The sequence below is a fragment of the Chenopodium quinoa genome, unplaced genomic scaffold (assembly GCF_001683475.1).
Source record: "Chenopodium quinoa cultivar QQ74 unplaced genomic scaffold, ASM168347v1, whole genome shotgun sequence".
Classification (NCBI taxonomy): Eukaryota; Viridiplantae; Streptophyta; class Magnoliopsida; order Caryophyllales; family Amaranthaceae; genus Chenopodium; species Chenopodium quinoa.
The window spans coordinates 455,658-570,510 of record NW_018742810.1 but is presented as its reverse complement, the minus strand read 5'-3'; the positions used below and the strand labels follow the sequence as shown (position 1 = coordinate 570,510).

The window sequence follows — 114,853 nt, the reverse complement described above, 5'->3', positions numbered from 1 at the left end:
AGGTCAGATCGGGTCTTATCGAATCAATTTTTAAAGTTGAGTCATACTAAATTTTTAAAGTTGGATCGTATCGGATCAGTTTCGAATCGGGTTAGGTCGGGTATGATTTTGACACCACTAATTACGACTACAATTGTTAATTTTATTATTGATTACTCCATCTACGGAGCATCTCATGGTACCTTCGTTTTCCTAAATTTATATTGTTTTTATCCATTTTCTAAACTCTACTGACTTCTAATTTATTCCGTTTAGGACAACATTTTATTTTAGGAAAAATTCACAATATTAATCCAAACTATAAACACTCTTCCCATATTAATCCCAACTATATATTATTATAGTATAATCTAAACTATAGGGGACATCTTTCCAAATTAATCCTGATGACCAGTTACCTATTAAACCGGTTAATTTATGATTTTTTTTTTCTTGTTATTTCTTCGTATCCTTCCTTTTTCTCAAGCCTAAGCTCCTCCCATGCCACCACCCTAACCACCACTGCCATCAAAAGCATCAAACTATCAAAGCAATACCTTTGGCCATTAACCACTGCCAACATTAGCCACCATAATTTAACCCCCACTACTAGCCACCAAAATCAACATCTTACGCGTTACGCCCCTCCTCATTACCATCACGCATTTCTCCACTAAAATCAACAATAACATCATAATTGTATCACAACAGTTAGAGAAATAAAGAGAGGAGGAGAGATAGATTGAGATGGTCAAATTCTAGATCCTTTGGTAGCTTGGTGTCCATTCTCATACCCACAAGAAGAAGCACCACCATAGACAACCACTAAACCACCACTACCACTATCCATTCTACAAAATGTGGTGGCTGTAGTTGAGGAAGATGACAATTTTGGTGGTCATTTATGTGGCAGAGGGAGAAATGAGTTGGTGTTCCGGGCGGTGGTGGAAAAGTTGCGGTGGTTGGAGTAGGCCGTTGAGTATGAAAGGAGAGAGAGAGGGAGTATTCTGATTTTAATAATTACAAGACACATGGCCCAAATGACTTAGTTAACCGGTTTAATCAGGTTGCGGATCAATACGAGAAGATGCCATGTATAGTTTAGATTATAATGAGATAACCCTTAGTTGGGATTAATATGGGAAGAAATAATTAGGGGTGAGCATGGGACGGGTATCCGTATCATTAACACTATCGGTTCGGGTACCCAATAACCAATAACACTAAAAATGATATTCATTACCCGAACCAATAAGTTCGGGTACCCGGATTTTTGGTTCGATTATCGGGTACCCAATATAATATCCATAATAAAAATTTAGACTTTATAATATAGTTATTATGATGTCATTCAACACTAATCAACAATAATACCACGTGATCATGACCAAATTACTAATAATTACTAATCATTTAAATTATGAAGTGATTACGAAGTAAAGTAAGAGTTTAGGTTTTGGATAAATAGATTTAAATAGGAAAAAAAAAATTGCTTATTGGAATGGATCAGGTAACCGTTAATTGTAAAATGATACCCAATAACCGTACCCGATAACAAATTATCGGATAGGGTACCCGAACCGTTATGGTTATCGAAACGGGTACCCTAATTTTCGGTTCGGTTACAGTTCGGATTTTCGAGTTTTCGGATTTTCGGATAATTTTGCTCAGCCCTAGGAAGAATGACCATAATTTGGATTATTCATATGAATTTTTCCTTTTTTTTATTTAATTATCTATTACCTCACTTGTGGACTCAATTGTACTTATTAAATATCTTTTATTACCTCTCCTTTTTAAAATGAAATTTTTAACGTAGGTGGTCTTCATTTTATTTGTTTTCTTTTTAGTTTTTGCTGCTAAAATAACTTAATGTAACTAAGAGAACGACGAGAGTAAAATATATCGTTTTATTTTGACACATAATAAGAAATAGTCTTAAGAAGTGATTCTTTTAAATTGTAGATAATGTTCCGATACCAAATAAGTGATTCTCCTACTTTAAAAAGGAATTTAGTAAATTTTAACCACAGGTTATCCAACAATAATCACCGAAGCTAGTTATTAAAAAACCAACATGAAAACACCGTGGCGTAATTGCTGCTGCCATCGAATTTCTAATGATTGTCTTAGCTATAAAATAATTAATTATGATTGCATCATCATCATTAAATCATACAATATCTAATTACGCATAAATTATGAGTATAAAACAATTTTAAAATCTCTCTCATTATGAGCCAAAGAGCAAGAGACAAGACAATTATTCGTTTGAAGAAACAACTAAATAAATCAATCACAAACACTGCCAAAAAGCTTACTTGTCTGTAATTGATAAACAAATTTGTATTTTTTGTTTGACAGCATATGAAAACCAAGTACTAACACAACATTAATATAAAATATTATTATTAACAATTAAGACTTAAGAGGTATTTAACCTTATAATATGTCAAATACTCAAATAGTTTGTTAATTAATTTATTAAAACACAAGATTAGTGTAGCAAATTAATAATATTGCATAATAAGAAAGTCAAAAGGAGCCAAGGAGGTAATTGTTGCTGGTATAATGGTGGGGTATGTAACACCCAATCATACCCTACTTACTGTAAGGCTCTTTTTTGACAGAAAACTACTTAAAGACTAGGAAGACTATATACCATAATCTATGTATTTGCTGACCAAAAAGGATATTTGTGTGAAAAAGAGAAGATTAACCTAAATGATAAGCTTTTTCTATTTTGGTTTGGTGAGGGGGATGGACAAACACTTAAATGCCATTTTACATTTTACATAGGTGTATCCAATAGGGTCATGTACTAATAACATTAAATGAGTTTTGTGCTTGTATGGATTTGGAATTTATTCATTTTTCATATATAATGACAAATATTAAGGTTTGAAAAGCATAAAAAAAAATATTAAATTTTACGTGAGCATATATTACTTGATGGGAGGCAATGGAAAGAAATGATAATGGTTGATGACTATATGAGATAAAATATTGGTTCATATATGTAACTGATTTCAATATTCGGGTTAAAATTTTGGTATTATTATAAACTATTTTCAATTATTTTTATATATATTGTTATGTTTAAACATGTTATTTTATTGTTTTTTAAGTAACATGATGAGATTTTTCATGAAAGTCTTACGTTCTAATTGATATTTGATAAGAAATTATCGTATTCTACCTGGAAAGGACTTAATTGATTAAAATTAAATTTTACATACACAAATTTTATTTTATTTTAAGAAAAAAATTGTCATGAAGGGTAACAAATTTTCGTTAATTTCTTGACTATTAGGTCAATGAAAAATGGGAAAACTGTTCACTAATTTCAAATAACATAGGAAATTTTCTATATCTCCATTCAAAAATCAAAATTAAAGTCATAAACTATACACAAAACTTGTAGTTTACTCACCTAGACAATAAACTCTTCAAACATTCTCATTTATCTCATTTTTACAACGGCCAAAACCCCTCTTTAACTTTCTCTCAATAGTCGCCATTAAGCATTATACCCAAGAAACACAAGGAATAAACAAAGCAACTTTCTTTTCTTATTTTTTTTTGAATTTCTATTTCTTTTTTTGACTGGAAAATAAAAAAGCAAGTTAAAGCTGGATAAAAAGGAAACTCTCGCATCAATATTTTTACCTTTAAACATCTTACAACGATGTCGTTCTATCACTTTTTTTCCATTTGTATTACTTTTAGCCTCAAAAAAACAAAAAAAAAATGAATAAATAAATTAAAATTAAAATTTAAACAAAACCTCTGTAAAAACTTTATTTCTTGATGTGAAAGACCGCGAGAATGGCAAAATGTTATCCCAACTCACAACTTTCCTCAATTGCTAAACCCAGAAAAAGCAAAAGGGTCCCTTTTTATTTCCTTAATTTTTTAAAAAAAAATTTATAATTTTTGCTTATTAATTTGGAATATTAATTTAATTTTGACACCCTCAAAAATTGACAGTACTACTACAAAACAGAGCATATTTTCTTGTAACTTTCACTTCTGGGTTTCTGTAATTTTCTCCCCTTTAATTTGGAGCCTTTTTATTGTTTGTTGGGTCAATTCTTCTTACCAAATTTTCCAATATTTTCCAGAAAAAAAACCCCACAAAAAATTTCTATATAATCTAGAATTTGTACTTTTTTTCTTGGCTTAAATGAGCTATCTTAAGTTTTGATTTTGATTTAGATCAGTGATGTTACTTGTGTTTTTGTAATTTTTCTGGGGTTTTATTGAAAGATCCCAAAAAAATTAAAAAAAATGGCAGTGGAACCATCTAAGTTAAGGTTGGTTCGTTGCCCCAAATGTGAAAATCTACTCCCTGAACTTCCTGATTATTCTGTCTATCAGTGTGGTGGCTGTGGTGCTGTTCTTCGAGGTATTTTTAATTTTCTCCTTTATTTTCTTTAATTTTTGCTAAATTTGCTTATTTTCTCATCTGGGTTTGTTTGGAATTCTATATTTTTGCATGATTTGGGTATTGGGTATTTGAGTGTTATATTTATGTATGTTGGTTGTAAATTTGCAGCAAAAAAGAGTAATCTAGAAGCTGGTAATGGGTCACAGAGGTCCATTGAGGAGAGGGTTGGGGTAATTTCTGAGAAATCTGAGAGTAATTCAGGGAAAACTGAGAAATTTTTGGGGAAAGGAGCTGTTTCTGGGGTTGAGAATGATGAGGTTAGGGTGAGTAATAATGGTGAAGGGAGTAATGAAGTTGTTGAAAATTTTGGGAGTGATTCTAAGAGAGAAGTTGTTGCTTGGGAAGTTGAAAATGGGGATTCTAGTAAAAATGAAATGGGTAATGGCAATTTGGAATCTAGAGTAGACAAGTTGGAGACCCTAAATGAGAATGTAAATGGGGTGAGGAGATCTAATCGGGTTATTGAGCGAAAATCGAGTGATATAGGGGCAGCGGAGCGATTTGGTAGGGCTAGACGAGATTATTTCGAAGGGAAGAGGTCTTCTAGTTCGAATCATTTGGGTGACTCGTCCAAGTATCAGTTGGATTCTAGTTATCGAAATGAGGCAAGTCGAGCTACTAGAACGACTGAGCTTATTGAACATGATCGAGAGGAGCTCTTGAGGAAGTTGGATGAATTGAAGGATCAACTCAGTAGGGTTAACAATGCCAATGAAAAGTTTCATGAAAAACCTCCTTTGGCTCCTTTGGAGCCGAGGATGACCCATGTAGAACCTTATGCTGAACCTGTGGATTGTTTTCGTGATCATCCATCTAACTTCCACCGGACTTCAAGGCAATTTTCTTCTCCTAATAAACCTGCTGCCGGACTGCCTTACTTTGAGCATTATCAAGAGCAATTTCCGGTTACTCATAATTACAACTCAATGCACAACTCAAATCATGTTCCTAGGTATGAGGATTCATATGAACCTCAAATGTTCCGGAGACCTCCTCCACAACGGATCCCAAGTCACCATCAATATATGGGTCCTGAGCTAGACCCTTTTGAGCCACACCCGTATGGTATGGCTGTCAATCACCATTCTTGCTCTTGCTATAGATGTTATGACCGACAACTGCAGGCTTCTTTGCAAGTCCCACCATCAGCATTTGCCAATAGAAGGTTTCCTCATGTTGCTAACAAGTCCATGTCATGCCAGCGTGAAGCTCAAGGGGCTTTTGGCTTACATGGGTATAATTCTAGGATTGTTGATCCACAACCTCACCCAAGGTGGCCAGGTGACGTTAATGTTGAAATGGGGAGTTTTTCTCGTGGTCGTCCTCATAGGATGGTTCTAGCTAGTAGTCATCGTTGCCGCCCTGTAGTAGGTGGTGCTCCGTTTGTAACATGTCACAATTGCTTTGAAGTATTAAAGTTGCCGAAAAAGGTGTTTTCCAAGAAGGATGACTGGCAAATGTCTTGTGGAGCATGCTCTACTGTGATCTCTTTCACCGTTACGGATGAAAAACTAGTGCCAGTTGACACAGCAGTGAAGCAAACAACTACTGATGCTTTTGACAAATCTGATGGGTTTGGTCTTGGGCCTCATGGCCATAAAGTAAGCTTTTGTTCTGAGGATTATGCTAACTCAGTGTATGATTTTCAAGCAATGGATAGGGAACCTATTTCTTCATCAACTTGCCAGGGTGTAAGCTCCAGCAAGTCTGAAGAAATGCACAACCTTCACTCGGTTTCTGCTACAACTTCTGAGGATGAACATTTTTCAGATGAATTGGTTGCTAAAAAAGGAGTGACCTCTGCAACTATTCATCCTGAAAAAGCTGCATCTTCTCCTTCTCCTCCGGGTTCACCTCTTCAAGACCCTTTTGATTATACATCTAAATTCCGTGCCATAAACCGTTATGGAAAGGGAAATTTGAGTAGTCGATCAGATCAAGAGAGGGTTATTACTAACAAGAATACTGTTCGGCAAAACTCCTTGAAGGAGTCACTGGCAACGGAGATGGAGATGTCACATAATGAATACCTAAATAATGAGGTAACACAAGAGTCAACAGATAAATGCAGAGAAGAGGATCACCCAAAAATGAAGAAAGGAGTAGATTCATTTTTGGCAGGAATTATAAAGAAGAGCTTCTCTAAATCCAACCAAACCTTGGAAAGTGGTAAAAGAAATGTTATGGTTAATGGGAATCTGATACCAGATAAATTGGTTAAGAAAGCAGAAAAGATGGCAGGTCCAATATACCCTGGACAATACTGGTATGCTCTTCAACTGCATTTAGTATTTGCTTATACTAATTTAGTAATTTGTTTCAAATGGCTTTGCATTGTGTTGTATTGGAAAGTATGAAGTATTAGATTTTATAGTGCTGATTCTGTTAAGACTAGAGGCATATGGATAATTCTTTTGTTTCCCCTAAAGCTAGAGACTTTGTTTCTTAAAATCTAGGATAAGGCATGGTAAGTATAATATCAAGCCTCTGCTGAGTTTGGGACTTTCATATGTCAGAGTTCATAATTTCAGGCCTCATGTTTTTCTCCTTTATACCTGATAATCATCTTTGTTTCGGTTTATGCTGCTGATTGCTGTCAGAAATTACATGTCCTTGCATCAAATTAATTACAAGTTTACAACTGATGATTTTTGGAAACCATATAAGAGATGTGTTCTTATCCAAACAAGGCGTTCGGTTCAGATTTTTGTGCTGATATTAGATTACAATAATTAGATACTTGAGTTATTTATAAAAATTAAAAATAAAAGTTGGGACTGTACTCTTTTTTTTTTTTTTTTTTTGGCTTGGACAGCATATCTAGGTGGCTCACTGCTTTTCTCAAAAAAAAAAAAAAAAAGGTGGCTCACTGCTTTGTTATTATTGTTTCTTGTTTTCCATTTTATCAGGTATGACTACAGGGCTGGGTTCTGGGGTGTGATGGGTGGGCCTTGTCTTGGCATCATACCTGTAAGCTCTCTAAATGATAGTGCGTATTCTCTGTTCATCTCCTGAATATATGTTTTTTAGTAATATAAACACTTCAACTGTTTTGTTGCAGCCATTTATTGAGGAGTTCAATTATCAGATGCCAGAAAATTGTGCTGCTGGGAACACTGGTGTGTTTGTAAATGGTAGAGAACTTCATCAAAAAGATATGGAATTGCTTACAATCAGAGGACTTCCAGCTCTTAGGGACAAATCTTACATTATTGAGATCTCTGGACGAGTTGTGGATGAAGACTCTGGTCAAGAACTTGACAGCCTTGGCAAACTTGCCCCAACGTAAGTTCGATTTCTTACTGTTCCCCCACCCCTCCATCTCCCCAAAAAGGAGAAAAAGAAAGTTCTGTTACATTATTCTATGAAGGAATACGCTGTGCTTATGTTTCCAAACATACTTTCATTTATTTGCTAATATGGAGGGATGATGGAAGGAATTAATTCCTCCGTTCTACTATGCTTCTCTGAATAGTGTTTGGCGCTATTATTAAGGGTAGAATATAGGTAGGTATAGTATGGAGAGAGAAACAGGGTTGATGTGATATATATAGAGAGAAAATCATTATCCAAATAGATGGTGAAAAAGAAATTGGGACTTTCATTGAAGGAAAGTGTGAAGTACATTGTGGGAAAGAATGATTTAGTAAGTCAAGATAGGTCCTTAATTTTATTATATTGGGACAAGGTGACTTATTTCTAGATATAGGAGTACATAACATTAAGGCAGCGCATTTTGAATAGGATTTTAAGCAATTTTTGAGATAAATGCCTGGGGTGCATTACTTAGAGTGCTCCCCTGTTCGGACAACATAGAGCCTAATGTATGTGTTTTGATTGGTAAAAATTTCATGCTTATTCAATTAATCACAAAACATCATTTAAGTAAAACTTAATTGATAGTTAGAATCGTAATTTGAAGTGCTAGATAAGATTCATACCATGCAGGTCATAGAAAAATAATGGAGTCTTCTTGTCCTTACAGAGAGCTCGCTAAGCTTGATAAAATGTATGAGCTTTTGTTGCCATATACATTATTAGGTTGTTGGGAAGCAATTCAAACTACTTTCTAAGATGTTATTTCTGCATTACAATTAAAAAAGATCTCATTCTGGTATTGTGAGGACATTTGCACTTGCATGAGCATCATATTGAGTCCTGGACACTTGGAAGAATACTTTTAAAGTGAATATGTGGTCTTCGAAAATTTAGGACCTGGATTTTGACTCTTTAGCTATATTATGAATTCTTAATGTATTACTCTGTATCTTCGATCTTTTACGATCTTTCTGTAATGAATATATACGTATATAGCTTCTTATAATCTGACAATTTATTCCCATTTTTGGTCAGGATTGAAAAGGTCAAACATGGGTTTGGCATGAGAGTTCCAAAAACCGTGTCTTAAAGTAAACTGGCATGCATGAAAACAAGTTCACTAAATGCTCCTACAATTAGGAAGAGTCTGGTTGCCTGAACTCGCCCTTATGAACTCCGTACTTGCTTTCAATCTGTTGTGCTGTCGAAGGAGGTTTCCAAGCTACCCTAGTACCTGTCTGGATTACAGAATGGCGATATCTGTTTGTCCATCATATTCAAAGATTTTTCCTTGGCGGCTTTGGTTTGTTCGGAGAGGTGTAGTGTCTCGAAAGGGAGGTGTAGATCGACCTGTCTTTCTCTATTATTTATGTAATATCAATTAGCTGATCTAATTTGTAATGTTGTATATTGTTAGATGCATTGTTAGTCAATCGGCACCAATCAAGTGAATATTATAAAATGACATTGATCCAGTGTTGGATAAAGTGTGATTATCTCTAGGAACATTTTCCCCGTCAATTTATGCTTGCGATTTTGTAATGTATCAAAGAAATGGTAACGAGTTAAAGTCCATGAGCAAATGATTGATTGCAAATTCATTTGTTTCTGATGAATGTGAAAGTACAGATTGACCTCTTGATGGACTTCTCGTATCTTGTCTCACAGTTTCATTTTTGTCAATGGTAGTTTATTTTCGTTCTCTATACGTATACTGTTCTAGTTTTATCGGATGTCTTTAAAGTTAGTTTCTTCCTTCTTGTTTGATGTCCTAGAAGACATTCAAAGCTCATGGATACTGCTGACTGAATTCTCTAAAGTTAGTTTCTCCCTTTTTGTTCGATGTTCTAGAAGACATTCAAAGCTCATGGTTACTGCTGACTGAATTCTAAAAGGACTTTGATTATAATCGGCATAATTTTCACTGTTCCTCTCGCAATTTGACATAAAGGACTGGCTATAAATTATGCAAATAACCAGATTTGAATATACCATTAGAGAGTACTCGTTATTTTGAATTTATTATTATGAGAAGGAGAGTATTCGTAATAATAAATTTTGGGTACACCTAATGTGGATCTTAAACACGATTAATCAAGGTGCTATCTGCTCAACTTAAAGTAACTCTCTTTATTCTTTACTAAAGCGATTTCATAATGATATTGGGGTTACAAGGACAAAGAACAAACTATGCACTGATCTATGCTTTGCTTGGTTACTTTTTACTGTTTTCGTGACCCTCCTTTATTTTTTTTATTTTTTTATTTTTTTATTTTTTTTGAATAGTCGTGACCCTCCTTTATTAATCTTTAATTACTTTTAAATTCATGATTAATACGAGTATCAAGGATCAACTTCTTTGATTTGTCTAGTTGCAATTCAGCTTTATTGCTTTTGTGTTTTTGGGGGATACGCAATCAATTTTATCTCTTTATAGCGGCAACAAAGTTGGCTGAATGGAAGAATTTTTTTCTTCGTTTCTTTTTAGTGACCAAAGAAAGAAAAAATATGGAAATATAAGGGAAGACATTGAGTGATTTCGACACCTTAAAAGACCCCAGATGCCAAGTTGGTGATTGAAAATTTTGAAATCTATCTAAGATCTCTTGACAATTAATGCAATATTGCAACAGAATACCGAAATACGTATATTGAACCAAACTCATACTCAAGAGTAATCTGTTCACGGATCGGATATTCGATCCGAAATGTGATTTCGGACGGATATCTGAATACTCGAATATCAGAAATTGATATCTAAATCCGATTTGAAAATTTCGGATATCCGATATTCGGATATTCAAAATTTTCGGATCGGATGTTTCGGATATCCAATATCCAATATTAAGTAAAATTGATTATGATTACTTTCTAAATTTCACTAATTTTACCGCTTTTTAATCGTTGAGTTGTACAACATATTTTAACAAGATAGTAGTCTTTTTGCAATAAAAATTATCATCAAATATATGAATAATATTATTATAAGTTAATAATAAGTTTTATATGAACAATGTAAAAATTATATATATATTTCACTATTTTAGCCTTTATATTTCGGATATCGGATATCCGAAATTTTGAAAATCAATATCCAAATCCGCATCCGATATCCGCTTTTTCGGATCGGATATCCGATCTGAAATGAAAACTCGGATCGGATATCCAAAAATTCCAATCGGTTGCGGATTGGATAATCGGATTTTTGAAATCTCGGATAGTTTTGTACAAGCCTAATCAAGAGTTCAGAACTTTATAAAACCAATGGATAAGCTTATTATTGTTCCAGTTTTCTAAACCAACTTTTATGATCGTGACTCCTAAGGTCACTCTATACATCCAGTTCAACTTTAAAAGGAAAAAAAAAATCAAAATTGGTCCAAAAGTGTAGATTATAACCTTTAGTTTTGGACAAATTTCGACTTTTTCGAGCTTGAAAAAGAATAAAGTCGAGATGCTTTTCATGGATCACATGAGAACCCGGAAGGCCATATGGGTGGTTGGAACCATCTACTTTGTCTTTAAATTGTCAATTTAATAAGTTACGTACACGTCTCCTTTTATCAATTCAAGGCTACCACAAGCTCTTCTGTTGCCGACAAGTAGTCATATATGGTTCCAAAACAATACTACATGACCCGGGGATGCCTCCTCTAACACCACTTGAGTTATCCACATAAAGTCCCTAAACTTCCAAAAGCAGTCCAATTTTAAGAAGTGCATCAAATTTGGCCTTTTGCAAAACAATTTGGACTTGATAAGGTTATGCATCAAGATGATTCTTAAGACTCTCAAATAATTCCAAAAAAAACTACACGTTGCCAAATTCTCCTATCCATGATTAACCCACTCCTCGTTATCGTGTCATAAGATATCATGCTTTTCCTTGACCTTGTTGTTTTATGCTGCCTTGCCTTTGACCATGTTTTATACTCTCTAGTTTATATGTAATGAAATAGATACTCATGTGGGATATGTAAGAAAAAGCTCGATTAACAATTTCAAAATATCAACTTTTTTGTGTTTTTAAAAGGAATTTTATTTTTTACCGTGTATGAGTAAACCCATTTAACCTCGAAAGAGAATTGACTTTTCTTCATACACTCCCTTTCAAACTAATTACCTTTCAAACAAGAATTTTATTTAGAGATAGATAAAATATAATTCAATTGATGGAAATCCCTTAGTTATTTTATTTTCCGACAAAACAAACTAACAAACAAAAATTGAGCATCACAATTACATTTCACAGTACGTCTTACTGCTTCTAGTGTGATGTTCTACAAATCACAATCAATAATTCATTCATAAATCATAACCAATATAAGTGCACCATCTACCCATGAGGAGCTATAAAGTCATAATGTGGTGGTCCATCAGCAAATATGGACACCAGCTATTCTGAATTCTTCCTTGTTAAAGTTTAATGTTGTAGGTTACCTGTTTGTTTCATTCATCATATCCACAAACACAAATGTTTCTCGATGATTTCAAAAACTTGATTTCAAGAAAGAGGTAACATTTCTCTATCAAAAATTTGATTGTCATGTTAATAATGTAATATGTGTATATCGGTAATTTAAAACCTTCTCATTGGTTTTATAATGCACCTACTTATATAGTATATGAAAAGTGCTACGAGGTTATGAGTATTCACAAAATCTCATGTGCACCTGATACACACTATTTGTTGTGCAACAAATTCATTTTTATATATTCTATACTTTATACTTCATATAAGTTATCCGTTAAACTTAAGATGTTTATGTTTTAATTATTTTCTATATCATTTTTCTAAAAAAAAAATGTAAAACAACTTATTCATTGACATGTCCATATCTACATTGAAAAAATCATTATTATGGCCATTTTAGGTGCCACCTCGCCGACATATGTACATAAAGACTATACACAATTACACTTCCAAACCAAACTACAAACATCTCTTCATTCTTCACTTCAATGTCATTGATCATTAAAATACTCCATACTAGTAAGATCCTAAGATACTGAGATATACCACATCCACAATCTCCTTTTTCCTCAATAAAAAAATCCACCACTTTATTTAATTATATAATTAATTCATTTATGAATAATGATGTTTAGATCCCACCATGCATGGTTTGTTTGGAGGTTGTAGTAGTAAATACTCCACTGAAATATACCCATCAAATTGATCAAAATCAGAAAAATTAAAACCCCAAAAATTAAAATCAAAATCAAAAATAAAAAAACCAAAACCCCAATTCTTGAGAATTCCATTCCCTAGGAAAAACAAGACAACAGAGGAATAAACAGAAAGAAAAGGAGATGAATTGGGATTCAAACCCATTGAAACCCATTTCATTTTACAAACAAAATTCATTTGTTATTAAACTTTTGATTCTGTTTCTCTTGTTTGGTTTGACAATTCGCTTATTTTCTTCTTATTCGGTTGATTTTTCATCTCCAGTTTTTGAAATCCAGCCTTCTTCCCCTGAAACTGATCTTCTTACTTTTGATAAAGGTACCATTTTTTTTTTCTCTTTTTAATTTCTTCTGCATTTTTTATTTTTTGATAACAATTTTCTTCTGTAGTTTATTTACTGGTTATATATACATTTTTGTGATTTTTCTGTGCAATTTTTATTTCATAATTTTATACAAGTATATTTTTTTCCTTTTTTTTTTTGGAAGTTTGGGAAATTTAATTTTAGCTTGAAAAAAGCTTTGTTCAATTAAATTTTGAATACTTAATTCAGTTCTATGAGTATTTACTTATTTATTTTGATATTTGAGTAGTTTTGTTAACCCTAAATTGTGGAAATCAATTTCCAGGTGTATGCTATTCTTTGCTTCTATAAATTTTCTGATTTTTTGTTTTTTAGAATTTAAATTATGGGTTTGGCAAAGATCACACAAAAAGCTAGAGTTTTCGATTAAAGATATTTTTTTTTAGTTACTAGTATGACTAAGTACTAATAAACAATTTTAAGATGATTGAAGCAAATTTCTAGTAGATCAAGTGAATTTACTATGATCTTTAGCTTCTAATCAGTTTTTATGAACATATATTGTTAATAAATGAGTTGATGGTATGTGCAGTACTTGTAAGCTTATATTGTGGTTTGCTTAACCATTGTAGGCTCTCTCACATCCAATTCAACCAATTTAATTCGAGATGAAGCGAAACCGAAATGTGATTTGTTTAAAGGTGAATGGATTCCAAATCCATCTGGTCCTGTATACAATAATAATAGCTGCCCTTTCATTGAGCTCCCTCAGAATTGTATGACTAATGGCCGTCCCGACTCGGACTACCTCTATTGGAGGTGGAGTCCCTTGGATTGCAAGTTGCCTAAGTTCAACCCTGAGAAGTTTCTTGATTTGATGAGAAACAAGTATTGGGCTTTCATCGGTGATTCCATTTCTCGCAATCATGCGCAATCCTTTCTTTGTACCCTGTCTCAGGTATATGATCTTGCCTTATGTGGATGTATCATGTGTAATATGTCCCCTCTAATCGTAAATTGATCTTTGATAGAATTTTATTTACATGTTGTAACAATCGAAGGATTAGTTGTTAGTAAGATGAGTCTTTTTTTATGCAGAAGTTCAAACTGTAGGAATGAGGAAACTGTGGAGTTATAAATGCTTAGATCAATATGATATGTTGGGTAGTGAAGCTAGTTGTCATTCTTCTTTTCCTCAATCTTGAAAACAAGAATGAAATAATTACCCTCACGACCTCACTATGACATAATTACCCTCACGACCTTACTCTATTGTGCTTAAGGCGTTACACTTTCCTTTAAGGCATTCCTTAAACAATGACCATCACAAAGGGCCTCTCTTTTGAGTTGTGCATGATATAGAAATGATTTCGGAGTGAGGGTAAATTCTTTGTGCTGATCGTAGTTGGCAATTCTAAATAATGGTTTAAAGTAGTCAAGTGTAAAACACCTCATATTTAATGTTTTAGGTAGGTTTTTTTTTCAAGTTAAATTATAAAAACGAGTGACAATCATTGTAGACACAAAAATGGGTTAGAATATTTAGATGTTTTGGTGTGTAGGAGTACTTTTAATCTTGCACACGCTTTTTCTTTACGTGAAATATTCATTCTCTTTGGTCCTCTGCTCTTGCTCTTCATCGAAATCCCTGGTTGGCTGATGAGCTAACTTGTGATGACCATAGAGTACTTTGAGCTTGGGCACTGGCCATTGGGGTCATTGTAGAGGTGGGGCAATTATAAAAAGGAATGATGGCTAGTTTAGTGGTTATAATCGCGAGATCTGTTGTGTGTTATTATTAGCATCTCTCTGCTGCCATTGGATCATTGAAATCTCTAGTGCTATTATTACTACCTTTCTCTTGTCTTAATATGCAAGATAGGATCCTACTTAATTATCCTTGAACATTCATGATGATCTTTGTGGGTCTTGTGAAAAGAATTTGTAGGTTTATTTGTCGGCGCCAGTTGTTGTGTTTGTTGCAAAGTCATGTTTGAGGTTAATCTGTCCTTTCGAAAACTAGCATTCTTACACAATTACCTCAAATTCTTATCTTACAAAGCAGATGATGAAAGTTTCTTCTGCTGGTTAGAGAATGACCTCCCAGATGAAATGCATGTATTCCAGAAAATTATGGTTTCTTCAAACTATGATGTGGTGAACTGAAATATAGCCTTGTTCTGCAGGTGGATCAAGCGAAGGAGATATATCACGATGAGGAATATAAATCAAAGACATGGGTTTTTCCCTTGTACAATTTCACAGTTGCGGTTATTTGGTCCCCATACCTTGTCAAAGCAGAGATTTTTGAAGACGACGATGGAGTTTCAACATCCGAAACTATACTTCATCTTGACAAGTTAGATGAGAAATGGACAAGCCGATACAATAACTTTGATTATGCGATAATTGCTGGTGGAAAATGGTTTTTGAAAACTGCAATCTATTTTGAAAATAACACAATTCAAGGATGCCATTACTGCCATGGGAGAAACTTGACAGAACTCGGGTTTGATCATGCTTATCGCAAGGCACTCGAGCTAGTCCTAAACTTTGTGATGAATTCAAGTCATAAAGCACAAGTTTTCTTGAGAACTATCACCCCAGATCACTTTGAGAATGGAGAATGGCATAATGGTGGGACTTGTAATCGAAGAGTGCCATTCAAAGAGGGTGAGGTGAACATAACTGATATAGATAGGATACTTTATGAGGTGGAGTTGCAGGAATTTGATAAGGCCGTTGGAGTTGCATTGGTGAAAGGTGTCTCCTTAAAGCTTTTTGACACAACCCGACTCTCTCTATTGAGGCCTGATGGGCATCCTGGCCCGTACAGGCAGTCGCATCCTTTTGCAAAGGATAAAAATGCCAAGGTTCAGTTTGATTGCTTGCATTGGTGTTTGCCAGGGCCAATTGACTCCTGGAATGATTTGGTCATGGATATTTTGATGAACGACTAGACGAAAGAAATGCAAGAGCCATTGACACTTTGAAAGGTATGTTGTTGGCCTTGACTAGTGTCTAGGTAAATCCATATACACAAAGTTATCCATGCAAAGTTCGATTTTGGATCACTGATGTAAATTTTTTGTTATGCAAAATTCTTTTCTTGTAAAATTTTTGTTATACAAAATTCTTTGAATGAAAATGCTCGAAAGTGATCCGGAACCTGGATAATAATTACTTAGGAAAAGCTATGGGAATGCATCGGCTGTGTTATTTAATCTTTGGTTTTCTATTTTTTTATTTTATTTTTTACTCTATTGTAGCAAATTAGCAATTGTACACAGTTTTCACATGTATACCCGTTTTTTTATGCTCAAACACATCCAGATATTTGGGTGAGAGTTTGAGGACACATTCATGCGATTCAATTGCTTATAATTCAGCCTTCATTAGCTATCATCCATCGTTAATCGATACTCCTAGTTGTCGGTTATTCTCCCAATACTTGAGTTTCCCTAATTGTTTCACATACATTTCGATATAGAAGGCCCGTTTGTAGGACAAACATTATCAACATCATTCTCAACATCGACGACAAACAAGACAGAAATAAGTGGTACATATAACTAATATCAGTACAAATCAGCTAGAGCAGCGGATGATGTAGCTAGACTGATTGCAAAAGAAGGGAAATCGTCTAGTAACACTGCTAACATAGACACACATAACATACGTGTTTGACAAATGACAATGATACAACACTCAATAATAAGAAAGAAAAATAAGACATCGATACTACACCTTCATCCATCCATCCATCCAATCGATAGATTAAATCCTTAGAAACACTCATCACTTATCGCAGTTCCAGACCAGCCACCACCAAGGACCAGATCACAACAAGTACCAACAATTGCTGCATTACATTGTAGTCCGTCGCAACATGGATCTAAACCCTCACCGCAAGGATAACCTCTCAAGGTGCACCACTGCCCTGATGCAAAATCTGCAAAATTGAAATTTACAACATTATATTTACTTGATTAATATCAGTACAATTATCATTAGAAATAACAATAAAATCAATGAAGGGATAAAGTGTTATTACTAGATGCCATGATAACAAGCAGTAACACAAATATTAGTGGGTTCAGACTTTTTGGGCACGCCATTTTGATAACCAACCACTTACTAGTTACTTAGGCCTTGTTTAGTTCACCTTATTTTTACTTATTTCAGAAAAAATAAGTTCAGATCAGATCAGAAAAAATAAGTTCAGATCATATCAGATCAGAAAAAATAAGTTCAAATCAGATCAGAAAAGTTCAGATCAAATACAAATTATTATTATTATTATTATTATTATTATTATTATTATTATTATTAAATAGCACAAACGATAAACGATAATAATTAAAATTTCATTATAAGCTCCAAATCATAATCGTTTACAAATATAATTTTCACGGGAAGTAATAAGCAAAAATAAGTAGTAAAGTACGTTGGATATGAAAAAAAGTAGACGGAGGGAAATAACAAATGAGATGAACATTTTGGGACTAAAATTTTCCAAAAAGGACTATCAATAAGGGACGGAGGGAAAACATAATACTTTGCTTTTTCCTAGAAACACCCTCTTCAGATCAAAACAATAATACTTGATCAAGTGGTTTTAACAAAAATATTTGAATATCTTCTTACAAAATATTAAATTTTTTCCTGCAAAAAAAAAAAAAAGCAATAATAAACGAGCCTAACGTTTCCTATACAAAAAAATGAATATCTTCATACAACATATTATGTATATTTTCATTTTTTTTTTAATTTCATATTTTTGATAACAAGCCTAACGTTTTCCATAAATAAAATTTTTTAAATTTCATATTTTCTTTCCTTCTATTCTGTCAAATACTTTTGCTTTATACAATTTTTTATTCTTCCACTTACCCCATCCATATATTATTACGTTTACCAATTTCTCCTAAAACTCCCCACATGTAAAAATGAAGAAGGTATTTAAAATCGAAGGGAGTATATGTACAAGATTTTCAATAATAATAGCTACGCATTACTACATTTAAAATTAGTACAAAGTAACATAGAAAATGTTGCTAGTTCAAACAAACGATAAAATCAAATCCAATACATCATAAATCCATATTATTATTTAAGAATTAAGGTATTTAAAAACAAGTCAAATCTCCTTTTTTCTATGTAGAAAAAAGCTATGATAAATTTAATCTGTAATTTAGTTTTTTTAGGATCCCCATTTTAATACTTTCGTATAAAAAAAATTCATTTATGAAGTGGGATACTATAAATAATAAAATTATCAAATATTCCAATTCTATACTTATATTATCTAGTAATTTTAATACTTATAGGTTTCTTTAAAATATTTGTAATAAATAATAATAATAATAATAATAATAATAATAATAATAATAGTAATAATAGTAATAATAATCATAACAATAATAATTAAACATTAATATTGATTAACATTAAAAGTAGAATATTGAAATAATTAAAATAAGTTCAATTCAAAAAAATAAGTTCAGATTAGATCAGATCAGAAAAAATAAGTTCAGATCAGATCAAATCAGAAAATATAAGTTCAGATCAGATCAGATCAGAAAAAATAAGTTTAGAACAGATCAGATCAGAAAATATTAGTTCAGATCAGAAAATATCAGTTTAGATCAGATCAGATCAGCTTAAACCAGGTAAACTAAACAAGGCCTTAGGCCTTGTTTGGTTCACCTTATTTGTACTGATCTGGTCTGGTCTGATCTGATCTGATTGTCTGATTTGACCAAACTTTGACCTTAAGTGTACGATAATGTATAAGAAAAAAAAAATATCAAGTGGGATCTTGTTAGATTCGTAATAATGTGTAGTTTATTAATATGTAATTTTCACAATTTTTTTCATTACGAAATTAAGAATATTTAGCGATAAAAAACCACACATAAAACGATGTTCTGATCTGAACTTATTTTTTCTGAAATAAGTAAAAATAAGTTGAACTAAACAAGGCCTTACACTGTAATTAGCTTAGTTTTGCTTGGAATGAAGACTTAAGCAATTTGTATGATTGGTTTTTCATTTACTTCTCTATTTATAATGTCTATGCAATGTTTATATTAATTTAAAAATGCATGCCAAAATTACGCTTCGATCGGTGTAATTAATATTTATTTTAATTCAATATTTCTACTTTTAGTTATCTTATCCAATGTCCTTGGGGCGTTCATTAGCTTTTGCCATGTTATATATGTGTGTTATTACCATATTTTAAGGTTAACTCCAATTATTCCTAATATTTAATGAAGCTTGGATTAAGGAGTATAATAAATAATCCACGTTATTCAATAATTTTTAAGGAAACTAGGAGGAAACTCTACTATATTTATGCTTTAAGAAGAATAAAAAAGTACAAGTAAAATTAAAACCCTGCATTATTTTCTCAGGTTTCTTAGATCAATAAAATTTTCACCCCATGATGCATGCATGGTTGCCAATTCATCATTTGTGTATCAAAAACTTTAGCCTTTTGTCAATTAGTTAAAATTCATAAATCAAATCATTGTATCCATTTATTTGCTTCATGAGCAACTGACAAAATAATACGAAGTACTTTTTTTGTTTTTTTTTTTTTTTCTTTTTTTTTTGAGAAAGACGAAATAATTAAAAAGGTAACAGAGTAGAGAGAAGAGGTAAACGACTAAACGAGTTATTTTTCAACTTAAAAAAATATCCAATGTTATTTTTCAACCACTTTTAGCAAATTCTTAAATCCTCAAATACCCTGGTATACTTTACATAGATTTGGCATAACGCATGCGTAGTACTTCGTAATGCATTGTTGAATGATATTTTTCAGCAACTTTCAACTCTTTATTAATAACCGTTACGCTATTTTATCAAATAGCAACTTTTGTAAGATTTATCGTTCTAAGTATCATTACTATTGATATGATAAATGACTTAATGAGTAAACAACAAACAAAGATACATACTAAAAAAAGTTTTGAAGAAATTGCAACCTAAAAAAAAGGTATTAAAGAAAGGCCCATTTATTAGTACTCATGTCTCAACATTCATGACTAATAAGACAGAAATAAAACATACAATTTGAAGCACGAGATACACGCATATTATATGATACATCTCCCATTCACCCACTTGTTTCATTGGCTATTTTGAGCAGTCATCTGGAAACAACCACACCGGTGAACAACAACGACCGTTAGCTCTGCCGCTACAATACAATCCGTTGCAACATGGACTTATATTACTACCACATCGATAACCTTTCATGGTGCAGCCCTGCCCTATTGCCAAATCTGCAAAATTACCATTTACGACACATTAACTACGAGTAATTAACACTAGTACTAAGTTTAGTTAACATTCAATAACAAGTAACTAATTAAGAAAAAGATTAAGTATCATTACTAGATGCCATGATTATAAGTAGTAACCCAAATATTAATAGCTTCATATATTTGGGAGACGCCATTCTAATAATGGGTCTATCTGTTTTGGATTTGAGAAATTTGTTTTGAGTTATTAGCTTATCATATACTTCTACTCTATTTATAATACTCTTTCTAATGAAAGGTCAACTTACGTTTATACCAATTGTAAAATAAACAATTAAAGAAAGCTGCTAATAAATTTTGTTCGTTTTATTAAATTGTGAGTATCCTATATACACGCAAGATGAAGATAGGTTGACGTGTTAATCCTCATCTTATTAGCGCCTATTTTTTTATTTAAATGTCTTTTCTCACAGAAAATGAATTTTCTGCTGTCATTTCTTTATCAAATCTCAACATTACCTCAAGTTAAAAACTTAAACGCAGTAGACATAATAAGTTCATATATATCTTTTTTTTTTTTTTTTTGAAACACTTTGTACAATATAAGACGAATAGAATAAAGCTGAATTAAGGAACCCATATTTTCCACCTTTATTTCCTTCTCATTTTCTCTCATCCATCTTCCATTTTACTTTCCTCTGTATCCTTTGATAAAAATTCTACATTGGTCATCCTTAAAATGACCACTACTATTCTAAAATATGATTAAATTAAAAAGATTAAAATGAAATTATTGTTCTTCAACCCCTTTAAGGTTTTTCATCCATGTATGAAATTAACTACCAATTTCTGATCTTTGTTCCGTAAATACATCCACGCATCAATAGAAATTAAATATATGCCCCGATCTACACAGCATATGCAAAATTTTAAGTTTTCCGAATGGGGGGTTCGCGTAAAGCTGGGTTGGAACCCAGAAAAACCCAGAATTCGTAACAGTCGAAAATGAAGAAAAATGTGAAGAATTTAACCTTGATAGGCAAATTTAACAAGGGTTTAATGTTTCCCTCTTGACGAAAAACAAAGGGAGGAGGAGAGAGAGTTGATGAAATGTCAGAAGAGAAAGAAGAATAATCGATTGAAAAACCGGCGGAATCATATTCTCAATACTCCAAACGCCGTATAATCCACTGAACAGAACTTTAACAATGTAACACCTTTCTGCTTTCTCTGTTAACAGTGAAGTTCAAGTATGCAAAGATTCCACACATTTTCCGTGATGAATTATATTGTGCAAATAATTTTATTAATCAATTATCAGGTTTCAAGTATGCAATTATCATATTTTAATTATTTTTGTTGTACAATCGTGAAGAATGATCAGATTTTAATACTTTTATTGTATAAATTCCCTGTTTTCACATCCGTTGATTGATATTGTACCATCAAAGTCTATTTTTCAAGGATTAAAAACCTACCCAGATGCGTTAGAACACCGTTGATGCGCGAGTGAATTTAAGGGACATAGATCATATATTGGTGGTTAATTTCATTAATGGAGGAACAAACTTGAAGAGCATTGAAGAACGATGAAGAACATTGATGAACTATGAAGACCAATTCTTTTATTTTGATTTTTTGTATTCAATCTTATTTTTGGATTTATTAGAAATAGATTTTTATAAAATAATTTCGAAAAAAAAAAAACATTTTTGGAAAAAGAAAATGAATTAAAAAATAGGTTTGACCAAGATTTAAAAATAAAGCAAAACTCAGCCAATCATAATTAAGTATAGTCATGGTCACAATAAACATTACCATAGTAAAAACATCCATTGTTTTAAGGAATGAAAATTTTGTCAACAACTACCATTTACATAACCACTTTTAAGAACAACTACCTATTAATTTTTTTTTAAAACAAAACTACGACAAAAACACAAAAACTTTAAGTGGTTTTACGTCAAGAATCTTCGGTTTGATACAAAAAGTTTAAATAGCACTACCACTTGTGGTTTAACACAAAAACATACCTCATGTGTTTTCCTTGTGATTCTTTCAATATGAAAGAAACCATTCTAATGTGCTACATTGTTCAAATCATCTCGATAAATAATTTTTAAATTTATTATAAATAATTTTTAATACGAAGTAGTAAATAAAAATGGATATATTAAAAACATTGGGGTGTAAAGATACTTCTTTCGTCTTAATTACTTCACAGAAAAGGCATACAAAAATACAAAATATAGAGGCCATTAACTAAGAGAGAGATTTTATATAATAAATATATAAAATTATAAAAAGTATAGTGCGATAGAAAAACCACATAATAATAAGAGAAAATAAATATACTAATGCAGCCGTTAATAAAAATCAGATGAAGTGAAAACGAGAATAATGTATGTAGCTAGGATATCACTTTAAAACTAATCATGGTAGGGAAAAAAAGTCAAATTATAGCATAATCCTTTTTTTTTCAACAAAGTATTTTACTGCGTATTTTTTTTCAAACAGACAATTGTACTCCGTATTATTATTATTGTAATTATTAATATAAACTCTTAGATAGACTTGGTTCACATTAATTTATTGTTCAGAAGGTCTGTGATAATCAAATCGGAGAGCCAATTGGGACCCTTGTCAATTGTCATGCCAAACCTCATCACAAAAGATATTCCTATCCTTGATAAAATCATACCTATAAAAATCCCCTTCCACAAACTCACTCAACTGTCTTATACGAATACACAACACATACACATCATAGTATCATACACAATCCAAACCTACTCACAAGAACCAAAAAATGCAAGAAACAAACCGAAAACCCCACGTAGTAATAATCCCAAGTCCAGGGATGGGCCATCTTATCCCCGTGGTCGAATTCGCTAAGCTCCTCCACCACCACCACCACTTCTCAATCTCTCTTTTACTCCCTTCCTCGTCCCCACCCACCACCGCGCAAACCACCTTCCTCTCTAGTTTACCTCCCGCCATCTCCCCTACGTTCCTCCCATGCGTCGACTCCTCTCTACTACCTTCCAATGTAGCCCATGAAGTTACCATTCATCTGACTCATTTCCATTCTCTTTCCCACGTTCGTTCTGTCCTCTCTTCGCTCTCCAATGTTGTTGCTCTCGTTACTGATCTTTTTGGTACCGACTACTTTGATGTTGCACGAGAGTTTAACATCCCACCTTACATTTACTTCACTTCTAATGCCTTCTGCTTACTGTCCTTCTTCTACTTCCCTAAGTTGCATGAAACGGTGTCGTGTGAGTATAGGGATATGGCGGAACCCTTGGTTATGCCCGGCTGTGTGCCTCTCTATGGTAAGGACTTTGTTGATCCTGCTCAGGACCGTCAAGATGAGGCATATCGAGTGTTTTTTTATCAGATCAAGAGGTATGTTTTAGCTGAGGGAATTTTTGTCAACTCGTTCTTAGAGCTTGAACCGGGTGCTATTGATGCCTTGAAAACCGAGGATCCAAACAGACCAGAAATTTACCCGATCGGGCCAATCATTAAGTCCGGTTTGGGTGGGGAAGCCGACGAGTGTTTGAGTTGGTTGGACCAGCAACCACCGGGTTCGGTTTTGTTTGTTTGTTTTGGGAGTGGAGGGACTTTATCTAATGAGCAGATTAACGAGTTAGCTATTGGGTTAGAAAATAGTGGGCAAAGGTTTTTGTGGGTGATTAGGGCTCCTAGTAACTCTAGTGTGGAGTCATTTTTTACCCAAGGTAGTAACGAAGATAATTCATTTGGTTTCCTCCCGGAGGGATACTTAGATAGGATCAAGAATCGTGGGTTTTTGGTCCCATCTTGGGCCCCGCAACTAAAGGTTTTGAGCCACAAGTCTACGGGTGGGTTTCTGAGTCATTGTGGGTGGAACTCGACTTTGGAGAGTATCGTCTATGGGGTGCCTATGATTGCTTGGCCACTCTATGCAGAGCAAAGGATGAACGCCGTGTTGCTTAATGAAGGGATCAAGGTGGCATTACGCCCTAAGGTAACAGAAAGTGGAGTTGTCGACGCAGACGAGATAGCTAGAGTTGTCAAGGAGTTGTTGGAAGGTGGAGCAGGGAAGAAAGCAAGAGAACGGATCAAGGAATTGAGTGAATTAGCAAGAAAGACAACAAGTGAAGATGGGGACTCAACAAAGATTCTTAGCCAAGTAGCTCAGAAATGGAGTCAACACTCAAAAGTAATTAATTAAGAGTCTAAAAATGATTGGAGAACATTTACATATGCAACTTTTGTTAGTTGTTTGCCAACGAGGGCAAACGAGTGCCTTTGTACTGTATTTGATAATGAATAGTATTTGTAACCTCTAATAATTTACATTTACCAGGTTGTTGTGGACAATGAATATGATCAAAGTTTCTTTTTCCTATTTTTTATTTTTGTTGTTACCTCTTAAAAGGAGAGAAAATTTAAAATTAGTAATTCATATTAATCTCTAAGATTAACATCTCAATTTATCTCTTCAAACTTCGAACCGTTTAATACATTTAATTTTATACCATTTTATCAAAAAGCTTATGTTACTTGAAAAGGAAATGAATTGTGAAATAGAAATATTTGCAGGTCAGATACAATTTTTTATTTTCTCAAGAAAAATCTCCAGAATTAGTTTTGAGATTTTACTGTGTGGATGAAACTGAAAAAAGCATTAAAAATATTGCTGAGTTGTTCTACAATCATCCTATTAATATTTGACATGTGATATGGAGAGATACAATTGGAAAAATGAAAATTGATCACATTTTACCAACCACCCAGACCCCCACATGGAAAGACTCTGACAGAGCATCAGAAAATGCAGACTCCGCACCATGCACTTCCCACTTTTTTAGCCAAATTCATCAACTGTTCTACATTGTACTGGTGGTAAGTTGTAACAAATTTTTAAAATTGATGGTTTTTTATAATATTTTTTTTAAAATGTGATTATATGTAAAAAAACAAGATTTAAAAGGTGAATTTATGCAAAATTTTATAATAAAATTGATTCATATAATTGATATTAAAAAAAAATACTTTAAAACGTCACTTAAATTTTTTCCAAATACCTCTAATATATTGATTCTTAGACTAATGGAGTATTAGATATGACTATAAAATAAATGTTGTGTTCAACAACTATATCATAGGTCTATATCTAGTAAAATGTGAAGTATCAATCAATTTTTTTGTTACATTAATATCTTAGTAAATACAAAATATTATTATCGTTTGCTGAATTATAGACACATTCTTTTTTTTTCGAGAAATAGTTATTATTTACAAATAAAATTTTAAGCTAATAAACAAATAATTATCAAACTACAATTATTGGATACCAAACACATTATTATATAATAACAAAGAGCGATGATATCATGTAGAGCATCAATTCATAAAATGAAAATGTACTATTAATAATATAGGTTAGTGATGCCTGATTGTGGATTATAATTGCCTTTAATGATCCGAGTAGTATTTATTTCCATTGAAATTATTTTATTGGATATAAAGGTGATATATTATTTGTAATTTATATACTTACTGTAGATTTTAGGTTAATTTCACTTTTGCTACCACCAAAACACATGCATCTCACTTTTGCTACCCCTCCAATTTTATTTTATTTTTAATTTTGCCACCACACAAAAACACATTGTTAAAATTTGCTACCACTTAACGGAATGGGCTAGGATTCTGTTAAGTTTATTAAAAAAAAAAAAAAAAAAACTCTAACCCAAATTCCGACAACCCCTACCACCGGCCCCCTACCCCATTCCAGCCACGATCTACCTCCCTGATTCTGGCCACCAACTCCCTTCCCTTCCCGATTCCGGCCACCCCCCACCCCGTTTCCGGCCACCCCATCCCTTTTCCTTCCCAATTTCGTCCACCAACTCCCTTCCCTTCCTGATTCCGGCCATCCCCTCCCTTCCCCACCTCGTTTTCGGCCACCCCATCCCTTTTCCTCCCCGATTTCGTCCACCAACTCCCTTCCTTTCCTGATTCCGGCCATCCCCTCCCTTCCCCACCCCGTTTTCGCCCACCCCATCCCTTTTCCTCCCCGATTTCGTCCACCCTCCCTCCCCTAGCCCACCACCAAAACCACCTCCCTACCTAGCCATCGCCAAAAGCCCACCTACTCCCCTTCCTCAGTCCCAAAATCCCACCACCTCCCCTTCTCTAGCCTGAAACCTCACCCAAAAACCAGCACCTCTAACCTTAAACCACCAGCCTGAAACCACCCTAAACGGGTTTTAGGGTTTTGCTTATGGTGGTTTAAGGGTGGTGTTTATGGGTTAAGGGTGACTATTTTGGGTGGGGAAGGGGAGAGGGGGTCGATTCAGGGTGGGGGAATGGGAGGGGGGCCGATTCCGGTGGGGGGTGGGGGTGGGGAGGGAGGGTTGTTTTCCGGTTTCGGGGTGGGAGTTGGGGCAGCGAGAAAGGGATAAGGGAGGGGGGATGGGTTGCGTTGGTGGGGGATAGGGATTGGGGTGGGGTCGCCGGCGTTGGCCCAAGCTTTGGGCGCTGGCCGCCGGCAGAGAGGAGGGGGGAAATTGAGGGTGGCTGGTTTTTTTTTTTTTTTAATAAACTTAACGGAATCCGTCGTAGCAAATTTTAACAATGTGTTTTTGTGTGATAGCAAAATAAAAAAAATAATAAAATAAAAAAAATTAAAAAATTGGAGGGGTAGCAAAAGTGATGGTCAAATACCCTCTTTCGATCTCAATTCTCCACCACCCAGCGCCATGATGCTCGTCTGACTGCTGGTTCGGCATCAATTTATGCAATTTTTGAAATACGTGGACGGTCGGCTCAAATCCGTAGGACAGACACATCCAAAGGAATGTCATTACTCTTCGGATGCTAGCTGGAGTTAATTGGCACAACGAGATGTTGTACCCATTCAGCACCTCCACAACGAATGTGTGCAATGGAAACCGAAGCCCAAATTGCAGCTGCCTGGTGTACACACCGATGTAGCCAGGTGGGGGCCTGTGAATCCTATCCTCGGCTGTGGGAATTTGGCACCAGTACCCATCTTCCTCCATAATGTCGTAAAATACTTCAAGTTGCTCGGTAAAACTATGGAGGGCACTTCCGTTGACCCACCAGTCATACGGAGCAGCATTCATCAACCTAGCATTCTCGAGTGGGTTATACCACTCAATGGCCCCATATGGTAGCTGCCGAGGCCCATGCGCTGAACCTCTGTTAGAAGTGCTTGCCTCTTCTCAACCTCCGCAAGGCATTGAGGCCAGAGGTATCGCAGCAATGGGAGGCTCTCTCGAAGAGGCTCTGGTTTCCCTCCTAGGAGAGAGGTTTGGCTGCTTAAAGGCGGCATCGGCCCAAGTGGCCGATTACGCCGAGCACCCAATTGAGGAATTTCCTCCTCTTCTTCAGCAACTATGGGTCTTTTTCCTCGTTCTTGAGCCATTTTTATGCGAATAATTGAGAAATCGGGAAAAAGGGGAAAGCTTTGAAAAACAATGAAATATGAACAATTTTCGGAGAAAATTACCTTTATCAAACGCAGAATTTGCCGATCTATTTGTCCGGAGCAACGAATTTCAGTCTAAGGTTCGGAATCGCAGAGAATAAGGGAAAGAAAGAAATCGGTTTGCAAGGGAGTTGGCGAAGTCTGGGAAGAGTATTTGCGAGAAATGATCAAAGAGATTGGAGAGGGTGTTTCAATAGGCTTTCCGGAATTTGAAATTCCTGGAGTCAGAACCGCCAAAACCCCCACTAATTCCACTTAAACTCAACCGTTAAACACTTCCCCAAGTTAACCACCCACTAAAACCTTCCATTTTCCCTAATTAGTCTCCTTAAAAGACAGTTAAAACATCAATAACTGTCCAAATTCCAAATTCAAATTACAATCATTTGTTTCCCTCCATTTTGCAAGTCAAAACCTGACCCGTCATCCTTCCGAATCGGGTCTGGGTGGCAAGTTGTTTGGGTCCAATTTAGTCATCCTAATTTGGCTAGCCCAAATGATTTAATTACAAAAGTCCAAAGCAAGGTTCAACTCTTAAAAAGCATGCTAAGTCAGCCAAGCCCAATCAACATAGCAAGCCCATCTGACTTCAGGGCCCAGTTCACCTATTTTGAGCAAAGGTATAAAAGCCTTCAATTGTCTCCTTTTACATTCATGCACAATAAGTCTCAAGCAATTAATCCTCTTGCATAGCTTATTCTCTCAATACATTGAACTGACTTTAGCATCGGAGGGGCCTTCCTTGGCAACCACCCCCGAGGCTAGTTTACGTGTGTTTGCTGTGCAGGAAATCCTCGGCCCAGTCATCACTTGGACCGAGATTAGTCTTCTCCTCCAAAAAGGGCCTGCCAAAGGTCCTATTGTTTTCATACCGAAACACTTCTTGTCAAAAAAAAAAAAGGTTCCCATATCTCAAATTACTTGTCTTATTTCTTGTTTTTAGATGTCTCAAATTACTTGCTTTAATCACTTATTCGCAAGTTTTTGTATCTCACTATATTTTTCTATATATAAAAAAAAATTCTATAAAAAAAAAATATATATAGAATTGGGAGAATAAATAATTGACTTGGTAAGGACTAAGGAGTAATTTAATCTAATGGTAAAAAGGGAAGTTAGCAGGAGGAAAGGAGGTTGATACGAGAAAAACGGTTAACTATTGATACATCGCTGCTATTTACATGGCAAGTAAATAGTAGTTATAAAACAAAAGAGTGATGAATTTTTTTTTTTTTCCTTCTAGCGGTACAAATATTGTACCACTGTTACCTATAATGGCAATAAATAATATTACTAAAATAATTTATACTCTACTTGTATAAAATACATGTATAATTGTACATTAAAAATACCATTATAAGTATGATAGTACATTAAAAATACAAATGTAGCAATAAAAAAAAATCACAAAAATTAAATAAATTTACCAATTGCCCCTTTAATATGCATCCCAAACAAATACTCCTAGTTGCACTTGAAAAAAACAACACATGGAATATATGCAGGTAGTATGGATCATCATACACACACGGTCAAGTACACAAAAGCCTCCCCCATTCCTTCTAGAATCCCGCACATCAATGTTTGTATTGCGTCATTCATGTATCATCATCACGTCACCTCACTTTTGTCTATTGTTGTCAACATGCCAAGAAAAAAACCAAAACTTCATATCAAATTATTGTTCGCTTAATATTTTATCTATTTTTATACGATTCATATGCAACACTTAGCAGATTAAAATATGCTTAGATAAATAAAAATTTGAATACTAAATGATAAATATTTCGTATGAGAGTATAATAGGAACAATGTCCAATTTCACAATCATAATTAATTTCTATATTTAAAATATTTGCTTTCATTTGTGTTAGTTTTGCTAAAACATGGTCAATAAATGAAAAGGTAAAATAATAGATTTGCGACATAAAAAAACATTTTAACAATGAGCACTAGTAAATTGAATTAAATTAAGTGTCCCTTTTCTAACTAAATTATATATGAATTGAATTGGTAGTCATTTTTTTCGGTTGTTTTATCTCTCAATTACATTCTAGTACTATTTTTAATTGTTAATCACATTACATATCAACCATACCTCAACCAAGATAGATTGGTCAAGCGTAAAATAATCCTTATCGGCATTACGATGAGAGTTTACAAGTTTGAATTAATCCTATTGTTAAGGTATTTTGGAGGTTAAAATTCCTCTTTTTTCACCTTTATCATCTACAAAGTTAATCGACTTGATTTTCATGAGGTTCCGATCTAATAAGTCATTGTCCCATCCACACTAAAGACTACTAGTAAAGGCTTACCAGGCACATTGATATCGGTCTGGCAATTTAGGTGAAGGTTTTCATCTCATAATAATTGGATGTATTAATGTATACAAACTCAAATTGGGTTTGACATATGATAATTACAACAAAAGGCTTAGCTTACGTTATAATGACGTCACCCCCACGCATAAATTCGCTTTCTATGAACTTGTTCAAAGAGAGTTCCTTTCATAGTCTCCCTCATTTGCCTCTTCAACGACGTCACACAACAATCCAATAAGCTAGTACACCATTTTTGGACAGCAGCCGAATCAATTTTCTAGAGTATATAAGGAGGTTGAAAGAATTAAATAAAGTTATTTAAATTAATTATTGACTAATTATTAAAATTATATGATTATAATAAGATATCATCCAACGACATAAAATTATATTCCATATTATATTGGAAAAAGGATAATCAATCTCCGAAAACAATCTTAGCACATAAGCACATCATTATTGAAAATTACATACATTGATGTAAAGTTTTTTTGCTATGTTGTATACTTTGCACTTTATACTTTTCTTTATATATATATATATATATATATATATATATATATATATATATATATATATATATATAAAATAAAAAAAATAAAAAATAAATAAATAAAAACAGAAAAACATCTTTTAGATTCTTTCAGAAATCCGAAAATATAGGTGAGTACGGAGCAAAAGACAAACAATCTTGATCATGATCATGCTTTTTTCAAAAAGTCAATTTAATACAAGTATATTCCTGTTTTAAAAAAGTCTTACCTAGATGTTTATACCCATTTATTAATAAATATTCCTACTATGTTTATTAAGATGAACAACAAACCTGTCTTTCTAAGTATTACTCTGTATATTTTAACCAGATGTAATATTAAGACATGACTTTGATCAATAATACTCGCATAATATTTGTCTTTCAGTAAAAATTACTCAAATAAAAATTTAATCATAAAATTGTAGCTTGTGAGTAGTCAACAACTTGACTTTTTTTCCTCATAAATAACTTATACAAGATATATATAGGAAGAATAAAAATGAACGGATGGAATACATCTTTTTAATAAAAGTGCATATTTTTGAATATAACTATATAAGAGATACAATGCACCCGTGCTCAGGTATCTAAATAATACTTTGTAATATAATAGAGATGTTTTAATTGGTTGATTTTTCATTTTTCATTGATTGTGAATGATATATACAAGTAGTCAAGTACTAAGGATAATTATGGGCAATATAAATTGCTTTTTTGGGTGGATTTAGTTAGAAGTTTTTTTTAGTAATTTACATGATTGTGGTGAAATGTAATATAGGTTGAGGAATGAGGTGTACTTGAAGATCTTTAGTTAATCCTGCATTTATGTAATGATAATATAGTTTTTATACCTGATTTGTTTCCATTATTTATTGATTGTAAATGATATCGGCTGGATTACCTTCAAAGTTTTTTTGGATATATTAAAATACTGTATTTAATGTAGGCTGAGGAATGAGGTGCTGAAAACCTCTCATTAATCTTGTTCAAAAAAAAAAAAAAAAAAAAACCCTCTCATTAATCCTACATTTCCTTAATAGTAACAGACAGAGTATACAATAATTCAGCCTAATTAAATTCTCCTTCTCTTTTTGGGTAAAAATCTTATATCCATCTCAATAATTCATAATATCTCATCTTCTATTTTAAAAACTCTTATTCAATCACGTTTATATAAATTAATTCCAACAACTACACACTTATTTCTCTTTGAATCAACAATAATGTCCAAATATATGCAAAATAAAACCCCACCGAAATCCTCCATAAATAAATATGGTATATAAGCAACAAATCACCAATATAGTGAACATGATATGTTTCTTTTATGTCACAATTTTGATTATTATATTTTGACAAGTCCCCATTAACTTATACCAGCATATATGACTTGTACAATTTATTCCTATACTATTTTTCACTACTACTCTTATAGTCTTACATCCCCACACGCACACCATTAGTCTCGTACCACTATTACTATTTTATTTTTACAACAAAAAATTTATTCTATTTATAAATTATAATACTGGTATTTTTTTAATAATTAAAAACAAAAGCTTTGTTTTCTATAAATAGCACCCTCATAATCTTTTTCTTTCTCAACCACTAAAATTTGCAAAACTTCCCAACAAATTATAACCTAAGCTTTCGAAAATTCATTCTCCTCTTTATTAATTTGTTTCATTCTTTAGTGAGTCAATTCAACAAATCAAATAAAAATGGAATCCCATCAAAATTCACCCCCTCACATAGTGATCATCCCAACACCTGGGATGGGACACCTAATTCCCTTAGTTGAATTTGCAAAGAGAATTCTCCATATTACTCCTACGTTACAATTGTCTTTCATAATCCCAACTGAAGGCCCGCCAACACGGGCACAAAAGACTGTGTTGGCGGGCCTTCCAGAGGACCGCGCCTCCTCCACCTTCCTCCCACCCGTCAATTTTGACGACTTACCTTCCGATACAAAGATTGAGACTAAGATTAGTCTCACTTTCGTCCGATCCCTTCCCGCCATTCGGTCTCACCTTAAGGAGTTACACGATTCGAACATCAACCTCGTGGCACTCGTTGGCGACCTCTTCGGGACGGACGCCTTCGAGGTTGCACGTGAGTTTGGGATGAAGCCGTATATATTTTTCCCTTCTACGGCTATGTGTTTGTCTTTGTTCTTACATCTTCCGGAATTTGATGCTCAAGTTTCATGTGAGTTTAAGGACATGCAAGAACCGGTTTTATTGCCCGGTTGTACTCCGATTCATGGAAAATATCTTTTGGACCCGGTCCAGGATAAAAAAAACGATGCTTATAAATGGACACTTCATCATGCTAAGAGGTATAAATTGGCCGAGGGTATTTTTGTAAATTCATTTGAAGAGTTGGAAGAGGGGGCTTTGAAATATTTGAAAAATAATGAACCGGGAAAGCCCTCGGTTTACCCTGTTGGACCGTTGGTTCAGACCGGGTCGACTAATGATGACAAGTGTGAATCTTTGAATTGGTTGGATGAGAAACCACGAGGCTCGGTTTTATTCGTTTCGTTCGGGAGTGGTGGGACCCTTTCGCATAATCAAATAATTGAGTTGGCTAATGGTTTGGAGATGAGTGAACAAAGATTTTTGTGGGTTCTAAGGAGTCCTAATGATAAGACTCTTAATGCTACGTATTTTAGCGTCGAGGGTGATCGAAATAACCCTCTAGACTTTTTGCCTAAAGGGTTCTTGGAAAGGACTAAGGAGCGGGGCCTAGTTATCCCTACGTGGGCACCACAAGTTCAAATACTTAGCCACATGGCAACTGGCGGGTTCTTAACTCATTGTGGTTGGAACTCGATTTTGGAGAGCGTGGTGCATGGTGTGCCTTTGATAGCATGGCCACTCTACGCCGAGCAGGAGATGAACGCGGTGATGCTGAACGAGGGTATAAAGATCGCGCTAAAGCCAAAAGCCAACGAGAATGGACTAATTGGGCGAGGGGAGATAGCGATGGTCGTTAAAGGTCTAATGGAAGGTGAAGAAGGGAAGAAAATCCGAAATCGGATGAACGAGCTGAAGGAAGCAGCCAATAGAGTGGTTGGAGAAAATGGTTCATCCACAAAGGCACTTTGTGAAGTGGTTCAAAAGTGGATGTCTCACTAAAGTAAAGTCACAATAATTTGCATGAAGAAAACAAGTAAAAAAAAAAAAAAGTCCATCCAATACTTTAGTAGTGCGTGCGAATGTACAAACTTTTCTCATCCTTTCTCTGTTAAATTAGGCCCCTTTAATTTGTTGTTTATTATTGTTAATATTATCCTTTTAATTGCCATTAATAATAAATTATGCCAATAGTAGTTCTTCAGTCATAGTCCTAGTGTGTAACAGGACATGATTGTACAGAGTATTAAATTTGATCAATTATTTTGTTATAAATAAACTTTATTATGGAATAATTTACTCCTATTTTAAAATTTGATTCTACCTAAATGGTAGGGTAGTTGTTGAGAATTGGATGCATATATGCTACAGATTGGCAAGTGATAAGGCTTGGGCCAAAAATGCAAAAATAATTGAGGTAAATGGACCCCATAATTAACAGGTAAAATTGCATTGGTAACTGTAGTAATTAAAGTCATTATGCAATAATAATGCAAATATTATACAATGGTTTTGGCGTCTGCTATTCTTTTGGCCTATTTCATGGGGAAATTGCTTGGTAGTTAGAGGCCAAATCTTCATGGCATATATGCATCAATAGTATACTCCTATGTTACATGTCGATAATTATGGTGTTCGCTTGAGAAAGGTTTGGCAACTTCCAACCATCCAACCTTAATTGAATAAAGAAAAAAAGGTGTAAGGAGTTTAGGAAACAGATAATGGTTGTGATGGATTGATCGTAATTATCATCCTGTCATGTGATGGTTCATCGAGTAATAGCAATAACTATAGTATTGAAAATTTATAAAATCTTGTGTTTTCTGAAGGAATAACGTATCACTTTGTATTACGGAATGCTTTGTTACTTAAGATCGTCTTGCATGGCTTTAATGATCTTAATTTTTATAGTTGTCAACTATTCCTTCTAAGTAATCAAGTGTTTAATGGTATTAATTTTTCCTGAAACTTAGCTTAGATTAACCTTAATTAACTCTGTGGAAGTGCTCTATTGAAGTGGAGTATGTTTGAAAAGAAGTGGAGTATGTGAACATGGAATATTTTATTAGAAGTTTATCCTTCAGGAATCAGGACTCAAGAGTTCATGTGAAAATGCAGAAAACATAAAAAGAGTAGACTTTGAACACCAACAAAATTTGAACATAAAAAGTATTACACTATTACTCATTTTTATTTGCCATGTGTTTCACAACATTAACTATGTGTTGGGTCAGTACATTATGGGCTATGAGTAATTGAGCATGGCCATGTACCTGAGTGCCTAGTGTATACCAACTTACCAATTAACTACTCCCTTCGTCCCACTTTATAGTTTCTGTTTATGTTATCACAGTATTTAAGAAATAGAAGGAGAAAATGGATGAGTGAAAAGTTACAGAGAGAAAGTGGAAAAAAACAAGGCAAGTGGAAATATCAAGGGTAATTTAGGAAGTTCAATAAATAAAGTTTAAAAATAATGAGGATACAATGGTCTTTACATACTATTCAAAAATAGAAACAAGAATAACATTTTAAGTCTCCAAAATAAAAAAATAGGAATTATGATATGAGACGAAGAGAGTATATTGATACTAATATATCGTGCTTACTACTTAGGGATGAGGGTGTAAGTTCGAAATAACTGAATAAGTTAAGATAAGTGGAAGAAAGAGAATACACGGTAACTTCTAGTGGCTTGGAAGATATATTATACGTCTTTCCTCTTTTCTCTTAGAAGTTAATGAACAAAGTAAGGACAAAAGTAAGCTTTGAAAATTCATATTAGGTAGACAATTTGAGTATTATTGAACATAGAAGATGTATGATCGTGATAACTCTGATAAGTTACTTCAAACAAGATAAGTATAAGCCATACATCATCAAACATGCATAACCTTTTTCTCTCACTTATCTTAACTTATCATATGGATCCATTTTACATCTGTTAGTTCCTTAAAATTATTGTCCAATGAACGTCACATTACATCTGTTTTCCTTACAAAATTATAGTTAATAACTTAATATAATGAAAATAAAATAATTCAGTCATACTAATTTAATTATGTGTAAGAATGTAATGACTAATTGTTAGTTCCTCCATTTCTTTTTAATTGCATCCTAAAACAAAAGTTTCAAATGAGTTACATCTATTTCTTTTTTAGTTAATAAACTCTTATTATCTTTCTCCTATTATATGGATCCATTTTTTTTTTATTCTCTCTATTTCTATCATCTCTAAAAATTATCTAGGAGTCCGCAAATTACAAAATGATGCAACCATAAAATACATAATGTAGGAAGTATCTAAGTTAACATGGGCATCACTCGGACTTTGAAAATTAAAATTGCACGACAATACAAAGGACTTGCTGAGGCAAGCGTAACATGACCCCAACTTTGATGACATATAGGCATATATAGAGGTTGTCAATTCCAACTATCGGACTGGGTTAGATGAGATCGGATCGGCTGTGGTTTTGACACCTCTAGACAAATACTAACTTCGTTAAATATTAGTTATAACTTTGGGGTATTATTTACGAGATATAAAATATTTTAAAATTGCAACTAATATTTAAAGAAGGTATTAACATAGTCCGTAGACCACAGTGGATGATGGGGACTGGGAGGCCAATATACTTGAGTACGCGACGCAACCATCGTGTTAGATGGGCCTTTCTCGCAGTACCTCTAGGCTCTAACACCACACCTTTTGGAGTACTTAGTTTAAATGTACAGGTTCTGAGCATGTGCAGGGTGGTCGACCGCACAGGGCCCCAAAGTGAAATTATTATAAAAGGGCCTCGGTTTTTTTAATTTAGTAACATACTTTTCTTAAAAAATTGATTTTAGGTCCCAATTTAACAAGATTACATCGGGCTACTTTCAGTATTAGCATTTATAGCCTCGCCTTTGTGTACAATAGTACCCTTTTCTAAACTCTTTAAATTTTTGCATTGATAATTGTGTAATTATTGGTAAGACATTTCTAGGCTTTCTAGTCCTTGTATTTGTCATCTACGAAGTAATCATAATTCAACTACACTATCATTAGCAATGGACATTTACCTACCATCTAGTATTTCATAATAAGCCAATTAATGTTTCTTAGAATATTACCATCCCTTCTTGGACAAAAGGCCTGTAGAAATCTCAACCAAGTACTATAGTAATTTTGGAGAAAAAGTCTTATATTGCTCACCATGAACTATAGAGACAGCAAAATCTATATACTTCTTCCGTTTTTTTAATATCGCATCACTTATATTTTAGGGAAGTTTCACAAATATTACGTCACTTTCATTTTAGGACAAAAATTATCTATGTTCACACTGTAAATACCCAACATACCCTTACTATTTCACACTTACTTTTTATTTTATCTTTATATTACATGGACAATTTTGTATTTTTACGTTTCTCTCTCTTACTTTTTCCCACTACCAAATTTTGCCTCAAAAACCCTTATGATGCAATAAAAAAAAACGGAGAAATAAATCTATATATGTACTGTATTTTAGTATCTCGCACAGTCATACTTACGCAACTGGCCCACATGATATCATATACCGTTATATATGTGTTTGATATCATGTAAATGTTCATCTATTTCAAATTGCATATATTATTAAAAAAAATTGGTATTATTAATCTCAATTTTGGGCCACTTACTTTAATTAAGCCTAATTATTGATTATTCTTGAATAATCCCAATTTTGGGGGCGTTTTCTTTTATCAGGTCAGATGACGGAACTACTTAACGTCAGGTTAACGACAAGGGCATGTTGTGTTAAAAAATTGTAACTGACGAATACCATGTGTAATATGGAAAATCAATGGGCACAACTTGAAAAAGTTAGTTATACAAGGGCACTATGTAGAAAAAAACCTTTTTTTATTTTATTTTTCTGTTTTATCTTTTATAATTAAGAGAGGAAATGATGTACTTTATAAACGGGATTCAACCTTGGATACCACTAAAGAGTACTCCATATATCAAAATAATAAAACATTAACCAAATAAGCTAAAGCTCCAATCAACATACATCCACATACAAATATACAATGAGCACAAAAATTATAGCTAGCTCCAAGTGTCCAGCTAAGCTAATTAGTCATTTTGAATATTAATTGTGGATTCATAGTCGAATATTAGCTTTAATTCATTAATAACTTTAATAACACATGTTGATACTAAATTGTGTATCATCCTAAAACCAACAAAGATGTTTATTTATATATATATATATATAAACTTAAAGTCTAATTTCTATGTTGATACTAATGAAGAATTATTAAGAGGGTACCAATTATGTTCACCAAGCGTTTAGATTCATTGATGAGTTAATGAGGATTGTATATATCAACCTTAAAGTTGGAGTTAGAGGGTGGTGATTCCTTAGCTTCCCCAATAATCTATCTAGTCTGTTGACTCGAGCCAAGTGAACAGGACAACTTGGAGGAAAAAAAATATACGTCACCTTAGTTTGAGGATATAGTCGAACGTCCACAAAATATTTCATTCGGTTCATATATAATTAACTAATAATAGGTTGCCACAAAAATAGGAAGGAAAAAAAAAAAAGCTTTGGTAGAGCTTTAACTATAAAAGCTTTGGGCAGTTTGTACTAGAATTAACAGAATAATTAGGATTGTAAATGGAGGAAAACAATAGATATTGCAAAGTTTGTGTTACTGGAGGTTCTGGATTTATTGGTTCATGTCTCATAAAAATGCTCTTTAATAAAGGCAATTACTATGTTCATGCCACTCTCAGAAACTTGGGTTAGTTCTACTCTTATCTCTTTAATAATTTCACTTTTTTTAGTAACATATATATAGTTGATTTACGTATTTGTAATGTCATTTCAATAATTCCCTTTACCCTCGAACTGACAAGCGATATCACCAAAGTGAACCGTTTAAAGGGGTTGGAAGGAGCGGAAACACGACTGAAATTGTTTGAAGCAGACATATATAATCCTCAACAATTTGATGGGGCCATAAAAGATTGCAAATTTGTGTTCCATGTTGCAACACCTTTACTGCACACTCAACAATCCCAAGTTTGTCTTCCTCTCATTTAATTTCTCAATTATTCCAAGTAATCTTTCAATTTTCGGTTGTCAAAAAAAAAAAATTCTTTTACTTTTCTACCTTTTTGGGCTCATGATTGATGAAATGACCCCTAAAAATAATAGTCAAATATGATTGATTTGAAGGATTCAAATAGCTAGATTAATTGTGTATGCTAATCGAGCGAGTCGATCACGACCGGGGGTTACTCGACTCGTACTAGTTAAATTTTGAGTCGAGCCGAGTCGACCATGAACTATTCATTTTAGCTCTCTTGAATTTCAAACTTTGGTTTATTATATTTTTCTATTCTCTTTATACAAATTTTTCCTATTAAAGTGTATTAATTTACATTTATGAAGTGTTAAGGTAATTTTTTGTTTTATTGAATTCCTTGTACACTTATCGAGTTTCGAGCTAATTCGAGCGAGCCGAGTTGAGTTCGAATTGCTCGTGTGTTGCTCAACTCGATTAGCACACCTAAACATATAGGGTCATTATGGGCATTGGTATTAATTACTGCATTATTGATTTATTGGTACTTGCTGAGACAGGAAAATAAATGTAATTTACTTTGATATCAATAAAACTTAAACTTAGCATTCGTAATTAGCTCCAATAAATTAGTGTACAAGTACTTAGCACACCTAAAAGTGCCGAAAGAGGACCAAAAAGGGGTCGTGCTTGTTCAAATTGGATGCAAGTTATTATTGACTAAGGTCATGTTTTTTTAATCTTACTTTAACTTTTCGAAGAAAAAAAATTAGATTAGTTCAAATAAGGGTTATTAAAAGTCTATACAAGTTTAATCAAAATCACAAAGGCGTACCATATACTCGTCTATAATACCAATTAATACACATGATTATTATTGTACACCTAGTGCACGCTACACTAGATTTTTCTCCCTTAAAAACAGAGTTCAAGAGCTGAACAATTAATGTAGCATACCTCTTAACCTTTAATTTGTGCATGCTGAATACTAAGTAGATGATTACTCTTGTACTTTGAGGCTGACATTTTGATGCAAAATGAACCTGATTACATGGTAAAGTACAAGGGATTAACCGAGGCATCATTAGCTGGAGTAAAGAGCATTATCAAGTCATGCATAAGATCAGGCACCGTCAGGCGGCTTATCTATACCGCCAGTGTGATGGCTGCATCACCTCTCAAGGACGACGAAGGTGGTTTAAAGGATTTTATGGATGAAAATTGTTGGACCTCGGTTTTATAGATAGTATCATTGATGCGTGGATCTAAACCGTGTCTTCCCAAATCTGACCTCGGTTTTATGAAGATCACAGAAGTTATTAAGGTGTGGATTAAAGCATGAATTAATTTATAGATGTACTTCTGGTAGAACATCATTATTGTATAAAATTTGGAATCTGGTTGTTATGTGATTTGTACAATTTGGAGTACTTCGTATAACTTAGAATTCTATAATAATCTTCGCAGTTTGAAATTTTATAGCTTAAACAAATTGAAGTCATATTACTTGTGCAAATTCTGGCAAATTTTGGATCCACCTTATATATGTCTTAAAATATGTAAATATTGGATCATAATGCATGTTCCAAATATTGTGATCGACTTTTATATTTTTGATCCGTTATTTCAGTAGGGTGTGTGTAGTTTTTGGACCGACTTGTAAGGAGTGTCTCAAAATATGTTTTCAAGTTAAATAAAATTTGTAATTTATAAGAATACACTTCAAAATACGTAGAGTGATCTTATTCATTTAATCATCTCTAGATTTTGATACAAACTTGTTAACCTAAATAATTCCCTATTTAATTTTACAATATAAAATTTCTAGTGCTACGCTACAACACCTCAAAAAATCTTCATAATGCAATATGAAAAACACGTAGGGTATTGAGGCGCGAAAATAGTAACAGCAAGCGATATAAACTATGTATTTATAAAAACACTAAGCAAACTTCCTATTATTTTGGTAGTGGTGAGTAGGATTGAAAGGACAAATGATAGTTTATTTAAAGCTCAAAAGGAAAGTCGCAATTAAAATCTAGCAAGTCATCAATAGGGAACTCAAAGTCACCTACTGGTGAATTTGTGACCGAGTTTGGGCCTGAAACCCCTTCATTGTTGTCGGTTTCCGATGTTTGCACGGTAAGCCCAATGTGGGCATCGGTAGGCCGGTACGGTGACACCGGAATATAGTTCGACTCCGAGGTTGTTGGTGATCCAAAAGCAGGGCAGAAGCTCAACATGTCGTTCTCATTAGGATCATCAGTTTGTAGGTGAGTTGAGGTGAATGAGAAGGAACGAAATATTTGGGCATAGTTAACGGGCTCCTGTTCTGGTTCTACTTTGAGGTCACCTTCTGGGCCTAGGCCCACGTAAATTTCATTTTGATTTGGGCTTGGAATCTGTTGTGGTTCTGATTTCAATTGGGCTGGAACTATGGGTTGAAATTGGGCCTTCGATTGGGCCTGCACTAGATGGGCCCCTTTGGCACAAGTGTGTTCGCCTCTGTACATGATTTGATAAATGGACGGGTCTTCATCGGAACGTTGGACTTGCTTCTTGGCAGCACAACCTTTGGTGCGGCGATGAGTGCATCTATAATACCCCCTACAAAATTTAATATATTTGCAATTTAGTCGCAAGAATAAATTTATTTTGGCCGAACTTAATAAACTTAGCACAACTCTCTCGCCCTTACAAAGGTTGTTTTATTTTGACATGAACTATTAACCTTAATCTAGAACAAAGTAAGTTTAAGAAATTCTAGTATGAAAACGTTGAAATGGCGAAAGTGGTAGAAACTATTCCTAAAAGGCAAAAACATGGAAAGAAAAAAAAAAGATCAAATTTGGACAACATAAACATAATAAATGGATGATGATCAAATGCTAACAAAAGTGCTAAAAAGCAAAGTCATGCAAGCAAATGTTAATTGTCATTAGTCCCACAATTAACCACTATCTAAGAAGCATAAAACTCCTTATTAAATGAAATGAAATACAGCCGTCCAAAATATAATGTCACCCAAAATATGACAAGTAAGATTGTTGAAATTGAAGTTCACCAAACCTAATCTCAACAAGATACATAAGTAGTAAATAAAGTTAAAGTAAGAATTCCAGCTTATAAAATTTTATTTTTTATTTGCGTTATCTTACTCAATTCTGCATATTTTTCTCTGCCATTTTTATTTTTGTCTGTTTAAATGATTGGAATAAAATATAACCTCCCTTTTTTTTTTCTCTATTTATTTTTTGGGTAGTTTCCTGGAAAATATTAATGCATTTGTGAACATTGTGGCCCCCTTCCAAGAGTGACATCTTTAGTTACTTTAATGATTTAAAGGTGATTTTGGGTGCTTTCTAAAACTCAAATCCAAGAACACTCAGACAAACAAAAAGATAGTACTACGAGATTATCAACAACTTGCAGATTGACAAATAAGCATCAACTAGTCCTAAACTATAGGGCCTTTTTACAACACACTAGACATGATTTTATTTTTCTTTTTGTTTAGCATACAAAACGATTTTTGGTGATTAATTGATGTCTGTGGATTTAAGACTATCTTTATCTTGCATATTCTGGCTCCCATTTATTAATGGCTGACTTTTACATTATTTACATATTTTTATTTGATTATGTGTAACTATATAAAATAAATCTGATCATATAAGATCTTGAAAGGCAAAATGCCAACTTTTTTTTTTACAAAGAACACAAAATTTGCTAACTATGTGATTTTTATGATCAAAACTATTATTTACCGAAATTGAGCGTAATATCTTATACTTGTATGTACCTAGTCCACATGTAATAGATATTTCATTTTCATTGTACGTAGAAATAGTATATTATCAATTATCAAGTGGGTAATACATGCAATAATTGTTTTACCCAAAGTGGGCCACACAACTTTAACAAAGTCCCCTCAAAATTCATGAAAAAGGCTTTTTTTTTTTTTTTTTTTTTTTAAAAAATCTTGTTGTTTGTTTCATAACTACTTTATGGAATATAATTTGGATATTGAATTCATACAAAAAACCCCACGTGACATATTTCCCATTCAATATCTTTATCAAGCAAAGTTGCAAAAACAAACAAACAACAACACAACATGACAGCAATAATAATAGTACGATAGATATTCATTTTTACTAAGGCCATAATTAATTCTTCATGACTTTAATTTTAAATGTATTATCTTTAATTTCTCACCTTGGAAATCTAGCTCCAAGAATTTCTTTTTGCCCATATTTTCTCCAACTATATTCATCTTCAAGAGCTCCCTCTAAGCCTTTCACTCCTTCATTGCCAATTTGCACAATCTTTGTCCACTTTGGCATCATTGATTTCCTACAACAAAAACATTAATTACCTTAGTACGGTCTACAGAATAAATAAAACTATTTACGAAATAACAAATTACATAAAATTCAAATAAAACCCATGCCAGATTGTTTAGAGAACAATTACCTCTTTTTAGAAGGAGAAAAATTGCTGCGAGAAGTTTCACTGTTCGGGCTACTAATGGTCAAAGAATGAGGAGATTCCGAAAAATGGGCGTAGCTATGATTATGATTATGATTATTAGTAGAGGGGTCTTGTGGGATTTGAATATTGAGCTTTTTGGCAATCGTGATGGTTTTATCAAATGATGACAACATTTTTTCAAGTAACAAATTATTAAGGGCTACTTGATCATTATTATAATCATCATTTGAAGATGGAGATGAACATGAATTATTTGTTGGGTTCAAAATTTGGTTTCGCAATTGTTTTGCGAATTCCATTCCTTGAAGTAACTCATTGATCAAATGAACTCTTCTATCAAAACCCTTCACTTCTTCCATCTCAAATCAATACCCTTAGCTTTCGAAAACTCAAAATGGAAACTTTTTTTTTTTTTTTTAATATAACAAAAGGAGAATTTTTTGATGAATTAAGAAGAGTTTATAATGAATGTATTTTGCTAGAATAAGTTTGTAAGAAAAGGAATGAGCATCTTTCACAAACATATATGTAAAAATAAATAACAATTGAATAAGTTACAAGGGAAAGACAAAATTTAAAGTATAGAAAAATATATAAAAGTGTTATAACTTGGATTTGATGATGTGTTGTTCAAGGAAATGCAAAAGAAATTTCAAAGAAAAACTTAAGATATGAGGGGGAAATTGTAAAACAAAATAAACAGTAAAAAAATGAGCACAAAAAAGAAGAAAAAGAGTGGGAGAGGTGGAGAGAGAAATTGGTGTGAGTTTAAGCGAAAGTGGGAGGGGTTGAAAGGAGAGAAGAGTAGAGAAGATATAGAGGGGAGGAGAGAGAAAGAAGAGAAGGAGAAAGGTGGTTTTTTTACTAACAAAACGAGTGGTTTCGTCACTTGTCAATAATTTAAGTTTGAATTGTATGTATACTTTTCATTCAATCACAATCGTTAGAGAATTGGTAAATACGTACGGACGACTAGTATACCACTTCTAAGGTTCTATTCATAAACATGTATAGCTAAACCTATCAAATATGAATTTTGGAGTATGATTTAGCTAAGAGCATTTTCAAATGTATACGTATGTAAAAAAGATCAACTTTTGAATACTTTTCATATTATATCACAAAAGATTCATTATAAACTGTCAATATCAACAATTGAAGGTGTAACACCACTAAATAGCGAATATATAGACAATGATCAGTGTGATAATCTAATGAATGATCCCTAACATGTTAATGAGACCTTATGATGTTGAGTTAGTAATTTGAACATGTTTTGTAATTTTTCATTTTTTACTAATGCTACAGAAATTTTCAAAATAGTCGTATAATGGAACCAAACTCATCATAGAGCCTTTATAAACTTGGCCTATTGGTAGCATGTTATCGTTCTAAACCAATTTTTCTGACCTTGTGAGATACTCCCACATGCACTTTGATTTTGGAAGAAATACTAAAATTGATTTGATGAAATAGTGCAATGAATTATATAAACTTTTTCGGACAAGAAAATATGTAATATATAGAGTTCGATGTCCTGCCCAAAGATCCCATGAAAGTCAAGAAACCAATTGGATGGTTAGAATCATTTATTTTGCCTCTTAATTATAGATTTTGCCTATTACAAACACTCCTCGACCCCGGTCATTGACTCATGGCCACCACTACACGGACCTTTATGTGATTAACTAGTAAGAGTCTATGGTTCCAAATAATCTTTTATGACCTTATGATTCACCCCTTATCATTACTTGAGTTTTCAACAATGGGTCTCAAAATCTTCGAAAATGCTCCAATTTTGTGTATTATAGCCTTTAGTTTAGTATCCGGAGAACCTTTTTAGACTCATCAAGGTTATTAGGCATCAAGGTTTTCTCATGCCTCCCAATTCAATAGACCTCAGAAAGCCTATATATGTGGTGCCTCAATTTATCTAATTCATGCATTGACTTCGTAATCATGGAATCATATCTTGAGTTGCTTACCTTGGTCATATTTTGCCTTGGTTCATTCTTATATTACACGTCTTGTCTTCCCAAAAATTGTTACTAAGACAAGCTAATATGCTACCCTCTACTGCCCTCTAAACGATACAATTTTTATAACTTGTATGTCCGTGGCTCATGCCTTGCCCTAAGCCTAACTTCAAATGCAAAATTCCCTATCAACCTAAGCTAAAACTAACCACTTATCTTGCTCAAATCTTATCGGTAAAAGAAATGTAAAATAGAGTCATCAATTTAGAGTGAACTATGGAATTTTTTAATTGGGATCGAGGGAATGTATCATGCAATGTTTTTATGGTAAGCCCAAATCAACATTGGGAATGTTGATTTTTCCTATTTAACCTTTTTGAAGATATGATATAAGTAAAATAAAGAAAGATGAAAAGGATGTTTTACTAAAAAATATTATAGTTAACCTGTTAAGAGTAGAGGATTTGTATAGATATCGAGTCAGTGTAATCTAGAAGCCAATCAACCTCGAAAAAGACCTAATAATTGTAAAACGTTTTTATATAAATACTTGTTTTTTTTAAAAAAAAATGCAACAATTTAACTTTTACACTATTCGCATACTCCACTTTAATTTGACCGATTATATTGATTTACAATTAAGGAAAAACATAATCATGTGAGATTTTGTTAAATTTATATAGTTTTGCTTTCATAATATACAATTTTATAAATTTATACTTATTCGTAACTAAAAATATTTGCAATTGAAATATTGCATGCATTGACAACATAAAATGAAAAGTATTGCAAATAAAAGAAATTTAAGGAAGTAAAGATTTTGAAATATTTTACAGTAGCATACTTCATATATTTTTATAAGCTAAGAAAAATCATCACAATTGCAATGTTACAATATTGAATTAAATTGATTGATCTCAATTACTCTGTCCTTTTTTAGCTCAAATGACCACTTACGTAGGCAAATTCATACGAAGTATCTCAGTTAGATTATTTTTCCTTTTAATTTTGTTATCCTCAAGTGTTTGTCAAAATAAAAAAAATAAAAAAAAAAACATTAATAATTGAAACACTGTACAAATTATATGTGTTAGTAAAAAAAATGGATAGAAAACAACTCCATTTGATTATTGTTTGTACAATGGACTTATAGAGTAATATACACGTATAATGAAATGTATTAATAATCTAATAGTATCAAGAGAGACAAAATCAACACGGTTTGGCTTTTTTTTTTTTTTTTTTTTTATAAATTAAATAAAAAAAAAATTATTTGTAAACTATAGTTAGTTAGTTACTAGACAAGTATAGTGGATCGGATTACTATTTAGTTAATTCCATCTGACATTCGTATATAACAACTCAAAAATCTCAACCTTTGAAAAACAAAAGACAAAACAAGATATGTATGACTCATTCACTCTTTTCTTGGTAAGCATTGGCTTGGTAGTTTGATTTTTGTCAATTCAAACTTTCAAAGATTCATCACTTATAAAACAACAAATTAGAGCAAGAGAACAAAACTTCACTTAAATTTGTTGTCCAAGGGTATTAATAATATAAGTATTAATCTATTTTGTAACTAAAATAATATACTCCTAGTTTCCTTTTGAGTTATAGCAATAAGATTCTTTTTAAAACCAAATTGATGATATAATAATAATCAAAATTATAATTTTTTGATGTGTATTTATATAAACTGTTATCTTAGTTTTATTGAACATTATATAATTCATTTTCATGCATGAGAAAAGTTCATCATCAACGAAAAATATAATTATTAAATCTGTAAAAGCATGCAAATGGAGTTTAAATAACTCCTACATATGGTCTTGAACTCATGACTAAGCAATAAGTATATACAACCAAATTATTGAAAATTCAACAATAACTATATAGAGGATACATGACCAAATTAAAGTTACTTACTACCTCCATTTCTATTTAGGTGCACTATTTTCTTCCGACACTGTAATTTAAAAGAAGAAGTAGGGGTATACATGAAGGGTTATAAGCAATTCAAAAAAGATTACATGAATCAAGGCAAATGAGAATTGGTCATCCTCATTTGATAGGAAATTAAAATTAAAAGATCAAACTACATACTCTTTTTTTTTTTTTTTTTATTGAGGGAAAGCGAGCAAAGAGGCAGGCCTTCATTAATTAAGGGACAAATTGTCCATGAATATACGGAGCTACATCATGAAAACAATGATTAATCCAAACTTCTTCAAGACCAAAAGACACTAAATGGGCTAAATGATGAGTTACGGATCAAACTCCATACTTAATAAGCAATTCCGATCCATTTTAAAGAAATGGTACAACTTTAAAAAAAGACAGCGGCCTAAATTATTCCTTAGGGATATCAAATGGTTCATAATACTATTGTACCTTTAGTCATTTATTCATGACCATAAGTACTAAAGATAGAAAAAACAATTGAAAAGTGAGATCGTACTCCAAATAATAATTAACAATAAATAGTCCAAATGAAGAATGAAGAATTGGCGTGGAAAGTCAAAAAATGAAGATGAGAAGGAAGAAAGAACCTTCAAAGTTCAAACCCCATTTCTGCGTTTCTTCATTTCGTCCAAAAAGTTGCTATTATAGTTAAAAGTGATGGACATTTATAGAGACTTCAATAATTTAATGAACTAATTGAAAAAAATAGCAAAATGAGAGTGACGTAGAAGAATCGTCAGACAATTACCCTCCGCTTACGTTTGGGTCCATTATTCCAGCATTAACCTATTATTCATCACCATTCATAGCTTATACGTACACGGTACACTCATACTACGAAGATTGGTGCCTGTAATTCTTTATGTTCTTCGGATATAAATTACTCCTTTTTTTTTAATGTAGTTTATATAAATAACAATGTTAATGAAATGGAGTACTATTTTAATATTTTAATGATAAATATATGATACCTCCGTTTCATATTATTTACAACAATTAGACTTTTTTTACTCACACTTTATGTCAAATTGTTGCAAATAATTTAAAACAAAGGTAGTAAGAAAAATCATTCTTCGTATATGAAGTATATTTGTAACTCCATTTGATTCATCTTGATTTGTAATTTTAAAAGTTTTTTTTTTTTTTTTAAAGAATGTAATTTTAAAAGTTAATTTAAAGAAAATGTAGTAAAAATTATGCAGACTAAAAAAAATTATAAATTGCTTATTGGCTTTGTTTATTTTAACGAAATGCTTTTTCAAGCATGCCGAATTTTCAGTTTTTTTATTGTTTGATTTGTAAAGGGTAAATTTTTCTTCTAAAATTGAAAAAATAGATGTCTTAAGAGTTGAAATTTATCCCTTTTTTTTAATTTTTTTTTTTTTACCTTAGCTTCTAACAATAATTCTTTGTGTGGTCGTGTGGAACGATTATTGGTAAAAGTGTAGAACGATAAGGAACATACAAATACACAAAGCGTAAAGTACAAAGGTAGTACATACAATAACGTAGTACTTTAAAATCATCTTCAACGAGTTGAAATACACTTGAAAATAATTTTCTGTTTTTAGAATAACATTTCCAACAATACGCACCACTAGGCCACTATGTTCTTATTAATTATTTTTTTTTATTTTTAAGCTTAATCCATTGAAATATATTTATACTAACAATTATTGTCACTATATAATATAAAAAAATCCACTTTGTTAGTTTTATACACAATCTATCAATTAAGAAATTACAACTTACAAGTATCATGTTACAAGCTAAGCCTACAAATATTAATAATCTAATATGCGAGTATTTAATTTAATAACGGCGTTACATCTCAAAAACTAATGCTAGATTCTTAACCGATAAACTCCTGACGTATTATTATAATTTCTTCAAATATATTAATAAGAGAGATTAAGTGGGCGTACCGTATTTAACTATGCACGTATCAAACGACAAATATTGAGATTCAAAGTCAATTGTCCCTTCAAAGTCAAATGTCCCTTCAAGATTAAGCGGGCGTACCGTATTTACAAATGTTGATAATTTTGTTTAAGCTTATTAGTACATTCATATTAACTAACATGTACACTGTACGTCTGTAGATGATAGTATCTTTGATCTTAGAGATACGGGATTTTAACTCCTTTTAACTTGTATTTGCTTGATAGAGTTGGTTGGAGATTTGTTTTGTAAATTTAGGGGTCACAAAGCCGAATTTTTTCAACTGCTGGTACCTAGGGTAAGAATCCCTTATCTTTTGTGAGCATTGATGTGTGATTAATTAGGTATGAAATGTTGATCGAATATTTATGTTGTAAACATGTGAGGTGTCTTATGAACAAAAAATAAAAACAGGAACTATTCCCTTCAAATCTTCAATAAGTTGTTACTTGTTAGTTTGTTTTGGGATGCACCACCCTTAAATCTTGTAAGTGTCCGAAAGTGATATATATTCAATAATTTTGTTCCCTTGTCAAAACATACAAATATCATCTAGAAGGTTTCATATTTTAATCCATATCATATTATTAAATCATATTAATTGATCTAGTAGAAGTATAAAATTCATTAAAGGATGCGACAGGTGTATAATCTAAACAAAGCACATGAGGGTTCGTATTTTGGATCAATCATGTGTTTATTTTAGAGGTGTAATTCCTTTGCTTAATTAATAAGGGGGGGCGGGGCTTAATACACTGAATAGTGCCCTAAATTGAGTTTTATTTACGGTATCTCCCCATGGCCTTTCGCCTCTGAAAGCGTCCTTCCTTCTCAATGCCCGGGCATCCCATATTATATGATTGATTAAGTTATTATATGTCATAATAATAACATAACAATTGCCACTATCTTAATTTAGTAATGAGTATTAGTAACTCAATGAGCTTTTGCATGTATCCTTGTGCTTAGGACGGATCAACAATCCAATTACCCAAATCGAGTTGATTAATAATAATCAATAATCAGTTTGTCACATACTCGTAGCTAATTATATGATTTAAACCACAATTAAATTAATGAGTTCCTAACTTTCATATCCTTGTGTTTTGAATAAAAAATTTGTAGTGCCTAGATTACTCTTTCAGTTTAAGATTATATTCCTTTTGCAATAATTTAGATCAAATCGTTCTAGAACATATGCAATTAATATCTATTGTAAATTTGCAATGTTCATAGTAGTATACATACTAATGTACTTGTAGCAATGTACATCGTAGTGTATCCTCTAATTAATTTAATGTTTGTCATTAATTAGAAATTTGCATTGTTAATTATTAAATGCTCCGTATTGTATTGATCATTACCATATATCATCCATTCTTTTTCAATCTTCAACTAATCCGTATAAAAAAAATAAAAAAATAAAAATCAAGAAAAAAAAAGTGAAGAATGTATATATGTAATTTATTCGAATAAAAAAAATGAAGAAAAGAGGGAAATTATTAATAAAAAAAAACGAATAATCTCCTGAAAATTCAGTGTCGTCTTCATAAAATTGACAAAACCATCATCAAATGTATAGTTGTAATACATATATTAATTCAATTATCACTTTCAATCCAATGTAACTAATTATAAAGGGGATGATATAAATGGTATTCCATATTTAATTAATGGGTAATGATATATATATATAAGCATTAAATAAACTTCCTAAAATGGAATGAAGTTGAGAATTCATGACAAAATCACGTGTATATCGGTGTACGTAATTAATGTTACTTTATTTCAATATTTCCTCTTTTAGCTTCTTATGTATAGCCCTAAGGGCTATGTTTATCATTTTCCTTAATTAATTTTGTCCATTTTGTTTCTTAAAAGATACACATTATTGAAGATATAGGCTAAATAAACGGCAATATGTAGCAAGGACTACAGTCAACTACGGAGGAAAATTGGCAAGTGAGTTAGCAATTAAGTGGCTTGTTGCCTTCAATTTAAGTTAATAACTAACATGCAAATATGGCGTCGTTGGTCCGTCAAAAAAGGGTTATATGGCGTCCCATTATACACCTACTTAATGCTACAAATAGCAACTAGTCTATCCTATAATCTATAGTGATGTTCCATACACACTCTCATTAATTATATACAAGTATATAGGAGTAGTTATTATACATCTACTTAATTATTAATTACAGTATTTATTTCTCATAATAATAATAATAAATGAATGATACTCACGTAATATGCTAAGTTATTCGTTGACATTTGACAAGCACCACAAAGTTTAGTAAATTTTACTAATAATCATAATAAATAAATGAAATTATTACACTTGATTGGACCTAATCAACCTTGGTTATATCTTCTAATTATATTTAACTAGACGTGATCCACCTTAATTAATCAATCCTAAAACTCCCAAACAGTTACAATAATGAAAGAAAAGAGGAAAACAAATAATGAAATAATAAATACTACAATCAATAAAGTAATACACTTATGGACCTAATTACTTTGGAGAGCTTGAAATGTTGAATGATTACGTTGTAGTTTGTTGATGGATAAATTTGCATTGTATAATGATGGTTGGCAATTGGCTTGTATATATATATATATATATATATATATATATATATATATATATATATATATATATATATATATATATATATATATATATATATATATATATATATTGTACTCGTATGCAACTCCATGGTCAACTTATAGCTGATAATTCCTTTGCTGGCTGGCTGGCTGCTAGAGTAAATATTCAACTAACATGTATGTCTAGGTAAATTCCTAAGACATGTACGAGTACTTCCTTAATTACTCTGTAGTCCGTACATCAAAGGCAGATGATGAATAAGCAAGGTCTTCTAAGCATGTGATGTGTTTAACAAGACGATATTTGGCCTACTTTGGTAAAAAGCTTCTTGGAAACCTTTTAGCTTATTGAGCACTATTAGAGAGGTTTGACCATAATAAAAAGCTAATTTGAATGTTGCATTGGTAAATAGCTTATTAAGGCACAAAAAACTCTTTTAAAAAAAGCTCATTATAAAATCTTTTTTAAATTAGCTTATTGAACAATTAGGTTTTTGGGTATTAAATACACCACTGAAACAGCTAAAGATAAACAATTATTTACCAAACATTTTATAAAATAAGCTATTTACAACCAACTAGTCAAATCAACTAGTATAACCCGTTAGTCAAACTAGTTAATACGATCAATTATATCAATTGGCTAACCGCCAATTTCCAAACATGGCCGAATATACTCCACTGGATATAAGTTCCGTTATCGTCTTATACCAAGTACAATATCCTGATTTGGATGGTCTATCGTGAACAAAGTACAAGACGTCGTACATGCCAAATCAGTGAATTAAATTACAATGATAATTACTACGGAGTAGTTTTGTTACTAATCCAATCCACTTGCTTAATTTAATTAATCACATTATATAACAATGAGTACAATACATATAATATAAACTCAAAGTACTTTTTATAGAAAGAACTCAATTTACCTCAGACTTGCCTACTTGCTTTGAAAAAAGTTATAATAGTACGAGTAGTAGTTAGTTTAATCCACGTTCTCAATTTTCTATTATTCATTATAGTACCAGGCCAGTTTATTACTCTGTTGGGTATAACTTTTGTGGCCCAAATCTTTGAAAGGCCCAACTAGTTAACTCTCAAGATCTAGAAAAATCTACTAAATCAAGAAATGGATGGAGAATTATGGAAGGCTCTAGAAATATTAAATGACCATGAAAAATCTAGACTTCCACCAAAAATATCTACCTATGTGGAAGGTTCCACACAAATCTTCCACCTCCATATTCCATCTATAAATATAAGTGTTGTCATCCACTAGAAGCATGCAATCAAGAAAAAATCCACACATACAAAAAGTCCCTAATCCTCCAACACACTAAAATTATTTCATCTCATAAGTTTACTTAAAACTTCCTCCTTGTACTTTTATCCACTATTCTTTTAATACTCTTTTGTGAGTACTTATTATTGTGAGAGTTATTTTGTATTCTTACACCCTAACTTTTAGGGTCTTTTCTCTTTTGTACTCTCATATATTTTAATATAGTGGAATTATTTTAAAGTGCTCGTTGGGTGTTATTTTCTTGTCGTTTATACTTTATCAATTTCTCGATCAATCACGCTTTCGCAAGCGTCCTTAACCTTACATACTCGTATTAATTCATTACGCAAATTATCTAGTTTAATTTAGTCATGTGGATATACATTAGTCCCTCTCTTATTTTTTTTAAATGCATTACTTTTTAAAAATTAAGAATATCGTTTTTTGGAAGTGCATCACATCATAGCCATTATGATTTACTCCAAACTAATATAATGATTAATGAGTACTTGCCTGCCTAATTGTAGCTAGGCTTACAACTAATTAGCTTTCTATGACCAATGCAAGCACTTTGGGTTTTCCGCAGTTTGAGGTTTGGTTTATGGAGTCGATTTTGGATTTTAGAAGGTCTAAGGATTGGAAAGGTTTAACTTCTTTGGTTTGCATTCTTTGGGCTATTTGGTTGGCTCGAAATCAAATCATTTTCACTCAAGCTCTTCATTCTCCGGCTTCGATTTTCCACATTTCGGAGGATTGGGTGATGCGTTTCGAGAAAGCTGGGGTATTTGTTGACCGACATTTTGTTTCGCGTCAACCTCGCTTTTCTTCCTTGGTTCCTATCTCTGGGTGCTTGTGTGGTTCCACTACTGATTCTCTGGATTTCTGCTTAATTTCGACGATGCTTGGGGTTTTCAAGATAACGCTGCAAGGACAGGCAGGATTTTCCGGGGTATTCAGTCCTCAGAGGTTTTCGGGGGTGGTTCAAGAGCTTGTCGGTCTTTGTCTGCTCTTCAAGCAGAACTTCAGGCGTGTTTATGGGCTCTTCAGGTTGCAGGTCGTCTGGGTTACCTCCTTCTTCTTATTTACACAAACAGCACTACTCTTGTTTCCCTTCTTTGCCACACTTGCTCGGATGATATCTCGTGCGCTTGGTTTTTGCGGGATATTCGTACTGCTCTTTTACCTTTTTCAGCTTGTCATATTAGGAAGGTTCCTCGGAACTGGGTATCTCCTGCTCATTAGTTGGTTGCGGAAGCTCGTCGTCGTAAATTTCTGTTTTGGTCTTTCTAGTTTTCCTTTTATTGTTTCTTTTGTTTTTGTAGTTCCTCTTGTAAAAAAAAAAATTAAATTAAAAAAGACGTATGAAACCGACAAATGACCATCATGTAGAAGGTATTGGGTGCGGCAAGCCGTACTAAACAATTCATGCGTCAAGTATATATGATATGCAGTATTTGATATATATACGATATGTACACTACAAGAAAACAGCTTGATTCCAACGGATTGTTTCCGATGGACACGTATTTCCGTCGGAATAAAAATCCGTCGGAATATGGTGTTTCCGACGAAATAGTTAATTTTCCGATGGAATTAAAATCCGTCGGAAATATTCTGTCGGAAACACCATATATTCAATTCTGTCGGAATTCCGACGGATTTTAATTCCATCGGAAACACCATATATTCAATTCTGTCGGAATCTAATTTTTTTTTTTTAAAAAAAAAAGGAAACCCTAACTTCAAAAACGAAATGCGCCTCTTTCTTTCCCATTTCTCCTTCTCTTTCTCTCTCCTCTCCTTCCTCTTCGTCCTCTCTTCTCTTTCCTCTGTCCTCCTCTCTTCTCTTTCCTCTTCTCCCTCCTCGTCTCTTCTCTATCCTTCTCCCTCCTCGTCCTCTCTTTCTCACCCAAAACCACCATAATCGACACCAACAACAACAACTCCTTCTCCCTCCTCGTCCTCTCGTTCTCCTTCTTACCCAAAACCACCACCAACAACTCCTTCTCCCCTCCTCATCCTCTTTCTCACCCAAAACCACTAATACCAACACTAACATCAACAAATTTGCCAATAACAAAGGTTTTCAAGTCAAATTCGACCATGAAAACTCTAGATCTAGAGTTTTCATGGACGAATTTGACCTCGTAAACCCAATTTTGCGGTTTTGTGTGGTCGAATTAAGGTATGTTTTTTTTTTTTTTTTTTTTTGTAATTTAATCAGTTTTTTTTAATATATACGGTTGTGTGGGTGGTGTGGCTCCTAGATCGGTGTTGGTGGTTCGTTTGCTCCAATTTGTATAGAATACGATTTTTTGGTTCCGATTTGTATTCTAATCTGTATTTTGTTTCAATTTGTATAGAATATAGATTTTTTTTTTTCAATATTTTTCGCTTTTTTTTTTTTGTTCCGAATTGTATTCGGAAAAATAGATTGGTGGAATGGTGGTGGTGGGTTAGGAGGTGGCGGTGGGGTGGGTTGGGGTGGTGAGCAGGGGTGTGGGCAGTCATGGATATGGGTGGGGTAAGGGTTAGGGGTAAAGCTGTTTTTTTTTTTTTTTTTTTTTTTGTTTTTTTTTCCGAAGGGAATTCCGTCGGAATATACTTCTTCCGACGGAAAATGCCGTCGGAAACCTCTCCAACTCCGACGGAAAATTCCGTCGGAAAATTGCGACGGAATTTCAATTAAAGTCAAAAAAGCACCGACAGAAATATATCCATCGGAAAATAGCCTTCCGACGGAAATTCCGTCGGAAAAGGTCGAATTTCCTACAAAGGGTGTTGCGACAGACACATTCCGACGGAAGGCCATTTTCCGACGGAATTTTCGATGTTTCCGACGGATTTTTTCCATCGGAATCAAGCTGTTTTCTTGCAGTGATATTATTTGATAGAGGATATGTACAACTTGTTGGAGGATATGTGTTATTTGATAGGGGATACGTACAGTTTGTTGTAGGATATATATTGTTTGTTATAAGATATGTAGTATTTGATAGAAGATATGTACAATTTATCATTGATAGAGGATACGTACAGTTTGTTAGAGGATATAATGTAGTATTTGGTGGAGGATATGTGTTAGTTGATAGAGGATACGTACAGTTTATTAAAGGATATGTAGTATTTGATGGAGGATATGGGTTACTTAATAGAGGATACGTAAAGTTTGTTGGAGGATATATATTATTTGATAGAGGATATGTACATTATGTTGGCTTACCTGTTGCTTTTATTTGCCGATTTCATCTTTTAGTTGGCATATATGATCAATATATATGTTAGCTGATATCTATCTTTTGTTGGCTGATATGTTCATTTTGTTGGCTGATATGCTTCATTTGTTAGCTGATATGTTCCTTTTGTTGGCTGATATACATAATATCACATCCTGTTATAGAGGATATCATCATCCAACTTATTGAAGATATCATCCAACTTATTATAGATGATATAACCTAGATAATAGAATTTATTTTATAAAAATAATTAAAAGGTCAACAATAACATAACCACCATTGAAGGTCTCATATTAAGCTCATGGGTATAACATAATATGCTCATTTCTCAACCAAAATACATGCATTTGTTATCAAAACACTCACAATTCAACATACAATCACATAGGACAATCAATTTCAACTATTATACATCACATAAAAAAGCATCAAATCGATGTTTTTTGGGCATTTTTCGAAATATCCGAGAATTTCAAGAAATTATCAAGCCAATTCAAACATAAATCATGGACAAATATAATCAATAATCAACGAGTTTATTGCCGTCGACAATACCACTGCCAATAACAACGCCGCCGATGGGAACGATCATTGGTATAAAGGCAAAACCCGCTGGATTGACGAAACATTTGGTCAAGCTGGACTGACACAATAGTTTATGTTTTATTAATTGCATTTTTGGAATAAGTAAAATTAAACAATCTTCACAGCACAAAGTTATTGATGATTTCCTTCTTCTTCAAAAAAAAAAAAAGTTATTGATAATTTTAATTGGCAGAGTAATTCCGAATATTATTATTGTAAATCTTATATATCTTCCTCGAAGCTTACGAACCATATCAATTTTTTAAAAAATAAAAGAAAATTCCCATAAATACAGTTTATCAAAATAGCCAAGAAATATCGTCGTAAAGGTGAAATAATTTGTTCTTGAGGTGGGACTGGGAAGTGACCAAGAAATCACCAAAGACAATGTCTTTCAAGAAAGCTACATACTTTTCAGTCTTCAAGGTAGTTGCATGCTCTCTTCAGATTTATCATGGACATATAGCCGGAAATTTTTGAGGTCTTAACACGTAGTACTCGTATCACGGCCTGTTTAGTGTTTGGTACGAACATGTTGATAGTGATGATAATGAATTTATACACTCAAACCACTTCAATGTCTATAATAATGTTTGTACGTGATTGCATATTCAATTCATATTCGTATTATATTATACATCCATGCAACCTTTAGGTTACATCATATCCAAATATTGTGTTATACACGTAAATTCATACGAAGTATAATACTTGTATATCTACGTAGTAAGTGCATAATATGATGTTGATAACACATGAACTAGTGAAATGCATGATTTTTCCAATAAACTTCTAGTCTTCTAGATGTAGGGTATTATAAAAAAAAACATGATAAATATACAGTATTTTTGTGCCGCAACATTGAAAACCGTACTAGCTTCTAAATTTGATTTTCTTATAAAAGTCATTCATATGCAACAAATTAAAATAATGTCTTACCTCTCTAATTTTTGTCTAGTACCCTAACAAAATAAAATTAAGTGGCTCATAAAATCTCACTACTCTATCCTACATTCTCCTACGTAGTGGAAAATATATAGCCTCAAAATTAAAAATTAAATAAAATAAAAATAATCTAGAAAAAACGTTGAATTGGTCAAGATAGAAGCTTCTTATGAAGCCAACTCACATTGAATATGATAGTTCTTAGAAAGCCACCAAACTTTACAACTTCAATAAATAATGTTGGTCTAGAATTTGAGGGACAAAGTATTTAGCATTATGATATTAACCTAAACATCTCCTATTTAAATACAGTATACTTATTGGGTGCTAATTTAGGTAGTCTTAATCTCGATCAAAATCTATTTATTTCGTATTGGAATTCCTGTTCTTACACAGTTACTAATTTAGTGCATGATATAAGCCTGGGAGATAGTTTAACCACTTATTAAACCTAGTTGACTTCAATAATTTCAATTTGGTTATTAATTAGTTGTTAACATCATTATGGGAGTGTGTGACTCGAACTATTGATTAGGCCGTGCAGGTATATGTCCGTTTCTGTCACATTAAAATTCGTACTCAAATGTGTCTTTTGTCCACCGCCATATAAATAAGTCCTATAAAGAGGATAGGTTGGTTCGTTTTAAGAGAATCTATTCTATAATAGCGTTGAACAACATATGATTTTGTTAAGGAACATAATATAACAACGGCTAGCTTTAAAGACCAAACTTCATCAAAAGAGACTATATATATGATGTAGCTAGCCCAGCTACAATAATGTGAAACTAATACAACAGAGTGTACGTACATTTCATTTACAAAATTTTAAAAAACATTATTGTTACGATAAATATCGAAACATATTGATAAGAAATTATTTGTCCTATCGATCAATGTATGCCTAACAACTATGATTTAAACTTTTTATAGTAATAAATATCTCGACATAGATAATATATATACAGATAAGTGACACTCAATGTCAAGATATATACTAAATGTAAAGGAGACAAACATATATTCTAACTTTGTCGCCACTTAGCTTGATAAAATCATCTTCAATGTAACAAGAAGTTTAGCACGGCTAGTAACCTTTGAAAATTATGCACATAATAATTAATATGATAAGAATCTAACTAGAAAAGTAAAAGACATGAATAAGTGTACCAAGGTTATATTTGCAGAGGTTGTCTGAATCAATAACTGCTCATGTTCTTAATGACAATAACTAGGTTCCGTTAGTATTTTTAGATTTCATATTAATAAGATTACTTTTATAATATGAGGCCTAAATATAACAACAATATTATCGGTATTTTTTAATTTTATATTGATACAATTACTATACTAACATGAGATATAAATGTAATAACAAATACCTATTATTGTCATTCATAACAATAGTAATTATGGGCATGACAAACCCGTAGAAGAAGTTATATAATCATTATTATCATCCTCTATGCATGTTATAAACAGAGAAACTTTTTCAATGCACACTTTTTTCAAAGACTTTTATTTCGGCATTTTTAGATTAGCTTGTTATTTTCAAGTATTTGGACGCTTCTCTTTGTCCTTTTGCGATGGTTTTAGATGATGTCTTTCTTTTCTCAATATTAAGATTGTTATCTTTTGATCTTCTAAATTATATGGTTCTCAGCTACTCTCATTAATTCTGTCATCTTAAACAGTATTGAACTATTGGTTTTAAGTACGTATTTCTTCAACATTTCTTTGTCTTTGACAAAATGCGAGGAGAAAAGATGGAAATATATGCACCGTTTTATGGGGAAAAAACTCAATGTTTTGGAACCAATATTGCATCCAAATAAATAAAATTAATGTTACATCAACGGGTTTTAGTAATTTAATATTATGTTCAAGCTAATTTTTTTCATATTAAGATCATGTGTTAATTTAGCGTAATTCCGTTCATCTATATCAATTGGTAATGTATGTGTTTTCCTACATTGTCTAATGTATTAATGTAAGTGTACATACATTATTGAACACATTTAAACTTGTAAATTAAATCAAAAGTTCATTACTAACAATATAAAGTATATTTGATCACATGTAAATCAAGACTTCCTGACTAGCTAATATATAATTCGTATAATGTTATGTGCATGTAACCTTAATTACCTTTTCGTGGACCTAAACTACTATTTTTGGTATGCACACTAATTCACAAAAAAAATCTGGTGTGTCAAGATTTTTTTAATTTATATTGTGTAAATAAAGTACAAAAATACGAGCAAATAAATAAGCTTGATTGTATCATACTCAAGGTACAACAAATTGCACATAACAATTGCCCTACCCTCTCCAAGTAGAAAAGATTAAACTTGCAATAAGTTTAGAGAGCCCAAACCAAAAAGTACATAGACTATAATGCTGTTGATAGATTCAAAGGGCCCAAAAGAAATGTCAAAGGATAAAATTGGCAGGAAGCTTTCTCTATTTAATATCAGAGCCAGGTTTCGATCCTGGGACCTGTGGGTTATGGGCCCACCACGCTTCCGCTGCGCCACTCTGATTTGTTGTTATAAATTGCGCCAAATAAATATAAATATTAATTTTGTCTGCTCAGAAGACACAAAACAAAACTCTTACCACGTATCTGGTGAATTTCTTCTTCTACTGTAATCTTTTTATAGGAAATCTGCTAAAGTTGTTCAACAAGCATCTCAATGAAAAATTGTTGAGATATCGAAAATCCTAAAGTAGAAATGGGAGGCGATAAAAAGGGGCGAACAAATGCCAGGAAGACGCATAAGTGACATACTCGTAACATGACAGAAAGTTGCTTCCCTTAGAAGACAGCTTTGGGGATCAAACCTTGTTCAAGATTTTTCACATAACCTTCCATATTTTGTTGCAACATAAAACTAGGAGTCAAGAATCTTTCCGGTGAGGGTAATTCATAACGATATTTCTATTACTAATACTGCTTGTTGCCACACTTCTACTGGTAGAGGGTAACTCGTAACGATATTGCTACTGCTAATGCTGCTTGTTGCCACACTTCTACTGGTACAGTAGAGGGTAACTCATAACGATATTGCTACTGCTAATGCTGCTTGTTTCAACAATACACACATCACTATTCAGTCCAGCATGCTATAATTGATGATTTATCGAAACTAATTGCATTATTTACACCACAGTCCACAAGGGTAGTAATTTAATTGGACAAACAAATAATTATATCATACGATCAAGAGTACATTCTGCTGGTTCATTATCATTTACTGAGTGATCATCTTCTGATGCTATTCATTTCTGGTACACAAAAGCAAAGACTACTATACAATGAATACACACAATCATTATCTCAATTCACAACCACGAGTATATTGAGCAAAGCATCACTCGTCAACACCCATGACAATATCAACATTGAGAAAGTAGTTTGAGGTTTTCCTAAAGTCACCTAGATAACACAACAAGATTAAACAAAGAAATTGAACTAAAATTTTACTTCGATTTGAAAGTTTTGATTCGTTAACAAGTAGATGTTTAGAAGGCAGGACAGTCATTGTAGTATAAATAAAAGTTTTAAGTGTTATAAGTGAATTAACAATCTTGAAATGTATGTCAAAAAGAAAAAAAAGAAAAAAAAATCCAATCTTGAAATGAATTGAACTACCAAAATTCAACCATTCAAAAGAGGAAGAACACAGTAAGTTAACTTATCAGATACTCATAATAAGCTTAAAAAAGGGGGGTCATAGAGACAATTAAAGAGCATTCTGTTATTTTATTTTATTTTATTTTTTTTTTTTTTAAAAAAAAAGTGTTTATTTGATATTTTCAACAAGATAGAAGGAATTCATAGCCCTGCATTCGGAGACCTCTTTATAACAAAAGATTCACAAAACCAAAGGATTGTGCATGCAGTAAAACAAAGCAATATACAGACATAACCATAAAATGAATTGCAAGCAAACATCAATATAGTCCAGAGACGCCAGGTTCATTTTATTTATTTATAGCAGGTTAGCAACCCACATTACTAACCATAATAGCATCATCACCGATTCACCGCCTTAACACAATAACACCAATAGTCCACAATATCATACCATTGTACTAACATAGACATATCTAGACCATATTAATAAGTTCCGATAAAAAGGAAATATCACACGTAACACCTAGAGAAACCCTGCTGCAGTGAACGGCATAATAGCTTCAGAACTTCAAGCATCACCCCCACGAAGACGGAGAACAAGATGGAGGGTAGACTCCTTCTGAATGTTGTAATCAGCCAAGGTTCGACCATCCTCCAATTGCTTCCCTGCAAAGATGAGCCTCTGCTGGTCTGGGGGGATACCCTCCTTGTCCTGAATCTTGGTCTTCACATTCTCAATTGTATCAGAAGTCTCAACCTCGAGGGTGATAGTCTTCCCAGTGAGGGTCTTCACGAAGATCTGCATACCACCTCTGAGGCGGAGGACCAAGTGCAGGGTTGATTCCTTTTGGATGTTGTAATCAGCCAAAGTCCTGCCATCCTCCAGCTGCTTCCCAGCAAAGATAATCCTCTGCTGGTCAGGTGGAATGCCCTCCTTATCTTGAATCTTCGTCTTCACATTGTCAATTGTATCTGAGCTTTCAACTTCTAGGGTGATGGTTTTCCCAGTAAGCGTCTTAACAAAGATTTGCATGCCTCCTCTCAACCGGAGCACTAGGTGCAAAGTAGATTCCTTCTGGATATTGTAATCAGCCAATGTCCGGCCATCATCCAACTGCTTCCCGGCAAAGATCAGCCTCTGCTGGTCTGGTGGGATTCCCTCTTTGTCCTGAATCTTTGTCTTAACGTTATCGATAGTGTCAGAGCTTTCAACTTCCAGGGTGATGGTTTTTCCAGTGAGAGTCTTCACGAAAATCTGCATACCTCCTCTCAAACGGAGAACCAAATGCAGAGTAGACTCCTTCTGAATGTTATAGTCTGCAAGAGTCCGACCATCCTCAAGCTGCTTCCCTGCGAAAATAAGCCTCTGCTGGTCTGGTGGGATCCCTTCTTTATCCTGTATCTTTGTCTTCACATTCTCAATGGTGTCGGAAGTTTCAACTTCCAAGGTAATCGTCTTGCCTGTAAGAGTCTTGACAAAGATCTGCATACCACCCCTCAGACGGAGGACTAAGTGGAGGGTGGACTCCTTTTGGATGTTGTAGTCAGCTAGAGTTCTGCCATCATCCAACTGCTTACCAGCGAAGATGAGCCTCTGCTGGTCCGGTGGGATACCCTCCTTATCTTGAATTTTGGTCTTGACATTCTCAATAGTGTCAGAAGTCTCGACCTCGAGGGTTATGGTCTTCCCAGTCAGGGTTTTCACAAAGATTTGCATCTGCAACACACAAGGTCATAAAAACAAACAAGTTAGATAACAGAGAGATCCACATGAAACCAACAACAAACCACAAATCAGTCTGCACTTGCACCAAAATCATTGAATAAAAAGGATAAATACAATTATACTGAACACAAAAGCAGGAGTGCCACATAAATTCAAAATACAAGGACACAAGACTAAAGATTGTTAAGGTGTTATGGCCAAAAAGGTTTTATAACGATCATTTCAACACATAATTTGAAGAACGCAAGATTAAAATATTTGCAGATAATTTGAAATCGCTTTATTTATTAAATTTTTGGATGGTATAGCATGATTGACAAAAACAAAAGATAACTTGTGAAAACTCAAAGAAATCACCATACAATAGTCATAAGCATGTCCTATCTATCCTATGATTTTTTGAAATCTAAACAACGACGATGAAAATTCATATTGAAATAAATCGAACGTCAATCAAGTAATTGATCACTAAAAAGAGTCGCAGAAACATAGAAATCAAACAAGAAAAGTAAAAAAGAAAATCGAAACCCTAAGATAAACTGATATCAAACGAACGAACTCATAAACACAGTTTGATAGAACATACAATATGGAATCATAAACAAATTTACGCCAAGATCATGAACAAATCAAACATCAGCATCATAAAAAACAAATTCAACTAATTCAGTCACATAAAATCAAGAATCAGAACAAATTAACGCTAAGATCATAAACATCAACAGCAGAAAGAACAACTTCAACGTATTCAACATTATAAAATCAGAAATCACAACAAAATAAACCTAAACACACACACACAAGCACACAGCAGAAAAATCAAACGCTTAATCAAGTAATCATTAATCAACGACTATACAGAATCGCAGAAACATAAAAATAATTCAAGAAACGTAATAAGGAAATCAGAACCCTAAGATGAACTGAAATCAAAAGAAAAAAAAACTCGAAAAAACAGCATGATGGAGCAAAAATCATAATTATACAACACAATGTTAAACAAATTTACGCCAAGATCATGATCAAATAAAAAAAATCAGCATCATCAACTACAAGTTCAACTAATTCAGTACTAAAAAAACAATCATCAAAGCAAATCAACGCTAAGATTATAAACAAAATCAACATCAACATCATCAACAACAACATCATCAACAACAACATCAACAGATTCAACATTATAAAATCAAAAATCACAACAAAAAAAACACCTAAAACAGAGACACACAAACACACAGCAGAAAAATCAAACAAAAAACGAGAAAAGATTAAGTAGAAACTCACATTGAATTAGGAGCGAAAAAAGTCGGAGATTAGCGAAGAGAACCTAACCCAAAATTGAGAGAGAGAAAGAGAAAATTAAAGGTGAATTGTGTTAGGGTTTGATTATGAGAGAAAATAGCAGGTTGTGAAGGTGAAAGGGATTAAGGAGGAGGGTTTAAATAGGAAAAAGAGGAAGTTGAGATAATTAAGCTAGGTAACACACGAGTTACGCGTGTCAAAAGTGACAACGTTTGATCTAATCAAATAAATAATATTGCCGGATATTCTGGAATTTATTGGTATATAGTTTTCAATTTTAAGATATCTTTGTTACTTTTATTTGGACTATACTATAGATAAGATAAGGTTTTCAATTTTTTTCTTTTTGACTATACATTTGAGGTTAGTGATGATGTCAGTGGTTGTTATTTTAGTATTATTTATTTATTTATGGACAAGTTGTTAGAATAAACTATTTAACGAGTTCTTTCAAAAAAAAAAAAACTATTTAACGAGTAGTTGTTTTGTTGGTTGACTAATTAAAATGACACATTAGGACATTTAAATGAAAAGGCATAACTATATTGATATGAAGAGTAAATATGAACAACTTTAAGGTAAAATAGCCATTTTATTACTTATGTTTTTACAATTTCATTTCTTTAAAAAACCTCCCAAATCTAGTTTTTTTTTACAAATTAGCTTATTGAACATAATCTATTATTTTTATTAGATTATTTACTTCATATAGAAATCCGATACATAGTACGAAGAAAATTTTACGGAATACAAGAAAAGAAGATCAGGCCAAAGATCAATTTATATTCAAAACATGGACCTTTAGCTATTAACTATTAAGATGAAATATCGTAAGTACATCTTTGTCCAATTGTCCCTTCCTTCCCTCCAGTAGTTGCTTTAAGATTTAGAAGCCTTTGCTAACTATAAGAGGCATGATGCATCAAACAGGACTTATAGACTTCTAGTATGCAGTTATGCACTAAACTCATGTCAAAATAATTGGTAACAATCAAATGGCTACATTGTTTTTTCTTTTAATAATGAATCAAAATTGTCAATTTTACGCATAACTCATACTTCCTTCATTCTAGTAATATTACAACAACTGAAATTTTACATTATTCATCACACTTGTTTGACAACATATTTATATGTTAAGTAAAATAGTTATGCGGGGTCTTGTTAGATTCATCTCGTAAAATACTTTCACAATATAAACTTTTTATATTTTTTTTACACTTATATAATTATAGATATTTAGCATATAAAATGTGTTTTGAGATGCGTAATTTCGTCCTTGTTGCAATATTTGTGGAATAGGAAGTATATACTTTGTACATGTTTCTTATTTTTTTTATAGATTAATTCAAAAGAAAACCCAATAGGCGATGAGGAAATTATGCATAAATTGGGCAGTTTGCCAGTTTGCATTATAAATTCAAGCATATAAATATGCAATACACCAAAGACTTACTCGTAACTTAGACTACTGGGCAAGCATCGATCAGTTTACAGACAGCAACGACTTGATAGATTGATACTCATAAGGTGTATGATAGAGAACAGGAACACCACTTCGTACAAGGTAAAAGGTTGCAGTATAAAGTGAATAAACATCTCCTATAATTGTATATTTAAAACCTGGAGATAAGAGGTGCACATAATAGCAACTTCACCTCATTAAGTTGAAAGTTTTACTGAACATATTTTTAAATCAACAAACATGTCTAATATATAATTTATTGGATTGCATGAGACCAAAAAAATAACTTTCCCTAACAATTTTGATTGACTCATGGAAAACCAAATTACTGTACAACAACACCTACTCTTCGCATTATCATTCAGGGTTTGATACATATAACACCTCGAAAGGTGAAGCTCACAAGGACACAAGATTATGATCAAGCCAAGTATCTGAACAGCTGAGGGTTCTCCTTGTCTCTTTCAATATAATCTCTGGTGATCAGATCCTCAATCCTTTTCTTAATTGCCTTGAAATCGGGCTGGAAAGATTTAAAAAATTAGTTAGGTAAGTGGTAAAAACTTCGCATACTATTCTTAATGTTACGGAAATTAGGAAACCAGTGGAGCATATTGCCTAGAATATACCTTATACTAATCCAATTATTTTGCCCAATAAACAAATACAAGTAATACATATTTTGTACTGTAAGACTTAACGGAACAAATTCAATCATACAGAAGAATAAGATGTATCCAACAAAAGCAATGCAAGCACCACTGCACTAGATATAATTGGATATCATTACCATTCCCTGCCCATAAATTACAGCTTAGGATCCTTCTTATAACTACGTTCTAGGAAGGATGGCATGGTGAGAAAAACATTGTACGCATAAGATTGAGACAGGAAATAGCCAAATGGGAAACACTAATGATACGACTGAAAGGTTACACAGTGCATTCTCATTCTAAATCTACAAGCTGCAGCAAAGACTGTCTTACAAGGACTTCTAGACTTTTCGTTGTATCAGGGGATAGAACAAACCTTCCATTTCTCACCAAACTATCTCAGCCAGCAAAATCCTATACATTTTTATATCCTAGTTTAAGCAAGTTTCACTTATGCTTGCTATAGTAAAGCAGTTGAATAAAACTTGCATCATTAAAGGAAAATCATTGCTTTTGATTCGATGTGTTTCTTTCTCTACACACTTCACATGGAAGAACTGACTCACTCTTACCAGTCGTATGAGCATACAATCCACAAAAACAGAAATTTACATCACTTTCTACTTGCGGTAACATTTTCTAGTGTTAGTGGTAATTTAGCCCGTAACAAGTTCTGCTGCTTTCAATTAGCTGAATTTTTTCATAATTCAAATATTGATACATAATACATTGTTCCCCTTCTACTCACTCATCAAAACCATAACAAAAACCACAACCAAAAGTCATTCTAATTGGCTTCCACTCAACAATTATTACCCAAGAAATGTGGTCCCTAAAAATAACTGTTCCATGCATCTATTATGCATCAGTTTTTCCACTTTACTTCTCATTTAGAGCAGTTGACACCAAGAATGATCAAATCATAAAAGTATATCCTACATCCATGTACTTCATAATTTATTTTAATAATTCACTGCCAAGCAATTAAGAAATACACTACTACCAGTCTACCACCTCCTAGAAAAGACTGTTGATTCTTCAACAAGTGGGCAATAAAGGTTCACAAATGCACAATCTTAGTTTAAAAAGTGACCCTGGGCGATGTGAGGCGCCACCCAAAATGCCTTGACCTTGCCGAGCGTTGGGCGCAGTGGTGTACAAAAGGCTAGTAAAAACACACCGCGCCTCATACCACCTCAACCAAGGCGCAAGGCCAACACCTGGGCCGCCTCAAGTTCCAACGCGAGAGAGTAGATCTGACTCAAATTGGTGACAAACATCCGCAAGCAACCTCCGGTGAGTTCAGGCACCAGATCTGCCTGCGTTCTACGCTAGTCAAACTTTCCAAGTTTTTTCTTTGACTTGCTCATCTTCTTTGTTTTTCACTCTCTCTCTTCATTCTTCTCCTCTTTCTGTCTTCTTCATTTTCTATCAAAATTGTCACTCTCCTCTTTTCGTTCTTATGAAATTCTTCCTTTTTTGTTCGTGAAAATTCTACCTCCCATTTTTTTGATTTTTCCCCCCTAAAATCTGTTTATTTTATTTTTTGAACTCATATTTGGGCTTAAAAAAAATTAATAAAAAATAATACCAGAATTTTTTTTTAAAAAAAATTGCGCCTCACATACACAAGACACTCAACTTCGCTTTGTGCCTAGGCTCCAGGAACCCTTTACGCCTTGTACTTTTTAAATCTAAGAGCACAACCTTACATTTTAATTTTATCCGTGCAAGAAAACAGAGAAGATATGCGTGACCAAGCATATATATATATATCTAAATTCTTTCTCTGCCATCTTATTTCCCTATTGCATACAGCAACTACCCTCTCCAAACACCCCTTTCCCATCTCTGTTTCATAACGATTATTTCCCGCCTCTACATTGTTTAACTGTTCAGAAATATCCATCTTAATAAAAACTCATCCGACCAAGCCCCAGCACCACATCCAGCCTGCTCTCCTTGTTGGTGATCTTTGCCTCATAATTGTTAAGTTAAATGTATTCAAATCACTATCAATAATCAAACAGCTTTGCTATATTCCAGGGTCTAATTAGTCGAACAAAACCATATGTACAGATTCACAGCTGGATTGAAGAAAAAAAAGGTAGGAATCTAATTAATCATCAAAGTGTGAGGAGTGTAATGGATTCCTCTACCTTACTCCACAACACTAGCAGCAGCAATATAAGTATAAGGCCTAGCCAAAGGTTTAAACAATATTTGTTGATAGAGAAGATGCTATACCTTAAACATGCGGCTTAGCTGCTCCACGCATTCCGTGATTAATTGCTGGTATCCCAAAACCTTCCTACTTTTCATTATGCGTACAATTGAGGCATCAATAGCATATCTTCTATCTTTGTCAACATCTTCAACAACCTTTTTCCTTTCATCCATTGGAGGAAGAGGAATCTAAGCAATCATCAAAACAAAGCAAATTAATCTAAATAAAAAGAACCTTGCAACTTGCAAGGTAATTATTCAGACTAAGGTGATAGGAGAAATACAGAAGAGAGAGAGGGGGGGGGGGGGGGGGGAACATACCCTTATCCTCCTCATTTTGTCCGTAAAATTAGAGTTGAATGAAAAATAATCGTTTGGGGACACAGTTCTTGAGGCTGGCTCCTTTAAAAGAATCTTATACTTAGCGCAAGATAGAGATTGAAGCACTCTAACCAAGTCTTCATCAGCTAAATTTAGTTGAGTTGCTATTTCTGAATAGCTCAGTCGATCTGAGGTGTTAAAGAGCATCAAAGCAGCAGCCTACAAGAATGTACCTCAGGACATTCAATCAATCAATCAGAGCCTTAATCCCATAAGTGGGATTAAGATAATAAAACTGAGGTATCAGACCGTATTTTACCAGGAAATTCTCTGAATCTAATAACTTGAGTCATTAATAACTAACAATGTTCGTTGGTATAAATAGTGCTTAAATGGTATTACCATGATACCAAAATACTCCAACATTAATACCAACAAACGCAAAATGCCTTGTTGGTATCATAGTATGCTTTGTTGGTATCATAGTAATCTTTGTTGGTATTAAAATAATAACATTAAACTACAATTATACCAACAAGTGTTATTAGAGTCATTAATTACTCAAGTTATTAGAGGTTGAGAAATGCTCGTATTTTACCTCAGGATAATTACCTGATAAGTTCCAACAACCAACTCCATTGTTTTTGGACCAAACTTTCCATTAATGTTACAACTTCCCAACGAATAAACCCAGGTCAGCTTCCGGTGTTTTGTCTTAGTTTGATAGAATTGCTTGAAAACTTCAACACATCTCACCTACAAGAAAAACAACAAATTGATATACCCATGCTGATCCATAAAAATCAACTTACATCAAACCACAGAATAATAACTGTGATCTAAAAAGACAATAAAAACACTCGTTACCATCTCAGCAGGAAGGTTAAGATCAGAAGATTTATAACTAGGCCAGAACCCAGTTGTCAAAACTGTCACAGTCAAATCAAGACCTGGACTGGCATCTGGATTTTGTCCAAGATATTCCTCAAAATTCGTCTGATTCTCCCTCGCCAATGTCAAGTCTGTCACCTATATAATAATTAAAAGAGGTTAAATTCTGTGGATTTTGACCACTAAATATATTCAAAGAAATTCAAGGCAATCTACCATCCCCTCCATCTTTGATGTGAACTGTCCTCCGCACTGCTGCTTCAATTTAGTTAGAATGCTTCTTTCATGATCATCATTAGCACTCTTGTCAAATAGCAGACGCCGAGAGAGCTTCTTCCTATTAGAAATCAAGAGAATATTAAAAACTTGAACAGAAACAACCATGCAAGAAATGATACAGAAAAGAGAGGGTCAGGGGTGAGAAGAGGAAATGCTAACCTATAAAATTCAGCAAACAGGTCTTTATCACTGACATATGCAAGAAGCTTCACCACCTGGAGATAGTTGTAAAAAGCACACCTTTAGTAACAAGAAAATCTCATAGTTAAAGATCAAAAGTAGACAGGATTACCTTCTCAAGTGAATCCTCAATAGCCTCGTCACTCAATTTCTCACTACCACCTTTCTTCAGAATATTATCGCAAAAAGAAGCTAGCAGTTCAGCACTTGAACTACCAGCAACACCCTTGTTTAAGAATACCTCAAACGCTTCTTTGAGTGCCTATAGAGCAGCAATAGTTAGCTCTAAAAAAAACAGCACCAGAATACAGATCGCAAATAATTCTTCAAATGGCAAACCTTGTGAAAGATGGTATGGCTGTTGAAGCATTCGGTGACATAAGTCATAAATTTGTCATGCAACTCGATCACTTTCCGGACAAACACCTAAAAGAAAAGGCAAACAAGTCAGCCCAAATATCCTTATCCAAATCATATGACAAGATGAGTTAAGAGACCTACCTGCTCATGTGAACCACCAGCATTTTCAGCCTGCCAAGGAAGCAGTGTTAGCAAGGAAACCGACAACTAGGGCAACTAATACATGCTCCGGAAAGGCAACAAACAAATGTCCAAAATTTTCATTGACCCACATTCCTAACAAAGTATCAATACAATAAATACTACATATAAGAAGAAAAATATTCTATACATGATAGCCATTTACTCGATATCTTAAAGAATCAGACAAATTTCAATGAAGATTGGAGATATCACAGGAATAAGGAAGCATATGGTCGCATAAAATTGGATGATCTTGTATTTCCGCTTCTATCAAGCTTACAACAAGACACTCATTGAATTCCAAACAAAATCTATCTTTCATTTCAAACTTAAAAGACAACATAGGCAATAATATTCATTTTTGCATCACCAATGCAGACATTAGAAATAACATCATAAAGATGATAGGAAAAAAAAAAACACCTTGCTAATTGCAGCATCTTCAGCCTGCTGCACTAAGGTTGTTCCTTCATCGGTTATGTGCTGCAGGAAATCCATACTGTATATTAGCAAACTTACAAGGACAAGTAGATCTTGCTCAGTTGAAAGTATGGAGAAAGCTTCACCTGTTTGAAGATACTGCCAATGGGTTCCAGCCCTTTAGTGACCTTACTGTATAGCCTGTACATTCTAGAAAGATCTTCCACCTAAAGAGATCGAAGAACCAAAGCCAATGTTCTCAATGTAAAATAAACAAAAAACAGAAAACTTACAGGCTGTAAATATTGTAAATGCTATACCTTGTCATCTTTCAACAATGCACGACATCCAGAATTCTCCTTCTCAAGCAATTGATTTTCATAAACCAATAGCAACTCATTTTGTACTTTCTGTGTAGAAGAAAGCCAATAAGACATAAAAAACAAACCATATAAGAAGCCCAAACGTTTTATATGATATAGGAATTTCTAAGGACAAAATCTTTACGCACAATCATCAAAATCTTAGCAATACTAGAAGGAAATTGCTTAACTAGAAGCAATAACTAAATCTAACCTCCAGAAGCTTTGGCTCACTGCTAAAATGTAGATAATGAGCCACTCTATCTTTCTCTTTCTTCAAACATTCCTCCGACTGTATTGTCCTTAAATAATTAAAATGAGTCATACATTGTTTTTTAGGCAAAAATCAAATAGTAGAGAAAAGAAAATGCTTGCCTTCAACATATATTCTGGACATGAGTCCTCCAGAATCCAGCTTGAGGCCTTGCGTGAGTAGTAAGCAGCAGTATCATCTAGCATATGAGCTTCAAAGTCCTTTTCATAGTAATCCATTTGTCCCATTCCAATTTCAACATATATATCAAGAACATTCTTCAGTAATGCTCTATCAATTTGTCCACCCTCCCTTTCTACGTCAATCTGATCAGAAACAGAAAGCCATCTCTCATCTGCATGCAGAACATGTGAAAATAAAACCAGGAAAAAAAAACCCTTCATGCTATGAACTTACCAGAGCTATGACAGCATCCTTGGCTTTGCCAGATACTTCTTGATAAACCTGGTGCAAAAAAAGTTCATTCATGAGTCGGCTCCTCATGTAGAGCAAGAGCATACAATCAAGCCAGGGCAAACATTAATAGAGAACATATATTATACTATTAAGAGAGACATGGAAAGTATTTCAATACCAGATCACGGAAGCAAGTCAATCCAACTTCATGCAAAGATGGAAGTGACCTCCGAGCAATGAAGTACCGATCCAGATAATGGAAGAAACGAGACAACCACCTGACCATTACTTTATGATTTGACCATCTCTTCACAAGCTCTCTCAGCATAAACTCATCATGTTTCTCCCCTAGAGAAGGTAAAACCTGATTCAAAGTAATGGGAGGGAACAGGGAAATGCAGTGTTAAAAGCACAGAGCTCATGCAATGACCAGACTTGGAAGAAACAGTGCCTTAAATCTTGAATTACATATGTTAAACTTGGGAAAATTTCGTGAGAAACTAAAACCAAAAGTGTTATGCGGTCAAGGTTATAGCAATACTGACTAGTTACTAGAATGGATGATTTAAACCAATCTAATTTACACAGAGCAAAATTATATTTGCAAAGATTCAAAATCAAATAGATCTACCACCCGTAGGTAAGTAGTGACAAAAACAACACCATACTTGTACACCAAAACAAATTCCCTTCAATTTACTCATGCCAAGTCATCAACAGGAATGTACAAATACAAAAACAAATGACCCTTGGAAGACTGGCAAAGTGCCAAAAGTTCAAAAAAAATTCTTACTGTTGAGTTTATGTAATCCATGAATGCCTGTTTGTAATTGTCATAGAGCTGTTGAGAATAATCATGCGGGGGTTTCTGAGTACACATGTTATATATTGTCCTACATTTGAATTAGATACTCAGTAATGTGCAACAAATTATCCTAAACCAAAACATGTTATAAATAACAGATAAGGCACCCACGTGTACAGCATCATGTAGTCTTCAGAATTAAAAGGTGGCTCCGTTAACCCTTCCAGAATCCTTTTTAGCTTTGTAATCCCCTTCTCCATGAACTCCCATCCTTGCTCTAGTTCAATAATTTTACGATCGTTCATTATTGTATCTAATTGATTGGCTCAATCACCTATTACACAACACGAAACAAACAGGTTAGCCACAAATTTGTCATACACAACTGATCATGATATCTATCATTAAATCATAGAACAGCTCAAACGAGAAATTAAGTCATGAAATGATATATAACCATAATAAATCCCAGATATATCTAATAATACAACATCTAAGACTATTAATGCACGCCACTTCAATATACAATATTTATACACAGTTGATTAACACATAATAAAATGAGCTGGCAATCTAACTTGGATTATGGGCATAAAAACAATTCCATAAATCCTTTCTTCCCCTCTCCTCCCAGAGGAAAAGGGGTCTGATTGATTTACGAGCACCATCAGATTTCCATAAAGATTGAGCATTTAAACCAGTTTGGGCAATTCGGCATATACTGGGACTGAATTTAATTCCTTACAAGTATTACAAACTTGGAAAACCCTAAATTCTACAACTTTATTAGTGTAACCAAGCAAATGCATACAAAGGCAATGAAAAAGAACTGAAAGGCAGTTTTACTAAAAAAAAATATATATATATAGAATAACAAATCAAATTTCGGATGCTCATTGAGAGATCTATGAACCTAAATTAGAGGACAAAATGGCATGAATTTAAAAAAACCCAAACAATTATTCAATTTTCATTCTGAAAAATTCACCCTAAAAAGCAGAATTGAAGGCCTCACAGATAATCTACTATTCATCTAAACAGCTGAATACAAAAACCCTAATTTGGGTTTAGCATCACTACATCCACACACCCATAAATCGAAAACCCTAACCCCAGAAATGAATCGAATTTATCCAAATTACCTCCCAAAACTTACCAATCAACAAAAAAAATCCCCCCAAAACAACCCGTCAATCTCAAAATGATCGAATTATCAGAAAAATGATCAAACAACAGACAAATCGACTAAAACAATCGAACCAAAAAAAAAAAAAAAAAAAACAGATACATAAAAATAAAAACTTTAGAGCTGAATAACAAAAACAAGTACTAACCTTAACCAGTAAAGCCTAATTAAAAAGAAGAGATCACCTGAGGAATGAAGGTGATGTCACCGGCAACCGGTGGAAGGAGGAGAGAGAAAGAGAGAGAAATGAGGATGCGTTGGAAGTGATGAATTTGTAATTGTGTGTCTGGTTATCTGTGTTGTAGTAAACAAAACCCCGATTGTGTATAATCTTTAGATTCAACTATTCTTCTTTAAGATATGTTTTTGAGTTTTTCAACTCTTATGTTATACTTTAAGTAAGTAATCTTGTTTAAGGTAATTTTCAATACTGTTTGTTTCTTAAGGTGTATTTTTGGAAGATAAACTCAATAAGGAAATGGAGATATTACCGGTATTTTGTTAATCCGTGGTTTATACACACGGGTGTACAGTGCTCATCATACACCCGGATAAATAAATAAAGGCGGAAAGAACATCCTGTGTTTCATAAAGAACATACATGTATTTAATAAAGAACATGTTGTATTTGACAAAAACATGCATTACCAAAGAACATAAAGATATAATTAAAAGAACGAGATAAAAACTTAATTAAATTTTCTGAAAAATTACACATTATTAACGGAAAAAATTTAGAGGTGATAAAAAATCTAGTAGGGTCAGGCCATATCATAATTTATCGTGCCCAAACCCGTAGAAAAGTAGCGGGTTTTCGGGCTTTTTTCTAACCCGATTTGAGTTTTAACTAAAAATGCATTTTTAGGTTTGCCCAAACCCACCCTATTTCGGGCCGGATCGGGTCCGGATGCGAGTCATGCCAATGTTGATCACCTCTTAAAAAATCCTTACCAAAGATATCATTTTTCCAAAAAATAGTTTTCTATCTCTCCAAAAAAAATTCAACTTCCCTTAATAATTTAGTTTTTTTTTACTCTAATATTATTTTCAATTAAAAATAATTTAAGATTCAATATCAAATTTCAAAATACCATATGTTAAAAGAACATAATTTATATTGTAAAGTACATATAGTTAATACCTAAATAACACACTAATCAAACTCAAAGAATGTACGATAATAAAAGTAATTTAAATATGACATATGATAATAAAAATAGAATTTGGGCGTCACTACGACCTTAAAGAACATACACGCCAAATTCAAAGAACATACTTTGTATTATTAAACCCAAAAAAACATATATGTTTATCAACATATGTTAAATAACATAAGTTATAATGTAAAGAACATAAAATTTTACTCAAAAAACACGCTGATCACACTCAAAGAACATATTAAAGGTATGTTCTTTGCCAAACATTGGTATGTTTTTTATCAAACACTATATGTTCTTTCCGCCTTTTTTTGTTTACCCGGGTGCACTATGAGCATGGTGCACCCGGGTGTATCATCTAATTTTCAGTATTTTGTAAGTTTTAAGTACAAATGTTTCTAGAGCAAGCCCCAATTTCCCAATTGAGATACTGAGTTTGTTTCTCAAATGACATTTTTGCAATTATTTAGACATTGTAGCGGGCCCCTTTACTAATTGTGTGAGAAGATAGCATGTGATGAGATGACAGAAGTTTTTCCTTCGTTATCTCCGTCATCTTCATCCTTCCATCTTCCTTCCTTATTCCTTCTCATCAACAATGGTGGATTCATCCCTAAGTCCCCACCAACAAACAAACACCATCCTCAACACCAGTACACCACTAACACCGCAACAAATCCCGACCCCAACACATCGATTCCGACGGCTTTGCCGTCGAATTTAACGAAAAATCCTAAAAAAAATATGTAAATTAAGGGCATGGTTAACCATAAATGGTAGGTATTTGTCATTATTTGTGAGTGATTTCTTCATTGTTGTAGAAAATTTCGACCTCCATTAGTGAAGGATTCTCGAACTTCATTGTTGAGGAGAGATGGGTATGTTATTTGTGGGTTAACGCTGTTAAGCTTCCGTTAGTCCAAAAAGGCGAAAATACCCAATTGAGAAACATACAAGTTTCTCATGTTGAGAAACATTCAAGTTTCTCATGTTGAGAAAGTTGTATTTTCTCATGTTTTTATTCAGGAAAAGGTGGTATCTTATTAGATCTGAACCGTTGTGAATCTCGATATTTCTTTCTTTGTAGCAACTGAAATGACACTTGGTGATTTACGTGGAAATATTAGATGATTTTTTTTTTTTTTTTGGTAAATTTCTCATATCTACCTTGAAATATTATGTGATTTATGTCGGCTTGTGTGTGAGATTACCTACCTTACTGACAATTCGAATGTTAAGAAAAGTGTTCTTAATATATCATAATACATTTCATCGACTAATTAATACATAAGATGAGACTTTTAAAAGTGTTCTTAATATATGATTTGTAATTTGTACTCCGTATAAGGAGTTCTTTATTGTTAAATGCCTTAATGATGTGTTTGTAGTTTTACAAAATTATACTACCTCCGTTTATTTAGCTGACGCATTTCTTTTATCACTCTTGCTAACGCACTATTTTAACGATTAATATTTCTAATTATCGACATTGTAAAACTAAAAAAAAAAAAGAGTAGATATTATTAAAATATACATTGAGACGATTCATACATGATCTCACATGACTATGTTTTATTGTAGCTATAAATCACAAAAGCTAGTCAAAGTATAGTTTGAAAGTCAAACGATGTTTGAAAGTCAAACGATGTCAGCTAAAAAACACGGAGGAAGCACGTGTTTAAAAATTATCATGCGTATTTTTTAGTAATTTTTGTAATAATCATGTTTTGGCTTACTTGTCTTATGGAGTACTAAAATCTGGGCTAATTACCCCCTCCTAATTAAAATAGAAGGTCCAATAACGCTCATAATGATATATTCATGGTTTGAAGGTCATTTGATGATGGCAAGATACTTGTTTTTCCGAAATCTACTAGCTGGACTTACAGACCAAGGAATGTGAGGAATTGCTAGATATCACACTCTTTGTAGGCAATAGTCCTGCTACTTCTGTTAAGGCTTAAAGGTTCAATGCATGCAAACCTGATTCTATATTTTCAATGACGATGGTTTATGCCATTACTTGTAATCGAGTTTATACAACCTGTAACTGTTGGCACGACTGAGGGCTTCAAAAGCCTAGATGTATACCGTATTGTTTAGCTACGAATCTGGGAAGGGAAAACAAAAAGGACTCAATTTGCAATATACACCTCAAGGTAGCTAGCAAGCGACTAGTACACATATTCCGACCTAGAAAGGGAGACAGCCAAGTTTCTCTTGGTTGGATCCCCCATAGTAAGCTCAATTTTCTCATGTAGGTTCATGTAGATGGCACAGAATAACAAAACTATCTTGAAAAAGCTCCAACTCTCAAGGTTGTGATGGACAAGGGGAAGTTGGAGGCTTGAAATCTGGATACTGCAACAAGAAAAGGGTGAAAATCAAAACTAGTTCAGCAATTTCTCAAAGAAGAAGAAAGAAAAGGAGAGATAATTACTGCAGCGTATGGCGAAAGCGGCCTTGGATGTGATACTGTATTAACTTCGTTCTGGGGTGTGGAGTTGATTTCTGGGGCAGGTGCTTCTGCTACTGGTTCAACGGCAGGCTGTGCAGTTACTTCTGCTACTGGTTCAACGGCAGGTTGTGCAGTTGCTTCTGCTACTGGTTCAACGGCAGGTTGTGCAGGTGCTTCTGCTTGTGGCTCAGGGACAGATTCAGCTTTCTGGAAGCTGTTTTCAGCAACAGCAGCTTCAGGGGCTGCCTCTGCAGGTGCTGGAAGAGACTTGCTATTCATGCTTATTGGTAGAAGGGCGGTTCCTATTTGCTGCAATCAATATTGGAAATTGAGACGATAACATCAGAGAACTTGACGTATCAATTAAAAAAGCTTAAATCTGCTAAAACCCCCATTCATATTGGAATAAATGTATTATTGAATATCGATGACTTACCTTTATATCTGAAACGAGCTCATTGGGAGCAACCTTGGTGGTCAGGAATTCATCTACTTGTTTCAATGTTTGTTTTCTATCCTGTCAGGAGAAACCAGAATAACATAAGTAAAATCAAATTTGTTAGATACTCGTACTGTAGTTAAGTAGAGGATGCTAATTCTACCAATGCAATTATTCAGATTTTCAAAAAAAAATCATATAAACGATAGAAGGCATTGATTGGGGCCAAATGGGTATCCAATGGATCAATGATCAATTTTTTTCAGACATGAACTGTCATTTGTTTCCAATGTTAAATGCTTCAAGCTTGAATAACATAGGCTATGTTCTTTTCACCTTAAGAAATTAAGTTTCAGTAATATCAGTTACAACAAAGCTAAGTTCAAGTCACAACTAAAATCAGTACGCATTAGTTCCAATGTATTCGGATAAAGGTGAAAGAACGAACACTTAATAATGTTCACGATAGTGTTATATGCCTAAAATGTCCAATAGAAACGACTTACCTCTGCAAATAAAAGCTTCTTGCTAAGCAGCTGAACTATTGCTGCAGAGCCTAGTAGTTGGAGAACAGTTTCCATCTGAAAAGGAAAACCAAAGATGATGAATTACTTAAAATAAGATTGCAAGTCTCTATTCTTGAAGTGAATATAAAGATTTAACCTCTGTAAAAGCCAACAAACCCAATCCAGCAGCTGCTGCTGCGCCAATCCCTAGTACTGGTAATGTATCAGCGCTCTCCTGCATTTTAGAAACCCCTTGAAATTGTAAAAATGCAAAAAAGGCTAACATAAAGAAGTTCTAAGCAGAAAAAGAAGGTTAAATACAAGTTGGGTCATTCGGCTAAAAAATACTCCCTGTGTCCTATAATTTTCTTCACAGTTCGGCTTCCTGATCAAAGTTCTTCCATCAACTTTGATGGAATTGTTTAGAATATATTATTTCACATCATGTGGATAGATTTATCTTGAAGAGTGAATACAGTGAATAGAAAAGGTGAAGAATTCAAGAAACCAAGGACTGAAGGAAGTATGCATTAACTAAAAAAGTTTGGCCCCAATGTTTGGAGCTTCAAAGCAAAGCAATTTCCTGAAAAATAGTAAATCAAATAGCCATATCTAGCTCGAAGTACTGTTTCCTTTGAATCTTAAGCAGCAAAAAGATATACATTCATAGAAGAGCCAAGAAACATACATCAAACGCACCACCAAATGCTTCCGTCAAACCACTAAAATCAAGGCTGAAAGTTTTCTTTGGTACAAGCCAAGGGAGACTGCTATTCTGCAATGCAGCAATTCATCTCATTAATCCAATAAGTGAGTATTGATGCAGCAATTCATCTCATTAATCCAATAAGTGAGTATTGAAGTATCGACGTTTAAACTCAAAAGACAAAAGAAATACTGTATAACATTTGAAAATTGGAAGAAGTAACAGCAGGACAGACCATCCATCCGCGAGGTCCCTCTGCTCCATCTTTGATAGCGTAAGCGGATTTGAACCCATTTGCAGTCACCAACTCTGCTACTAATTCAGAGTTTCCATCGAATCTGACAGAATCACATAAAGAAAACAATGGTATTAACAATCAGAATTCTGTTCATGAGATCATCGTCATATAATATCCAAATTTGGACAGTTCAGAAGATTTCTGTAGAAAATGGTAACAATGTACAAGTAGTAGACAGCTGTTGCAGATTAGACAGCATTAACAAAACACAGTCTCTCCGTAATTGTGAGGCCTGAGGGTAATGCTATGTACAATGTATGTCTTCCCCCAACCCCACCCCGCCTAAGCCAGGACACTACGGTATATTTAGAAGTATTAAGATAATGTTGATGTTATACATCATAAAACATCAGTCGGAACAATATCTTTATTATCATAAGGGTTAGGTTGCTTACATCCTACCACCCGTTTCCCTATCAAGGGTGCTGTCAATCCTTCAACGTATCGAGATAATGTTGATTTTGATATGGACAAGTTAACAATGTATATAAATGGCCCTAGAATCTATAATCAAACTCATCAAACAATGTATCACACACACTCAAACTGATCTGCATACAATAAATTCTAACACAGGCTGAAATCGAAAAACACTTCAACCAATTATTAACAGAAAGTCAGAAATGATTAGATTAGCTTTGTAAGGATACAAGGAAATTCAAACCAAATCAAAAATATAGAAAGAAAACTAAAATAAAAAAAATAAAAATAAAAAATTGAGCTAAGGGTTCTCACTTGTCTAGGATATACAAAGTAGTATTCTCAGGATCCTTAAACTTCAAAGACAACTTTTGCAAGAACCCAGGCTTATCTTCACCTCTATACACAATCGAAACCGCCTTCTTCTTCAATCCTCGAATATCGGGGCTACCAACTTCCCTCAACTCCTTTAAGGATCTAATATCAAGAAGCTGAGCATTAGGCTCATCAGCCAACTTAGCATATGCAGTTTTAGCAGACTGAACACCAAATGGCTTAGGTTTACCCCCAAAAACTTGAGATAAAACCAAGGGAACAGCAATTACAGCAACCCCACCAGCTATAATTAGTGGGTTTTGAACAATTGTTTCAACAACACTTCCTGCATCAAATTCAGCCCCAGGATCTGCATTTACTGATTGTTCTAATGCTTCTTCATATGTCAGAGCACCAGCAAATTTAGCACTGAATGCAGAAGAAGCTAAAAGCACTAAACTTCCATGAATTTTTCTTGCAAAATCTTCTGCAAAATTTGGTGGGTTGATTGAAATTTGTGGGAATTTAATAGAGGGAAGTGTTGGAATTTGTGAATTTTTTCTGGGTTTTCCTCTTTGATCATGAACAACACAAATTGGCTTCAATCCTACTACATTGAGGGCCTCCATTGCATAATTTTTCCCAGGAAATTTCTGAGGCTCTCAATTATATTCCAATCTTTGTTTTTTTTTTTTTTTTTGGTTTTTTGTTTTTTGTAAAAATATTGAAGAATATTTAATTCACTATGAAAGATACTTGTAAAAGTTATGAAGCTATCTTTGTTACAAGTTGTAAGCTAAGCCAAAAGAATTGGCTTCACAGAATGCAAAGTGTTTTTGGCTGGGGTGGAAGGTGATGACATGGAAGCAAGATCATTGGTTGTCCACCAGATGGTTGACACGTGGCATGAAAGGATGAGATGTTGCTGATTGTCTAGAATGCACGATGTCAGATGATATCATGTTAAATATGATTGTGTGGATAACATTTTAGATGGTTTTACGAAGAATAAGTTAGAATTTCTGGGAAAATACTAGAGCTTAAGCTTAATAATACAGTACCAGAGTTACATGGGAGTACAGGCAGAAAGATCCGAAACAACCATCTGTTTTGTACTACGGAGGTAATTTTCCAAATTTTTTGTACTACAACTCTACGAGTACTACCCCGCTTTTTATTTTCATCATCGACAATAATCTAATCTGGTATATTTGATGAAAATGACCCTAACTTAATGCAAATCTATAAATCATATATCAATATACTCCGTATAAAATTAAATAATAGAAGCAAATTATTGCAATGAAGTTAATCGTATTTTTCTTCATAATTAAAAAATGTATATAAAAAAAAAAAGTAAAATTGTACCGTACTACATACAAGCTGTTTGTTCTGTTTCAAGCAAAAAGGGAAAAATTTACTAAAACAATATTAAATATTAGGGAAGAAAATTTTGCTAATGATTTATTTTTCAAAATACGTAGTAACATTATAAATTTAAGTGTTTTAAGCATTGCATTTAGCCAAGTTCCTAAGATAAACTAACCTAGAGTATCTATTATGCATTTATGCATCAAGGCACACCTAGCAATAGATGCACCCACTCATATTTAACAACTAATTAAATGCTCCATATATGATCATGTGAGCTATTTTAAGGTGAGATTGTGCACTTTATTCATGAGGTATAAACGAAATTTCTTTTAAGCTTGTTTTGTTTGAGTAAAGATAGTTCACTGATAACTGATACAACAGTGATTTGAATGCAAGCTCATCATAACACTAAGTTCACAAATGTCAAGTGTACAAAGAATAGAACTTAGCAAATCATGCCATAATTAACTTAGATATACTTCGTACAATCGAACCAACCTTTTTCTACTCTTTATATCCAACTCTGTAAACTTTTCAGTGAGCTTGAGTCAAGCCTGTTACATCCTAGAACAGCTTAACAAGCAAAGCTATTACTAGGCTAATACACTAGTCTATCCTAGATAGATAAGACAGTAACTTCAGGTAAAACGCTGGGTTGGGTTAGAAGTGTGCTTAAAGAAGATCAAAGAAATAATCTAGTCCTTGGCCTATTTCCCAGATTGAGATGCCAGCCCCCCATGAACGTGCTTCCTTTAGTCGCTCTGCTATTGACATCAAAGTAGGATAGAAGACTGCATGTTCGTGATGTTGATCATCAGAATACACGAAGAAATGCTCCGCAAAGTCCTTTTGCCACCTCATGGTGGGTTTGTATTGGTCCACTAAAGAGAGATAGTCCCTGCCGGTAATTGCTCGAGCACCACCACCTATAGATTGAGACAGCCGTCAAAAGGGTCTTAAGCTCTAAAAGAAACTAATACACCATAATGTACTCAGTACTCAAAAATATGCCAAGCTAAATTAGGGCACTTCTTCCACAAAATTGCTTGTTCTACAACTTGTCCCAAACACTCCCTCAAAACCAGTATTCGTACTTGGAGGAAAGACAATAGGTAAGCTAAGCCTTTTCAAGCAAATTCAAATTAGCTAATCAAGAGGTATACAAAATAAGGACTGCATCAAGAATATGATGCTTCCACTATTTGTATAGCTGAAAAAGCAAGTACAGGACCCCTTTCTAAGACCGTCCAAGTCAGTACATTCATCATTCCTAGTATATTCCTCAGTAAAATGTAACACTAACTTATGATTTGCTCATTGAATGCATTCAAAAGAAGAGAAGATAAAGAAACAGCATACCTTCAGCTACTACATAATCGTTCCCATAGAAATTGATTCCAACAAATATCTTGTTTGCAAGGCTCTTTCCACCTTCACCAACGAGGAGTTTTATCGTGGAGTGAACCCAAGTCAGTGGTGCATTAGGACCAGGACTATAAGAACTTGAGTAGTCATATGTCATTAGTGAGAAACCATCTACAGAGTCACTGAGGGTCCGCAAATCCTCTGGTCCAAAATCATGAGCTTGAAGCTTCTCAGACTCTGAATATGGAGGACCAATGACATACACTAGCTGCAGTGGCTGACCATTCCTTTGTGACCTGACATTATGCAGGGAATCTCCAAGTTGCTTTACGAATTGTAGTGCCTGCAAATCCCAAAGCAAAACTAAGAACATCACACAATCTATGGCATTTTAGTGACCTCGTTTTCATTCATGCACTGTAACAAATTTGCTGGAAAACCTAACTTGTGCTTCTTGTGTGATAGAGTTAGATTGTCTTTAACTCCTAAGAAATAAATCAAAAGATTGAATGGGTAAGATTTAAGAATAATATAGATGAAGAAGCAAAGCACTGGCATATCTTGTACAATAAGAATCTAAAATGCCCACCCCTACCACCCTGCTTTCAACGTGGAAGAATTCATAAAATAGTAACAGTCAATAACTCGGTCATATTCAACAGAATACAGTCCCTGAATTCTGTAAACCCACAAATTCATGCAACAACAGTGGTGCAGCATCCCCATCAATCCCAAGAACCTAGTGAGTAATTTTCCATTTAAGAGCACTTATGTGTCCAAGGAACAAAGGTGAAGGGTCTAAATATAGAATACTTTTTAAAAGTTGTAGGCATTGCTCAGGCATAATTAAACATGAGCAGTTCTTCCAAGGAATTAAAAAAGGAAGTCACTAATAGCACGATTGAAATAGATTAAACAGTTGATCTCTAATTAGATGGTATAGAGAACATAAGTCCTATATTACCAATTTTCGCAAAGAAGCATCATGGAGAACACCATGAGCAGCCCATCTTGACCAAGATTCTAGGACAATCCCATCATAGCCTATATCCCTGTGCAAAAAAGTATGTAAACAAACGGTGAGATATGACGATGCACCAAAAAACTGTTATAGTGCACAACATTAACACAACCATCAGCATCCAAATTCCTGTACTCATTTTGACTTTCTTCCAAACCAAAAACCTAAGCTGAAAATTATATCTTAGAAAGAACAAAATTCAGAATAATATGCTTACTTGCACTCTGTTATAAGCAGGTCAATAGCTTTGTCCCTTTGTTTCTTGCTTCTGAGCAGGTCCTTTGGCACTGCTTCAAGGACTACTCTTGGTAAAATCTACACATCAAAAATCAAAGTTCATTCAAGAAAACAGATCATCCTATTAACTTAGACATTCCACAAAGAATAAATAAGTGGAAAGAGAATCTACTCACAAAGAATAAATAGTATAAATGTATTTTTCAAATTCATTATAGTTGCTATATGCACTTAATTATTAATCCTGATACTAAAAAGTATGCTGAATGGCAAAGATGAAGTGACATGCAGAAAGAAATTTGAATTCATGACTGCAATATGAAATTTTCATCTAAGTACAATAAGCTGGCCTGTTACCTGAGCATTTCCTCTCAGTCTCAGCTCAGACATCCATCCTGTATCAGCATTGTGTCTTCCCTCGAGAACTAATTTTGTCCCTTGACTGACCACATGTAAATTACAGTTAAAAAAGGGGGGGGGGGGGAAGGTTTAAATACATGTAGAAACATTGGCAACAGGAAGACAATAAACAAATCCTCTCTTCCCCTTTCTCTTCATCTCTCACACACACAAAAGAGGAAAGAAATGCAGATAAAAACAAATAGATTGATTTGTGTTGCACCCAAGGGGACAAAAGTATAAAGAAGAGGAAATAATATAAGAGCACAGCAATTGTCATCTACTGAGTATATGAGCTCGCTTGCAAATTGCGAAATGTGTTCACCACAGTCCACAGCATACCTCTTAAGATCGTACCATACAGGAGATAGATGTGTAAACTTGGGGCAGAACCTTTTTGCTAGATCATAACCAGCCGAGTTCCTGCACCGTTTAATTAGGTTGGAACTATAAGTATTGGACCCTGTTTTAGCAAAAATAAAGCAACAGAGAAATGCTTGATTGAAACCTAAAAGGAAAAAAAGCAATAAGCAATCAAGGCTAACTCAATCACCAATATAAGGTTTATTAGGATACTAATGAGCTATTATCATCCAATTGCAAAGTTTAAACTTTAGTCCTACATTTGTTAGAGAGATGCTAGATTTGTTGCTTAGACAGGTTCCAAACCCCATTCTCCGCGGAATATAGCGTTCTCCCAGGCAATCACACCAAAGCTAATCCGAAAAACAAGTACTTAAGTTCACCTCTTTTCGGCTCATTGAGCTAGCTTTCGGAATTAGCTCGGCCAAATAAAAAAAATGCCCAAGCACAAACACATACAGAGCCATAACTAACCCAATAATGCAAATAGTCCCAAGGTCTTTCTAGAATTCTAGTGTCCTAAATTATGCCATCCTATAACCAAGCAAAACCCTAAATTACCACCCTCCCTCTGCCCGGAAATAAATAAATAAATAAATAAACAAATTAAGAACAAGAAAATTGCATGAACGAAAAAATTGGAGAGAGAAAAGTAAATTACCAAGGCGTAATGTAAGCTAATACAGGATTGGTGAAATGCCGTTGAGTAACATTTTCAGAAACCCTAGAATTCTCCTGCATTGCTTAAAATTACTCCAAACAATCAATGAAAACTCAAACTCAAACAAATCAAAGAAACCATCAACAAAATTATACAGAATAGAAATTTTACAGTGAGGATCTCCTGGAAAGTGACATCTTCTTTGACGAGACCTCGTTGATGCGCAAATGAAGGAGGAAGAGAAGGGTGGTTAATACGGCGGTACAAGAATGCGGATATGGCGGAAGATACGACGAAGACGACGGCGATGATGGCGAGGAAATGGTGGTTGTTGCTGCCATGGAAGTTGTTGGGATCGGATTTTGGGGGTTTAGGTTGCCGAGTTGACGAGTCGACTCGGTTGCGACGGCGAGTTGCGTCGGATTTTGGTTGTTTCTTTGTCATTGGAAATTGATGTCCTCGTCGGAGAAGATGATGAGATCAGTTGCAGGGGTTTAAGAACTTTTGTCAATACAGTGTAAACGACGTCGTTGCAGGCACTACTCTAGTGCGACTGTGAGTAGTATTAAGCCATGCTTACATTTTAGTCGGTAACGCTCGTATTTTAATATGAATGTAAAATCAACCATCACCGTTAAAATCTACTAACCAGTGTAATAAATACCACTAACTACTACTAAGAGGCGAGGAAAGGAGTACGAGGAGTGGAGGAACTATATCGGAAAACAGTAAAGGCAAGGGAATCACTAAAAACCATGTAATTTATTATTATTATTATTTATTTTGTGTTTGACGCAGATACGCTCGAATTCCTAAGACAGAAACGCTCGGAACATTCAAATCTGCCTAAGGAATTTGAAATTTTTAGGCACTCGTTTGTATTTATCTGCTAAATTTGTAAAATTCAACATTGTTAAATGCGACATGTTATTCGCCTTGCGTAATAATTTCCCAAATTACCTAAATTTATATGAGTTGATCTCTACCCTTATTATGGTAAATAGAAGTATATAGAAGCAAATTTAGAAGTGAGTTCCCTCTAGGCTCTCTCTTTAGAAGGGTTTTTTTTTTTTTTTTTTTTCCCTCTAGGTTTTTTCCCTTGGAAGGGTTTTTTTAGCTCCTATTGCTAGAATTTTCAATTTTTTTTTTTTTTGAAGGTTTTCCTTCTCATTTTTCCCTTTTCTCTCCATCTCTACCATTTCTTTTCCTCTTGGTCTTAGTTGTGAATCTTTGTAGGCTTTTACTGGTGGTAAGCCCAAAAAACCTTTTATTTGCTTTCAATAAATAGATTTTTCTCTTGAATTTATTTTCTTTTTATGTTTGTATGGCGAGATTTGAAGATTTATGGTTTCATAATCTCTACAAGAATCTAGAGGACCACATGAGTATTTTCACTCAAACGATTACACATCAATGGATTTCAAGCCAAATTAGTGCGAACTCACAGATTGTATTGCTTCAAATGAAGTTTTTTATTAAGGCGATTGTTGATCAAATCTACGATGTATTTAGATGTACTTGTGTTGGAATTCGCGGTTTCTTAAGAATTATATGTAACTGCCGTTTAACTATATTTTATTAATGAAATCCCTTTCTTCTTGTAAAAAAAAAAAAAAAAAAAAAAAAAAAAAAAAAAAAAAAAAAAAAAAAAAAAAAAAAAAAAAGTATAGAACGGGGCCTTAGCTTTAACAGTTTGACTTAATCAAGTGCTTAACAAGTTACTCTGTAACAAAGATAACCTTGTTTACTCTCCTAATCGTATCGGCTCAACCAATAAGTTCCATCCTAAATTACAGACAGATAAAACCTTATCCACACACATTAACACCATAACAATGGTGGTCCAAACATGGAAAACCCGCCTAAAATTCCCGCTTAACTCTCATTTCTTCACACACCATCTTCAATTTCTCCAATGGAAAAACTTGCTGCCATTACTACTACTTCTAATACCTTCACTTCCCCTGTTCTTCAAACCCCTTCTTCCTTCTGGAAGCTTCCCAGAATCAATTCTTATAATTTACAGCTTCCCCTTGTTTCTGATTACTTTGATGATCCTGGGAAGATTAATTCGATTACTTTAGTCAATCAATTGCATGCCCAGGTGATTAAATTGCCCCAAATGGGGCATTCCGATGAAATTTCCCAGGTATTGATTACTTCTTACTTGAAATTTCAAGATTTTGAGTCTGCTTTGATGGTTTTCTTTCGGGGTTTTGGGAGGAATTTTGTGGTTTGGAAGTCGTTTTTGGAGGAATTTAAGAGTTTTGGAGGAAACCCAGTTGAGATTCTTGAGGGTTTTTGTGAATTGCATGGAAAAGGAGTGGAATTTGATAGTAAAATTCTTACTGTTGTGTTGAAAATTTGTGCAATTTTGATGAGTAAATGGTTAGGTGTTGAAATTCATGCTTCTTTGATTAAGAGGGGTTTTGATACGGATGTTTATTTGAAGTCTGCATTGATGAATTTTTATGGGAGGTGTTGGGGCACAGGTTATGCAGATAAAGTGTTCGATGAAATGCCTGAACGAGGAGTCGCGCTGTGGAATGAAGCCATGGTAGCGGCTATTCAGAATGAGAATTATATGAAGGCGCTGCAATACTTTCAGGAAATGCAGTTTATGTCTGTGAAAGCTGATAATTTTACTATTGGTAAAGCTTTACAAGCTTGTGCCAAAGGAAGAACTATTGATGAGGGGAGGCAGATTCATGGGTATATGTTTAGAAATTATATGGAAAAGGATTTAGCAATATGCAATTCTTTGATCAACATGTATGCAAAAAATAACAAGGTAGAACTAGCTAGGAAAGTTTTCGATTCTATGGATAACTACAGTTTATCATCATGGAACACGATGATATCTGCTTATGCTTCGGTTGGTTCTTTTGATGATGCAATGGAGCTATTCCATAGGATGGAGTTCCACAATGTGGAACCAGACATAGTAACATGGAATTCCCTCTTGTCTAGTCATTTACAACATGGGTTATACCATCAAGTTTTGAACATTCTACGCAACATGTTGGTGGCAAAATTACAGCCAAATTCGAGCTCCATCACCCCTGCAATTCAAGCAATTAACGAATTGAATTGGATCAAATTAGGGAAGGAAATGCATTGCTACGTTCTTAAAAATGGATTTCATTGTGATTTGTATGTGCAGACAACATTATTGAACATGTACGTCAAGAATGGTGAACTGATTAAAGCTCGAGCATTCTTTGACCTCATGAAGACTTGGAATATTGTTGCCTGGAATTCTTTAATATCTGGTTATTCCTCAAACGGTCTATTTGATGATGCTGTGAGGTTGCTGAACCAGATGGAAGAGGAAGATATAAATCCAGATATAATGACATTGAACTCTCTACTTTCTGGATATTCGTTGAATGGCCGTATAGAGGATGCATTAGCTGTGGTAGAGAAAATGGAGATTTTGGGAATGGAACCTAATGTTGTTTCATGGACTGCTCTTATATCAGGATGTTCACAAAATGGAAAATATAAAGATTCATTAAGTTTTTTCAAAAAAATGGTGGAAGAAGGTATAAACCCTAATGCTTCCACTATATCTAGCTTACTTCAAGCTTCTGCAGGTATGTCTTGCCTACAAAAAGGTAAAGAGATCCATAGTTGGTGCTTAAGAAACAGGTTTGATGAAGATGTGTTAGTGGCCACAGCTCTTATGCAGATGTACATTAAATCAGGAAGTCTGCAGAGTGCCTCTGAGATTTTCCGGTGGATGAAAAACAAGACAATTGCTACTTGGAATTGCATGATTATGGGGTATGCAGCTTACAACCATGGAGAAGAGGGGATTATGCTTTTCAAGGAAATGCGTGATCTAGGAATTCATCCTGATGCCATAACTTTTACTGCTCTCCTATCATGCTGCAAGAATTCAGGTTTACTTGATGAGGGCTGGAAATATTTTGATAGTATGAAGGCTGAATACTGCATAGTGCCTACAATTGAGCATTACTCGTGCATGGTTGATCTTCTAGGAAGAGCTGGATATCTTGATGAAGCGTGGGATTTCATCAAAACAATGCCTGTTGAACCAGATGCTTCTGTTTGGGGTTCGCTACTTCAATCCTGCCGAGTCCATAACAACTTGAAACTTGGGAAAATTGCAGCCAAAAACCTCTTTGAACTAGAACCAAAAAATTCTGCTAATTATGTTATACTGATGAACTTATATACAATTTCAAGCAGATGGGAAGATGTGGATCGTGTGAGAGAAGAGATGACTGCTCAAGGACTGAAAATTCAATTTGGGTGGAGTTGGATAGAAATTTACCGTAAGGTTCATATTTTCAGCGAAGAAAAACCTCATCCAGATACAGGAAATATATACTTTGAGTTGTATCATCTGATCTCTGAGATGAAGAAAGCAGGTTATATCCCGGATATCAAATCAGTGTACCAAGATATTGATGATGCTGATAAAGAAAAAGTACTGCTATCTCATACTGAAAAATTAGCCATAACCTATGGGTTGTTGAAGATGAAGGATGGTTCACCAATCAGGGTGATTAAGAGCACTAGAATGTGTTCTGACTGTCACACCGCTGCAAAATTCATCTCTGTGTTAAGAAAACGTGAGATTATCCTTAAAGATGGTGTTCGGTTTCATCATTTCCAGGAAGGAAGATGTTCTTGCAATGACCATTGGTAGCAAGGGCTCTAACTTGTTCTTAATTAGGATGTATATGACTGGATTATAGACATAGTGAACACACATTTTTTGTTTCAAAGCTACGAGTCATTTGCTCTGTTCAGACTTTAATACATGGTTTAGTTAGCAAATTTGAGAAAATATCATGCATCTAGGTTCCTCCTCTATATTCTTACAGATGGGTGTATAACTGTATTAATTATGTACCAAATATTCTTAAGCAGTTAAGCACATGTGTACTTTTAGGTACAAGTGTGTTTCTTTAATCCAAGTCTGATGAAAATTATTGTGTTAGTTGATGCAAGCTTTTCTCCCTCTCTTTCTTTTGCTTATTTTCTCATTTCAGGAGGTTCGATTGAGCAAAAGCGCTAAGAAAATGGATGAAATTGTATCTAATGCATGGTACAACCGGTTTATCAATCATTTTTTGGATCAAATCGGTTGTCACGATTTTCTTTTTGCTGCACTTCTATATAATTGTTTACTACCCCTTCTTTCTCCTTTGATTTTCCCCTTTTCATTCTTATTGTGATTATCACCTTTTTCAAATTGATAAACCTTGAATTAGTCATTTAACAACTAAATTTTAGACTCAAGCATCTCTTCCAATTCACTAAACAAAACACTCTCATTAGTAAATTGGAGATTTGAGCTAGTCAAACCTCTTTCAACCAAACACCCCCAACGAAATTTTTATCTTAACCTTAAGGGTACATTAATTGTAAAATTTACAAAGGACCTCCAAATCGTTAAACATGACCTTAATTGCAATCATGAGATTATCCTCAAGACTAATGGAAAAAAGGACTGGAATTGGCACTCAACGACTCAAGATTCTTATTGTCACACAATATTTGATGATTTGAATTGAAATCTAGCATACAAATACAATGATACAAACACAAGAAAAGACAATGTATATGCAACGTGTGTGAATATAGTAAAAAATAAATAAATAAATTATGTGATAATTTCAACCAAATTTCCACATGTTAAGTAAACATGATAAATGGGACCAATTATAATGTCTCCATACTTCACCCCTTATCTTTTTTGCCTGGCAACTGGCGTATGTTGGATGTTTGGCTCAGTCTTGAAAAATTGATCGTGTGACCTACCATTGTTGAAGATTTCAAGTGCTTCTTACAGAAAAAGGTCATGAAGATATCACGACTTAATCTAATTTGGCTCATTGTTTACCCAAAAATATTCACTTCAACTATATTGTGTAAACATAATCCTAGTCTCCTAAGAGAGTTGGCGAACTTGTTTATATCAATATACTTTTCTTTAGACTAAAAAAGAAGAAAACACGATTAAAAGTTAGTTTAAGTAGGGTCTCAGACTCTGAAACTAAACTTCGGCAATAGAGATTATCTATGTACTCTACATTTCAAGATTGCGAGTGTAACAATAATTTAGCTGTAAAAAAGTGAATGTACTACCTTAGAGTTTTGTACTACAATAGCATATTGGCACTTGTACCATGTTGAAGATATGCTTCCATGAGATACTTGGTTGGCCATTGTTCATCTCAAGTGGGATTTTCATGGCGTAAAATTAGTGTCACTTTTTATTCCAGGTATGCTCGTTTTGGATATACCATTCAATAACTTCCACGTGCCACGTTTTTGTTCCTTTTATCTTTTCTTTTTGGTACACTCGTTCAATTGCTAGAGTATTCACGAAAACAAAGATAGTCCATGGAAATAATATGGAGTATTATTGAAGGGTACTTTTTTAAAATAAAAATCTACTTCATATATCTTATCAAAAATGAGATAAACTGAATTTTTTTGAAAACGGTTCAAAACATAAAGTGGAAAATGACTAACTTATCACATTTTATCTTTCTCCTTAATGAAAATTCACAAGTACCCATTAAATTATTGAATACTCCGTAGGAAAGAAGAGCGGTAGATAAGTTGTTTCGGAAAAAAGTTGTCCCATGTCCTAACATTAAAATCCTTAAGAGCAATGGACTTTAATTCCAGCTGAATAAGGTGCTTTTATATACCGACTTTCTTTAATCTAAACTTACTAGAAAGTTTGCGATAAAATCAAATTCTTACCTTATGCTGTTATTTTATTGCAACTTTCTCGTGCTCGGAAGCTTTAACTTGAGGAAGTAATTTACAGATGCAAACTTAATTACCTTCAAGTAGAAAAGTAACATTCACACTTGCCACTACATACATGATATGTCACTCTTGCAAGAGTGTAGTTCCATACATCAATTATGTACAACTGCAGCACTTGGAATAAACTTACATATACAGCAAAGGTTCATCAAGGATTGCTTTAAATACAAGCTCACATAAAAATTAAGTAATCATGAAGCCTGGGAGGCAACAGCTCCTGCATCCAAAGCACGACAAAAAAAGGATGCAAACAATTGTCCATGACAATCTCCTCGAAGCTTCAAGGAACCAAGCAAGGATCAACGAAATAAAGAGGATCGACTTTCAAGCAACCAAACACGAGATATTTATACTATAAATCGAGTTCCCTGTGCCTGCTAACATGCATTTGCCATCCTCTCTGAGACATCAGCTAATGATTTGAGGTTGCAGTTGATTAAGGCCTCAACAAAGTAGCATGTTTCCTCTTTCGTGTTCCCTTCTGGTACATCGACTACAAATGATTCTATGACTAATGTCCCCATCTTCCCATCGATTATCTCAGGGTGAACTGTAATGATCGAGGAGTAATTCTGCAACAACAAATGAGATGTTCGATTAGCACTTAATCCGCCAATGATAACACAATAATAGGTTAAGTTACTAGTGAGGATATCTTTTTCTCTTTAATCCTTCTAGATGCAGGGGATACACAAAATAAGTCTGACATTAAATTAACAAACATGACTTGGAACATTGCAAGGAAAAAATTATGCCAAAATGTTATGATAATGTATTTACCATTACCACTATTAGCTACAAGTACCTCCTAGCTATCATATGCGTATGTGTTATCTATATCTAAGCATCACTGATACACTCCTTGAAGACTATCGCTATCAACTCAGATAACGAACATTTGCTCATGAGCCAATATCTTTTGTTTCTTTATTTGTGAATCATTGAATTCAATTACTTTTTCCACTAAGACCGCCCTTATTCATGCCCATACTCGACTTTAAATCTTAAATTGGAAGTGGACCACGACGGGGATGAGGCTTCAAGCCTTTTCAATTTTTGTGTTTTTCACTTTTCCTATATGCCATTGTCTTCTTGCTTTAATTGGTCGGTAGAGGAATTTGCAAGAATACTGAGGTAAAATCTTTCTCGAATGTCACTTCAAACTCGAAGAGCATCCAACCACATACACCATATAATTAAAGCAAAATGGCCCAATCAAGCTCCACCTCCAACTACTTTCATTCATCGCTTAACTACATTGACAGGACTAAAGGAAATATGGATAGATGGTTCTAGTACACGTCGAATTCATGAACAACGGTTATTATAGACTTTATACTTGTTTTACTTTAGAGGTCAATTCAAAGAAAATGGATGGTAAATTTGTTCACAACTGACTTTTGGATATATCTTGAATACTTTAGCAAATAACATGATGTGCAAGAAATCCATGAAGATAATAAAGCAGAGCTTTCCAGCATGTCATTGGATAATTTATCAAAAATCTAACATTAATTTGATAAAATTACGAAAAAGAGCCACAATAATCATACCTTGAGCCTGTGATCACCATCAACAATTCGGACGCTGAGAATATGCTCTTCATCATCAAGAAGCTCCAATCTTTCAGTGCTAGTTGTGGCAGGAAGACCTGATCTAACATTCACTTCTCTTACACTTCCGATCTTAAGCTCCCCACTCGCTTTGCACCGGCTTATAAACGGCTTATACTTCTGAGGTTGATCAAATCTCCTGACCAAAGACCATACCTAACAAATACACAAGACATCTCCTGATTAACAAGATGAAACTAGAACCATAACAAACAACAAATCTTGTAACACAATGATGAAAACTCGATCAACTCGAAAATTTCATAGGACTTTTTTATGTGTTAGTACCATAACAAGATTAAAGTTCAATATTTCAGTCTGCTGCCTTGCTAGCTAGTTCCTACTGAACTGATACAATACAGATTTGGTATCAACGTTGTAAATTTTTTTTTGCTAATTCCTCCAAAAGCCAAACGAACTCAAATTTTAGTATATGCAGGAAAATTAATTACAGTTCATGCAGCAGTATATAGCATATAACAGTACATTTCTTGTAGCATTTTATATTTTTATTCCCCTTTGTAGATATACAAAAACATTTGTATACATTCGATGTACAGTTGTACATCGGGTAACTATCGTTGAATTTAGAGTAACTTTTATACTTTTTTGGGTAACTTTTATTAATAAAGCATACATAACTTTTATTTATATCAGGGTAACTTATATATACTTATATAAACTGGGTAACTTTCATTCATTAAAAAGTAACTTTTGATCATTTTAGGGTAACTTCGTAGCGGATGTACAATATTTTATTGTAGATCCAATCTTTTAAAATGTCTGTGATAGAAATAATGTAATATTATGACAACAATATATATACAAACAACTAACTATTCAAAAATCTGACCTAAACAATCGAACTTAACCCTAAAAAACTCCTTCGAATTACTTAAACAACAATCAAATGAGATAACATAAAAGAATAAACAGCATTATAGCATATAACAATCGAAACTTGAAAAAGATTGAATCTTTTAAATATAAATCAACATGAATATAGAAATATAAGTTTCTAACGTACCCACATTTCAGACCTAAAACAACAAACATTACAAAAATCACCCAGAAATTAAATTCACCAATTTTCAGATCAATTAATAAAACCCAGAAATTATATATCATAATAAACCAAATTCATAAAGGAATTAATGAAAATAATGCAAATGAATTCATTTGAAGGGAGAAAAAAAAAATGTCCCTATGTATATTACTTTCCACACTGTAACCTCAATATACATTTTGTTTCCATGCGGTAACCTTGCCGTTATCTTGCCGTTAAAAAATTCCGTAAATGAGGCCCACTCTCCATTTATTAATATTTTTTATCAATTTGCGCGTAAGAAAATATTCCGTTAAAGGTTTTGGGAGCTATATTGGCCCTTTTGGATCCAAATTGAACTCAAATTTCACAAAAAAAGTAACGTAAATGCCTCGTTTTGCGTATTAAAACGTGAACACGTAAATCGAGACATTTTTTAATAAGTAAAACGAGCCATTTAAGTTATTTTTTTTGCCAAATCAGAGCTCGATTTGAACCCTTAAAAACTAAAATAACCCCCAAGACCTTTAATGGAAGGTTTTCCAACGCACAGATAGATAAAAAAAATATTAATAAATGGAGATTGGACCTCAGAGCGTAATTTTTTAACGATGGGATAATAGCAAAGTTACCGTTTGGAAACAAAATGTATATTGGGGTTAGGAAAGTGATATATATTGGGGCACAACATAGAAAAGTGAAATTATAGAAAACCCAAAAAAAAAAAAATGATATAAACTTACAAGGTCAACTGGAGCCTTGATGTGTTGAGTAAGAGCAGAGGAACACTGATTAGCTCCAATTTTGTGAGTATGGTGTCTAGAAATGTATACAGACTCCATTTTATGACAAATTCAGAAGAAAATTAAAAACCCTAGAAATTTATTTACTTTGCTTCTTTTTCTTAGAAATTTGGAATAATATTTGCAAGAAAAATAAAAACAGAGGAGTTTAATTAAAAAAACATGATCATCTTCTTAGTTGAGAGAAGTTTCGTTTATATTCACATGAGTCATTTTCTGACCTTTTAATTATTTTGTGGTTGTTTAGGGTGAGGAAGGAGAAGACTAGGTTGACAAGATGGTGATAATTGACTGTGTAACAGACCAACAATTTTTGTTGATTGTGGGTGGGTTGAACTTGTGGGATCATATTTATACTGTGAGCTACTTCCAAGTTGGTGGTTTTGGCATCTTATTGGTTGTAACTTGGATAATCTTTTTTGTCAGTTTTTAGTGATTGTTCTATGCTTATGGGAACAGGTCAACACTCAGCACTAATTTGCCAAATATGAAGAAAAAAAAAATTAAGAAGAAAAATAAATATAAAAAAATAAAGAGTATATTGTTATTATTACTTTGGGCCTTTGGGGTTGTGGACTTTTGGCAAGGTTGAAGGATCGAATCTCCATAAGTCCACTTTTCCGGCCATTCGACTCTACATGTTGTGTTCCTTCTGTCTTCTTTTGTTTGTCTCGTTGAAGAGAAATTACCTTTCTTTTTTCATTATGAGAGACAAAAGTAGTGAGATTATATCATTGTATGTAGTGTTAGGATCCTGTATAACTATTTGTAATATGAGACAGATTTAAAAGTACAAATCAAAGTAAAATGGGACGAGAATTAAGGGATTGTGAGACTATGTAGAAATTGAACTAAATAAATGTATGTTGCCGTATCTAAGGAAATCATTGAATCATCATGTCATGCATGAACTAGCTCCATGAGATCAATCAAACGTATAGTCTTGCAATGTTAGGCTAGTATGTATCGTTCAAATTAATCCCTTGAACGAATAGTACATGATGTGCACAAAGCACATTATGCACACATAACCTCACAAAATGCAACTCGCATTGACATGTGGCATGTGTACACCAAAACGTGATGAGCACGTGAGAGAATGTGTGCAAGTGTATTGATACACCCACAATGTCATGCTACTATCGAAATTAAACTATATGGATTTATTAATACAAGTTTATCTTTAATATTGTTGTCTATCAAGTGGAAGTGTTTAATGGAATGGAACATGTGCCAAATAATTGCGATAAGAATTGGTATCTAAACCTCAAAAAAAGACACAAAATTGTAGGTGTTTTAATTGAAAAACAATCCACTTGATAAAATATCATCTCCCATAGATCGCAATAACGCATATTCACGTTTCACCTATCGACAAAATTTTTGGTTGCTATCTTCTTGACCAGAAAGCTAGCAAAAGTCGTGCTTATCTATTCATTTCTTATCCATTCCAACGAATGCACAAGAAATGAAAGAAAGAAGCCCACCCCTTTGACTAAAAATGTAGGCTATGTTAAAAGTAATGCAAATCTTTGTGTATATATCAATGAACTTACCAAAATATATATTTTCCTGATTCTCTATAATATAAGCAAATTATTGTCGGTTTGTTTGGTTGTAATTAACGGTTGTGATGACAATAATTTTATAAGTAATTTTGTGAAAAAGATTATATGTCAATGCCCATGATAATGATAGTTCTCCTCTAAATATCTCATCTTATTCACAAATTTTTATTATCATTCATTACCAATTGACCATATTAGAGGTAGTATTATGTGGTAATGAAAATTCATGAACAAAACACTCATTTGTAGGTGAATTTCCATTGACATGGAAATGACCATAGGATTGATTTCCTTGCAAAATTACATACAAATTCATTACCATTCACATAATTTATGACCGCTTACCGAGCATGTCATGAGAATTTTGGTGTTCACCAAGAGAATTGAAGAAGTTGAGACTTTAGCCCACTAGGGATCAATTTTAGCTTCTTTTTTTTTTTTTTTTTTTTTGAAACATACATATTAGCTTCATGAAAACAAGAAGTTTTTTTAATTACGTTTGTCAATGTAAAAAGTTAATGGAAATATCTTTAATCATACAAATGTAAAAAAAAAAAAATAAGTTTAAAATTGACTTTTAATTAAGCACACATCGATACGAGTAGAATCTAATAAGATCACACATGACTATATTTTTTCATACAGTATCTATAAATCACAAATAATGTTAGTTAAATTAAAATTGGTAAAAAGTGTCAAAAATTAAAACATGGAACAAAGACAGAAAAATTAATTCAGGCAAATGTTGATACTAGGGTTCGGTCCACAAACCTCTTATTATACATAATTAAATTACCAGCCCATCAACTACCGTAGGTCCGTAGCAACCAAACAAGTCCATATAACTATAATGGGCCTTATTCAAGATGCTTGATAGGGGCCTTGGACACAATAGGCCCGAGCAGAGCATCGTCATTAACTCATTATGTTCACCTAAAATATCAAATACCAAGTATGTCCCTAATTATTTTACTACGTATATTCTGTTACAATTTACTCCTTCCGTTTTTATATGATAGTCTCATATAAAATCAATCACATAAAATAAGAAAAAAGAATATTTGAAATCTAACATTAAAGTACAAAAACAGTTCATAAGTCATAACTAGATTTATGCCCGTACGATGCACGGGTCTCTATTAACAGTTAAATTTAACATTTAATATTCAATCGTAATAACAAAAATATTACTACATTTCACATTTTTTTTTGTAGGATTCTTTTGTAAAATATTTTATTATAATCATTTCTCATATTTCATTATTATTATTTTTTTTTTATCTAATCCAATTTTTTTTAATATTCATTAAACGTGAATTTGACTTTTTAAGTTTAATAGTATCTTTTTTATATATATACAAAATAAAATAAATTGTTTCTTTTCTCATATTTAGATAAAATTTCGAATATAAAAAGATAATATTTTATTTTTATAATAAATGTAAATTTTTAATTCTAATCCTATGTGGCGCTTTAAAATAATAATCCTACGTGGCATAATTCTACACGTAACGCTCTAAAAATACAATTCCTACATGGCACTCTAAGAATTTTTTAAAAATCAAAATCCTAGGTGGCTCTCTATAATCTTGGAAAATAAATCCCCTTTGTATATATACTAATTTTGTGCCCAAACGATGCCCAGATTGTTTATAAAACTTTAAGATAAATTTTTTGGCTTGAATGTTAACTACGGTCAAATAATTCATTCCGATAATGTAGGATATTTAGACATACGATATCGTATGGCTTATATTTATATAATAGTGTACTTTTTGTAGTTTTGATAATGTAGGATATTTATATCTACGTTTTAATTAACTTGAAATTATTTTTATTAAACTTAAATTATTTTCACTGAACTGAAAGTATTTTTACCAAACTAAAATTATTTTACATCTTAAAACTTACTTTTTACTGATTCTGTAATATATTTTTTAAATAAATTAAATAACAATGCATTTTGTATGCAGCTAGCCACACCATCTAGCCGGACAAAGTAACTCCTATAAAAATGACCGAGCTGAGTAACCCCTGTAATACTAACTAAGTTACCTCTAACACTGACTATGTAACCCCTATTTATAACAATGATTGAGTAACCACTATAACACTTACTAAGTAACCCCTATACTACTAACGAAATAACTATTGTAATAGTTGTTGGTGACACGGTTTGGCTAGCTACGTACAAAAGTTTGTGATTAAATATATTATTATAAATGGATATTATTTTAAAGAACCTTTTAAGACGAATTTGATGATGGAAATAGAACTGAGTTATAGGATATTTTTATTAAAAGTTATGATTAATTTTGTATATATGAAATATTAAAATTTTATCGCTAATAAAACTCTATACAATAATTTTATCTTAAAAAATCTATCCAAAAATCACTTGCTTAGTATCATATTTGTCACAATAATACCTATTTATCTCTTATCCAAAAAACTGGAATGCCAAGTGTCGCTATTTCGTGGTCTGGCTACGAAACCGGCTTTATTTATTAGTGATATATGATATGATGATATTAGATTTTATGATGGAATTAGAACCGAGCTATATGATCCTTATTGAAAGTTTTGATTAATTTTGTAAATGTGAAATATTAAAAGTATATCAATAATAAAACTCTATACACATTTTTATCATAAAAATAATTTATCCAAAATTTTCTTCCACACCATCATATGTGTCACAATAAAATCTATTTGTCGCTTACGTGGCTCGATACTTGGCGAAAAACAGGAATGTCAAGTGTCGCTGTCTCGTGGCCTGACTATGAGACCTCCTTTATTTATTAGTGATATGATGATATGATATGATAGTTTTGTGTCAAGGCGATGCCCAGATTGTTAATAAAATTTTAGGATAAACTTTTTGACTTGAATGTTAAATACGGTCATATAAACCCTTTTGATTATGCACGACATTTAGACATATACTAGGTTAGGTCTCGTGCCATGCACGGTAATTTTCAATAACTACTCTATAATTATTAACATTATATTTAATTATAAAAAAAATATATTTAAGTTACTACTTTGTAAAATGAATTAATTATGAAAAAGTCTATTATTAGCAAAATAGATAATTTAAAATACACATACATGTATATTTATATATATTTCACTAACTAATGTATATCATTTCTTCTTTTAACCCAACGAATATCTTACAACTATGTATCTAATTTGTAAATAGATTTACTTTTTACACACTAATACACTATTAATCTATTCCCTCTTAACCGGTATTTATTTTTCTTCTCAATAATCAACTGGCTTAGAAAAAAATTCATATCTTTCCTAGCAAACTTTTCAAACATAATTAAATATACAAATATTTAAAAAAAAATAATCCTTGTTGTAAAAATGAAAAGAGTAGTATATAGCACTATGTATGTCACAAATTATGTTAAGAATTTGATTTTCATTTTTTTAACTTTAGCTTATGGTATCAATATATATAGTGCAAGGATACATTAAATCTTTTTAATCTTCTATTTATACATAAGATTTGTTTTCTAAATAGTTTTTTTTTTTTTGAACTCACCAGAAAATGACACGTGTCATTGCTGGTGTGTCTTTTAGTATATAGTTATTGATACGATATCTTATCGTTTATGTATATAATAGTGTACTTTTTGTAAGTACTCCTTCCGTTTCGTATTAATCACAACACTTTCCTTTTACATCTGTTTCATATTAATTGTAACATTTCTATATTTGAAAAAGACCTACCATTATTTTATAATTTCTCTCTCCTACTAATCCCACTTTCACAAATATTTTATTATTTCTCTTTCCTACCAACCCCACTTATACTGCTTTTTATTTTTTTAATTTTTTTATTTTTTTTATTATTTCTCTCTCCTACCAATAATACTTTATATTATAAAAATTCTCTTTTGGACCACATCCTCTAAATTTTCTTAAATTTTGTAAACACCATAGTGTTGCGATTAATATGAAACGGAGGGAGTAGATATATATATGTTATTTAACTTGAAATTATTTTTATTGAATGTAAATTATTTTTACCGAAGTAAAAGTATTTTAACCAAATTAAAATCATTTTTACCAATTAAAACTTATTTTTACTAATACTCGATTAATTTTTTAGTTAAATTAAATATATTATAAATCGATCTTATTTTAAAGAACTTTTTAAAATGAATTTTAGGATGGAAATAGAATTGAGTTATAAGATATTTATTAAAAGTTATGATTAATTTTGTATATATTAATTATTAGAAGTATATCAATAATAAAACTTTATACAACATTTTTATCTTAAAAAATCTATCCAAAATTCGATTACCTAGCATCATATGTGTCACAATTAGAGGTGTCCACCGTGCGAGTCGTGCGAGCTGGGTTAGGGTTAGGTGGGTCGCGGGTTGGGGTTTCATGACACACGGCACGACACACGTAGGGTAGGGTAGGCCGTGTCGTGGGTTGGGTCGGAGAAGTTGGACACACCAGGGTTAGGTTCGTGGGTTAGACGAGTCGTGGGTGGGTCGAGCTGGGTTCGTGGGTTAGACGAGTCGTGGGTGGGTCGAGCTGGGTTCGTGGGTTAGACGGGTCGTGGGTGGGTCGAGCTGGGTTTGTGGGTTAGACGGGTCAAGGTGGGTTAGTGGGTTAGGGTGGGTCGAAGGGTGGGTTAGTGGGTTAGGGTCGGGTGGGTTCGTAGGTTAGGGTCGGGTGGGTTCGTGGGTTAGGGTCGGGTGGGTTCCTGGGTTAGGATTGGGTGGGTTCGTGGGTTAGGGTCGGGTGGGTTGTGTGGTGTTTTAATTTTTACAAAATTAATAATTTGATGACTTGCTCAGTTGCTCTTATTTAAGATGCCTACGTATCTTTATATTATAAAATAAGGAATCAAAGACAACGTAGTTCTTATATTGTACTTTTTTTGAAATTTGGGGGGAGGGGGGGCTTGGACCTATCTTTAGAAAACTAAAATTTAATTTTGCAATTAAATTGTAATTTTCGAAAAATAAGTTGCCTACATATCCCGAAAGAATCAAAGCCCACGTAGTTCTTATATTGTACTTCTTTTGGAATTTGGGGGGAGGGGGGGCTTGGACCTATCTTTAGAAAACTAAAATTTAATTTTGCAATTAAATTGTAATTTTCGAAAAATAAGTTGCCTACGTATCCCGAAAGAATCAAAGCCCACGTAGTTCTTACGTACCTGATTTAGACTTTTCTAGCCACCCATGTTTGTTGCATCATCATCCTCGGAAACTGCATCATCCGTTGACGATTCCAATATCATCACAGGATCATCTTCATCGTCTTCGTCTTCCTTTAAACCTTGAGTTCTTCTTTCAGCTTGATCCCAATCTTTCTTACAAACACAAATTTGAATGCTTTCCGGAGTTAAGCGAGATCTTTTTTCATCTAACACTCTTCTACCTGCACTAAAAGCAGACTCGGAAGCAACGAATGAAGCGGGAACTGCAAGTATATCTTTTGCAATCCTCGCCAATATAGGAAAACTCTTTTTATGTTCTTGCCACCATTTTATAATTTGAAAGTTGTTGTTGGTCTCATGTTGATATGACAAATAATCATTAATAGCAAGTGTTGAAGAAGATAATGATGAGAATGATGTAGATGCTATGTGTTTTTTTTTTCATAACTTTATCAAGAAAACCAAATCTAGAATCGGAAGTGTTAGTAGAAGTTGGTGTTGCTAAATCCAAACCATAAATAGATGCATAATGATCATAAAGGTCTCCCAAAACAGATTTGCATTTGTTAATATATTCACTAACATCATAATCGATACTTAAACTCGTATAATAAAATTCTAAAAGATTTTCCAAACCTTCAGCTTTGACACCGGGGTCAAGAATAACAGCAATTCCATAAATGATTGGAAATTCACTAAAATAAGTATGCCACTTACGTTTCATGCTATCAAGAACGGGACGAAGTCCATCAATCATCATATGCTCTTCGATGGCGTGAACAACTTTAACACACTCAATTATGAATAAATGAATGTTAGGCTCATAAATATAAGAGAAAATATGAGTTGCACTATCAAAAGCTTTTAAAACATCACGAACAAAAGAAGCATTAGTCCAATGACTTTCGGTTATTAACTCAGTAGGATCAACACGAGTCTCATTGTAAAGTTGGGTTAAAATATCACGATACTTTATAGCATCATTCAACAACTTGAAAGTAGAATTCCAACGGGTAGGGGTATCAATAGACTATTGTCTTTTCTTAAGACCTCTCTTTTTACACATAGCCATGTACTTTCTTCTAACTGACTGAGTAATCCTAATCCATTTTACAACTGTTCTAATTGGGTTTAGCAATTGTTGCAACTCAGCGAGACCCTCTTGAACAGACAAATTCAGAATATGAGCACAACATCTAACATGCAAGAGACTACCACTCAACAACAAATGTAATTCGGAGTCATTTTTCATATAGTCAATACACTTTGTGTTTGCAGTTGCATTATCAAGAGACAAAGAAAGAACTTTATTATTCAAGGGAAATTCTTTTAAACAATCCAAAATACGAACTTTGATGTTAAAACCGGTATGCCTTTCTTCCATAGCTTGAAAACATAGTATACGTTTTTGAATAAACCAATCATCATCTACCCAATGAGCAGTAATGCAAAGATAAGGTTCGCCAAAACTAGAAGTCCATGCATCACTTGTAAAAGTAACACGACCATCAAAAGTACGAAATAATTCAATCAAACCACTCCTATACTTATAATAAGAAGTTTGTGTATAACGTCTTAGGGTATTTCGGGGGACACGAGTAAATGCAGGTTGTAATGCAACTTTATTAAAATGCTCAACGTTTGCATTTTCACCGTAACTAAAAGGGTATTCATTAGCAATAACTAAAGTACTCATTGCTTCAATCATTCTATCTTTATTATAAATGAAAGGTGTACCTCCGCCGGGTTGGTTCATGTATCCACCCAATTGTGTTTAGACGCCACCCCCCGAAGGACGGGGGCCATTTTCAAACAAGTGGTGTTTATTTTGCAAATGCCGACTAAAGGTTCCGGTTCCATCTCCCGTTTTCCAATTATATGACTTGACATTTCCACCTAGCGCCTTGCAAACTAGACATATACACGTGAACCTCTTTGGTTGACCGGGTTGCCATCCCGGGGGTGTGACCTCAACTCGTTCAATATGTTTCCACACCCAAGAATAATGTGCTCGACCTCTACTTTCACCGCCACCACCTTTCATAAATCAAATTATTGAAATTAATTTTTAAACTCTATTCATGAAAATAAGCTTTTAAATTTTAAATATTTTAATTATAATTACTTAAACACATTTTTCATGGTAATTAACTAATTATAAATCATAGAAAATTGGAAACTAAACTAACTTTATAATCATTAATAATAGTTTTTTTTTTAAAAATATTCATAACAATAAAAATTTAATTAGAAATTACCTTGAGATGAAGGTTGAGATGTTGGTTGCGATGGAGGTGGCATAGTTGAACTCGATGATTGGTGGGAGAAATGTTGTGGTGGAGACGTTTGAATATTTTTCCCATCTCCTAAACCATAATCTCCATATTGATTGACAAATTGGTTTAAATTATCCGTATTAAATTCATACGAAAAATTTGCACCACCACTCCTTTGGCCACCACTTCGACCACCACTTTGACTCCTTCCCATTCCTCCTCTTGAGCGCCTTTTTTTTTTTTTTTTTTGTGATTACTAATTATAATATGGAGAAGAACTTTTTTTTATTTTTAGAATCTTAAGAATACTAAATTAAGGAGATTTTTTTTAACAAAAATATAACTCTATGTAACACTTGAGAATTTGAGAACAATTAAGAATTTTTGAGTAAGAGAGAAAGAAAGATTAAGTTGTGTGGAAATTTGAGTGAAATGGAATTGGTATTTATAGGGAAAATTGAAGAGATGATCATACACTCAAAAAACTAGCCGTTACATACAAAAAACTAGTCGTTTTTTTTTAAAAATGGATGTTGGGCCGTGCGGGTTGGGCGAGTTGGGTCGTGCGGGTTGGTGGACCGTGCGGGATGGGTTGTGCGAAGTGGGTCGGGTTAGGTGGGTTCGTGGGCTAGGTGTGTCGAATTAAATGGGTCAAAACGGGTTGTGCGAGTTGGGTCGAATCAAACGGGTTAAACCGAGCTGGGTTGAAATGGGTTGTGTTGAAAATTTTGGACCCACGACACAACCCGGGTTAAATCCGAGCTGTGCCAGGTTGAAACCGGGTCGAACCCACGTGACCCACCAGTCTTGCGGGTTAGGGTGGGCTGGGTCCAACCCGGCCCACTGGCCACCTCTAGTCACAATACTACATATATGTGGTGCGACACTTGGAGAAAAACTAGAATGTCAAGTGTTGCTGTCTTATGGCCTGGCTGCAAGACCGACATTATATATTAGTGACTAGTATTGTGCCCGGACAATGCCCAAATGGTTGATAAAATTTTAAGATAACATTTTTACTTGAATGTTAAATACGGTCAAATAATTCGCTCTGATAATGTAGGATATTTAGACATACGATATCACATGGAGTGTACTTTATATAGTTTTGTTTGTAAATAGATGTCTATGTTATTATTGAATTGTAATTATTTTTATTGAATTTAAATTATTTTCGCTGAATTGTAAGTATTTTTACCAAACTAAAATTAATTTTACTGATTAAAACTTATTTTACTGATTCTCTATTTTTTTTAATAAATTAAATAACAATGCATTTTGTATGCGGCTAACCACACCATCTGGCCGGACAAAGTTACCCCTATAAAACTAATTATATAACCCCTGTAATACTAACTGAGTAACCTCTAACACTAACTAAGTAACCCCTATCTATAACACTGATTGCGTAACCACTATAACACTAACCAAGTAACCCCTATGGCACTAACGAAATAACTCTGAACTTGTAATAGTTGGTGACACGGTTTGGCCAATTACATATAAAAGTTTGTGATTATATTAAATATATTATAAATGGATCTAATTTTGAAGAACTTTTTAAAATGAATTTGATATTTATTAATAGAATTGAGTTATAGGATATTTATTAAATGTTATAGGATATTTATTAAAAGTTATAGGATATTTATTAAAAGTTAAATTATAAATTGATTTTTAATTAAATCCACACTTAATCTAATTATTGATTTTGGGTTTTGTGATGATTTTTATGATGTTTGATAATAAGTATTTTGTATATAAATTTTCAGATTTGGTTTTGAATTAAAAAGCCCCAAATTATAAACCCTAGGTTTCTAAGTTTATGTATATTGATGGAAATTGTTTATGGATGATTTAAATTATTGAAATAAGTGTTTTAAAACACAATTACAACAATTTAAAATGATTTAATCAAGCTAAAATTTATATACATAAGCTATAATTATGTTTCTTGAAAGGATTTTTAATTACCCATCAATTGGGAATAAAATTAAGGGTTTTAAATTAAATTTTAGCTTGTTTTAGAGGGTTTATGAGTGATTTAAAGAATGTATATATTGCTGGAAATTTGTGTGGAATAGGTATTAATGTCTCTTTGTAATTTTGGTTTGTAGGAGATGTCCAAGTGAGTGAATTTATTTAGTTGTGGCGATTTTGAGATCATATTCAAGGTGCGTTCGTGTACTTGGTAATTATTTAAATATGTAGAAGCATGCTAGACTTTGTTTAATTAATTCCAAGTAGTATCATGATAGGTGTTGGTTGGAATTTGTTGATTGGATTGATGTTGGTGAATGATTTGTGATGTACGAATTATTTATGATAATTGGTGATTGGAATTAATTATGTTGGCATGTTGATTATGAACCACACTTTTATTGTTGGCATGATTGAGAGCATGTTTAATTAAACTAAATGTTTAATTTGGTTTGGAATATGAAAAAGAATTTTTATTATGGTTCATATACTTTTTATTGATGCTATAAGCATGATGAAGGAGCTATTTAAGTGTCTATGTACACGAGGATTAAATTATATTTTGGTGCCTAAGTGCACTTAAGGTATTTCTAACACCGAGGGATAGGATTTATGGCGCATTATGCATTTAAGGTGTCTTTGACACCGAGGTAGATTAAAAAGGATTCAATATTAAATTTATGTGGTCACTAATTATTCAAGAATTAAATTGGTATGTTTAATTGCTTGAATGAATTATAATGATCGATTGTGTTATGGTTTGAGAGTCATCACCAAGTATAAATATGTAAAGCAACGTAAAGTGAAAGAGAATACGCACCAAAACTCTTGGAACGTATATACCTTGAGTATGAACATATGGGGGGAGTTATGCGACTTTATATTTGACCATAACTTCTATTGGAAGTATAGGACGCTGTATATTCCTTTTTTATTATGCGCAGGAATTCCGCCACTTACAAGTGATTCTTTTATACTAGCACGGTTAGCTCCCGTGTTAGTATCCCTTTATTGGGGCAGGTTAGGGGAAAACCCGTTTGATGTGTAATCAAATTAAATGGACATTGATATTTGTCTAGTTAAGTGATGAATGTCTTGTATGTTTGTTTATAGGTGCAACAAGGTAAGTTGTGTAATGATAGGATGAAAGCATGTTAGTGTGTTTTTGTTACGCTTATGTACTCAGCATTGCTGATTGTGTGTTGTATGTTTGTTTGGCCTTGTCTTTACCTTGGCCCTATGACGACCCATTTCTAATGGCGAATAGTGGGGACAAGTAGAGAGAAGTTTTTCGGGTGATGAAGCATTTTCATGATGGGCATGAGTGATGAGTGAAGAGTGAATCATGCTTAGTTTCTAAGGAATATAATGTGTTTTATTCGCTGTGAATATTATTTATTTTATTATGCTCATGAGGCTAACGTAAAGGTTTTCAGTATTGTTTGGTTTTAAGGGCATACAATGGTTCCAAGTTGTAGGTTGATTTTGTTTGACTTTACTTTCCTTTGGTTTGACTTTTTTAAGTTGACTTGTTTTAAATGGTTTTTAAAAAAAATCTTCCGCTATGTGTCTTTGATATTTGTCTTAGCCGTTTTCACGGTGGCGGTAATGTCTTAGATTTTCTATTTCGTATTTCAAAAAGGACAAAACAGGTACTTTAAAGGAAAGGAATTTGTAGGGTGTTACAAACAATTTTATCTTAAAAAATTTATCCAAAAACCACTTACTTAGCATCATATGTGTAACAATAATACCTATTTATCTCCTACGTGGCGCGACACTTGATAAAAAACTGAAATGGCAAGTGTTGCTATCTTGTGGCATGGCTGCGAGATCGGCTTTATCTATTAGTGATATGATATGATATTAGATTAGTTTTGCCTTATTTAGATTTTTTGATTTTTCATGAGAAAGCATCAACCCTAATTGCATAATTCAAGGGAGGGATTTCTCTACTTAGAGTCATATCATCAATCCACAATCAATTAATTTAACCAATCAGAATTTAATATATACAAAATAGGAAATAAAAAAATGGAATATATTCAATATGGGTAGATATTTTTGAAACGCTCAAAATAATATATGGGACTAACAAATAGAAACGAAGGGAGTAATATTTTCGATGTCAACTCATAATAATCGTAATTAATGCTTAATTTGAAACGAGATCTAGTCTAAGATGATACAACTATACAAATAGCTACCTACAATATTTCAAGAAATTTGATAACCACTTAGAATCTTTTTATTCTAGATGAACTTTATATACATACGTTTTTTAAAATTCGGATCAGGTATTGTATGCACTACGCACTTGTTTGTTGTTTCTAAAAAAAAACTTGTAAAAGTTCATAGCCTCATAGGTGTATTAAAAGGGATAATCTAGGAAAGATCTAGTAAAGTGTGGGTAGATGTAAGGAAAATGTGGATAAATTAAAAGAGGTCAAGAGGGTGAGTGAATAAGGGCAAGCATACTCTCTCTAAACCCACACTATTTCTTGTTACAAGCTCAACATGATTATATCCTAAAACCAATTGGTAATAGGTGAAGTGGCTCAATATTTTTATATAGTGTTAATGCATGAGATGTACTTTGTATTATATTCTTGCGATAAAAAACAGTTTTAGATATTTTGGTTCCTAAGAAAATAATAGAATTGGTGATTGACATTATTGTTGTTTTTATTTATTTATTTATTTATTTATTTATTAAAAGGTTGTGTAGAATTTGAGGATCAAGAATTTGAAGAGTTGTGGTTAGAAGTTGAGAAAATGACTTTTATACTATTACACTCGTATTTCATATGTTAGTTATTCTGTTGCTATGTTTTTAAAAAAAATGTTGAACAATTAATCTCAACTTACATATAAATTATTTATTAAATAATTTGATTTCATGACCTTAATGCCAAACTTCTACCGCCTAGGGTTGGTGGTATGATTAAACTCGGTGGAAATTCGAAATTCCCAATATATAGATGCTACACGGCTTGGTGTACATCGTACATGTATAAGTATCCCATAGTCCCAAATTGTAGAGCATCATTCATCCGTTGAAATAGAATGAAGATGCAAAGTATGAACTATTAAGCAAATACTTGAAATTTAGACAGACATGCACCCGTTCGAGTTCATGCAACCACACATTTGGCTCTTTTATTTCATTCATTTACTGTTATGTTCTGATCTGTGGTTTTCCTCTTTTGTCCCAATATTTTGCTTTTTAGTTAGGATACCCACTACCAAACAATAAAGTATATTCCACCGACTATTTCTGTCGTTTCACAATTCTGCCCCTTTCTTGTAATCTTGTTCATTGATTTTGATAGTTAGGCTCTATTTTGTTATGTTATAATTTTGTTCATTGATTGATAGTTAGGTTGTTATAATCTTGTTCATTGATTGATAGTTAATCTCTATTTCATAGTGTTTTTCTGTCACGGGGTTACTTATTCAGGGGTTACTCAGTCGGTCAAAAGTTACTAATTCTGAAGTCACTTAATCTAGCGCGTTTTCACCGGTATTACTTATTTATGGGTTACTCAGTCGGTCAAGGGTTACTTATTATGGGGTTACTAAGTCGGTTAACGCATTTTCTATGTGAGAGTAACCCATGACTGACCGAGTAACCCCGGCCACATATAAAAATTACTACTTTAGTTAAGTGTAGATTAGTTCATTTAAGTTTAATTTAGGGAAAATAAGTCATGATAAGAGTTCCTTAAGTTTAAATTACAATTAAAATAAGTTTTAATAAGTTTAGATAAGTTCAATTAATTTCATATAAATTCAAATAAGTGAAAATGTGAAAATCAAGTGAATAAAACACACCTTTAATCAAATTAAATAATATTGATTTGAACTTCACTCGATATATTTGAATTAAACTAAACTGAAACTGATATAGGTAAATAAAAAAATACCATTTAAAAAAAAAGGTAAATAAAAAAATATTATTAATATAAATATGAATATGTTAGTACAAGATGGAGGGTGAAAAGGGCAAAAAGGTCCAAATAGGAAAAGACTGGTCCAAACTCGAAACACCGAAACCTCCGTTGTCCACGTGACAAGAATCTTTGAGAAGGTTTAAGTCGTGGCCAATTTTCCATAAATTGATAAATACACATACATCGTATTTTTATAGCACTCACAAATCACAATCATCGGATCTCAATTTCCATGCTATGAATGTCACTCTCAAACTTCTCTAATTTTTTATACCATAAACTTTTTTATTTTGCGGATAATAGACCCAGGCCCGACCCGGCCCACAACACACTTACACTCAAGCTCTTTCAACATGCATGTCGTCCATCCTTAATACCTTCATTTACATTGAATCAAAAAGACTAAAATACAAATCCAGCCATCTAGGTATATACATTTTCGTGTTTATTACTCTCTTCGTCTCTATTTGTTGTTCCTGTACTCGATTTGAGGGTTTATTTTTAGCTTGAATGTTTGGGATTGATTTCATGTTACATAATATCATAGTTTATGAAATTATTAGAAAAAATTTCGAGAATGTAGTTTAGTTTAACAGTGAGGTATTAATTTTATTGAGTTTAGGCCTTCAACAAATCAATTTCTTTTTTTTTTTTTTTTTTTTTCGTGTTATGATTGAAGTATTATAATAATGTGATTAGAGTAGAATTTGATTTAGATTAATTAATAAATAATTAGCGAGGAGATAGTTGCAATCATGTCAAAAGAAAAACAGGCGGAGTCTACAAGGTTACAGCCTTTTCTTTTCTGTTCTTTTTTTTTTTAATTTTATATAAGAGTCGTCCTATTTCCAACTTTTCTCCCATTACGATTAATTTTAATTTGTCGAAGATTCTTCGATTTTAATGTTTTTGGTGACAGTATACACTATACAGTACCTATAGGGGTGGGACTTTTCAAACCGAACCATGAAACCGCCCGTTACCGAACCGATCCGTTTATAAACCGATAAATGTAAACCGAAAACCGAACTGAACCGTTCAATATCAAACCGAAACCGAATTGAACCGCTCAATGTCAACCTGTTACGGACCGTAAACCGATAACAAACCAAACTGCGCAAATCCGAACCGAAACGAAACCGAACCGAATGGTTTATAAACCCGTTAATGACCCGAACCGTTTATAAACCGAAACCGTTTAAACCGAAAAAAAACCGTTTAAACCGAACCATTTGTAACCCGCTAATCGTTTAAACCGACCCGTTTATGAACCGAAACCGTTTAAACCGCACGTATAAACCGAACCGTTATAATCCGCTAACCGTCTAAACAGAACTGCCATAACCCGTTAAACCGTTAAAATCGAACTGTTTTTGAATCGCAACCTGTTTAAACTTATCCAATTACAAACTGCTTAATTCAAATTGAATTATTTACAACCTAAATGGCTAAATAGTAAATACAATTAAATAATTAATGTTAATAAATGTAGATCTAATCAAACGGCTTAGGTTTATACAAAGGTTTATATCACCTAGATCTAGGCCAACGACATTATTAATATCGTTTTAGATTACTTATTTATTTTAATTACAAGATATATCATTTGTATCTTTTCATTCCAGTAATAAAGTCCACCCAAATTATCTTCATTGCTCCTTGATATTCATGATCATCCAATAAGATAACATAAGATTGGAGATAAATAACATTAAAATTAGAGTAATATCAACAAGCAATTAAAAAAAGTCACCATTTTCATTGATTAAAATTTACAATACATATACCAATAAATAATGAAACTACTATCACTACTACTCAGATTAGATTTCAGATTTATCAACTGAAACATCATCAAGTTTAGGGTTGCAAAAAATGATACATGATAAGATGAAGGGAGGAGTGAGAATGTGAGTGATTTGGGAGCAGAATCTTGAAGCAGAATCTTGAAGCAGCAGCCCAGCACCCAAGAGCAGAGGAAATAGCAGCAACAAGCAGGAACCAGCACATGCAATAACATATCAGCAACTTATCCGAAGCAAGGAATAATATAAGCAGAAGGGACTCAGCAGGAACTTATTTTTGTTTTTCAAAATTGCTCTCAGATTTAAGTTTATCGTATCATCACTGAGCAATGGTTGTTTTAACTTAAAACTTGAAAAATGCTGCCAGCAAGTACATATTACATTGAAGTCTCAACATAAATGACAAGGGCAACGATGATTCAAGAAAAATTAAAACAGCAAGCATAAGAAACAGCAGCAACAAAACTTATCATAAATTCATAACACAAAAGGCAGCAACACAGCACCTCAAGCTGGCAGGAGGCAGGAACCAGCTCATGCAGGCAACAATATAGGCAATAACAACTCAGCAGAGACAACAACCAAAAGGCAAAAGCACTACCAGCAGGCAGCAGCTCATAACAAGTTCAAGCAACTTCAAAATTATAGCTTTTGTTTTTTAAAATTGCTCTCAGATTTACATCACCGAGCAATGGTTATTTTAACAAAAACTTAAGAAATGCTGCCAGCAAGTCTGAAAATAAATGACAAGGGCAACGATTTTAAATGTCTAGAAAAATGCTGCCAGCAAGTCTGAAAATAAATGACAAGGGCAACGATTTTTCAAGATAAAATAAACCACAATGAGACACAAATACCAGTTATGCAGATGAAGCACTTTCGGCTTCAATCTCTTTACCAATAAGGAGGACGTCTTCCTCAACATCCGCTTGATAACCACGGCACCAATTTTGGGTGGTAACCAATGCCTCAACATTCTTTGGCAAAAGTTTACCCCTATATTTGTTCAAAATACGACCACCCAAACTAAAAGAAGATTCAGAGGCCACCGATGTAATAGGAATGGCCAAAACTGTTATCAACATAATGAGCAGTCAAAGTGAGATAGCCTCGGTTAGTACATGCAGTCCACAAGTCACATGTAAAGCTAACTCTACCAGAAACATTTGCCAAAGACTCAAGCAACAAGGATTTATATTTATCATGCTCAGCAATAACATACTTTAACATAGTTTTTCTACAAACATGCTGCACCTTAGGATTCAAATATG

At 33.4% G+C, this 114,853-nt stretch overlaps 12 protein-coding genes, 1 long non-coding RNA gene and 1 other non-coding gene across 15 annotated transcripts; 6 read left to right on the top strand and 8 right to left on the bottom strand.

The window, feature by feature from the left end:
• Positions 1-3,657: 3,657 nt before the first annotated feature.
• On the top strand, positions 3,658-9,395 carry LOC110725176 (protein ENHANCED DISEASE RESISTANCE 4-like). The gene is made up of 5 exons (XM_021904654.1): positions 3,658-4,387; positions 4,538-6,695; positions 7,339-7,399; positions 7,491-7,714; positions 8,783-9,395. Exons 1-5 carry the CDS (start codon positions 4,270-4,272, stop codon positions 8,835-8,837), a joined length of 2,616 nt encoding a protein of 871 aa, XP_021760346.1. The 5' UTR covers positions 3,658-4,269; the 3' UTR covers positions 8,838-9,395.
• Positions 9,396-12,640: 3,245 nt separating this feature from the next.
• Positions 12,641-16,466, top strand: LOC110725175 (protein trichome birefringence-like 25). The gene is made up of 3 exons (XM_021904653.1): positions 12,641-13,256; positions 13,875-14,200; positions 15,429-16,466. The coding sequence occupies exons 1-3, from the start codon at positions 13,061-13,063 to the stop codon at positions 16,200-16,202; spliced, it is 1,296 nt and encodes a 431-aa protein (XP_021760345.1). The 5' UTR covers positions 12,641-13,060; the 3' UTR covers positions 16,203-16,466.
• A 3,783-nt stretch (positions 16,467-20,249) lies between these two features.
• Positions 20,250-20,768, bottom strand: LOC110725038. The gene is made up of 2 exons (XR_002512126.1): positions 20,650-20,768; positions 20,250-20,537 (listed from the first exon to the last, which is right to left on the bottom strand). It is a non-coding gene; the product is annotated as an uncharacterized LOC110725038 (long non-coding RNA).
• A 2,280-nt stretch (positions 20,769-23,048) lies between these two features.
• Positions 23,049-24,919, top strand: LOC110725174 (UDP-glycosyltransferase 72B1-like). The gene has a single exon (XM_021904652.1). It carries the CDS (start codon positions 23,326-23,328, stop codon positions 24,733-24,735), a length of 1,410 nt encoding a protein of 469 aa, XP_021760344.1. The 5' UTR covers positions 23,049-23,325; the 3' UTR covers positions 24,736-24,919.
• Positions 24,920-32,470: 7,551 nt separating this feature from the next.
• On the top strand, positions 32,471-34,336 carry LOC110725173 (hydroquinone glucosyltransferase-like). Its single transcript, XM_021904651.1, has one exon. The coding sequence runs from the start codon at positions 32,604-32,606 to the stop codon at positions 34,023-34,025; it is 1,422 nt and encodes a 473-aa protein (XP_021760343.1). The 5' UTR covers positions 32,471-32,603; the 3' UTR covers positions 34,026-34,336.
• A 4,032-nt stretch (positions 34,337-38,368) lies between these two features.
• LOC110725172 (putative anthocyanidin reductase) lies at positions 38,369-40,679 on the top strand. The gene is made up of 3 exons (XM_021904650.1): positions 38,369-38,807; positions 38,937-39,088; positions 40,153-40,679. The coding sequence occupies exons 1-3, from the start codon at positions 38,681-38,683 to the stop codon at positions 40,333-40,335; spliced, it is 462 nt and encodes a 153-aa protein (XP_021760342.1). The 5' UTR covers positions 38,369-38,680; the 3' UTR covers positions 40,336-40,679.
• Positions 40,680-40,813: 134 nt separating this feature from the next.
• Positions 40,814-44,499, bottom strand: LOC110725171 (probable WRKY transcription factor 41). Its single transcript, XM_021904648.1, has 3 exons — positions 43,569-44,499; positions 43,311-43,448; positions 40,814-41,699 (listed from the first exon to the last, which is right to left on the bottom strand). The coding sequence occupies exons 1-3, from the start codon at positions 43,943-43,945 to the stop codon at positions 41,099-41,101; spliced, it is 1,116 nt and encodes a 371-aa protein (XP_021760340.1). The 5' UTR covers positions 43,946-44,499; the 3' UTR covers positions 40,814-41,098.
• Positions 44,500-60,603: 16,104 nt separating this feature from the next.
• On the bottom strand, positions 60,604-60,675 carry TRNAM-CAU. The gene has a single exon. It is a non-coding gene; the product is annotated as a tRNA-Met (tRNA).
• Positions 60,676-62,038: 1,363 nt separating this feature from the next.
• LOC110725170 (polyubiquitin-like) lies at positions 62,039-64,931 on the bottom strand. Its single transcript, XM_021904647.1, has 2 exons — positions 64,783-64,931; positions 62,039-63,489 (listed from the first exon to the last, which is right to left on the bottom strand). Exon 2 carries the CDS (start codon positions 63,487-63,489, stop codon positions 62,341-62,343), a length of 1,149 nt encoding a protein of 382 aa, XP_021760339.1. The 5' UTR covers positions 64,783-64,931; the 3' UTR covers positions 62,039-62,340.
• A 1,453-nt stretch (positions 64,932-66,384) lies between these two features.
• LOC110725169 (cullin-1-like) lies at positions 66,385-75,175 on the bottom strand. Of its 2 annotated transcripts, none has more exons than XM_021904645.1 (20): positions 74,950-75,173; positions 73,787-73,949; positions 73,604-73,703; positions 72,989-73,174; positions 72,811-72,858; positions 72,516-72,719; positions 72,355-72,432; positions 72,099-72,188; positions 71,925-72,005; positions 71,782-71,841; positions 71,317-71,346; positions 71,155-71,241; positions 70,928-71,077; positions 70,795-70,850; positions 70,573-70,693; positions 70,333-70,494; positions 70,078-70,221; positions 69,466-69,684; positions 69,166-69,333; positions 66,385-66,788 (listed from the first exon to the last, which is right to left on the bottom strand). In XM_021904645.1, the coding sequence occupies exons 2-20, from the start codon at positions 73,918-73,920 to the stop codon at positions 66,687-66,689; spliced, it is 2,220 nt and encodes a 739-aa protein (XP_021760337.1). In that variant the 5' UTR covers positions 73,921-73,949; positions 74,950-75,173; the 3' UTR covers positions 66,385-66,686. The 2 variants fall into 2 exon arrangements, with proteins under 2 accessions (XP_021760337.1, XP_021760338.1); XM_021904646.1 differs by having other exon boundaries at positions 66,687-66,788; positions 74,987-75,175.
• Positions 75,176-77,950: 2,775 nt separating this feature from the next.
• LOC110725166 (rhodanese-like domain-containing protein 4, chloroplastic) lies at positions 77,951-82,143 on the bottom strand. Its single transcript, XM_021904643.1, has 8 exons — positions 81,101-82,143; positions 80,303-80,405; positions 80,050-80,136; positions 79,519-79,596; positions 79,362-79,436; positions 78,853-78,933; positions 78,399-78,725; positions 77,951-78,319 (listed from the first exon to the last, which is right to left on the bottom strand). Exons 1-8 carry the CDS (start codon positions 81,727-81,729, stop codon positions 78,272-78,274), a joined length of 1,428 nt encoding a protein of 475 aa, XP_021760335.1. The 5' UTR covers positions 81,730-82,143; the 3' UTR covers positions 77,951-78,271.
• A 714-nt stretch (positions 82,144-82,857) lies between these two features.
• LOC110725167 (chitinase domain-containing protein 1-like) lies at positions 82,858-87,161 on the bottom strand. The gene is made up of 8 exons (XM_021904644.1): positions 86,692-87,161; positions 86,521-86,594; positions 85,839-85,919; positions 85,455-85,539; positions 85,078-85,175; positions 84,804-84,891; positions 83,834-84,182; positions 82,858-83,400 (listed from the first exon to the last, which is right to left on the bottom strand). Exons 1-8 carry the CDS (start codon positions 86,962-86,964, stop codon positions 83,147-83,149), a joined length of 1,302 nt encoding a protein of 433 aa, XP_021760336.1. The 5' UTR covers positions 86,965-87,161; the 3' UTR covers positions 82,858-83,146.
• A 477-nt stretch (positions 87,162-87,638) lies between these two features.
• On the top strand, positions 87,639-91,277 carry LOC110725165 (pentatricopeptide repeat-containing protein At4g01030, mitochondrial-like). The gene has a single exon (XM_021904642.1). The coding sequence runs from the start codon at positions 88,436-88,438 to the stop codon at positions 91,196-91,198; it is 2,763 nt and encodes a 920-aa protein (XP_021760334.1). The 5' UTR covers positions 87,639-88,435; the 3' UTR covers positions 91,199-91,277.
• Positions 91,278-93,253: 1,976 nt separating this feature from the next.
• Positions 93,254-97,114, bottom strand: LOC110725164 (abscisic acid receptor PYL9-like). Its single transcript, XM_021904641.1, has 3 exons — positions 96,741-97,114; positions 94,893-95,108; positions 93,254-93,911 (listed from the first exon to the last, which is right to left on the bottom strand). Exons 1-3 carry the CDS (start codon positions 96,837-96,839, stop codon positions 93,717-93,719), a joined length of 510 nt encoding a protein of 169 aa, XP_021760333.1. The 5' UTR covers positions 96,840-97,114; the 3' UTR covers positions 93,254-93,716.
• Between the last annotated feature and the right edge of the window lie 17,739 nt (positions 97,115-114,853).

What these genes read in the sequence shown, in the direction of transcription:
- LOC110725176 (XM_021904654.1), top strand. Translation starts at nt 4,270, where the DNA reads ATGGCAGTGGAACCATCTAAGTTAAGGTTGGTTCGTTGCCCCAAATGT. An exon ending in CTGTGGTGCTGTTCTTCGAG is followed by an intron (nt 4,388 to 4,537) that starts GTATTTTTAATT and finishes GTAAATTTGCAG; the next exon opens with CAAAAAAGAGTAATCTAGAA. An exon ending in ATATACCCTGGACAATACTG is followed by an intron (nt 6,696 to 7,338) that starts GTATGCTCTTCA and finishes CCATTTTATCAG; the next exon opens with GTATGACTACAGGGCTGGGT.
- LOC110725175 (XM_021904653.1), top strand. Translation starts at nt 13,061, where the DNA reads ATGAATTGGGATTCAAACCCATTGAAACCCATTTCATTTTACAAACAA. An exon ending in TCTTCTTACTTTTGATAAAG is followed by an intron (nt 13,257 to 13,874) that starts GTACCATTTTTT and finishes TAACCATTGTAG; the next exon opens with GCTCTCTCACATCCAATTCA. An exon ending in TTCTTTGTACCCTGTCTCAG is followed by an intron (nt 14,201 to 15,428) that starts GTATATGATCTT and finishes CTTGTTCTGCAG; the next exon opens with GTGGATCAAGCGAAGGAGAT.
- LOC110725174 (XM_021904652.1), top strand. Translation starts at nt 23,326, where the DNA reads ATGCAAGAAACAAACCGAAAACCCCACGTAGTAATAATCCCAAGTCCA.
- LOC110725173 (XM_021904651.1), top strand. Translation starts at nt 32,604, where the DNA reads ATGGAATCCCATCAAAATTCACCCCCTCACATAGTGATCATCCCAACA.
- LOC110725172 (XM_021904650.1), top strand. Translation starts at nt 38,681, where the DNA reads ATGGAGGAAAACAATAGATATTGCAAAGTTTGTGTTACTGGAGGTTCT. An exon ending in TGCCACTCTCAGAAACTTGG is followed by an intron (nt 38,808 to 38,936) that starts GTTAGTTCTACT and finishes ATATCACCAAAG; the next exon opens with TGAACCGTTTAAAGGGGTTG. An exon ending in TGCACACTCAACAATCCCAA is followed by an intron (nt 39,089 to 40,152) that starts GTTTGTCTTCCT and finishes TACATGGTAAAG; the next exon opens with TACAAGGGATTAACCGAGGC.
- LOC110725171 (XM_021904648.1), bottom strand. Translation starts at nt 43,945, where the DNA reads ATGGAAGAAGTGAAGGGTTTTGATAGAAGAGTTCATTTGATCAATGAG. An exon ending in TTTTCTCCTTCTAAAAAGAG is followed by an intron (nt 43,449 to 43,568) that starts GTAATTGTTCTC and finishes TTTTTGTTGTAG; the next exon opens with GAAATCAATGATGCCAAAGT. An exon ending in CTTGGAGCTAGATTTCCAAG is followed by an intron (nt 41,700 to 43,310) that starts GTGAGAAATTAA and finishes TAAATTTTGTAG; the next exon opens with GGGGTATTATAGATGCACTC.
- LOC110725170 (XM_021904647.1), bottom strand. Translation starts at nt 63,489, where the DNA reads ATGCAAATCTTTGTGAAAACCCTGACTGGGAAGACCATAACCCTCGAG.
- LOC110725169 (XM_021904646.1), bottom strand. Translation starts at nt 73,920, where the DNA reads ATGAACGATCGTAAAATTATTGAACTAGAGCAAGGATGGGAGTTCATG. An exon ending in GTGAGCCAAAGCTTCTGGAG is followed by an intron (nt 72,189 to 72,354) that starts GTTAGATTTAGT and finishes TCTTCTACACAG; the next exon opens with AAAGTACAAAATGAGTTGCT. An exon ending in TTGAGGATTCACTTGAGAAG is followed by an intron (nt 70,851 to 70,927) that starts GTAATCCTGTCT and finishes AACTATCTCCAG; the next exon opens with GTGGTGAAGCTTCTTGCATA.
- LOC110725166 (XM_021904643.1), bottom strand. Translation starts at nt 81,729, where the DNA reads ATGGAGGCCCTCAATGTAGTAGGATTGAAGCCAATTTGTGTTGTTCAT. An exon ending in CATTTGGTGGTGCGTTTGAT is followed by an intron (nt 79,597 to 80,049) that starts GTATGTTTCTTG and finishes TCTAAAATGCAG; the next exon opens with GAGAGCGCTGATACATTACC. An exon ending in AGAAGCTTTTATTTGCAGAG is followed by an intron (nt 78,934 to 79,361) that starts GTAAGTCGTTTC and finishes TTCTCCTGACAG; the next exon opens with GATAGAAAACAAACATTGAA.
- LOC110725167 (XM_021904644.1), bottom strand. Translation starts at nt 86,964, where the DNA reads ATGACAAAGAAACAACCAAAATCCGACGCAACTCGCCGTCGCAACCGA. An exon ending in GTATGGTACGATCTTAAGAG is followed by an intron (nt 85,540 to 85,838) that starts GTATGCTGTGGA and finishes ACATGTGGTCAG; the next exon opens with TCAAGGGACAAAATTAGTTC. An exon ending in CTGCTTATAACAGAGTGCAA is followed by an intron (nt 84,892 to 85,077) that starts GTAAGCATATTA and finishes TTTTTTGCACAG; the next exon opens with GGATATAGGCTATGATGGGA.
- LOC110725165 (XM_021904642.1), top strand. Translation starts at nt 88,436, where the DNA reads ATGGAAAAACTTGCTGCCATTACTACTACTTCTAATACCTTCACTTCC.
- LOC110725164 (XM_021904641.1), bottom strand. Translation starts at nt 96,839, where the DNA reads ATGGAGTCTGTATACATTTCTAGACACCATACTCACAAAATTGGAGCT. An exon ending in TCAAGGCTCCAGTTGACCTT is followed by an intron (nt 95,109 to 96,740) that starts GTAAGTTTATAT and finishes TGTATTTGTTAG; the next exon opens with GTATGGTCTTTGGTCAGGAG. An exon ending in ATGGTGATCACAGGCTCAAG is followed by an intron (nt 93,912 to 94,892) that starts GTATGATTATTG and finishes TTGTTGTTGCAG; the next exon opens with AATTACTCCTCGATCATTAC.